This window comes from Microcaecilia unicolor, chromosome 7, assembly GCF_901765095.1.
Source record: "Microcaecilia unicolor chromosome 7, aMicUni1.1, whole genome shotgun sequence".
In the NCBI taxonomy this organism is placed as follows: domain Eukaryota; kingdom Metazoa; phylum Chordata; class Amphibia; order Gymnophiona; family Siphonopidae; genus Microcaecilia; species Microcaecilia unicolor.
The window spans coordinates 28,966,072-29,110,250 of NC_044037.1; the positions used below are offsets into that span (position 1 = coordinate 28,966,072).

The window sequence follows — 144,179 nt, forward strand, 5'->3', positions numbered from 1 at the left end:
AACAATCTGTGGTACAACGACAGCAGCAGTTTACATAATTTTATTTATTTATTTGGTGCATTTTTACCCCACATTTTCCCCCATGAGCAGGCACAATGTGGCTTACATTAAATCAAGAGGATACAAATACAATACATTGATGGCACAGAATCGGAATGTGACAGGAGGGGAAGGTACATGAGATGACACGGGCCTGTCAGGGGTGAAGCGCCAACAAGCGAGAGAGGTTAAACATTGGAGCTGCCAGCGGAATAAGCCTTGTCGAATAAGAATGTTTTTAAGGACTTCTTAAACAGTTGGTAGTCGACGAGCTCTTTAAGTGGTTTAGGCAGAACAGTCCAGGATTTTGGACTGATGTAGGGGCAGACTCGTGTCCCCGCCCCTCGTCCCGCCTTCACTACCCTACCAACATGCCCCCTTGAAGGTTGGCCGGCGCCGCGACGAAACAGCAGTTGAAGCCGGCCAAAATCGGCTTTCGATAATACCGATTTGGCCGGGATCAGGAGATCGCTGACGATCTCACGATTTGTGTCAGAAGATCGCCGGCGATCCCTTTCAAAAATAAGACTGTTAGATATTAAACAGTTCTACAGTAAGAAACATTTCCATAAACATTGTGAAATGCCTTATAGCCGCAACCACATGTGCATATCATGTGGTCATCTGTGTCTATCCGACACATGCGCGGTTTGGGTAAGCGGTAGAATGGTGCCCTAACTGCCAGTTCTACTGTTGTTCTAAGGAATGTTTAAAATGGCATACAAACCTGGTGTCCAAAAAAGAGATGGAATGCTTGTCTAAAATATTTTGCGATAAGTATGACTCTTACACAGAATAAAAAGCACAAATACAAAGTGATAAAATGTTTGCAGCGGGGTGATCCTTTACTGAGAGGTGAAAAATGTTTATGCTATGTGACAAGGCTGGCTAGACCAAAAAACAACGGAAAGGTATGTCATTTATGACTGTGAATGTGTGAAGGAGATGGGGGTGCATACCCCCAACTACATCTTTGCAGCAGATCTTTACCTTGAGCATGAATGGGAATTCAAGGGAGTAAATTGTCTCTCCGACTTCATAGGTTCTTTTATTGGCAAGCGGTTCAAGGACTACACTTTCATTGTGCACAATTCGAAAGGTTAAGACAGTTATTTCATCGTCAGTCAGCTGTTGCGGGAAATGATGGATACGAGCTTGTTAGCGCAGGGCAGTAAACGTTTACAAATAGGGGTTGATGTGTTGGGCATTCACTTTATAGAGTCTCTAAATTTTCTGTCCATGAAGCTTAGCAAGCTCCTGCAAGCCATGGGTTTTGAAGGCAGCAAAGGGTACTTCTCTCACTATTTTAACACTGTAGGAAATCAAAAGTATGTGGAGGAAGTGACGGAGGAAAAGGACTACGGTGTTGAGAGCATGATGCCCGATGAGAAAGAGGCTTTCACACTCTGGTACGGCGAGAACAAGGATAAGACTTTTGATTTACAAAAAGAACTGACCTTCTATTGTAAGCAGAATGTCTATATTTTATAAAAAGCACGTGTCCTGTACCATTCCAAAGTTTGAACAATATGCCATTCCTGCCTCAAAACTTTTAATATATCTTTTGCCAAATTAATACACATTTAGCATCTTAATTCTTAAGTACTTTGTTTCCCCAACAATTCCTTTCTATTTCTGTCTTTTGCCCTCAAATAGCCTTTTTGAATACAATCATCTGGATACCATCTTTCTCTAAGCCTATCCATCATTTCTCTGACTGGCTTTGCAAATTTCTCATCATAGGTATACAATTGCTTCAGCCATAAACATTAGCTAATTGGTAAATTATTTGTCAAAGGTCTGGTATGGAACCTCTGATAATGGAGAAATATATTGGTGTCCGCACGTTTCCTATAAATTGAAGTAACACATTTCCCCCCACATCTTCTAATCAAAATGTCTAAATACAGTGCAATCCGCTTAAGTGCAAGGGTCTGGGACCAAAGAAATACACGCAGTTAACCGGAGCGTGCACTTAACCGTTGTGACCCAAAGAAGCTTGACATCTGATAAACATATGTACAGTACTGTTTATTATACGTTGTGATAAACATAGGGACTGCCTACCCTGAGGAGGCCGCTAGATGGCGCTCTCCTCCCAGTAATAGAGAAAATGTCCTGTTCTGGTCCCTAGGGGGAGCTCCAAATGGGACATCAGGGTAATGACCTGAAGGGGCCAGTAGAGGGAGCTCCAGCCATGGACTGTACATGGGGACCAGGGAGTATGTAATAGAGATTCCTGGTTAAGAGAAGGGCACCCAGAAGGCTCTGGACTCTTCCAGAACTGGGAGGAGGGGCCCAGAAAGGGTGTGGTGGGCTATTAGCAGCCCTATATAAACCATATCTCCTGGAGAGAGAAGAAGATGGGGACCTGAAACCAGCTATCTGAAGCACCAAGAAGCCCAAAGCCAAGTGGAGAAGATTTTTTTTTTTTTTTGGGGGGGGGGGGGGGGAGAAGAGAAAGAACCCATACCGACTAAAGCCTGAAGACAGCAGGGGAAAAGTAAAGGTACTTACCAGACTTAAGGACTATGTTATTGATGGACTAGTGAATTGTTTGAAATGGACTAACAGCCGTGGGGTGGAGGATAGGACTATAAAGTTGTGGTGAATGAAGAAAGTCCTATCCAGGGGTGGAGGCTGTTAGACACTGAGACCCAGGTCCCCCACAGTAGTTGGGCTCAGTGAGAGAACTTGTGATAGATGACTAACGGCTGGAAAGAAGTGGGTTCTACAAGACTGCAGTATAGTCTAATAAATTGAATTTGCATTTTGATGACTGTCTCATTTGCATATATGGGAAGGCTGGAGAATCCTAGTTGAAGTTCCAGGAGAGTGTGAGGGGTCACGGCCTTGGATCAGAGGAGTGACCGGGGCACACTGGACTGGACAGGAGAGGATTTCCAGCCGAAGGAAGGCATGCCCGAGCAGTCACCCTGAGTAAGGCAGGAGCCCCAAATATAGAGGTGGGTGCTTGCAAATGACTAGGAGAAGACCAGCCAGAGTCCTGCTCAGGAGCCTGGGGGTCAGTGAGGCCGGGTAGAGAGTAAGAAGTGTGTGTATCTTTGCAGATTGTCTTGAGGCCAAGTGCCAGGCAGCCTCAAGAGGGCCTAGTTCAAGAATACCCTCAGGAAGAGAAGATAAAGGAAACCCCTTTTGTTTTGAACTGTTTTTCTGTGCTGTGCTTGCTGGAGTTACCCTGAAGGGGGAGGGAAAGATAAGCTTGATTAGCTTTCGAAGGTTGCCCTTCTTGTCAGATCGGAAATAAGCAAATGTGCTAGCTGACAGTGTATATAAGTGAAAACATTCAAGCATTACTATGACAGTCTGACAGGGTGGGAGGATGGGGGTGGGTCGGAGCAGGGGCGTATCTGCGTGGGGCCTCAGGGGCCTGGGCCCCCGCAGATTTCGCCCTGGACCCCCCTACCGCTGCCAACCCTCCCCCTCCGTTGCTCGCCTACCTTCGCTGGCGGGGGACCCCAACCCCCGCCAGCCGAGGTCCGCGTCCTCCTGCCGCTGCCGGCTGCCTTTGGTCCTTTAATTCTTCCATTGAAGCTGGCGCCGACGAAAGTTTCTTTTGAGTCTGACGTCGCTGCACGTTGTACGTGCAGGACGTCAGACTCAGAAATTGTTTCTGAGTCTGACGTCCTGCACGTACAACGTGCAACGTGCAGCGACGTCAGATTCAAAAGAAACTTTTTCGTCGGCGCCAGCTTCAATGGAAGAATGAAAGGACCAAAGGCAGCCGGCAGCGGCAGGAGGACGCGGACCTCGGCTGGCGGGGGTTGGGGTCCCCCGCCAGCGAAGGTAGGCGAGCAACGGAGGGGGAGGGTTAGCAATGGCAGCGGCTGGGGGGAGGGGGATCGGCAATGGCGGCGGCGGCGGCGGGGGGGGGGCTATAATGTGCCCCCCCTCTCTGGCCCTGGCCCCCCCTACCGCCGCAGTTCAGATACGCCCCTGGGTCGGAGGTATGCATGGGGACATCAAAGCATATCATTGATATTCTAACAGGATGGGTGTGGGTAGGTGAGGGGAGGGTGATCAACAGAGACATACAGTTTTATGGTTTATAATGGGCTAGGAACCCCAGGTCCTTGTTAAGTCCTTTCTGTTGGGTGCATACCTCCGACCCACCCCATCCTCCCACCCTGTCAGACTGTCATAGTAATGCTTGAATGTTTTCACTTATATACACTGTCAGCTAGCACATTTACTTATTTCCGATCTGAGGAAGAAGGGCAACCTTCGAAAGCTAATCAAGAAATGTATTAAGTTATGTCCAATAAAAAAGGGATCATCTTATTTTCTTTTCCATGTTTTATTTTGTTTGATTTCTATTGATAACCTTAAGAGTGGACTAACACGGCTACCACACTCCTCTACTTAATTTTTTTAAGAACTTCTATTCGTTCAGCCAGTGTTAAAGTCTTACAGTTGTGCGACGACGACGACAACTTCAGTGTACACTCTAACAACATTCTTTCGCTTATTCTGCCTGTGGCAGTTAAAGGGGCGGTAAATTTGAAATCTCGTTGGTTGTCACGCACCAATCAGCTTCCATATTCAGTGCGTGCGCTTATGCGGAGTCTTTCCTGCAGAGGAGCGGTCTTAAACCATGCATATAAGTAAATCTTGCACTTATCAGTGGTGCGCTAAACCGAAGTCTGTCCCCATAGAAATTGATGGCGACAAAAACGGGACCGAAGTACGGCATGCAGTTAAACAGAGCATGCGCTTATCCGACGTGCTCTTAAATGGAGTGCACTGTACATCATTTGGTCCGAACCAAAGGACAACTGAAATTTTAGGTTATCATCTCTAGTATTCAGCCATTCCTGATATCCATTCAAGCCACTGGTATCCCCCTCCCATATAATCCGCACGCTATTTATATATCTCTTCCAGAGATGGATATTCTCAATAAAGGAGTGGTCTTTTAAAAATAAAAATGCTCCTCAAAATCTGCCACACACTAACTAGCCAAATCTGGAGCCATGCTGGCACCCATGGCTGTTAATTTAATTTGCTTGTAATATTTGCTGTTGAAGCAGAAAAAAATTCTCTTGTTATAATAGAATTGGCCAGAATAGCTTTAAATTCAGTAGGGACTCTATAGCAGTTTTGTTTCGTAATGTTCCTCTAGCTGCTTCTCTAGCTCCACCTTGTGGAATATTATTATCTCTCTATATAAAACGCACCTCCAACGTTCTAATGAAGCCTCTGTTAGCCAACATTCTAAAGTGAAGGGGGTGAGATCGCATTGTGTCTGCCCCGCCCACGCGTCAAACGTGATGACGTCGAGGGCGGAGCAATGACACTCAACCAATCGCAACGCTCGGCAGCGAAGCGTCAGGGAAGGAGGCGGCGCTCTCGACGTCTAGCCTTCCCTTCGCTGTGTTCCGCCTTCTTCTGACGTCAAGGATGACGTCAAAAGAAGGCAGAACACAGCGAAGGAAAACCTAGACGTCGGGAGCACCGCCTCCTTCCCTGACGCTTCGCTGCCACGGAGGTAAATTTAAAAACAAGAAAAAAAAAAAAAAACAACCATGTTGGGGGGAGAGAAGAGGGTGGCCACTAAACAACAACAATGGGAGCGGGAGGGCAGGGGAGAAACGACAGCATGGATGCGAAGGGGGGAGGGGGGGAGAAGAGGGCGGACCAGGCTGGGACATGGAAGAGAGAGAAGCATGGATGCAAGGGGGGGTCATGAAAGGGAGACAGGGGACTTGCTGCAAAAGGATGAATGGAGGCAGCAGGGGACAGAGGGGCATGGATTGGGATGGCAGGGCTCAGGAAGAGAGGGCAATTGCTGGAAAGGGATGAATGGAGGGGGCAGGGGACAGGGGACAGAGGAGCATGGATGGGCATGGATTGGGAGGGCAGGACTCAGGGACAGAGGGAAATTGCTGGATAGGGATGAATACAGGGGACAGATGGGCATGGATGGAAATGGATTGCAGGGCAGGCCTCAGGGAGAGAGGGCAATTGCTGGATAGGGAAAAATGGAGGGGCCAGGTGACAGATGAGCATGGATGGGCATGGATTCGAAGGGCAAGACTCAGGGAGACAGGAATTGCTGGATAGGGATGAATGGAGGAGACAGATGGCCATGGATGGATATGGATTGCAGGGCAGGCCTCAGGCAGAGAGGGGAAATGCTGGATAGGGAGAAATGGAGGGGCCAGGTGACAGATGAGCATGGATGGGCATGGATTCGAAGGGCAAGACTCATGGAGACGGGAATTGCTGAATAGGGATGAATGGAGGGGACAGATGGCCATGGATGGATATGGATTGCAGGACAGGCCTCAGGCAGAGAGGGGAAATGCTGGATACGGAAAAATGGAGGGGCCAGGTGACAGATGAGCATGGATGGGCATGTATTGGAAGGGCAGGACTCAGGGAGAGGGGAATTGCTGGATAGGGATGAATGGAGGGCACAGATGGCCATGGATGCATATGGATTGCAGGGCAGGCCTCAGGCAGAGAGGGGAATTGCTGGATAGGGATGAATGGAGGGGCCAGGTGACAGAGGAGCATGGATTGGAAGGGCAGGACTCAGGGAGAGGGGAATTGCTGGATAGGGATGAATGGAGGGGACAGATGGCCATGGATGGATATGGATTGCAGAGCAGGCCTCAGGCAGAGAGGGGAAATGCAGGATAGGGAAAAATGGAGGGGCCAGATGACAAAGGAGCATGGATGGGCATGGATTGGAAGGGCAAGACTCAGGGAGAGGGGAATTGCTGAATACGGATGAATGGAGGGAACAGATGGCCATGGATGCATATGGATTGCAGGGCAGGCCTCAGGGAGACAGCGAAATTGCTGGATAGGGATGAATGGAGGGGCCAGGTGACAGAGGAGCATGGATTGGACTCACACTTTCACTCTGACTCTCAAACACTCACTCTCACATACACTCTCCCAAACATACACACTCCGAGGAAAACCTTGCTAGCGCCCGTTTCATTTGTGTCAGAAACGGGCCTTTTTTACTAGTACAATAATAAAATAGCCATTGTAACCAATAGGATATTGTTAATCTGAATTGTAAGATCATCTAAATTACTAATAAAGTGACGACTCTTTTACATAAGATAGTAGAAGAGGAAGAAAAGGGCGGAAAATGTATCTATGAATTTAAAAAGTGGTTCTAACAAGGACACAAATGGGTCTTCCGGGGGGGGGGGGGGAGGAGGGGGTAAGGGCTAGAGACCTGTGTATATTTAGGGGCATAACCAGGTAGGATACAGATATAAGCAGAGATATCTTCATCTCTGCAGAACTAAGAAAGGGGAGGAGGCGTAGCCATCATCTACAAGTCATTCTTTGATGTAAAAAATTATACAAAAATTGCAAACTCCCCAACTAGAAATTGCAACCTTCTCTATACAGACTTTTTGATGAATATAATAATCTTGACTTCAGATTTCCGGTGTGTTTATTAATTATTTGCTTCATAAACTACACCTCTCCGCTGTACCATTATTCTAACAGCGGGAATCCTCATTAGTCTAGATTAATAATTTTTTGCTTTTTCACTTTTTGTTCTTATTCTTTTTTTAACTTTGCACTTATCTTATCTTCCAGGCTTTCTCACTGGTTTGCTGTGTTGAAAAGTTTAAAGTGCCATAGTGGTATTAATTGATAGAATTCATTCTAGTGAGCACTATGGCTGATGTGTAACCTTCTCTATAAAAGATTTTTTTTCTTATCAAAGCCAATTCAAATATTATTAGTATATTGCCCCCCTGGAAGTTGGGAGCAAGTGGAAGCAGAGTTCAATGAGTTCATTGCAACTGCTTGTGTCAATAATGATGATATTTTATTGATTGCGGATGTCAACCTTCACCTTGACAATCCTAATAATCATAATACCAAGCAATTTCTTGACTTTCTTCAGCTGTGGCAATTCTCAATCTTCAATGGCCAGTCTTCTTATGTCAAAGGTCATCAATTGAATATATTAGCAGCCAAATTTGGAGACTCATGTAATTATTTTGTATTTAATCCACAATGGTTACTGATTCAGCCTTGTTTATCTGATGCATTCACAATCTTTTATTGTTTTAAGATTAAATGTAGCTGGGGGCTAGGGGGGAAAAACAAGATGGCTGCCGCACTGGCTGTTTGTTGAAGCGCTCTGCGAATTTGAACTGAAAGTTTCCTTTTTTTTTCCGTTCGGAAAATGCCTCACACTAAACGTAAGGGACTGTTGAGAGTAGTGCCTCCACCTACCTCAACCTCTTCCCCCGCTCAACTGCCGTTAGAGCGCTTCTTCCCCAGTGTTTCCAAGTTTCAACGGGGAGAGGATTCCATTGCGGGAGTCTTCGGAGAAGCGAACTCCCCGCCGGGAGAGGAAGTCTCCCTGTCTCCAACATCTGCAGTGCAGATACCTCCGTGTCCGGCGTCGAGAGCGGCCCTGGTGGGAAACCCCGACGACTCTGATATGTCGGTTGGGGCGCCCGGTGAGGACCCAGGCAAGCAAATGGCGATACGTGGAGCTGAGGCAGGATTGTCTTCCACAGCAGTGAACTCGGAGGTGACTCTACAAACGTTGAAGGTGATGTTGGACCAGATTACTACCACTTTACAGAAGACGTCAGGTGATGTGCTCAATCTAAATGTTAAATTTGAAGATTTGAAAAAAACTGTAGACTCTGTTAAAGGCGAATTAACTACTCAAGTACAATTTTTGCAAAAAGAAGTGGAAACACTAAATGCCTTTAAAAATTTGGCTAGCAAGGACTCTATGGATATAAGAAGGAAAATAGAGCAAATAGAGAATTTCAACAGGCGCCTTAATCTCCGTTTTTTGAATTTTCCTATTATCGCTGGGGTAACTCTAATAGATACCTTTCATAGATATTTGTCAGAAATTTTGAATATTCCTGTTGAGGCAACCCCACCGGTAAATAAGATATATTTTATGCCTAAACCTAGAGGAGGAGTACAAGGACCTGAAAAGGATATTGCTGATTTACAAAACATCTCAGATATATTAGAACAATCTTCAGATGTTATAATGAATAGAGCTACTGTGATTGTTTCTATGGTGTTTGAGCAAGATTATAATACTATTCTAAGACTCTACTTTCGAAACTCTAAAGCTCAATTTTGTGGCTCTAAAGTATGGATATACCCTGACGTCACTAAATCAACTCAACAAAAAAGGAAGATGTTTCTTGCTTTAAAACAAAAGACTATAGATTTAGGTGCTTCCTTTTTTCTCGCTTATCCCTGTAAATGTGTAGTTAATTTAGGTCAAACTAAATACACTTTCTTTTCACCGGAACAACTTAAAACGTTTGTAGAATCGAAACAGCTGAAATAATGTATATCTTGGAATAAGTGCAGCCTATGAGGCATATTTTCAAAGCACTTTGGGAGGCTAAGTTCCATAGGTTTCTATGGAACTTTGGGAGGCTAAGTGCTTTGAAAATGAGCCTCTATGCCTTTAATTTGTTTATTAGTATACACTTCTCTGATTCTTTTTCCCCCCTCATTTACATTTGAGGTCTAAGAAAGGTTATATAATATAATATGGATATAATTATACTCTAAATTTAGAGTCATCTCTTTTGTTTATTGCATAGTTACTTAAATGTATGATATGTATGTTTGGAGTTATGTATACTATTTTCACCTGTATTTCTGAACAAGGGGATCCTTGATTATTGTAATTAAAATTATAAATAATAATAAAAAAAAAAGATTAAATGTAGCTTCCATCCAATTAAATGTGAGGCAGCTATGATTTGACAAAGGAATCATAACATAACATAGTAGTTGACAGCAGATAAAGACCTGTACAGTCTGCCCAACACGATAAACTCATTACATAAGGTATGATGTGATACTTCATATGTATACCTGATCTTGATTTGTCCTTAATAGTCAAAGCAAAAGAGAGCCATACACATGTGGCATGATCAAAGATCAATGTGAATGCATCAGGTAAACAAGACTATTAGGTCTCTTATAGCACTAAGCTATTCCAAACCCCAAGCCTACTCATCGTTATCAATCACTTGCATTCAACTTTTAATTCTATACTTTTATTGTAAGTCGCTTCACTGGCTCCCTATCCGCTTCCGCATACGGTTCAAACTTCTGCTTTTGACCTACAAGTGCATCCACTCCGCAGCTCCTCAGTACCTTTCCGCTCTCATCTCTCCCTACACTCCTCCCCGTGAACTCCGTTCACTGGGTAAATGTCTCCTGTCGTCCCCCTTCTCCCCCACTGCTAACTCCTGGCTCCGTTCCTTCTATCTCGCTGCTCCCTATGCCTGGAATAGACTCCCTGAGCCGGTACGTCAGGCTCAGTCTCTGGCTGTCTTCAAGTCTAGGCTTAAAGCCCACCTCTTTGCTACTGCTTTCAACTCCTAACCATGACTCTCTTACTCAACACCCTCACTTATCACCCCTACCACTGCAATTTCCCCACCCCTAGCTGTCTGTTCGTCTGTCCAATTTAGATTGTAAGCTCTGTTGAGCAGGGACTGTCTTTTTCATGTTGATTTGTACAGCGCTGCGTAAGTCTAGTAGCGCTATAGAAATGTTTAATAGTAGTAGTAGTAATATGCTCCATATAAATCTGAAAATGTATACCAAAAAGTCTTTGTAAAAGAAAAGCGACTTCTTATCTGCCCAAGCAGACACTGCACTGTCTCAGTCTTCAGACACCCGACACCTACTGAAACCTGTGGGCGTTTCGGACCCACGGACCTGCTTCCTGGGTCTCTGCAAGTCGCCAGAGCATAAACAGCCTTTGGTTCTAGACGGCATTTACCACATGTTTAAGCTCTGTATTAGGAAGCACTAAGCCCATCTGCTAGCTCAGCTTAGTAAAAGGCCCACAAAGTGGCTTGTCCAATATCATAAGGAGCAGTAGTGGGATTTGAACTGGGCTTCTCTGTCAGCTAGGTGCTCTTACCACTAGGTTACTCCTCTATCTGTATCTATGTTTCACTGTCTCTGCTGTATACTTTGTTGTATTCATACTGACAATTGCATCCCTCTCATCTGCAGGCTTTATCACAACCTCTCTACTACTTTCTGACCTCAACAAGACCTTATTTTCTTCATATTATAATAAATTCTGGTTTTACTTTTTTCCAGTTATTTAATCTTTTCTAAGACAATTTTTTTCAAAGATCTGTATAGTTGGAAGGTGGCGTCCAATTTGAGTCATTTTGTATGACTGAAACATCAACTTGTTCAACCCGCTGTTTTGTAAAAGGCCGTTACATAAAATTTCCTTGTGAGTTTAAAAACATCCACTCTAGTTTGAAAGGCGTTATGTTTCTGAGTTGGAACAAAAGTTAAACCTTTCTCCAGTACTTTAGGGGCTCATTTTCAAAACAAAAAACACATCCAACAAATGTTACAATGAGGCAGAAGGAAGTTTTTCTCTCAAAAACGTCCAAGTTGCTATTTTTGACAGTTTGCTCCACAGTTCGTCCAAATTTCAAGGGGGTGTGTTGTGGGCATATTTGGGTGGGACCTGGGTGGCACAAAAACAATGGAACAAAATGAAAATATCTAGGGCTAAATTAAGACTTTTTGGCTAGACCTCAGTTACAAGTTAGTGACCAAAAAGTGTCCTAAATGACCACTGGTGGGATTAATCCAAATTTTTACAGCAAGAGTAATGTCACAGTGGAGGTGTATGCACATCAAACAATCATACTAATCCCAGCGCTGAAAACACTTTAATATAGTGTGCATTGCATCCAATGTAATCTAGCAGTCAAACTCCATGAACCTTCAGAGATGACTCGTTTCACATGAACCTCAGTTCATGACTTGTCTTCACTCATCAGCTCACACCACTGGGATTGTAGCTAGGTTGCCAGGATCAAAGGCTACTCCTAACTGAATGAAAAATTGTACATGAAGTCAGATAAGGTGCGGGAACATTATTTCAGCTACATTAGGAGTGGATACGCAAGTCCTGCTACAGTATGTGCAGTTGGTGTTAGTCCTTGTGTGTGTGTGACTAGCTAGTTAATTGCTTCTTCTGTTAAAGGCTTGGGAGAAGAGCCAAGCTTTTGTCTGTTTCCTAAAGTAGAGATAGTCTTGGGTTAAGAGAAACCTTTCTGGCAGTGTGTTCTAGAGTACGGAGGCTACACTGGAGAAGGCTCATTGCTGGATGTCACATTGTGTGTTTTTTCTTGGAGAAGGTGTGGTTAGGATTCTATTGTGGATTGAAAACTAGTTAATTGATAGAAAACAGAGAGTAGGGTTAAATGGTTAGTATTCTCAATGGAAGTATTCCAGTATTCTGGCCCATATCCTTTAAGGGTCTTGAATATCAGACACAGGGGCTGCCAGACTGGAGATGGGACTTCTCTACAATGTCCCTGTAGGTCTCCTCTATGTACCTCTCAGCTCCTCCAAGTCTGCTACTCTAGCCTCGAGAGAATGGACTCGTTTCTGAGAGCTAGGGGCTCTTTGCATCAAGCACACACTTATAACCTCTCACCAACTGGGAGATAATAATACATGTGCACTCAATGCAAAAGACTGGATAACACCCCTCTCGTTGCTGGACTGCTGTCTGCATCTTAGTATTATGGAGTTAGTGTTTGCTTCTCAGAAATGAATTAAATGTAATTAAAACTCTAATGAAAACACTCCTCTTGTTGTCCTAATTAGAATAATTGACTATAAATGAAGAAGTGAGCTAGGGGTGGGTGGGAGTTGGTTAGGGAGGGTGGGAACGAGGACTGAACTAGGCCCTTCTGTGTCTTTTAGAGTCTATCTGTTAATGCGGTGGCAGAAAATTCAAGTTTTAAAACGATGGGGAAAAGGGTATGGAGACTAGCCAATAAAGTTTGCTTCTTTTTTCTTTCTTTTTTTAATTATGTGTTTATCAATATTGTACAAGTCCTCTTTTAAAACCCAATCTTTAAGTTACCAAGCACAGAGCAAAATAATGTCACTTACCCAGAGGAATGTCCTCTTCTCTCAGAACTTCTCAGGACCCACAGGAAGCAGAAGCTACAGGTGTCATAGCCACCCGTAGCTTCTGCTTCCTGTGGGTCTTGAGACGCTCTGTGTGAATGGGTTCCAGCAGTGCTTCTTGTTTCTGTCAGTGTGACTGGGTTCCAGCAATACCTTCAGTCTTCATCTGTGTGTGTGGGCTTCAGCAGTACTTTCAGTCCGTGTTTGTGCGAACGGGTTCCAGCTGTACCTCCAGTCTTCCTCTGTGTGTGTGGGTTCCAGCAGTGCTCCAGCTTGTGTGTGTGAGTGGGTTCCAGAGAAATGGCCAGCTTGTGTGAGTGGGTTCCTGAGAAGCCACCAGCTTCTGTGTGTGAGTTGGTTCCTGACCCCTGTGGCTTTAATTGTACGGCCTACTCTGGCTTTTGACCCATTCCAAACCTTGACCCTATTATGGGCCCGTCACATATTCTGCTCACTAGGATTCAGGCTATCGTAGACTTCCACTTCGAAGCATGGACTCACTACCCTGAAACATAACAATGATGATTAGAATGTTTTCCTCCTCAGTGCAGCTCTTTGTGACTCTGGGCAGTCAGTTAACTCTCCATTGCCCAGAGTCACAAAGAGCTGCAGTGGGAACAAAAATAAACAAACACACCTTTAATTGTGCAATTTAATCGCGATTACAATTTTAATCAAACTGCAGCCCTAAAATTAATTTTGCTTCATTGGAAAGATAATGCTAAATTAGATTTTTCCATTTTTTTTTTCCCTACATTTGTATCCTGCGCTTTCCCACTCATAGCAGGTTCAATGCAGCTTACATATTATATACAGGTACTTATTTGTACCTGGGGCAATGGAGGGTTAAGTGACTTGCCCAGAGTCACAAGGAGCTGCCTGTGCCTGAAGTGGGAATTGAACCCAGTTCCCCAGGACCAAAGTCCACCACCCTAACCACTAGGCCACTCCTCCACTGTTGCTACTATTTGAGATTCTACATGGAATGTTGCTATTCCACTGAGGCAGCCATAGGCATAATTATATATATAAGAAGCCATATTAATTGGGGTTTAAAAGTTTGGTTCAGTTCTGCAAGTACAGTGAAGGAATGCCAGATGGTTTAGATTATTTAGAAATCCAGCGTTGCCAGACTAAAGGTTAGAAAGGTCAGAGACAGGAATTTCTTTCACCCTTGTGATTGATGGATTGCTAATGCAAACACATATGTATCCTATTATGAACAAGGTATATTGCAGGCAATTTAAAAGGATTAGGCTGCAATGCTGTTTAGTTAGATTCTAAATAATTCTAGATATAAATGAGGTAGATTTTAGAAGTTCTTAATATTTAGAATATGTTTTATAAGGATGCTTACTTTAGAATATGCTGTATTCTGTGTAAATTAATAAGTTTTGTTTCTGTGTAGAATGTCTGTTAAATTCTGTATTACTCTTTGTCTGACGTTTCAAGCAAGGACTGCAGTGAAGAGGTCAAACATGTGTTTTGACTTATCTGCAGTTCTGGCTGGTTTAATGTATGGAGCTGGTGGGTGAAAAAGGTCAGGAAAAGCTTCTCCTTGATTAATTATAGGTAAATGTAGGAATGGATCTTGAAAGAAATAACAAACTATAGCTGTATGCTATTAAGTAAGATTGGCCCTTGACCCTTTAATGAATGCCAGAGTTCAGTTAGCAGTTAGTATTAGGAATATGAGAAATTAATCATAATAACATGCAGGAGTTCTGGAGCCCAAATGTCTGGTGTGAGGGGCCCAGGTCACAGGTCAGTTTAGAATGTCTGGAACCTATGTAACTGATATTTTTATAGAGCTGATTGGCTGAGGCAAGGTAACCAATCTATTCTTTACCATCTGGAGAGTAAGGGGGGCTAGGCTAGGAGGGGGCTTAGAACTGTATATAAGAGGGAGTAGAGGCAGCTTACGTCAGAAGGAACAGACAGAAGAAGAAGAAGACAGACAGGAGAAAGAGAGCAGAAGGAACAGACAGAGGGAGAGACAGCAGAAGGAGAGAAGCAGCTGAGACAGAAGCCACAAAGACACAGAGAGCTGAGAAAGAGAAGAAGAGACTTAATGCTGATGTTCTACTTTGTTTGCTGGCAAATAAAGAAGATTTCTCTCTCATTTTGATGTGTGCTGTCTGACTCCTGAAGTACCACAGATTCTGCTAACAATAGGGGTAATTCATGCATCCATTCCTGCAACAATTCTTGGTGGCAGCGGTGGGATCCTGAATCCTGCATTAATCCCAGCACCCAACTGACTGAAGAACATTCGCCGGGTATGTATTCTGTATTGTAATCCTAGCTAGGAAACTGTAAACCAGCCCCTCACAAATTGAGGGAAGGGGAGTCTGATCAACTCTCAGCGAAGGCCTTAGTAGCTTTTAGTCTAGTGGAGATTAGAAGCGAAACCGCTTGAGCTTATCTGTATCTGAGAAATCTGAAATTGTTGGGTGGGATTTTTGTGCAAATGTGTGATGCGTGAATGTTAAATGAGTGCGGACTTCTTATAACTGCGTTTCCAATTAACGCGAGTTCAATTGGCCAGTGACCGAAGGAAGCGATTGGTGTCTGTCTACCTAGTGTCTCGAGAGTGCGGACCCCTTACTGCACTCTCAAAAACTCCTTCCCTTTTGTGTGTTGTAACTGTAAGCATTATGGGAGGTAAATCGTCTAGACAAATTGATACTCCCCTAGATTGTATGCTTAAGAATTTCAAAAAAGGATTTTTAATTAATGATTATGGACAGACTTTAAGCTCAAGTACTCTAAGAACCTTGTGTGAAGTTGAGTGGCCATCTATGGGAGTGGGGTGGCCCTCTAGTGGCAGCTTAGATATTGAAGTAATCCGGAAGGTCTACAGCATAATTGTAGGAGAACCAGAATATTCTGAACAACTCCCCTATATAGATTCCTGGGACAGCCTTGTGACTGACCCTCCCTCTTGGTTGAAAATTTATATGGGTTCCTCAGTAAAGTTCATGTTAGGCCGTGTTCAAAGAAAGATTAGAAAATCTAAACTAGAGGAGGGAAAGAGCCCCAGGAAGCCTACCACCCAATCGGTGGCTTCCGCCCCTACCCTGTCTGAGAAACCCATACTCTCTGATGACCCCTCAGATCTTGAGCCACCACCTTATGGCCCATTGTTGGGGTTCCGTGCCACCCCCAGAGATCCACGCCACCCAGCCCAAGCCTCTCCAGCACAGGCTTCTCCGGATAGCTCCTCTTCTGTGCAAACCCCGCCACATCCTAGGTTGGACTTTTCATCCGGCCTCTACCCTTCTGTGCCACATCCTTCTCTGCTAACCTCTGTAGACCCGCTTTGGGCTCCACTCCCTGACTCCTCAACTCCCGACAGCCCAGCCTCTCCTTCTAATACCCCTCCCCACTCATCAGGGGCCCGGCATCCCTTTCAATGGACTGAATCACCTGTGACCACCTCTCAGTCTGAGTACCTCTCCCCATCCCTCAGGGGTTCAACACACCTCCACTGAATGGGTTAGACCCGCTGCAATCACTTTTGAACATGATAGGAGGGTAGCTCCTAGCTCTACCTCAGGTTCCATTCCCACTTCCTCGAGAGTTCTGCCACTCCACCAGGTAACCACCACTCGACCGGATCCTAATAATGAGGGTCAGGTTATGCAGGCACAGGCCTACCAGTATGTACCCTTCACAACCACCGATCTCCTGAATTGGAAGACGCATTACCCCTCTTATACTGAAAAGCCTCAGGCAGTGGTGGACCTAGTGGCTAGCATTATGGCCACCCATAACCCAACCTGGACTGATTGTCAACAACTTCTCCTGACCCTCTTCACAACTGAGGAGAGGCGGAAGATTTTGCAAAATGCTGAGGCCATCACGCGAGCGCGTGCCCCTGAGAGGACACCGGATCTAGAGGACTGGGTTAGAACTCGGTTCCCTCGCGCAGCTCCAGCTTGGGATCCAAATAATGAGCAGCAATATGAACTGTTGTCTGGCTATTGCCGGGACTTGCTGGAAGGTATGAGGAAAGGCATAAAGAGGCCCATTAATCTGGCAAAGGTTTCTGAAATTCTCCAAGGGGCAACTGAATCCCCTGGGGCCTTTTTAGAGCGACTAATTGAAGCCTACAGAACATACACCCCATTTGACCCTGAGGCACTAGAAAACCAGAGAATGGTGAATAGCGCATTGGTGGCCCAGAGTATGCCAGATATCCGGAAGAAGTTGCAGCGTCAGGAGGGATTCGCAGGGATGAATACCACCCAGCTAATTGAGATCGCAACCAAGGTTTTCATTAATAGGGATCAGGAGGTGCGCCGAGAGGCTGACCGGAAGATGCAGAAGAAGGCCGACCTTTTAGCAGCAGCCATTACTAATTCCACCCTTAACCGAGGTCGACCTCTAGTTAATGGGAAGCCAAAATGGGACCCCGGACCGCCAGCCAGGCCCCGAGATTCCTTCAATCAATCCCGGCCAAGGGGGGAGAATCCCAGACCAAGATTGGAGAGGGACCAGTGTGCCTATTGTAAGGAAAGAGGGCACTGGAAAGATGAATGCCCCCAGAGGCGCCAGGGACTGAGAAGGGGACCAGGAGATCGAGGAAGCCGAGGCCGAGTTCGAGAGGGAAGATATGAGCCTCCTGAATCTGACATCATCGGGATAGCCGAGATGGCAGAATGGGACGAATAGGACAGACCGGGTTCCTACAAATTGGGCTCCCAGGAACCTATGGTCAAGTTAACTATAGGGAGCCGCTCAATTCCATTCATGATTGATACAGGAGCTGAACATTCTGTTGTGACGGAGCGATTAGCGCCTGTGTCTGGAAAAACTGTCCGAGTGGTGGGAGCCACGGGGGTGCAGAACCGGAGGCCCTTTCTGACGACCCGTAGATGCCAATTAGGCTCACACACAGTCACTCATGAATTCCTGTATATGCCAGACTGTCCAATCCCTTTGTTAGGTCGAGACCTGCTGTCCAAGCTTAGGGCCCAAATTTCCTTTGACTCTGATGGCCAGACTTCAGTCTCCTTTCGGCCCCCGACATCTAGCCCTAAGGGTATATTGAGTTTCTGCTGCCCCCTTGAAGAAGAATGGCGGCTGCATCAGTCGCAGGGCCAAGTTGACCTACCCCTGGCAGATAGCTTTCAGGTCAGTGGGGTATGGGCAGAAGATAATCCCCCAGGGTTGGCCTGAAATATTCCTCCTGTCCATGTAGACTTACTTCCAAGTGCCCGGCCAATCCATCTTCGCCAATACCCAATTCCCCGAAAGGCTCTGGAAGGGATCCAAGCACACCTGAATCGGTTGTTATCCCATGGAATTATTCGTCCTTGCCAGTCTCCATGGAATACGCCACTATTGCCAGTTCAGAAGCCAGGGACTGAGGACTACCGGCCAGTCCAAGACTTACGACTGGTCAACAAATCCACTATTTCATTACACCCTGTAGTGCCTAATCCATATGTCCTGCTAGGATTGATACCTTCTGGAGCTACCCATTTCACGACACTTGACTTAAAAGATGCCTTCTTTTGTATTCGGGTGGCCCCCGCCAGTCAACTGCTTTTCGCCTTTCAATGGGAAAACCCAGTGACAGGAAGGAAGCTTCAGTATACATGGACCCGCCTGCCACAGGGGTTCAAGAACTCCCCCACCATTTTTGGGACTGCCCTAGGACAAGACCTTAAGACTTTTAAATCTGAGCCTTCCAGGCGAGTTTTACTCCAGTATGTAGATGACCTCCTGATTGCAGCAGTGACTCAGGAAGAGTGTTTTGAGGCTACCAGAGAATTGCTGGAGCTACTCTTGGATGCAGGCTATAAGGTCTCACGCTCAAAGGCCCAACTTTGTCAGTCAGAAGTGAAGTATCTGGGCTTTTGTATTTCCCAGGGAAGTCGGAGACTGGATGTCAGTAGGAAGCAAGCAGTTGCTGCAATTCCCCAACCCAAGTCCAGAAGGGAAGTTAGGGAATTTCTGGGAGCAGCCGGATTCTGCAGAATTTGGATTCCAAATTTTGCATTGATGGCGAAACCCCTTTACCAGGCCACAAAGGGGGGTGAAAAGGAACCATTTGAATGGGGACCTACAGCTCAACAATCCTTCATTGCCATAAAGAAAGCCCTACTCCAAGCCCCTGCGTTAGGCCTTCCTGATGTGGAGAAACCTTTCTCATTGTATGTCCATGAGCGACAGGGGGTTGCTCTGGGTGTGCTGACCCAGATGATGGGATCCTGGCAGAGGCCTGTTGCATACCTGTCTAAACAGCTGGATGGAGTGGCTAAAGGATGGCCAGCCTGCATGAGGGCCATTGCAGCAAGAGCCTTGCCCCAAGGAACTTCAGCCCAGAAAGCAGAACTTGTGGCCCTCATACGAGCTCTGGAGCTAGCAGCAGGACTGGTGACCAACATTTATACTGATTCCAAGTATGCCTTCACAACTCTACATGCTCATGGAGCTTTGTATAAGGAAAAGGGACTCATAAATGCCGCAGGCCAACCTGTTAAGTATGGACCTGAAATACTTCAGCTGCTAGAGGCTGTTTGGGCACCTAAGAAGGTAGCTGTCATTCACTGCAGGGGACACCAAAGGATAGATACTCCAGTGGCCCGAGGGAACCGCCATGCTGATCGGGTGGCCAAGGAAGCTGCTCGAGGACCCCCAGCAAGTACTGTGACTCCCCTGTTCCAAATCCGATTGCAAGAATGGACACCTATGTATACCCAAATGGAAGAGAAATGGGCTCAAGAGGAAGGTGCAGTAAGGAGACCTGATGGCTGGTTACATCTCCCTGATACCAGAGTTTTGGTGCCACGCCACCTAGCTTGGCCTGTAGTGTCTCAAGCTCATGACCTATCACACTTAGGGAAAACAGCACTAGCCCGCCTACTCAGTCGAGTAGTGGTGCTGGAAGGATTGGATAGTCTGGTTGCCACTGCCTCTGCCCGATGTACTCTCTGTGCCCAGAATAATGCTCGTCAGGGATCCCGTATTCCACCAGGAGTTCAGTCCAGAGGACTAACACCCTTTGAGTCTCTAGTTATAGACTTCACAGAAATGCCCAGGAGCGGTAGGCTCCGATACCTCTTGGTCATGGTCTGTACCTTTTCTGGGTGGGTGGAAGCATATCCTACAGTCACTGAGAAAGCCACAGAAGTAGCTCGAGCCCTCCTTAGGGATGTCATCCCCAGGTATGGACTGCCCCTTGCCATAGGTTCAGATAATGGTCCCGCCTTTGTTGAAGCCACACTTCAGGCCCTGTCCCGCGCATTACCTGGAAATTGCATTGTGCCTACCGTCCCCAGAGTTCAGGGCAGGTTGAGCGGGCAAACAGAACCTTGAAAAATAGCCTAGCAAAGATTTGTCAGGAAACCCAACTGAAATGGCCACAGGCACTGCCACTAGCCCTCTTCCGCCTCCGATGCACCCCAACTAAAGGAACAGCCCTCTCTCCCTTTGAAATTGTGTATGGGAAGCCCCCAGCTATTTTGCAGGGAATTAAGGGAGACATAGGGATTTTAGGGTCTGCCCAGGTGCAGGAGCAGGTAGCCCTCTTGGGCAGGATAATTTCTGAGCTTCAGTCTTATGTGAGAGAAATAAACCCTGTCCCCTTCCAGGCTCAGGTACATTCCTTCCTGCCAGGGGATAGAGTTTGGGTGAAAGACTGGAGGCTCCAGCCTTTGGGGCCCCGATGGAAAGGACCTTTTACTGTTTTGCTTTCTACCCCTACAGCTGTGAAGGTCGCAGGGATAACTCCATGGGTCCATTGGTCTCGAATTAAGTCTGCTGATCAGACTGAGCCCAGCACGGATCAGACGGAGCCTAGACAGTGGAGAGCAGAAAGTGATCCAGCGGAGCCATTGAAGTTGCGCTTGACCCGAACCAAAGAATCTACTAGCTGAAAAGAAGGGTCAACTGCATACTGCAGGAGCTGCTGAACTTCGGCTTCACACTGAGACTCTTTCTTGCCAGATTCTGGCTTTCTTGGAATTTGAGAGCTTGATCCTTGTCAGTTGAGGGTCTATCCCAACTGGTATAAGAACTCAAAGACTGAGAACATTATATTAGAGTAATCTGTGATTAGCACAGACTGTTGAAATATTATTGCTTAATTAGTTTGCTGTATTTGTTTTAGATTAGGAAGAAAGAAAATGTTAGTAGTTTGGATGCTTTTGTTGTTTTCTACTCCTTGCCTCCTTGTTCCTAATACCCCAACTCGCTCCAACCTTTGGTTACACTCTGTCCAGGAACTAATTAGCCAGGCAAAGATTACTTCCCCTTGTATTGTGTGTTCCCGATTTTCCCCTTATACTACAGATGTCCCAGCTGTACCTGTTCCTGTGCAGCTCCCAGCTCTTATACCTCCCTACTTTTCGAGTTCAGGCCCTTGGAGCCAGGATTATACTTGGTGGTCCTTTTATAATGCTACTTCCCCCTCTGAATCTTCTCTAAGGCCAGTCTTTACGTCTCCCTATCCAGCTTCTGGAGTGTTTTGTTTAACAAGAGACATCTCAACTGTTCTTCCCATTCCCTGTAACTATACTAATGTTCTCCCAGAAAAAGGGGAATCTGTGTGGGTAGTCTCTCCAGGTACTCCTATGTGCCCTACTACCATACCTGTAGATTATGACCAAGGTGATTATCTGGCTCCTAACCTTACTACTGAGAAGACTATAGTGTCCCGGCCTATTTTCTACTTTCATAAGTCCCTGGGGTATGAAGGGGTTGCATCATATGAGCGGTCTGTCACAATTGGGGATTGGCACCTATGGTGTACAAAGTCTCCATTTCTTCTTAGTTCCCCCTGGGATAGGGGCTCGCATTATGGGCATCCTAGTGTCCATCCTGTGCCAACATTTATTGGGAACTTTCCTCGCCCTCTCCTTGGTCATTACTGGCTCTGTGATAATGTCCTCCACATGATTCTTCCCCCCACATATGATTTTTGTGTATTGGTAACTTTGAATTATTTTCCTAAAGTTATTCCTCTCCTCAAGCCACCATCCCCGCACCGCTCTAAGCGAGAGGCCTTGTCCTTACCTTCCTCCGTGGCCACAGAGGATGAGGCGATTGAATTAGCCCTCCAGTACATCAATTCTACTTATCCTCTGACTAAAAAGAGACTTGTAGCCCTTTCTGCCACGGCCTGGATTCCAATTGGGGGCCTGGTAGCGGGTATTACTGAACTGGGCATGGCTACCCGGAGACTTCAGTCTCTACTCCATGTTTTAGTTCATGAGCTGAATGTGGTAGTCAATGCATTGCAGGATCAAATTAATGAATTAAGTATAGTTTCTCGGTATAACCGTATGGGTCTTGACTATCTCTTTGCAGCCCAGGGTGGCCTCTGCACAGTGCTAAATTCTTCAGAGTGCTGTACTATTGTTATAAATAGGACGCATGTAGTTAGGCATGCTATGGATAAAGTCCTACAGTTGGCCAGCCTTAATGTGGAGGATTACCAAGGAGGATTAGACCTTACCTCCTGGTGGTGGTCATTGACCTCCTGGATACGTCCTTTGTTTATTTCCCTAATAGTTTTAGTTTTAGCAGGGTTGTTGTTTTGTTTCCTGGCCTCATGTGCTTCGGCAGTATGCCGTCGGACCTTAACAAGTAGAGTAATGGTGGTTCATAAGTCTATTCCTAGTTAGGATCACTATAATCTCCAGAGTTTGAGTTGTGAGACTTATCTCTGCATAAGCTGATTTTAGTCTCAAAGGGGGGAATGAGGCAGCCATAGGCATAATTATATATATAAGAAGCCATATTAATTGGGGTTTAAAAGTTTGGTTCAGTTCTGCAAGTACAGTGAAGGAATGCCAGATGGTTTAGATTATTTAGAAATCCAGCGTTGCCAGACTAAAGGTTAGAAAGGTCAGAGACAGGAATTTCTTTCACCCTTGTGATTGATGGATTGCTAATGCAAACACATATGTATCCTATTATGAACAAGGTATATTGCAGGCAATTTAAAAGGATTAGGCTGCAATGCTGTTTAGTTAGATTCTAAATAATTCTAGATATAAATGAGGTAGATTTTAGAAGTTCTTAATATTTAGAATATGTTTTATAAGGATGCTTACTTTAGAATATGCTGTATTCTGTGTAAATTAATAAGTTTTGTTTCTGTGTAGAATGTCTGTTAAATTCTGTATTACTCTTTGTCTGACGTTTCAAGCAAGGACTGCAGTGAAGAGGTCAAACATGTGTTTTGACTTATCTGCAGTTCTGGCTGGTTTAATGTATGGAGCTGGTGGGTGAAAAAGGTCAGGAAAAGCTTCTCCTTGATTAATTATAGGTAAATGTAGGAATGGATCTTGAAAGAAATAACAAACTATAGCTGTATGCTATTAAGTAAGATTGGCCCTTGACCCTTTAATGAATGCCAGAGTTCAGTTAGCAGTTAGTACTAGGAATATGAGAAATTAATCATAATAACATGCAGGAGTTCTGGAGCCCAAATGTCTGGTGTGAGGGGCCCAGGTCACAGGTCAGTTTAGAATGTCTGGAACCTATGTAACTGATATTTTTATAGAGCTGATTGGCTGAGGCAAGGTAACCAATCTATTCTTTACCATCTGGAGAGTAAGGGGGGCTAGGCTAGGAGGGGGCTTAGAACTGTATATAAGAGGGAGTAGAGGCAGCTTACGTCAGAAGGAACAGACAGAAGAAGAAGAAGACAGACAGGAGAAAGAGAGCAGAAGGAACAGACAGAGGGAGAGACAGCAGAAGGAGAGAAGCAGCTGAGACAGAAGTCACAAAGACACAGAGAGCTGAGAAAGAGAAGAAGAGACTTAATGCTGATGTTCTACTTTGTTTGCTGGCAAATAAAGAAGATTTCTCTCTCATTTTGATGTGTGCTGTCTGACTCCTGAAGTACCACAGATTCTGCTAACAATAGGGGTAATTCATGCATCCATTCCTGCAACACCACTAGCAACATTCCATGTAGAAGTCGGCCCTTGCAGATCACCAATGTAGCCGCGCAGGCTTCTGCTTCTGTGAGTCTGATGTCCTGCACGTGCAGGACGTCAGACTCACAGAAACAGAAGCCTGCGCAGCCTTCTACATGGAATGTTGCTAGTGGAATAGCAACATTCCATGTAGAATCTCCAATAGTAGCAACATTCCATGTAGAATCTCCAATAGTATCTATTTTATTTTTGTTACATTTGTACCCTGCGCTTTCCCATTCATGGCAGGCTCAATGCGGCTTACATGGGGCAATGGAGGGTTAAGTGACTTGCCCAGAGTCACAAGGAGCTGTGCCTGAAGTGGGAATCGAACTCAGTTCCTCAGGACCAGAGTCCACCACCCTAACCACTAGGCCACTCCTCCATATTTCAAGTAATATGTATAATTGAGGGCCCTGTTTACTAAGCCGTGCTATAGGCATGTTAGTGTCTTTAACACATGTTAATCATGTATGGGCAATAACCGTGTACGCGCCTACAATATCCCTATAGGCACCTACATGGTTAGCGCACGTGCTAATTGTAGGGGCGTTAAAAATGCTAACGCGCCTTAGTAAACAGTGCCCTTAATTAGCAGTGGCAGAGAAGTTTCTTTCCAGAGATAGGACTGTGTCCATCTGGATAAACATATTAATGGGACTTGATCTGATGGCCCCTTAATTTTTGTGAAATATGGTACTATCAGGCTTATTTTCGAAAGAGAAGGGCACCCACCTTTCGACACAAAACGGGAGATGGGCGTCCTTCTCCCAGGGTCGCCCAAATCGGCATAATCAAAAGCCGATTTTGGGTGTCCTCAACTGCTTTCCGTCGCAGGGACGACCTAAGTTCATGGGGGCGTGTCAGAAGCATAGCGAAGGCGGGACTGGAGCGGGCCTAACACATGGACGTCCTCGACCGATAATAGAAAAAAGAAGGGCGTCCCTGACGAGCACTTGGGCGACTTTACTTGGTTCTTTTTTTTTTTTATTGCGACCAAGCCTCAAAAAGGTGCCCGAACTGACCAGATGACCACCGGAGGGAATAGGGGATGACCTCCCCCTACTCCCCCAGTGGTCACTAACCCCCTCCCACCCTAAAAAAAAAAAACTTTTAAAATATTTTTGGCCAGCCTCTATGCCAGCCTCAAATGTCATACCCAGCTCCATGACAGCAGTATGCAGGTCCTTGGAGCAGTTTTAGTGGGTGCAGTGCACTTCAGGCAGGCAGACCCAGGCCAACCCCCCCTCCCCCCACCTGTTACACGTGGTGGTAAATGTGAGCCCTTCAAAACCCACCGGAAACCCACTGTACCCACATGTAGGTGCCCCCCTTCACCCTTTAGGGCTATGGTAGTGGTGTACAGTTGTGGGGAGTGGGTTTGGGGGGCTCACAAGGTAAGGGAGCTATGCACCTGAGAACAATTTCTGAAGTCCACTGCTGTGCCCCCTAGGGTGTCCGGTTGGTGTCCTGGCATGTCAGGGGGACCAGTGCACTAGGAATGCTGGCTTCTCCCACGACCAAATGGCTTGGATTTGGTCGTTTCTGAGATGGGCGTCCTCGGTTTCCATTATTGCCGAAAATCGGGGACGACCATCTCTGAGGTCGATCTAAATGTGGAGATCTGGGCGTCCCCGACTGTATTATCGAAACAAAAGATGGACGCCCATCTTGTTTCGATAATACGGGTTTCCCCGCCGCTTCGCCAGGACGTCCTGCGAGGATGTTCTCAGGAAAACTTAGGCGCCTCTTTTGATTATGCCCTCCACCTTATTTTTGGCTTTGATTGTGTTTATTATTTTTGTTCTTCGCTTTATAAAACTTTCAATAAAGTGTGGAACTAAAAAAAAAAAGAGTTATTCTGTTATTGTCTCCATAATATAGGCTTATTCTACAAAATGGTGACTGTCTTATGACAAACTCATAGCTATAGGAACCATATTTAGTACATGAACACACAATCCAGCATTTAGCCTCATGTTGCAGCTGAGACAAAACAGTTTATCCTCTGCTGAAGTTTTTTCACCTCTCAGCATCATTTTCCCTGGCTGTCCAACTCCTGCTTTATAAAGTTGACAAGTGGGCTAGAAATGTGTATAGTAAATAAATAAATTTATTTATTTTCAGTTATAATTGCAATTAACCATCTCCATTCATGTCTCAGTACAGGTTGCCCATCAATCTTTGATTTTTAGCCAAGGCACATCCAAAGATTGTCCTAATCCAGGAATAAGTTCTTCAGACAGATAGAACAAGCACATCTAAGAACAGAAAAAAAAATACACATTTTTAAAAAGATGTTCTGTTAGTAGACTATGATGAAATTATAAAGCAGTACGAACCTGGAATGTTAATAAACTGATGATACAAGTTGAAGCCATGTGTAATAGACCTTAGGGAGCAGAACACATGGGTGTTGGGTGAACCATTTGAAACTCAAAATAGAGGGAAGGACTGGGTGGTAAATTCCCATTTAGCAGGGCCGTGCCAACACGGTAAGCGAGGTAAGCATAGCAGGAGGGCGCCATCCTCTGGGGGGCGCCCCGCCGCACCATGCTTACCTCGCCCTCTTCTCCCCAGATCCTTTTCCTTTTTTTTGTTTAAATTTACCTCTGTCCAGCGGTGTAGCATCAGTGAGAAGGAGGCAGCGCTCCCCCGCCCCGACGTGTCTACTAGTCTTCCCTTCGCTGTGTTCCGCCTTCTTCTGACGTCAGAAATGACGTCAGAAGAAGGCGGGACACTTAGCGAAGGGAAGAAGACTAGTAGACACGTCGGGGCGGGGGAGCGCTGCCTCCTTCTCACTGACGCTACGCTGCCGCCGGACAGAGGTAAATTTAAACAAAAAAAAAAAGGAAAAGGATCTGGGGAGAAGAGGGCGGGCAGTGTAGCGATCGTTTTTTGGGAGGGAGCAGCGCGGTGCCAACGGGGGGGGGGGGGGGGCGGCGGCGCGGTGCCAACGGGGGGGGGGGCGCTGGAGGTGCCAACTGCAGGGGGGCGCCGGAGACCCTAGGCACGGCCCTGCCATTTAGCATTTGAGATTTTTAGTGGGATGTTGTCTTTAATTTGCAGGATAATATGATGATTATGATTAACAGATTTATGTATCTTTTACCATAAAACAATATCTGGCCAATATTCAGCCAGTGACAGTCAGCATTTTTTAAACAATTACCATTACTGGCTAAGTGAGACCTGCATATACAATACTGGGACACATGTGGGAACTGACATTGAATATCTGGGCCTGACCGGATCCAAAGCAACCACACAGACTTATATGGGTCTTGGCTAACACTCAGCCAAGCACCTATATATGATATTTTTCATTAACGTCTCTAAAGGATCAGTCCATACTTGTGGGTTGTACCTATCTACCTGCAGGTGGAAACAGAGAGCAAATTAGAACTTTGCCACATAAAGTTGCTGTGCACTAGGTTCCATTCAGTATCTATCTCCAGCAGCAGTGGTGTAGCTATGGGTGGGCTATTCTTGGCTCAGGCCCACCCAGCGATGATGCTACACTGCCTTCTCTTTCTCCTCCGTGATGCCCCAGCATCTGCCCTCCTGTCACCAAACCCCTTCTCTCCCAGTGTACCCCAAAGGTGTCCTCGGCACCTGCTGCTTTCCACCTTCGCCGACCCACAGGCCTCCATCCACTGCGTCCCACCCTTGCTGACATCATTTCCTGTTTCCTTTTGTGCCGCATCATGGCAGATGGAAGCCTGTGGGGCCAGCGCAGGCAGCAAAAATGAACCACCGCAGGCGCTGTGGACGCTCAGAAGGCACACTGGGAAGGGACAGGGCCCAGCAACAGGAGGAAGATACTGGGATGCCACAGAGGAAAGACAGGAGAGATGTTGGATGCGGGTGAGTGAAAAAAAAAACTACATTTTTTTAACGGGGGGGGGGGGGGGGGGGGGGGGAGGCATGAAAGAGCCCATCCAAATTAACTCAAGGCCCATCCAAAATACTGGGTCTGGCTATGCCCCTGTCCAGCAGGCGGTAGAACCTCACTGTGCAGCTCTGTCTCAAGTTCCTGTGGTGGACTCCTGTTTACTTTCTGAGGTTTCAGTTGAGCTTCTGGGACAAAGGCTTTATATATTGGCCTTTTGGGTGTATACCCGGTGATGCCAGACCCTTGGGGGGGGGGGGGCAATCTATCATGTTCTTAAACAAACCATGGGTTACACTGAGTCAGTGGGGCTCCCAGTCTGTCTGCCAGCCTGTCACCTGACCCAGAAAAGTGCTTTTGAATACAAGGCCGATTGTTTTTTTATCCTTCTGCTTTTGTTTGCTTTTACTGTTTGTGCGGTAGGGTTGGCCTTTTTGTTTGCTCAGTTACTTTTATTTTTAGTTTAAATCTTTTTTATTAGAGAGGTGTGGTAGCCGTGTTAGTCCACTTTTAAAGATAATCAATAGAAACAGTGGCGTAGGAAGGGGGGGGCGGTCCGCCCCGGGTGCACGCGCTGGGGGGGTGTCGGCTCACTGGTTCCCTGCTCTTTCTGCCCCGGAACAGGTTACTTCCTGTTCCGGGGCAGACAAAGCAGGGAAGCAGCAGAGCCGACGCAGCTCCCAGTGACGTGCACTGGGGGCGGATCGGCCCTCCCACCTGCCCCCTGCTGAAAGGTAGGGTGCGTTTCGGGGGGAGGGGTGCGCTCCGGAGGGGGGGCACCATGCCCTGCACCCGGGGGGGGGGGTGCAGCGGCGACCCGCCCCCGGGTGTCAGGCACCCTTGCTACGGCACTGAATAGAAATAAAACATGGAAAAGAAAATAAGATGATCCCTTTTTTTATTGGACATAACTTAATACATTTCTTGATTAGCTTTCAAGGGTTACCCTTCTTCGTCAGATCGGAAATAAGCAAATGTTGGTAGATGACAGTATATATGAGTGAAACATCAAAGCATTTCAGTGACAGTCTATATGTATGGAGACAGGAGGGTGACAATTTTCAAGGCAATGACAGTATATCTGAGTGAAACATAAAGCATTTCAGTGACAGTCTAACAGGATGGGGGTGGATAGGTGAGAGTCAGGGAAACGGGAAGGTGACAGAGCAATACAATTTACAAAGCAATACAATTTTATGTTTTATAATGGGCTAGAAAACCCAGATCTTTGTTAAGTCCTGTCTGGTGGGTGTCAAAATATTTGATCATTCTGACTTCAAAGGTCTTACGTTCCTGTATTGTTTTAAAGTTCCCTTTCAGGATTCTTACCATGAAATCACTGGTACAAAACAATACAGGAGCGTAAGAGCTTTGAAAGCTAATCAAGAAATGTATTGTTATGTCCAATAAAAAAAGGGATCATCTTATTTTCTTTTCCATGTTTTATTTCTATTGATTATCTTTAAAAGTGGACTAACACGGCTACCACACCTCTCTAATAAAAAAGATTTAAACTAAAAATAAAAGTAACTGAACAAACAAAAAGGCCAACCCTACCGCACAAACAGTAAAAGCAAACAAAAGCAGAAGGATAAAAAAACAATCGGCCTTGTATTCAAAAGCACTTTTCTGGGTCAGGTGACAGGCTGGCAGACAGACTGGGATCCCCACTGACTCAGTGTAACCCATGGTTTGTTTAAGAACATGATACAGTGGGCCCCAGGGTAGCAGGTTATTAGGGGAGTAACTCAAGGACCTGGGAGGAGCTCAGAAGGGATAAAAAGGGAAACCCTGTGAGAAGGATTTTGTCTCTGGCAGTGTTGCCAGGTGGGCGGTTTTACCGCCCAATTGGGCGGTTTTCCGCGACCCGCCGGGGGAAATTTTTGCCCACGGCGGGTTGCGGTTTTTTGGCCTTCTTTTTTTTCTTTTCCGCAGTTTTTTCGGCCGCGGGGGCGGGGTTAGTGACATTTTGGGCGGGGTTAGTGACGTTCTGGGCGGGACCGATGACGGGGGAGGCGGGGGCCGATGACGGAGGAGGCGGGGCCGGTGACAGGGGAGGCGGGGCCGGTGACGGCGGGGGCAGGGTGATGACGCGGGGGGGGGGGTGTCAGGGGCGGGGTTTGAGTTTGGGTGGGTTTTGGGCTGTTTTTAGGCTGGATTGGGTGGGAAAAAATTTTTCCACCTGGCAACCCTGGTCTCTGGTTCTACCTTAATAAAGTAACTAGCTCTGGGTGTGGGAGTTAGGTGTTACTGTTAGTCCCTGGACCAGATGACCCATTGCAAGAGAAGGGGGAGTCCTGTAGCATTGTAACCAGCGGATTGATTATCTAGACAGTAAGCTGTTATATTGCATCGGCCATTAGAGGGGCCAGAAACTCAGCGAATTGGGGAATCCGACCATAACCGGGGCTCGACTGGAATTACAGTCTACCCCTGGCTGATAGCGAGACCTTTGGGATGGTAGCCCAAAGGGAGTTTTCAGTTACTGGAAGTCCAGCCCAGATGGTATTGAAGTACATCAGGAGTGTGAAATCCGCTCTGGGTTTTGACTGAGCTGCAGGTCAGGCATGAGGGTTAAGCACGTGTATTAGCCCAGAAATGTATTATTGCTTATGATCACCTGGAAAGCAATATGAGTTATAACTGAACTGTATGAAGACCAATGCAATGGAAACCATCAGTTAAGAATTTAATAAATGGTCCAGTTTCTTTTAATCCTCTGAGTGTCGTGTGGTTCCTGAGTGGATGAGCTGATGGGACCAGAGTGAGTAAGTGATAAAAACACGCAGTGCCTCTCGAGCCCCTTCCAACCCGGGATAGCAGGACTGGGTTACATCAGGGCTTAACATGGCAACAATCACATTAACAATCGCTTCTCCTCTCTTCAGCAGTCCTATCTTGTTAGGCCTCTACAGCGCTGTTTCCCAAGTCCAGTCCTGGAGTACCCCTTTGCCAGTCAGGTTTTCAGGATATCCACAATGATTATGCATGAACTTGATTTGCATAATCCACAATTCCAGGAACAACATGTATAGAATGTTTGTACATTTGGGAAGCTTGCCAGGTGCCCTTGGCCTGGATTGGCCACTGTCGTGGACAGGATGCTGGGCTCGATGGACCCTTGGTCTTTTCCCAGTGTGGCATTACTTATGTACTTATGCATATACTGCCTCCATTATATGCAAATCTTTTTCATGCATATTCATTGTGGATATCCTGACAACCTGACTGGCAAAGGGGTACTCCAGGACCGGACTTGGGAAACACTGCTCTACAGCAAAGTTCAAGTCACTTATGCCTAAATCCACGCCTGTCTCTAGTTAGGACACAAGTCTGAGTCCTCAGAAATAAAGAAATGCACTCCTTACTTTTGCAGTCTTCTGTTCCTTCTTTTGTAAACCCATGGGTGGTTACTCTTTACCTCCAGGTGCAAACCTTGGAAATAGGGCCACTCCTCACTTCCCTGGGTCTCCCCCACAGGTACTGCAGCCCAGCCAACACTTTTGGGAGAATTCTTTCACTTCCAGTTCTCCTTCTGGAAACCTCTGTACCAGGGGCGTAGCCAGACACCCAAGTTTGGGTGGGCCTGGACCCAAGGTGGGTGGGCATCACTCCGCCTTGTCCTACAAGTGATTTGGTTTCTCCCTCTCTCGCCTGCATGCCATATGGTCTTTCAAATATCCGCTCTCCCCCGTATACCTTTTAAATACCAGATTTTCACCGGCAGCAAAAAGTTGTTGGGAGTTTTTGGCTGGTGGGGCTTGGGGTCCCTGCCAGCCACATTATAGGTGTGCTGCTACTTGGTGGGCCTGAACCTAAAGTGGGTGGGCCTGGGCCCACCCCAGCCCACCCTTGGCTACGCCACTGCTCTGTACTCGGGCTCTTTCTCCTGGAGACCTCTTCCCTGGGAACCTCTCTGATCTCCTCTGCTCCAGGGCATTAACCACCTCCTGGCCTGAGCCCTGCCCCTGTCACTCAGTCTCTGACATGACAGATTAGCACCATCTGCTTTAAGGTGGCTTGATTGCAACATCAGTGAGGGAACGTTTTTAGGGACACCTGCCATTATACCACTTACTCCCTCACAACCTGCTACCCAGATAAGTGTTGCTGACTGGGGTAAGTCATCGATTTTTAGTCGTATTATCTAGATAATGTTGCTGGAAATCATTGCAGTATCCAGATAGTGCCGGGGGGGGGGGGGGGGCGCATCACCAAGGTAACTCTGTTGGTGATGATATTCACTTGCTAACCAGATAACTATCAGGATAAAATTAAGACAACAAAAAGATGGGCAGAATATTGCCATTATCTGGATATTCAGGGCCAACTTCTATTCGGATACCAGTGCTGAATATCAAGATTTGTTTCAGTCGCAGGGGTCAGCAATAAAAAAAGAAACAAAACAAAAAAACACCAACCTCCCTGGCTGACGATTGACCTAAATGATCAAGTCTTCAGATGCAGGTGGTCTACCAAAACATGTTGGGTGATTCATTTATGGATGATTAATTTATGGAGAATTGAATGCTTTCAGAGACTGGTATGTCAATGCATTTTTAAAATTGTGTATGCTTTTTCAATTTATTTTGATGTTTCTTATAATAAATGTATTTTATTCTAGCCCTTTTACTACTTATTTATTTTTTTATTGATTGGTAGTTTTTCTTTTTTTTTGATGGGAGATAGGTTTTTTTATTACGTGAACCACCCAAGTACGATCGGGTGTCTATTAAATCATTAAGTAATATTTGGTATTTAAAACATCAATACCTACCAATTTAGAATAGTATTCTCTCTGTTTTGAGTTACACAAAATCTTATGTTCGTGAATAGCACTTCTCCAATCAGTTTTAGTAGTCAAGGTCTTATTTTTATAACAAACTCGTTTCAATTTTCTACAATTTCATTTAGCTACTGCTAATTCAGCATCAAACCATTTATTGTTAGGTCGATCGTATTTAACTTTAACCCTTAATGGGGACAATAGCCTCTAAAGTGCCATTGCAAAGTAAATCCCAATATGCTATAAAGTCATAAGGGTCATCAAGGACCAATTAGCATCAACACATTTCCAAAAATGAGAAGAGCCACTTTTTCCCCTAGTACTAATCTTCACTGGGTTGGAAGGAACACAAAGGGATTTCCAATTTAAATTAAATTGGAGTAAAAAAATGATCTGACCATAATGATTCAGTCCAATGAATGTCAGAAACCAAAGACATCAATATTATCAAATATAGGTTTGGAAAATCACAATAAATCTAATTGGTGTTCCTTACAATGCATTAGAAATGGGCCAAGAACATAACAATTCAGTGCTGCTAGAAAAAGAATATAAATCTTTTTTTTTGTACTTTTTAAAATACTTTATTGATTTTATCGTAAGAGAGAAAGCAACAACAAGTAGTTGGTAGTTTTTCTTATTTGTTATTTACTATCATCATTGTTTGGATAGCAAAAAAAAACAAAGGGATAAAAAAAAAATCTCCCAGAATGCTATTTCCTTTAAACCAGTAGTAGTGTTACCAGTTTTTGGAAGCAGGAGTTCACCTTGTGCTGTTATGTGAATAAGTTTACCCAAAATGAGTGGAGGCACTCCTGGGGACAGGAAGGGGGTGAGGTTAGCACTGCATATAATTTTCCCTTATGCATATACTAACCTGTCATAATATTACCCTCTGAATGTTTCATTAAAAGTACCATGGATTTATTCATTAGCTAAGCTCTTAATAACACCCCTGATGGCAAAATCTACTAGTTGTATTATAAAGATTATTATCTTGCATGCCTGTATTAGCAAATGTGGCCTTGTAACCATTAGAATTGTCCAGTAACAACTGGACAGTCACAATGAATATTTATGAGAGAGATTTGCATGCAGTAAAGGTAGTGCATGCAGATCTCTCTCATGAATATTCATTGCGGATATCCTAAAAACCAGACTGGCTGTGGTGCCTCCAGGACCAGGTTTGGGATCCACTGACATTGTCCAGTCATTACAGATCATTCACGGCCCAAGGTCTCCTGTGTGCCTTTTACATGGTTCTTGTAAGCTGAGATTTTGTTTGCTACTTACATAAATTAGTCTTTCATTGTCTTCGGCGTCTTGAAATATATTGTGCAGACGTGGCTCCAGTTTGATCCTTTTTGTAACTATAAAAATGTAGAAAAATAGTTTTCAACAAACAATAAAACCTGGAGCATGTGGAGGGGCATTTTCGATATGATGTCTAAGTCAGACTTTGTCAGAAGAAATCCACCGAGAGACGGAGAACTCAGAGTGCCCCATGGTAAATACAACAGTACAACAAACAAAAAGTGGGGGAGCGACCAACGATACCAAAGACTGGAAGATGTATGTAGATAAAGGAGTTTATTGAAGCATGGAGACTCGATACAACTCCTTTATCTACATACATCTTCCAGTCAGACTTTGGACAATTTGTTCTAAATGTTCCAAATCTAAATAGAAAATATGATCATTTTCAAAACCACAAAACATCTTTTTTTTTTTTTTTTTTAGAAAATTCCGTTTGTAACAACGTTTTGTGCTCTGTGCGTTTATTTTTAATCAAGCCATTGGGGTATAGGAGGGGCCAGCATTTTTAGCACATTGGTCCCTCAGACATCCCAGGAGAGCAATGGGGCACCCTAGAGGGCACTGCTGTGGACTTCAGATAAATGCTCCCAGGTACACATCTCACCGTTGCTCCCTTATCTTGTCTGCTGAGCCCTTCAAAACCCACCACCCCCAACTGTACAGTACTAGAAGGCAGTGGCGTAGCCACAGGTGGGCCTGGGTGGGCCGGGGCCCACCCACTTAGGGCTCAGGCCCATCCAACAGTAGCACATAGTAATGAAAATGCTGCTCTCCACAATACTGGCACCTTCGCATGCTCAGTTTTCAGGGCATGCCTGCTGCAGACTACCAAGGTGGAGACTGGAGAGAAGCATTTTCCCACCAGCTGAGATATTTTTTTGATGTGGGGGTGAGGGAGAGAGCATTTGGTGCCCACCCACTTCTTGCCTAGGCCCACCCAAAATCTGCTGTCTGGCTACGCCCCTGGGTGAAGGGGGCACTTATACGTGGGTACGGTGAGTTTCTGGTGAGTTTTGGAGGGCTCATAGTTTCCACTGCAAGTGTAACAGGTAGAGGGAGGTACAGGCCTGGGTCTACCTGTCTACAGTGCACTGCACCCACCACTAGACTACTCCAGGGACCTGCATGCTGTTCTAATGGACCTGAGTATAACATCTGAGGCTGTCATAGAGGCTGGTGAGTTCTATTTTTATTCACATTTGGGGGGGGGGGGGGGGTTGGGGGGGGTCACTGACCATTGGGGGAGTAAAGGGGGGGGGTCATCCCTGAATCTCTCCAGTGGTCATCTAGGGCACTTTTTTTGTGTTTTATTCGTTAGAAAAGCAGGTCTAAGCCAAAACGTTGAAGTTTTCATCCTAGATGTTTTCGTTTTGTTCCATTATGGCTGTAAAATGTCCGAAGTGTTAGGTATGCCCTAAGCCCAACCTAATCCCGGCCTTCAAAATGTCCCTGACATGCGCCCTTGTGATTTGGATGCACTGCAAATGAAATGCATAGATAAACATCTCCTAACCAGGTTTTGAAAATACAGATTTGGACGTTTTGAGAAGAAATCCATCCAAATGGTGCTTTATGACATTTTTTGGACTTTTTCAATTTCAAAAATGAGTCCCTTAGGGTGTAATTCTTTAAAGGTCACCTAAAGTTAGATGCTAAAATGCTGGGCACTGAGTGCCAAATCTATATTGGTAATTACACATATAATTGCCATTATAGAATACTAGCATATGTCTGTATTTTAGCGCCTGACTTTAGTTGTAACATAGTAACATAGTAGATGATGGCAGAGAAAAAACCTGCACAGTCCATCCAGTCTGCCCAACAAGATAACTCATATGTGCTACTTTTTGTGTATACCTGACCTTGATTAGAATCTGCCATTGTCACGGCACAGATCGTAGAAGTCTGCCCAGCACTAGCCCCGCCTCCCAACCACCAGCCCCCCACCCCCCACCCCGCCGGCTCTGCCACCCAATCTCCACTAAGCTTCTGAGGATCCACTCCTTGTGAACAGGATTCCTTATGCCATGTGAAAGGCTGGTATAAAGTCTTGTGCATTCTATAACCTCAGCACAAAAGTGCTAGGCACATCACTGACCTTTCCAAGCCCCTCCCATGTCCACATCCCCCTAGCAGTTGTGTGCTAACTGCAAATTAGTGCCAACTAATCCCAATTATTGGTTGTTAGTGCCAATTAGCACCTAATTGAACAATTAAGTTATGTGCATAACTGCCATAATTCTATAACCTGAATGTACAATTTTATGCACTAAGCGTGAAAACGTGGGTGCAAGATTATAGAATTAGGATTATAGAATACTTACCTTCCTAGCAGAGTATCATAAAATGCAATGCACAGGAAGTCCAGGACAGAGTGAAGGGACTGAAAGGCGACAGTAGGAAGCAGACAGGTTCAGGAATCAACAGCCAAAAGACCAAGCAGAACAGAATTACTAGAGAGGCAAGAGAAAAAGAAATGTAAGACAAGCAGGAAAGATGAGTTTCTAGCTGAGATTTGGACACAGAAAGTCAGTCACATGACTGGAGATAAGGAGGTTAGGAAGAAAATGCTTTTCTGAAACAAGTCTGGTTTTCAGCATAATCAAACTGTACAAATTGCTGATTCTTAGGCCAAATGCATCAGGGACTGTCTCTCTCTATGTCAGGTGTTCAGCGCTGCGAGCATCTAGTAGCGTTATACAAATGTTAATAATAATGAATATTGATTGTGGAATCGCAAAACTCAGACCATGCTGCAGCACTGAATTTGCCAGACCCAGGCTGGAGGGTGAGTTAGTAAGAAGACAGAAACAGGGGTGTGGGACCTAGTGACATTTTCCCCTTTGTGTATTTTTCTCCTCCCACCCCCACCCCAAGACACGTGCTGTCAGCATTAGAACCCTGCTACTCTTGAGGGCATAGTAGGCCATATCCTTCAAGACTAACCCTCACTGCTCTTCTTTGGCTAGTAGGAGTTGCCACAGGTGCAATAGTTGCCTTTCCTCTGCACTTGAGCTTGATGGGTCACTCTAGCATGTGTCCAAGCTCTGCTGACCCCAGTTGAACAGGAAATGGAATGCAAGTCACTCATGATATAGCCAGAGCCATGCAGTCTCCACCTATGACACTTTCGCTTTGATTGTTTGAGAAATGTCTCATCCTTCCACTTAATCCAGTGACCTCTGAGTGCTGGTCATGGAAGGAGCTCAGATTTTCCAGCTCACACCACTACTCCCTGTTCAAAGTGAGTAAGGGAAAAGGTACTGAAAAACAAGGCAGCATTTTTGTAGACCAGGATTTTGGTCTGTTGGTACCCTTTTTCTCATTGGGTTAGCAGAAGGCTTTCAATGGGATGGATCATTGGTATCTTATGGGGAATTTGTAGGCATTTGGCTTTGGTTTCCATTTAATGGGTCATCATCTCTTATATGCCCAAACAGAGTGCCTAGTCAGGATGAATTGGTCCTTGGCCGTGCCTATGACATTCTGTCAGGGAGTACACTATGGGGTTCATTTTCAAAGCGCTTAGACTTACAAAGTTCCATAGGTTACTATTCAACTTTGTAAGTCTAAGTACTTTGAAAATATGCCTCCAGGTGTGCATCTCTTCTGAACAACTTTATGCAACAGTTGTCTGATGTGCAGGTGGCTCACTGGGTTGGAATTGCAGGAGTCCAATTTCTAGGTCAACTCGGCCTATGCTGATGACATGCAGCTCATGGGCTCATGATCCTATTCACCTGGAGAGATTAGGGACTAGCTGTGGGTTTATTCTGCTGCATCCTCAGCCAAGACCAACTGGGCTGAACGCTCTGGCCTTCTACTAGGGCCATAGTGGATAGATAAGCTTTCTACCCAGTTTGAGAATGTTTCCTGCAAAAGGGAATCCTAAGTATTTATGGGTCTTGTCTTGGGGGCCACAGCCCCTCTGAACTGAGAGAACTTGTGGAGAAAGCGGAAGCTTCTCTGCGGACAGGTCTGCTGCATCTGATGTACTTCTGAAGGAGGCTCGTGGTGACAAACCAGCTGGTGGCTAGCATTCTGCCATCTGACTGCCCTGAGCCCCGCATCATGGTTCAATGCAGGGTCACAGAGAAGGTTACTAGACTTCTTTTTGGCCAACAAAAGGCACTAGGTTTTTGTGGGAGATCCTGAGGCTCCCATTTGGAAAGATGGCAGACAATGTGTCTGAGAAGTCGGGACGTAGCTTCTCTCTGCAGAAGTTTCTGTTTGCTTTCCCTCCTCTTCTATGGCACATCCTTACAGCTTTCTTTATCCATCAAGCACATGACTGGCAGTTTTCTTCACTTCCAAGAGTGAGTATGCTGGTGGTCTCTTGAAGTTACCAGATTTCTGATGGGAACTTTTTAGGGCTTGGAGTTTGGTCATCATATTGCACTTAGACAAGCCTCTTTTCTGCAGGCTTGCTTTGGGGGCCAGGCTCTGCTTGGCCAGCATGATAACAGTCCATGTCTTAGGAGCCTCAAAAATAGGGACACAGTTCCTTTAGTCATACACCTTTATAAAATAAGACCCCCCATAACTGGTGTGTTCAGTGCTTAGGTCTGGAGCACCGGGACATACATTGTAGCCTCTGCCTGCTGAGTCCAGTGTGAAAAACGTTATGGTTCTGCATTGACATTGGTGTAGCGGAACCTGCATCGATGTTGGCATCAACATCAGGTGCACCAATACAATATCAAGAAGGTTCGACTCAGTACCGAGACTGCATAAGGACTCCACATTGTCTTTGTCGGTACCACATGCATTGAGGGAACTGCAGCATAAAAAACCTAAGAAGCATTGCCATCATTCTCCCTTCTGGCACTCTGCTAACACCTCCCCTGCATCGACATCCTCGATGCGTGGGAAGCATCCATGTCTCAGTGACTGCTCTCTTCTCCAACTAATTTCTCATTGAGAGCCTTCAAGGTTTTCGAGATCTCCTATGCCTCTACAGGCTATAACTCAGGCTGTGTCCACACTGCTTTCTCAGCTGGTACTGACACAGGAGGAAATCTGGGCTATGTTCAAGAGGAGCTCTCAGAGCTACTGCATTTGCAGTCTATACAAGCTTACAGGGTGTTTGCACCAGCCTCAGCCCAGCTCATCAATACATCGGAGAGACAGTCGCGGGAGAGGTCCTGCACCCTGGCTCAGCGTTCATCATCAGGGGAAGCATGAACTTGACCAACGCATGTGTCTACATCCGTAGAGGAACTTTCTTCAACCTCAGAGACTCATCTGCCTTGACACACCTCGATACAGAGCCGATGCTCTAGTCAACACTCTCTTCCACGTCAGACTCAGACCTCTCCTTGGAGACAGATAAGGACCCACAGAACCTCTCAGCTGAGAAGTCCTATGACATCCCATATGATCCTTATCTGCTATTTGAGAAACGTAGGTCTCCTCCAGAAAGTATATCCTGTCCTGGCTTTGTCCGCAAGATGGCCCAAGCCATACTTTTCAAATTGGACACAGAGAAAGAACCTCGTTTAGAACTCTGAGGTTCTAGATTATGACTCTCCTAGAGAAGGAATCACTGTTCCACTTCATACAATCATGAGGAATACTCTGATCAAAATCTGGGAGACTGCACTGACCAAGTTGTTCCAAATAAAATTGATAATAGCATACAGAAATGCACTGGGATTGAGAAAACTCAGTTACCCCATCATTCCTTAGTTACGGAATCTTCTTTGAAACGCACTTGCAGTGCAAGATCTCATGCTTCTGCTCCTCCAGGCAGAGAAGCTAGAACATTAGACTCTTTTGGCAGAAAAACATTTTAGGCTTCAATACTAACCAATCATATATTGGATTATCAACTTTATTCCACAATTTATTTAAAGTTTGTAATACAGAGTACTCTCTCCTTTGCAGATGTCCTTCCTCCTGAAAAGGCTGATGAGTTCCTCAAGCTTCACAGGAAACTTCTAGATTGTTGTAAATATATGGCAAGGCAAGCCTTTGATGTTTCTTCTTGCATTTCCACTATAGGCGTTGCAATATGGCGTTTTTCCTGGCTCAGGGTCTCAGACCTCAAATCTGCTGTCCAAGAGCATCTAGCAGATGTCCCTTGTCATGGAGATAACTGGTTTGGTGAAGACGTTGAGGAAGTGGCCAACCTAATTAAAAAGTATACAGATACTATTAAAACTCTATCCAGGCCATAGACTTCAGCCTTTTATAGAAGGTTTGCAGGAGGTTTTCGATGCTCAAATTACTATACATCTAAGCGATGTTACACTCCCACTCCTTCTCCACCTCAAAGAACTATGTCCCAACACTCACATCCGTGGCAGCAGCAGGGACAGAAATCACAGACTCCTTCTCAGTCTAAACAACAACTCAGTTTTTGACTCCTTCCTAGAGAGCATTGCCACCATCCAGGTGTCCGTGCCAAGCAACCTACTGGCAGGAGGCACACATTCTCTTTCAACAGAGGTGGCCTCTCATAACCTCAGACCGTTGGGTGCTACATATCATACAGAATGGTTACAGTCTGATTGGGAAAAAAGACCTCCTGACCATCCAAGAGAGTCTCATTTTAACTTCCTCTAAATGACAGTACTTCGAGAGGAGCTCTCTGTCCTCCTCTGGCAGAATTCAATAGAACCAGTTTCTCTGCTGGAGAAGAGTTGAGAGTTTTACTCCAAGTACTTTCTCATACCAAAAAAAATGGGGGGAGTATAATCAATTCTTGACCAGCGAGATTTAAACAAATTCCTTCTGAAAGAAAAATTTTGCATGGTTTCCCTGGGACCACTTCTCCCCATGATCCAACTCAATGACTGGCTTTACTCTCTGGATCTCAAAGAGGCATACACTCACATGCCTATCCTCCTTGCCCACAGAAAGTTTCTGCACTTCCACTGTGGAACTCATCATTATCAATACAAGATCTTACCATTTGGCTTGGCTTCTGTGCCTCAGGTCTTCACAAAATGCCTGATAGTAGTAGCTGCAACACTTCACAGGTGGGGAATACAAATCTTCCCCTATCTCAACTACTGGTTAATCAAGGCAGCTTCCCGGGAGGTGGCACAGACTTCAGTTCTGTTCACCATAAGGCTCCTAGAACTCCTTGAATTTGTGATAAATTTCCCCAAATCACATTCAACCTGTTCAGACCTTAGAGTTCATCAGGGCTGTCCTGGACACTACTCAGAGTTCAGCATTCCTCCCTCAACCAAGAGCAGACAATATAATGCATCTCTTCGCTCAGATTTCCAAATGGTATCTGCTTGTCAGATGCTCTGCCTCCTAGGTCACATGGCAGGTACAGTCCATGAAACAGCATTTGCTCGACTCCACTTCCGAATTCCTCAGTGGACATTCTCCTGTCAGTGGTCCCAAGCCACAAGATTGCTCTCAACCCGTATTCGAGTTACTCCACAGCCACGACACTCTCTACAGTGGTGGATGGTTTCCCAGAATCTTGCCCATGGACTTCCGTTTCAGCCCCTTCCACATCACAAAGTTCTCACCATGGATGCATCCATGGTAAGTTGGTGTGCTCACCTCAATGGTCTCCATAAACAGGGTTCTTAGTCCTCACAGAAGTAACTACATCCATACCAATCTCCTGGAATTGTGAGCAGTCAGGAATGCCCTCAAAACTTTCCAAGACCACATATTCAACCAAATAATACTCATTCGCACCGACAACCAGGTTGTGATGTATTACCTCAACAAACAGGGAGGAACAGGTTCTTACCACCTCTCTCGACAATGATCCAGATATGGACTTGGGCAGCTTCTCAAAACATCTCTATAAGAGCTGTTTACCTAGCCGGCAAACAGAATGCTGTGGCAGACAAATTAAGCAGAGTCCTTCAGCCTCACGAATGGTCATTGAGCATGCCAACAGCTTGTCGAATATTCCAACAGTGAGGAACCCTAGGAACAGACCTGTTTGCTTCTCCTGAGAACAACAAGCTACCTCACTTTTGTTCCAGCCTCTGTACTCCCAATCATGTAGCCCCAGATGCCTTTTTGCTCCACTGGGGTATGAATCTTCTATATGCCTTCCCCCACTGCATCTCATAGGGAAAACAACGTCCAGAGGACCATGGTCCTAATTGCACTCTAGTGGACACGTCAAATTTGGTTCCCTCTTCTCCTAGAGTTATCATCCAAGGAACCACTGAGGTTAGATCCTTTTCCAACCCTAATAACACAGAACGTGGGATCCCGCCTCCATTCAAACCCCCATGCTCTATTCCTGATGGCTTGGTGTTTGATTACTTTGAATTATGTTCTTTAAACCTTCTAGAAAAAGTCTCTAGAATATTATTAGCTTCTAGGAAACTTTCTGCACAGAAGTGTTACCATTTCAAGTGGAAAATATTTTCCCTCTAGTGTACAGCCAGAGTACTCGACTCTCGTAGGTGCTCTCCTCTCACCCTTACGGAGTACCTCCTCCAACTTTCTAATTCTGGCCTCCTAACTAACTTGGTCAGAGAACACTTGAGTGCCATTAGCATTTTTCACTCTAGTGTAAATAAACTAATTTCCGTTCATCCTTTGATAGTTAGATTCATGAAAGGTTTATTTCATACCAAACCTATCAAACCACTTCCAGTGGCGTGGGATCTCAGTGCCATCCTCACAGCTCTCATTAAACCTCCATTTGAACAACTTCATTCCTGTTTTCTGAAGTTCCTCACATATAAGGTAGAGTTCTTAATAGCACTTACTTCTGCCACAAGAGTCAACCAACTTCAAGCCCTTGTGGCAGATCCACCTTACACCAGGTTCAAGCACAACAGGGTTTTATTTATTTATTTATTTATTTATTGCATTTGTATCCCACATTTTCCCACCTATTTGCAGGCTCAATGTGGCTCCAAACCTACCCCAAATACCTCCCTCAAGTGGTATCGGAGTTCCACCTCAATCAGTCCATTGTACTTCCTGTCTTCTTCCCTAAACTACACTCTAATCCTAGAGAAGCAGTACTGCATACCTTAGACTAGGAGTGTAGCCAGACCTCGCGGTGGGAGGGGGCCAGAGCCCGAGTTGGGGGGGCACATTTTAGTCACCACCCCGCCGTACCCCACAGCAGCAAATACCTTTGCTGGCGGAGGTCCCCAACCCCCGCCAGCCGAAGCCTTCTTCAGCACCGGTCTCCTCACCTCCCCCCTGCTGCTCCTCCTGCCTCGTCACTCCCCCCCCCCCCCCGCCACACCCCACAGCAACAAATACCTTTGCTGGCGGTGGGGAGGGGAGCGGTGGAGGGGGAGGCGAGGAGACTGGTGCTGAAGAAGGCTACGTCTGGTGGGGGTTAGGGACCCCCACCAGTAAAAACAGGGGCCCGGATGAAATCTGGGGGGCCCATGCCCCTGTGGCCCCACCTAGCTACACCACTGCCTTAGACTGAAAGCATGCTCTAGTGTATTACCTGGAGTGTACAAAACCTCATAGGAAGTCCTCCCAGCTTCTTGTATCCTTTGACCCTAACAGATTAGGGATTCCCATCACCAAACCTACTATCTCCTACATGTACACTCAAGCTGGTATGACTTTTCAAAGCCATGTCACTGCTCACAATGTAAGAGCCACTGCAGTTTCAGTAGCCCATTTCTGCTGTGCCTCCATTGAAAAAATTTGCAAGGCGGCTACTTGGTCTTCCATTCACACTTTCACTGCTCACTACTGTCTGAAGCAGCATTCTAGGTGGGCTAGCCGGTTTAGACACTACTACTACTTAGCATTTCTATAGCGCTGCTAGGGTTACGCAGCGCTGTACAAGTTTAGCATGGGAAGGACAGTCCCTTCTCAAGAGAGCTTACAATCTAAAGGTTATAAACTATGTAGTCAGTGGAGGTGACATGAATGGGGAAGGTGGTTAGGCGCCAAAAGCAAGGGAGAAGAGATGGGCTTTGAGTAAGGACTTGAAGATGGGCAGGGAGGGCGCATGGCGTATGGGCTCGGGCAGTCCTGCAGAATCCTTTTACTACTTAAAAGTTAACTCTGCCCTCCAGCCCTTTTTTTTTTTCCAACCAGGCTCACTATCTACTTAATTGCCAAGATTCATTTATATTCTGAGCCTGGTAGCTAGTGAGTCCCACATGTGAGACTATTATGTCTGATTGTCCTCAGAGAAAGTAACAGGGCCGCCATCGCCCCCCTTGCCCCCCCTGCTCGGGCAGCCACTGCTCCCTTATTTTCCTGTGTCTACTGTTCTCTTCCCTTGGTCTGTCACTCTTGCTGTTCCTGTGTGCTGGGACCCGGGTTATGGCATTAACACAGTCACCTGGGTCCTGACACACAGGAACAGGAGAGAGACAGATCCGAGCGCTGGGCCTGAGGAATCTTCCCCCCCCCCCCCCCCCTCCACCTCTGGGCAGCCCTGAGTAGCAGGCGTTCTCCAAGGACAGCAAGAATATATTCTCACATCTTTTCCGCCTCCCTTTGGAGTTGTCTTTTTAACTTTAGCACTGTACTGCTGGTCCCATGCTTGAGTGTCGGGCGGGAAGCCATCCGTGTATGTGCAGTGGGGGTGTAGAATTGTAAATAAAAAACACCAGCCTGTGCTCAATTCAACAAGGAGGCTCGCAAGCAGCGTTGTTCTTTTAAAACAGGATTCAGCAACTAAGAGGGAAACAGTGGCGTAGCTAGGGTAGTTGACACCCGGGGACGGTCATTTTTTAACACCCCCCCCCCCCCAAATCCAGTACTAGGCATACCGAGAATACAAAACACTCAGGACCTATAGCGCAATTCTACCATACCATAAGCAGTCATTTCTACGAGTCACACAAGGAAAAGGAAAGCATCTTAAACACTACAGTGAGCACTAGAACATCAATTCACCTATTGTAAAACGAAAACAGACAGATTAGTACAGATCATCAATCCTGCACAGTCAATGCCAACTGAAAGCCATGTCTTTTTCACAAACACAGATACATCCTAATCCACTATAGAATAAGTAATCATAAACTTTCTATTTAGACAAAAATTAAACTGAACCCCCGATGCCAGACTCTGCATACAATGCAACACCACAGAAACAGAAAATGTCCCCTAGTACTGTGCAAAATATAAAGACAGCAGATGTAAATTTGAAAAAAACTAACAAATACCAATCACCACTTTACAAATTAACAAATAGAAATAAAACAAATACAGAAAATAAAATACCATTTTATTGGACTAATACATTTAGCTTTCAGAGGCCAAAACCTCCTTCCTCAGGTAAATACAGTATAGTGCTGTTATAGTATCCTATCCTGACCTGAGGAAGGGAGTTTTGTTCTCTGAAAGTTAAGTCAAAATATATTAAAAATTAGTCCAATAAAATGATTACCTTATTTATATGTTCTATTTATAAACATTTATTAACACATAAACACAGATACAATACTATACCCTAAAGCAAAAAAATTTAAAAAAATATATTTTATTTACAGTTTGTTGTCTCTGGTTTCTGCTTTCCTCATCTTCTTTTCACTGTCTTCCTTCCATCCAGCATCTGTCTTCGCTCTTTCTCTGAAATCCAGTGTCTGCCCTCTCTAATGTCCCTTCCATCCAGTGTCTGCCTTCTCTCTCTGCCCCTTCCATCCACCATCTGCCCTCTTTCTCTCTCCCCCTTCCACCCACCATCTGCCCTCTTTCTCTCTGCCCCTTCGATCCGTCTGCCCTCCCTCTCCCATCCATCCAGGGTCTGCCCTCCCTCACGCTCCCCCCCTTCCATCCAGGGTCTGTCCCCTCTCTCTGCCCCCTCTTTTCAGCCCCCTCTTTCCACCTGCACCTAGTTCCAGTTCCAGCCCACATCTCCCACCTGCCACCCTTTTCAGCCCCACTATCCCACCAGTCCCCAGCCCTTTTCTCCCAGCCCCCAGCCACTTCTCCCTGTCCCCTTTTCAGCCCCTAGTTTCAACCCCAGCCCTTTTCTCTCACCCGTCCCGAGCTTCAGCCCCAGCCAGTTCTCCCTGTCCCCTTTAAAGCCCCCAGTCCCCACAGTTTCAGCCCTTGCCCCTTTTCAGCCCCCAGTTCCACCCCTTCTCCCATGAGCACTTCCCTCCCCAGTCCCCTTCTCCCCTCTGAGCACCCCCACCCTCTCCAATCCCCTTCTCCCCTCTGAGCACCCCTCCTCTGAACTCCCCCACCCCCTCTCCAATCCCCATTCTCCCCTCTGAGCACCCCCACCCTCTCCAATCCCCATTCTCCCCTCTGAGGACCCTCACCCTCTCCAATCCCCTTCTCCCATCTGAGCACCCCTCCTCTGAACTCCCCCACCCCCTCTCCAATCCCCATTCTCCCCTCTGAGCACCCCCACCCTCTCCAATCCCCATTCTCCCCTCTGAGCACCCCCACCCTCTCCAATCCCCATTCTCCCCTCTGAGGACCCTCACCCTCTCCAATCCCCTTCTCCCATCTGAGCACCCCTCCTCTGAACTCCCCCACCCCCTCTCCAATCCCCATTCTCCCCTCTGAACTCCCCCCCTGACCTAGTCCCGTCCCCCCTCCATTGAAGCCACAGAGCCCTCTTCTCCTGCCACCGCCTGCCTTTTTCTTTTTTTTTTTTAAATCCGTGCAGCCACGTAGGCAGCGCTTCGACTCTGCCCTGTGTGTGCTGCTGTGAAAGAAGTAAATCGCCAGCGCTGGCTTCGGGCCTTCCCTCGATGTCCCGCCCTCTTGTGAGGTAACTTCCTATTTCCTCGAGGGCGGGACATCGAGGGAAGCCCCGAAGCCAGTGCTCTGACGATTTACTTCTTTCACAGCACACGCAGGGCAGACGCGAAGCGCTGCCTGCGTGGCTGCACGGATTTAAAAACAAAAAAAAAACGGCAGGCAGTGGCAGGAGAGAGACGCGACGGAGCACCCCCCACCCGCGGACACCCGGGGCGGACCGCCCCCACCGCCCCGCCCTTGCTACGCCACTGGAGGGAAATGAAAGCTGTGGTAAATGGCAATCTTCTACACACCTTGATAACGTCCCTCCTAAACTCCTTCCCCAAAAGCTTACAATTTAAGTGGGTACCTGAGGCAAAGGAAGGTAAAATGCCAGCAAAAGTGATCCTGCTGAGGAGTGTCTCTGATTTTGCCTTCATTCTTTCCTTCATATCCAAAGTCTGCTCTAGGCCGGCAGCTGCAGGCCTTTCATTGCACCACAAAATCTCCCTCAGTTTATCCACATAGGATGCCAACTTGCTTTCACTAAGGTATTCATCACATTTTTCCTCAAGAAATTTTTCTACTTTCCTGAAAAAAAAAAAAAAAGTTCAAGTTTAGTCAGAAATGAATCATTAGTGCAGCCTTTGCTTTCCAGCACTCTCAAGAGAGCCCGAGACTCTTTGGAGGAACATGCTAACTTTCTGGAATAAACTTCTTTGCCCCACAATGCTGGGGTGTGGTCTTTATTCTTTAAAGGCATAATGTTAGTGCTTTAAGCTGGAAAAGTGCAAGGGAGGTCACCAGTACGGGAAGAGCATTTAGCATGTGCAACCTGACAAAGGAAAACCACTTTTCAGAAATAGTTATTAATGTGTGTTGTAGTAAACAGGGGCGTAGCCAGACAACCAATTTTGGATGGGCCTGGGCCAAAGATGGGTGGGCAGAAGAACCCCACCCCATCCCACAGGTGATTTGGTCTCTCCTTCTCGCGCCTGCATGCCATATGGTCTCTCAAATATCCCCCCTCTCCTGCACACCTTTTATATAGCAGATTTTCACTGGCAGTAAGCAGCAACTAATACACAGTATTCATGTTGGCCCCATATCCTTCCCACTGATGCAGCTTCCTGTTTCTGCATAGGCGGGAATATGTCAGAGAGGAAGGCTTTGTGGCCGGTTTGAGCAGTATGTATCAGTTGCTGCTTCCTGCAGGCGAAGATCTGCTATTTATAAGGTATGCAGGAGGGACAGTTCTTGGGAGTTTTCAGCTTGGGAATCTCTGCCAGCCACATCATAGGTGTGCTGCTACTGGTGGGCCTGAGCTCAAAGTGGGTGGGCCTGGGCCCGGGCCCACTCAAGCCCACCCTTGGCTACGCCACTGGTAGTAAAAGTCATAAAGCTGTAGCCAAGAAATTAGGGAGTATCATTTCGCTTGAGTAAACAGTGCTAACTCACCTGCTTGGTCTTTTCGTAATCACCCTTACTGATGCTGCTAGCCTGCTTAGTGATCCTGTTACAAATGATTCTGAAATAAAAGTTTTATGTCAGTATGAAAACTAATTTGTTGTGAATATTTTTTTATTCATTCCAACTCAACTGTAGCTGTACTAGGGGCGTAGCCAGACCTTACGGTGGGAGTGGGCCAGAGCCCGAGGGGCATATTTTGAGTTCCGCCCCGCCGCCCCCCCCCCCCCCCACCATCTCACCACCTCTCCTTGACCCCCCCTGCTGCCGCAGCCGCCGCCTCACCTTCTCGCCCCGCCTCGCCGCTTCCCCTCGCAAACAAATACCTTTGCTGGCAGGGGTCCCCAACCCCCGCCAACCGAAGCCTTCTTCAGCACCGGTCTCCGGCGTAGCTGCGTTTGCTACCCTGCTCTTCTTGCTCCTCCTGTCCTGTGCACGCTGACGCTCCTTCTCAGTTTCACGTAAAAGAGTGTCAGCGTGCACAGGAGGAACAAGAAGAAAGAAGAGCAGGGCAAAACAGGGGCCCAGATGAAATTTGCGGGGGCTCAGGCCCCCATGGCCCCCCCATAGCTACGCCCCTGATTTCTTGAGCCACCCCAGTGGAGCTAGAGGTTTGTCTACGGTGTCAGATACCCTTGGGTGGGCCGTGCACAGGGACCGCCTGTTGGGGATATGGAGAGATGCTTGACTATGTACAGATCCACTGCAAGGTCCCATCAGCATAAGCTATAAGGTGCTGAAAAAGCTGGGTCATATGCGAAAAACAGTGGCTCATTGGTAGGGCTGGTCCTGTTTACACAAATATCTAAGGAAAAAGGAGGCCCTCAAAACTTCAGGCCTCCTGTTATATACCAAAAAAACAATTGTTTTCTCCTTGCCTGGTTACCCTAGTAAAATCAGGGGCTGAAATTCTGTCTCCCCTCCCCCCACGGGGTTTAGACTGTTTTATACAAGTCCATAGGGTGGCAAGGTTTCATTAGGAAAGTCTAACTTATACAATGTTCATCAGCTAGGCAGTGACGATCCTAGGTCGGCTGCCACCCAGGGCGGATCGCCGATGAGCACCCCCTACCGGGTGCAGCATGACACACACCCCCCTCCAGCGCAATTACACCCTCCCCCGGTGCATCAACCCCCTCCCCCCCACACCCCGGGTGCATTTTTAGCTGCTGAGAGCAACCCCGCGGCTCTCAGCTCCGCTGGCTCCCTGCTCCCTCTGCCCCAGAACAGGAAGTAAACTTCCGGGAACCAGCGGAGCCGACAGGTGCGTGGCTGCTCTCTGCACCTCTCCAGCAGCGTGCAACCGAGGCACACCGCCCCCACCGCCCTGCCCTTGGTACGCCGCTGCAGCTAGGTAATTCTGATTAGGGAAACTTGATTAGTAGGAAAGACTTGTAATATTTTTGTGTGACAATTGTTATTGTAATTATTGTATTTTTATTAGTCATACACTGCTTTGGGTAACTTATTCAGTAAGGCAGTATAAAAATCATAATAAATAAAAAGAAAAAAAGTAATCATGTTAAGTAAAAAAATTTTTTCCACAACATGCAAAGAGACACAAAAAGACCATATAAAAAATGAAACCATCCCAGAGAAGATAGACATAACCAGTGGCGTACCAAGGGGGGGACGGTGGGGGCGGTCCGCCCCGGGTGCACGCCACTGGGGGGGTGCCGCACGTGCCTGTCCTTCGTTTGTTCCACGCTCCCTCTGCCCCGGAACAGGTTACTTCCTGTTCCGGGACAGAGGGAGCATGGAACGAATGAAGGCCAGGCGTGCGCGGCAACCCCCCCCCCCCAGCGGCATGCACCCGGGGGGGGGGGTTCTTTTCCCGGAGAGGGGTCGCGCTGCATCCGGGGGGGGCGCTGCACCCGGGGGGGGCGGGGCACATCGGCGATCCGCCCCGGGTGTCAGCCCCCCCTAGGAACGCCACTGGACATAACAGCCACATAGGGGCACAGTTATCAATGTGGACTTGTGAGGGAGTCTATAGGATACGGCCACTTCCGCTTAAGGATACTCCCTCACTGTGTCAGAACCACCTTAAGTTCCATAGTCCCTCCCAAAATGACAAAGGAGGGGTGGAGCCACAAGAGCAGGAACTAGGAAGTATAAAAGCTAGGGGAATAGCCAGGTTATGGAGTCCCCAGTCTCACCTGCCTGCCCTCGGCTCCGTCCGCCACCGGGCCCCCTGCATTAAAATCGGCAGCACCTCAGCTGAGCTCCGTTTGGAAAGGCAGATCGCCTCCCTTCGGGCCTTCCCTCACTGTGTCCCGCCCTCATCTGATGTAACTTCCGGTTACACAGGGAGGGCCCGGAGGGAAGGGAAGCGATCTGCCTTTCCAAATGGAGCTCAGCTGAGGCGCTGCTGATTTTAATGCAGGGGGCCCAGTGGCGGACGGAGCAGAGGGCAGGCAGATGAGTCCAAGGACTGCAGCACCGGTGGCCTGACCCTGGCGCCGGGCCCCCCTTGGATGCCCGGGCCCGTTTGTCCCTCCTGTCCCCCCCTCGGCGGCCCTGGCAACTGCAACTGTCAGGTGGGCCAAGTTTGACTTGGAAACCTACAGCTATCTTTGACCCTGATAGATGAAGGCTGGTCCAGGCAAACTGCTAACAACTGTACTGGAACTCTGGGGAGACAGAAAGCCCAACAGTGTATGCTGCATGCTGTGGCCCTGCAGGATCAAGCCACAAAAGGACTAGTGTGTGTTTTCTTTTCTTCCCTATCTGTGAATTCAACTTAACACTTCAAAATATATGTTATTTTGTTCATCTTAACCCGCTGTGTGGCTCCGGTTTCTCCTGGTCCTAGGCCATCCTCATTAACTTTATCACAGGGTGTCATGTAATGCCTTAGAATTACTCCTAGCACCCATCTGGAGGGTCTGGTCCAGCACTGCCCAGGCCCACCTGCACCTGTGTATGTGTCCCTACACTGGCATACCCTCCACCCACCTGCTGGGTCTCGCTTGCCTCTGGACAAGTTCTCCTACCCACAAGTTATTCCCATGGTGGTTTCTAAGGGCACTGGGGCCACAATCCTAGGGGTCCCACAGTTCCCAGAAACAGCCACAGACAAAGAACACAAACTGCCAGGATTCTTATTCAGTCCAGGTCAACAGAGCTAACAAACTAATAAGTTTATTATATAAAAAAATAGAACAGCGAATGGTAAAAGTTTAAAACAGCAAACAGTAACAGGTATAGCAACAAGGTTTTGGTGTTAAACCTAGCTGAACACTTTTTACTTCCCAAGTAGTACCTGGGGAGGTCAGGAAAAAGAAACTGCTCAAAGGAATTGAACAGGGCCTCAGCGCAGAGGTCTACTCCCTCCACACTCCCAACTGAGACTGAAGAGTTCTAGCACATTTTGGGCTAGGCTTTTGGCTTCAGGGTCAATCAGGGTACAGAGCATTAGTACTAAGGATGTTTGACCAATGACACTGCAGGTTACTTTTCCATTTTGGGGGAATGTTGCTAAAAAGATTCTGTTACAGCTGTAATGCAGAGGTCAAACACTACCAGCTAGCCAACCAAGGGAAATACCCTGAAGGGAAAAAGAGTCATAGGGCAGCAATACAAATCAGAAAGCCCCCCCTGTTCCGCCACACAGGGCTACTATTAAAATGGATTATTTTACCACCAACTCATTCTATTGTAGGACAGGGGTAAACAGTAAAATAACTACTTAATGGTAGTCCATGTTGATAACTCTCCCCCCCCCCCCCCTCCTTAATAAAACAGTTACAGAGAGACATATCCGTTCTGCAGGGCACATCCTCAGGCTACAAATCGCCCATCCCAAAGTGGCTATGGAATGGACACCAGAAGGAGTCAAAAGAGGAAGGGGGGTCAACCCTATATTACATGGCAAAGCACTTTCAACAGGACCTAAGGACATTTGAACGAAGCACAAATCATCACACAAAACGGCAACAATTGGAAATTGCTAGCTGCCCAATGCTCCAAAAAAAGCAAGAGGAACTAAGACAAAAGGGACAGGGCTGGGGAATGATGGAACCAGGAAGCAGTGGCGTACCAAGGGGAGGTCGGTGGGGGCGGTCCGCTCCGGGTGCACGCCGCTGGGGGGGGGGTGCTGCGCGCCAGTCAGTGTCGTTCGTTTCCATGCATGGAAACGAACGACGCTGACCGGCGCGCGGCACCCCCCCCCCCCCAGCGGCGTGCACCCGGGGGTGAGGGGGTTCTTTCGCAGGGGTGGGGGGGGTGTCCTTTCACCGGCGGGGGTCGCACTGCACGGGGGTGGGGGGGGCACATCGGCAAGCCGCCCCGGGTGTCAGCGCCCCTAGGAACGCCACTGCCAGGAAGAATGCACAAGGATTTCATTTTGAAACTTCTGTGCATGGATTACAGTACAGACCACATCTGCAAATCATTCCCTCTTTGAAACGTCACTTGTATGCTCACAGAAATTGAAAAAGGCTGCCGCTGTGCTGTTTACTTGAAGACAGTACACATACCTTTACATATTTCTTTAAGAAATCTCTGAACAGCCATAGTCAAGGGCTGTGGATGGTCTTTCAGGTTGTTCAGAACCATCTTCACGTCTTCTATTTTGCCTATACTTTGACTTGGAGATTTTTCGTCATCATTTGTGAGGCTTCTGAAGACTGGTCCTTCATCTTCACTCTTCCTAGTCAGACCACGTTTAGCAGGGCTGCTTGAAGTCCCAGGGGACTTGAGGTGAGGGCGCTTCCTAACACGAGGTTTGGTATATCCTGGTTCAAAGCTGGCAGCGGCCAGTTCTGCGGGAACTTCGTATTTCTCTGAAGAGTTTGTATGTTGGCGGTGATCTTCCATTGGAGAGCGATATTTTGAACCATTCGCCACAGCTGCATCTGTCTTGCACTGTGGGTCAAAAATAAAAATGTACCTGTTTAATATTTTATAAGTCATTTGCTAAAAAATTTACATAAGGGATTTATTGCTGCAAACAAATATGCATAATTACAGGGTAACAGTATATCTGGGAACAATTAAGTACAGTTTCAAATAGTTTCACCTGTGAAGGATCCCTCCGCTCCTCTCAGGAAAACTCTGGCCTCCGGCCCAAGTTTTCTATATGATATTTCACTTAGGTACAACTCCCTGTAATCCTCCAGGTGTACCCTCCGACCTGAAGTATGTCAGCAGTACTATTCCAGCACAGCTCCCGAGATATCCGCCAGGGAAATTATCCCAGCGGTTTCAAGAATGCAATCCCAAAAACAGTTTAGAAAAGTAGTTTTTAATAATGCAGTTCCAAAAGCAAAGCAGTTCAGGAATCTCCACAGCTTCAAAAATGCAGTTCATAAACCAGGAAATGAATCTCAGCAGTCCCAATGATGCAATTCAAAATAAGTAATCCCAAAAGCAAAAAACGTTTCACAAAGAAAAACAAGCAGTTCAAAGAAAACAAGCACTTCCAAACAGGCAGTTCAAACAAGCAGTTTAGAAATCCTATCAGCAGTTCAGAGGCAGAGAGCTCCCAGGGGTCCCCTCCCTCCTCTGGCCAGCTCTATCTCCTGGCTTCCTCCCACTTGACCCCATCGCTCCCTGGCTCCTCCACGATAGCCACTGCCTTCCCTTGTTTAACAAGACCCCGCACCAAGCGGTTACCTGCTGACTGAACCTTTTACTTGTGGATCTTGCCAGAGCTGCAATCTCCACATTTGTGTCTACTATGATTTAAAAGTCTAAGTTAAGTATTTTTGGAACCATGAGTCTGCTTTTTCCTGTGAAGGTTTTAGCAATATGGAGTAAAAGAGAAAAGAGTTTTTTATGCTGATGACGACGCCAGCTTATTTTCGAAAGTGATGGGCGCCCATATTTCGACCCAAATTGGGAGATGGGCGCCCATCTTGCAAAGGCGCCCAAATCGATATAATTGAAAGCCGATTTTGGGCGCCTTCAACTGCACTCCATCGCGGAAACGGCCAAAGTTGACGGGGGCGTGTCGGAGGCTTGGTGAAGGCGGGACTGGGGTGTGGTTATCGGCCGAGGAGAAATGGGCGCCTTCAGCCGATAATCGAAAAACAATGGGCGCCAGTAGCGAGAATTTAAGGCACTTTTTTTTTTACCCTTTTTTTTCACAAACAAGTCCCAAAAAAGTGCCCTAAATGACCAGATGACCACCGGAGGGAATCGGGGATGACCACCCCTGACTCCCCCAGTGGTCACTAACCCCCTCCCACCACAAAAAAAGAACTTTCAAAACTTTTTTTTTCCAGCCTGTAAGCTGGCCTCAAATGTCATACGCAGCTCCCTGACAGCAGTATGCAGGTCCCTGGAGCAGTTGTTAGTGGGTGCAGTGCACTTCAGGCAGGTGGACCCAGGCCCATCCCCCCCCACCTGTTACACTTGTGGTGCTTAATGCTGAGCCCTCCAAAAAAACCCAAAACCCACTGTACCCACATGTAGGTGCCCCCCTTCACCCCTTAGGGATATGGTAATGGTGTAGATTTATGGGCAGTGGGTTTTGGGGGGGATTTGGGGGGCTCAGCACACAAGGGAAGGGTGCTATGCACCTGGGAGCTCTTTTAATGTTCTTTTTTAATTTGTAAAAATGCCCCCTAGGGTGCCCAGTTGGTGTCCTGGCATGTGAGGGGGACCAGTGCACTATGAATCCTGGCCCCTCCCACGACCCAATACCTTGGATTTGTTTGATTTTGAGATGGGTGCCTTCGGTTTCCATTATCGCTAAAAACCGATAGCGCCCAGCTCAAAAACACCCAAATCCTAGGCATTTGCCCCGCACAACCCGTATTATCGAAAAAAAGATGGGCGCCCATCTTTTTTCGAAAATACAGTTTGTCCCACCCTTTCTTATGGCCGCCCACGGAGATGGACGTTCGCGTTCGATTATGCCCCTCAAGGTGACCCAAGTTATTTACTCCATACCCGATTAAAAACTAATATTGGGTGGAGGTCTGGGTTCAAAGGCTTTTTCCCTTTCTCATAAATATTCTTTTTGCACTTCACAGGAACACAATAGTACATCAAGTACTTTGCAATTTATACTAAGAGAGGTTTTTCTTGTGTTTATATATTAAGACTCTCTCATCCTTTTGTTGATTAACTACTGTAACATGAGAAAACTTTGCCACCCCCCATTATTGTTCTCACTTCTGCATCTGAACAGCCTGTGAAATTTTGGATGTGGTGTCTAGAGCTTCTGTGCTGGATATGTTTCCCTGGAGACCCAAAATATGATGTGCAACAATGCTGATGTGCCTGCCATGAAAAGAATCTCTTTGTAGCACAGTAACATTCTTAAAGACCCTTTTCAAGCCCACTTTTGACCCAGTCTCCTCTTCCGGGATGTTCCAGCGTAGACAGCAAAGGAGGTCTTGGTACTCTCAAAGGCATAGGTACCCTCTTTCTCCCTGCTTTTCCCAGTCTAGGCAGGGATCTCACTCTTGTCCCAGATAGCAGAGGGCCGATATTACCTAACCAGCTCTGCCACTAAAACCAGTGGTGGGGTTTTGACTGCTTCCATGTGAACATAACCAGCATCCCTGGATCCATACCAGAGAAACAACTGCTAGGAGGGAGGCTACAATTTTTCACAAACTGCTTGCCCTTTCTAACCTCTGATCAGCTGTTTCTAAAGAGTGTCTGCTTGGACACCATCTGCGTCTATTTGAAACTCTGCCAAATTGCCCACTGAGAGAATTGTGGTTAAGCTGTCAGCATCAGAATATTATCTCTTAATTGCAAACACAGACAAACCCATTCCACCAAGGGAAAGAGAGCAGTATTTTACTCCAAGTATATCCTGGTCACAAAGAGGACAAGGGGATTGTATCCAGTCCTAGACCCAAGGATCTTGAACAAATTCCTAGTAATCCGCAAATGAACCTTTCCCGGAGACGGGAAGGCAGTAGAACTAGAGGACATGAATTGAGGTTGAACGGGGGGGGGGGGGGGGGGGGGGGGGCAGACTCAGGACTGATGTCAGGAAGTATTTTTTCACAGAGAGGGTGGTGGATATGTGGAATGCCCTCCCGCGGGAGGTGGCGAAGACGATAACGGTAATGGAATTCAAACATGCGTGGGATAAGCACAAAGGAATCCTGCTTAGAAGGAATGGTTCCATGGAATCTTAGCGGATTTTGGGTGGCAACGCCAGTAATTGGAAACAAAATGGGAGCTGGGCAGACTTCTACGGTCAACGCCCTGATCGTGACTGAATAGATAGGGATGGGCTGGAGTGTAAATTTTAAGGGGCTTTGATGTTAGCTTTTGAACTTAGTACAAGAACAGTACTGGGCAGACTTCTATGGTCTGTGCCCTGAGAATGGCTGGGACAAATCAAACTCGGGTGTACAAATACTTATTGCTAGCTTTTCCTTCAGCTAAAAACATATGGTTTAAGGCAGTTGTTGCGCAATCATGTTTTTTTTCTGGCTATTCGTTATTGGAAAAATATCCCGTGTGAACTACATATAATGAAGAATTAAGTTTTGTTTCATAGAGCTTTGAAAACCTATTGAGTAGGTCTGGGGGGGGGCCCTAATTTTCTTATTGCACGAAGTGATTTGTTTTCTCTGTATTTGTGTAATTCCTGACGTTCTGTTGTCAGTCTCTTGTTTTATTGGTTGCAACTCACCTCGAGTCTAAATTCAGAGCTGGCGAGAGATAAATCCCTGATAACATAACTGTGCCCCTAACCCAATAAGTTCATCCCACAGTAGCTCCAAACCACTAGAGATCCCTACTGTGTCTACCAATCTATTAATACACCTAACTGTGTCCCTTAAAGTTCTAATGCATATGAAGATAACCCCAACCCATTAGCAATGGCTACTATTCTCCTCTACCTATCCTGTATACCCCAGTATGCCCACTAATCCACCAGTGTACCCCATAAGCCATACTTACCTCATTGTGCTTCCAACTCACTAAAGGTCTCCGCTGTACTAATGAATTCACCAGTGCACCCCTCTGTGTCCCCAAAAATCCTACCACACTTCAAATCACTTCATTTTGGACACATTCCCCTTCCCTCCTGGTTTCCCTACTCATTCTGTCAATTCCTACTCTTCCCCATTATCTCTTGTAGTTTTTCCTGCTGTATTAGCTTCATTTTACTGCATTGGTGCCTGCCTTTGTGGTGCGCTGTAAGCCCCATTGAGCCTGACACTGTTGGGAAACTGTGGGGTACAAATGAGATAATAAATAAAATCATCTCAAATCCACTCTGCCTCTCTCTAACTAACAGCACACCCCAAAACTGTGCCTCTATATACACTTACAATTTTCACTGTTCCTGTCCAACATGTCAAGGTACCCCCCTGTGCCCCCAGCCAGCCAACATACCCTTCTCTGCTCAACAACTCTCTATTCTCCCCTCCGCAGACTCTTCAGTTTCCAAAAACTTTTATAAAAATAACCTCTATACTAGCTACGTTTGATGGAGCCAGGTACAATTAAACACAGATGGAGAAGTAATTGAACAAGTCACTCCAATAGGGTTTGTGATCAGTCTTGTCTAACCACAATTGTTACTTGAGGAACACATCTGACATGTACAGACAGGGAGAGGGATCTTGGGGTGATAGTATCTGAGGATCTGAAGGCGACGAAACAGTGTGACAAGGTTGCTAGGCTGTATAGAGAGAGATGTGACCAGCAGAAGAAAGGAGGTGTTGATGCCCCTGGACAAGTTGTTAGTGAGGCCCCACCTGGAGTATTGTGTTCAGTTTTGGAGGCCGTATCTTGCTAAGGATGTAAAAAGAATTGAAGCGGTGCAAAGAAAAGCTACAAAAATGGTATGGGATTTGCATTACAAGACGTATGAGGAGAGACTTGCTGACCTGAACATGTATTGCCTAGAGGAAAGGAGAAACAGGGGTGATATGACACAGACGTTTAAATATTTGAAAGGTATTAATCCGCAAACGAACCTTTTCCGGAGACGGGAAGGCGGTAGAACTAGAGGACATGAAATGATGCTGAAGGGGGGCAGACTCAAGAAAAATGTCAGGAAGTATTTTTTCACGAAGAGAGTAGTGGATAATTGGAATGCCCTCCCGCGGGAGGTGGTGGAGATGACAACGGTAACGGAATTCAAAAATGCCTAGGATAAACATAAAGGAATCCTGTTCATAAGGAATGGATCCTCAGAAGCTTAGCAGAGATTGGGTGGCAGCATCGGTGGTTGGGAGGCGGGGCTAGTGCTCGGCAGACTTCTACGGTCTGTGCCCTGAAAACTGCAGATACAAATCAAGGTCAGGTAAACATATAAAGTAGCACATATGAATTTATCTTGTTGGGCAGACTGGATGGACCGTACAGGTCTTTCTCTGTCGTCATCTACTATGTTACTATATATGTTACATCAGTTAGTTCATCTAAATAAAACAGGAGCTTGTTTACTTAACCCTGATGCTCTTTACTTAACACAGTTGCTTTTTAATTAGTTGAACCAACTGATGTATTTTCCATCTGTATTTATATTGCACCTAGCTATACTAAGCACGTCAGAAAATTGTAAAGCCTTCAGACTGACCATTAGGACAATAAGGCAGTGCCCAAGGGTCCACAACAGTAGGGGACTCACTCTCCCCCAGGTTCCATATAGTTTAATCATTTTTCATAGATGGTTAGGGGCCTATGACCTTTAGCACCCAGGGGTCAATCCACTCCTGTTTCAGAGAATAGCACAGTGAGGTGCATTGAGGGCTCCATTGTGGTTCCTTAAGGTTTTGAGGGTTTATTTTGGGACATGCTGGTGGGTAGAGAGGCACAGTGGTAATCATTAGAGAGTTGGGGTACTCTGAAGTGTTAAGGTTTTGAGGACACAGTAGGGATCATTAGTGGTTTGGGGCACATTGTGGTAACTTAAAAGTTTTTTGGGGGTGGGGGGACACAGTAGGATACACTGGTGGATTGATAATCTTGGTGGGGTATGATGGGGATTGGGGTATCGCCTGTGGGTTGGGTGCCTTGGGGATGTGTTAGGATTGAGTATGAGAAAGTAGATGAAGGATGGATTAGAAAATTGATGGGGGTCATTGGACTAGGCCTTGGGATGCCCTCTGGCCCTGTACCATATAAGAATGGTAATAAACATAGTCCACTATGTAACTTTATAATTTGGCTACCATTTTAGTGCACCTGGCTGATGTAGAAAGACTAGGCCTCATTGCTTATTTTATATGATTGTTTTAGCATGCGTTTTGCGACTCTTGATGCACTGATATTTTACTTGCTGCATCAGGAGTTAATTCTTTTGTTAGTACAAGCACAGTAAAACGTGCACACATCTTTAGCTCACACTTCATTACATTAGTCTCTTTATCTGGACGTTATTGATAAACTAAAAAGGGCTTCACCGTCCTAGAAAAGAGCATTACAAACAGGCAGCTGAATAAAGCAATGGAGAGAAATGTAGGTTTTACCTGAATGAGTTGCAAGTCATCGTCTGACACCAGACACAGCAGCTCAAGCAATATATCTCTGAAATCATCCCAGTCTTCCTCTGGCCCCTCAAGAGGGCAAAGAAACAGGCAGGCATCCATGTTCTCAAGTGTTTGTATGAGAGTCACTAGTTCCTACAGAGGAAAAAAAAATTGTTTTAATCAGTGACGATTGTCTTCTCACCAGTCTGCTAACTCTTTCCCCCCCACTCCCCCACCACACATACACACACCTCCTTTCTTCCACCTTCGACACCAATATAATAATATAGTAACATAGTAGATGACGGCAGAAAAAGACCTGCACGGTCCATCCAGTCTGCCCAACAAGACAAACATATGTGTAAACCTTACCTTGATTTGTACCTGCCTTATTCAGGGCACAGACTGTACAAGTCTGTGCAGCAGTACTTCCCGCCTCCCAACCACCAGTCCCGCCTCCCATCACCGGCTGTGGCACAGACCGTATAAGTCTGCCCTCCACTATCCTCGCCTCCCAACCACCAACCCCTCTTCCCCCCACCTGCTCCGCCACCCAATTTCGGCTAAGCTTCTGAGGATCCATTCCTTCTGCACAGGATTCCTCTATGCATATCCCACGCATGTTTGAACTCCGTTACCGTTTTCATCTCCACCACCTCCCGCGGGAGGGCATTCCAAGCGTCCACCACCCTCTCCGTGAAAAAATACTTCCTGACATCTTTCCTGAGTCTGCCCCCCTTCAATCTCATTTCATGTCCTCTCGTTCTACCGCCTTCCCATCTCCGGAAAAGATTTGTTTGCGGATTAATACCTTTCAAGTATTTGAACGTCTGTATCATATCACCCCTGTTCCTCCTTTCCTCCAGGGTATACACATGTTCAGGTCAGCAAGTCTCTCCTCATACGTCTTGGAACGCAAATCCCGTACCATTCTCGTAGCTTTTCCACTTGCATATTCAGGCAGCAGCATCTTTTACCTTGACTTGCTTATTTTGTTTTTAATCCAATAGAGAATGTTAGCTTCCAAAAGCTAGTCAAGATATATAACGGATTTAGAAAAGGTACAGAAAAGGGTGATGAAAATGATAAAGGGAATGGGACGAGTTCACTATGAGAAAAGGCTAAGGGGGTCCTTTTACAAAGGCGTGCTGAAATATGGCTTGCGTTGGTGTAGGCAAGGGGTTTTGGGCACACGCCGATCCATTTTTCAGCATGCCTGTAAAAAAGACCTTTTTAAAATGTTTGCCGAAAATGGATGTGCAGCAAGATGAAAATTGCCGTGCGTCCATTTTGGGTCTCAGACCTTACCGCCAGCCACTGACCTAGCGGTAAAGGCTCACGCTCTAACCGGGCAGTAATGCCTACGTGTGCCAAATGTCACTTGGTGCGCATCTGTTACGTTAAGCAGACATCTCGCTCAGACGGGGGATCAATCGGCCGACATGACACCACATATTTCGCCCCTAGGGCTGTATCAAGGACATCTCCTCTATGCTATTTCATCGCCAGCTCTGCATCAAACAACTTAATCTGGCAGACGATTGTCGGCCGATTGATCCCCCGTCGAGCATGATGTCTGCCTAAGATAAGTACTGACATTAAAGTATCATTGAAGAGTGGAAATAACAAATGCTGAAACAACAAATTTATTCATATAATCAGCCGATTAATATATTAGAGGATAGAGTTAGTAATTTAGTTGAACCCTATAAGAACCAATGACGAGGTGGGTGCTTAAATCCTTGCAGTAAAAAACAAAGATTACACAAGGTGTACCGCTGAGGTTTTGGAGTTCTGATAGAATCTACCAGTGGGAAGATTGTGAATTTAATATCATAGTTGACCATGCTATATATGAAGTGATTTGTATGATATCGAATGGTTGTTAACTTCGTATTTTTTTTAAAACACTAGCAGAAGCAGCAGAAAGTTTGCCTTCATTGCAAGAGCAGGTGTTTACACCTACTGGAGAACAGGTGTAAATTTCTGTGCTTATAAGTACTGGCCTTCACAAGGCTGTACCTGGGAAAATGGAAGACATGGACAGGAGATGGTTAGAGAGCAATTCTGGAACTCAGGCAAACACGGGAGGAAAGTAAGCAAGCAGGTTAACACTGTACTGTCCAAACAGGAGTCACTCTAATTTCCCAAATCTTTGAGGTCCAAACAGAACACTTGTTATAGGTGTTCCACAGAGATCCATTGAATAGCTGCCCTCCTCTTATGTCAAGGGATCTTGGAACTAGTAAGCACCACTAGGGTGCCATCTCTCTGCTGTTTTGACAGGTTAGGAACTCAGTCCAGGATACTGCCCTGCAGGTAGAGACTTTACCTTTAAGAAGAGAAGCCAGAGACAATCCCTTTTAGCTTTGCCTACAGATTAGTAGTCCTGGATATGGGTACTCTTCACAATCAGGGTGACTTTCTCATACCCTATAAGACAGCCCCCCTCACTGAGTGGAAGGCTTTCCTTGGACAAAAACAATAGGCTCTGGTACTTTCTTGAGCAGTCAGAATTTTCCCAGGTGAGAAATGTACTTGGATAGGTGGTCATAGGTGATATGCAAATTAGGCTCACCTCAGCACTTGGCCTTATTCAAATTTAGCCCATGACTAGCCTCTTCCAAGCAATAATGTGGGGCTATCCACCCATTGGTAGATATACAAGGATCATACTCGACATGGGCCGTGTTTCGAAATTATTGCCTTCATCAGGCCCATGTCAAGTCTAATCCTCATATATCTACCAGTTGTTTTACAATAAGGACCTTCTCATTACCAGTTGTTTCATAATAAAGAACTTTCTATTTGGATCATCTGCCCTCTTGTTTGGTCATTCCCAATCTTCCAAAATTATATAACAGCTATATATGCATGAGAAGGACTTTATAAAATTGCCCCCTAAATGGATAATTTACACATTTAGCTTATGTCTGCTGAACAGCAAGTCTAAACTAAAATAGACAGTGATGGGGCTATTACCTGCACAGATAACAGCACTGAATATGCAGATTAAATTAAACACTGGTGCAGGTATGTAACTTAAGCTGAATACCAGCCCCAATATTAATTAAAAAATGTATTTCTGTTACCTGAGATCAACAAGCTTGTTATATATGGATATAATTCCATCACACTACTCCATACTGCAAAGCATTCACTCTGTAAAAATCCATAATCTGCTCACTCAGAAATGGAATCCAGCCCTTAGGCCTTTGTCAAACCATTCTGCATTTAGTAGTGAGGGTAATTCTTGCCTTGATTATTCCTTTGATTCTAGATAGATAATTATACATTGTTTTCCTTTGTAATAACATTTCTTTTACAATTGTACTACTGTCAGAGCCCCAACCAATTCCCCAAAACCGCCTTTTCCATCTGCTTCCACCATCTGCTTCTTAGCTTTTACCTTATTCACCGCACTCAGAAGATCTGCATCATAGTCAATAAATTCTTCTGTCCCTCACTTTGATTTTCTTACACAGCACCACCCATGCCATCAGCATGATATAAAATGAAGTGAATGATAATCTACGTGTTTACCACCCTTGTGTTCCAGGTTGGTATCCCTCAGAACACTCAGCAAGGCAGCCCAAGTGGCATGATTTTCTTTAAAAAGAAGTGGATGATGGGTAAGAAGATGACAAGGTAATAGGGGAGGGAGGGAGGGAGAGGAGACCTGCTTGCACTGATTTTCTCCTTCTCCTACATCCCTCCAGCACCTCATTTCACCTCCCCATTGCCACCTACTTGTGTTCACCAAAGACCTCTTTTATCTCCTCATTTGCTGGTACCACGAACTCCACAAGCCACCAGAATCCATGGCATGATTTTAACAAGAAGTGGATGATGGATAAGAAGATGAAAAGGTAAAAGCCAAAAGGAGAGAAGACCTGCTTGCACTGATTTTCTCCTTCTTCTCCTCCATCCCTCCAGGACCTCATTTCACCTCCCCATTTCCATTGTGTTGACCAAGGGCCTCATTCATCTCCTCATTTGCTGGTGCCAGGATCGCCTCGTTTCTTCAGCAACTGGTAGGGTCAGATCTGCCCGCTCCTATAGCCCAAGGAGCCTCTCTTTTCTTTAGTAGCTTGTGCGATGAGCTTCACCAGCTGCCACAGACACAAGGATCTCCTCGTTTCTTCAGCAACTGGTAGGGTCAGATCTACTCGCTCCTATAGCCCAAGGAGCCTCTCTTTTCTTTAGTGCGATGAGCTTCACCAGCTGCCACAGACACAAGGATCTCCTCATTTCTTCAGCAACTGGTAGGGTCAGATCTACTCGCTCCTATAGCCCAAGGAGCCTCTCCTTTCTTTGGTAGCTTGTGCGATGAGCTTCACCAGCTGCCACAGGCACAAGGATCTCCTCGTTTCTTCAGCAACTGGTAGGGTCAGATCTACTCGCTCCTATAGCCCAAGGAGCTTCTCCTTTCTTTGGTAGCTTGTGCGATGAGCTTCACCAGCTGCCATAGGCACAAGGATCGCCTCATTTCTTCAGCAACTGGTAGGGTCAGATCTGCCCGCTCCTATAGCCCAAGGAGCCTCTCCTTTCTTTGGTAGCTTGTGCGATGAGCTTCACCAGCTGCCATAGGCACAAGGATCGCCTCGTTTCTTCAGCAACTGGTAGGGTCAGATCTGCCCGCTCCTATAGCCCAAGGAGCCTCTCTTTTCTTTAGTAGCTTGTGGGATGAGCTCCAGTAGCTGCCACAGCCACACGAGTCTCCTTATTTCTTTGGCAGCTGGTGGAATGAGCTCTGCCAACTGCCCCAGACACAGGGGCAGTGGTGTGCTGGAGCAGGCTCTCACAGGCTCGCAAGAGCTGGTTGTTAAGTTTTTAAGAATTTTGGGAGCCGGTTGTTAAAGTAGGGCCCTCCATGGCTACTTTAACAACTGGCTCCCAAAATGTGGGCTTGGGCCCCCTGCTGAATTCTCTTTTACTTTGCTGGTGGAGATGCTGAGCCCTGCCAGCCAAGTAAATAGACTGCTGCTGTTCCCCGCTCCTTGTTTCCAGCTCTGAGCAGCAGGCTGGGACTTCTCCAGCATGTGTGAGAAGTTTCAGCATGCTGCTCAGAGCAAGACATTGGGAGTGGTGGCAGTCCATTTATTGGTTGCCAGCAAAGGTATGCCTAGCGTGCCCGCACGAAGGGAGGGAGGAGAGAGAGGCAAGTATTGCTCCCCCTCCCACCCGGCCACCCCTGGCCCTTCCAACTGCAGAGCTGGCTACATCCGGAGAAAGAGCCTGTTGTTAAAAATTTACCAGCACACCCCTGCACAGGGGCCTCTTCTTCTTCTTTGGCAAATTATGTGATGAGCCTCACCAGCCACCATGGACACATCTCGAGCAGACCACAGCCAAATACACAATCATTTAACATTTTCTTGGAACTCTTTTTTTTTAAATATGTACATGAGGTGGGTTCCTCTTACCTGCAAAAAGGTATTCAGTAACTTTTCAGCCCTCTGTATACCGGCATTGTCCTCCAGTTTGTGCAGTTCTAAAATAGATTTTAATGGTATCTTCTCAAGTGCAGGAAAACCCTTTAAAAATAACATGGATCTCTGTGAACAAACTATATATTAAACAAGGAATTTAAAGTCTACATCCATTCGCTGTCACACACACGAGAGCAAGATTCATATCCTGCATTCCCACTGCCACTCTATGATTTTAGACAATTCATTTTGAGCCATAGATACTATTTTCCCCATAGACACAGACAAGAAGAAAAGCCATTCCACATCTGGCCTTTTACCCCACATCAGGGGCGTAGCTAGGTGGGACCACGGGGGCATGGGCCCCCACAGATTTAGCCCTGGTCCCCTCTACTTTCGACTCCCCCCCCCCCCCCGCCGCTTTCTACCTCTCCTCCCATCATCGACAATGACAACCCTCCCCCGCCTCCGCCAGGTACCTTTGCTGGCGGGGGTCCCCAACCCTTGCCAGCCTTAATCTTCTTCAGTGCCGGTCTCTGGCGTGTTTGCCGATCTTTGCATGCAGGATGTCAGTCAGAACTCACAGCACAGATCAGCGAACGTGCCAGAGACCGGCTCTGAAGAAGACTAAGCCTGGTGAGGGTTGGGGACCCCCGCCAGTAAAGGTACCTGGTGGTGGTCAAAAGTGGCGGGGGAGGGTCGGTGGCAGTGGGGGGGGGGGGGTCGGCAGCTGGGGGAGGTGGGCTAAAATGTACCCCCCACCTTGGGCTCTGGACCCCCCTCCCGCCAAGGTCTGGCTACGCCCCTGCCCCACATTGTCTCAGATGCCTGTAAGGTCTTTGGGAAAAGGACTTTATGTAATTTATTGTTGTATAGCAATCTGTGATAGTGTGCTATATAAAAGTCAAAACAAAATAATAATCACACATACAGCCAAACAAAATCATACTTGCATTCCAGAAAAGAAAACATTTTTCAGCCGCTGGCCTGCTGATTGAGCAGAAGTTGCTCAGGGCTTCTTAAGTGATGCAAGCAAGACTCCTTCAAGCAACCTGAACATTCCATCAAGCTTCCCCCCCTCTGGCTTGTCCTTTGTATCTCTCTGTCTTTGGTCTCCTTTTCTGTTTGTATGACTCCCTCCGCCACCTACTTAAACCTGAAATAACGCAATGCTTTAGAACTATGTAAATTCTGATTATATCTCTCATTGACAGTTTAAATACCCAAATTTCAGTTCCCTGAGCTAGACTCAGAAGCTGCTTGTTAATTGCTCACAATTCCAATCCGCTAACGGGGAGCAACAGCTGACTAAGTAAAATGGTTCTCTCTCAACATGGTGATTGGCCGAGTCAAGTGCCCAGCCTGATTTGGAAGCTAGCCACTTTCCAAGACTTGTTTCCTATTCATACATTACAAGTGCAGGTCTGGATTCTGTACCAGTTTGTCCTGGAGATGCAGGAAGTCATCCAGTGTGTTATTAACGGTCCAGAGTCCATCTTCAGGATCATCCTTGTCTTCTATTCGAATGGAGCAGAGAATGCTCTCCCCCTCACCCGGATCCTCGGGGAACTGGAAAGAAAGGTTTGAATTACTGAAATGCTCATGTCTGCATAAAAGACAATGATGAGGTTGATAAAACTTGGAACCTCCAGTATTGGAGAAGGACAGTTGTAGGAGTGATGGTGGGCGATCGCAGAAGATTTTTTGCCATTCGGGACCCTGACACAGCGAAGCGAAACGCTGGCCGTCGCTGGCTCGAGGGCATAGCATACCATCTGAGAAGCAACGGTGAGGCTCGGTTCCTGCATCCTGCATATCATCTAGCTCTTTAAAGATATGCGCTTTTGGTTTGGACTGACTGCTTTTTGACATTGGACACGATTATGTTTAATGAGCAACGATAATTGAAAAGAATTTGAGTTTTTGAACACTTAAGTTTTTTAAAGCACTTATATCAAAAAATGGAAGTGTTTTTGCCAATGATGAAAGAGTATGAGATCATTTACATCTTTGCAGCTCTGTTAATCTGTTTAGATTTGAGCTCTTTGAGGTTTTTTCCTTCCTTGTGGTGTAACACTTGAGTTATTTTTCGTTCAGTGGATTTCCAGTATTAGATTTTGCATTGTTTTATTTTTATGAAGTGACCTGGCTTAGGGGTCCTTTTACTTAGCTGCAGTAAGCATTGATGAGTGCTTACCATAGCTTAAAAAGGACTTATCATGGGGCGCACTGAGGCATTCCACAGTAAGTTTCAAATATGCACGCGCTAAAAAATATTTTTCAGTTTTTCGACGAGGGTGTGTGTCTAGGACGGAGAGGGCGCTGATTGGTGTAGGATTAGCACTTGAGCCTTTACCACCTACCAAGTAGGTGGCAGTAAGGGCCCATGTGCTAATTTTTGTTAATGGCTGTTTGCTAATGGCAACATCAGCGCATGGCCATTAGTTCGGAAAATGGAAAATCAGCCATTTTCCAGCTGTGGTAGAAATGGCCATAGGGGGGTCTTTTACTAAGCCGCAATAGCGTTTTTAGCTCGCGGTAGAAATCAGCTGGCGGTAAACGCCCATTATATTCCTATGGGCGTTTCAGCATTTACCACAACGCAGGGGCGTAGCCAGACAACAGATTTTGGGTGGGCCTAGGCAAGAATTGGGTGGGCACCAAATGTTCTCCCCCCCCCCCAAAAAAAAAAAAATCTCAGCCGGTGGGAAAACGCTTCTTTCCACCTTGGCAGCAGGAATGCACTGAAAACTGAGCATGCGCAGGTGCCGGTGTCGTGGAGAGTAGCGTTTTCGTTACCATCAGGGGGAATTTCGTTACCATCAGGGGGAAATCTTCAGCTGGCGGAGCTTGGGATTCCCACTAGTTACCACTAAACATGTGCTACTGTTGGGTGGGCCTGAGCCATAAATGGGTGGGCTCTGGCCCACCCAAGCCCACCTGTGGCTACGCCACGGCACAACACCCATTATATTCCTATGGGCGTTTCAGCATTTACCACAACGCAGGGGCGTAGCCAGACAACAGATTTTGGGTGGGCCTAGGCAAGAATTGGGTGGGCACCAAATGTTCTCCCCCCCCCAAAAAAAAAAATCTCAGCTGGTGGGAAAACGCTTCTTTCCACCTTGGCAGCAGGAATGCACTGAAAACTGAGCATGCGTAGGTGCCGGTGTCGTGGAGAGTAGCGTTTTCGTTACCATCAGGGGGAATTTCGTTACCATCAGGGGGAAATCTTCAGCTGGCGGAGCCTGGGATTCCCACCAGTTACCACTAAACATGTGCTACTGTTGGGTGGGCCTGAGCCATAAATGGGTGGGCTCTGGCCCACCCAAGCCCACCTGTGGCTACGCCACGGCACAACACCCATTATATTCCTATGGGCGTTTCAGCATTTACCACAACGCAGGGGCGTAGCCAGACAACAGATTTTGGGTGGGCCTAGGCAAGAATTGGGTGGGCACCAAATGTTCTCCCCCCCCCCCCCAAAAAAAAAAATCTCAGCTGGTGGGAAAACGCTTCTTTCCACCTTGGCAGCAGGAATGCACTGAAAACTGAGCATGCGTAGGTGCCGGTGTCGTGGAGAGTAGCGTTTTCGTTACCATCAGGGGGAATTTCGTTACCATCAGGGGGAAATCTTCAGCTGGCGGAGCCTGGGATTCCCACCAGTTACCACTAAACATGTGCTACTGTTGGGTGGGCCTGAGCCATAAATGGGTGGGCTCTGGCCCACCCAAGCCCACCTGTGGCTACGCCACGGCACAACACCCATTATATTCCTATGGGCATATCAGCATTTACCACCAGCTGATTTCTAATGCAGCTTAATAAAAGGACCCCTTAGTGCACTGGAAAGACCCGCATAAGTACCTGCTGTACACTGCCTTGTGTGAATCTCTTAATAAAGGCAGCTAACAAATCCCAATCAATCAATCGATAAGGGCACACTACGGCCACTCTCTACCGTCTACAGCTTTGTCAAAGGACCTGATGACATAATAATCTGATTACACACAGATCTGCTAAGGTTCATACAATGCTCTTATCTCTCTAATTTAATTTAATATAAAATTTATAAACCGCACTATCCACAATCCTAGGTGGTGTACAACACAACACATAATAAAAACACAATAAAATAACACAATTAAACACAAAACATCTAAAATCAAATAGTCATACATTAACCCAGTGGTTCCCAAACCTGGTCCTGGAGGCACCCCAGCCAATCAGGTTTTCATGATAGCCACAATGAATATTCATGAGAGAAATCTGCATGCAGTGGAGGCAGTGCATGCAAATCTCTCTCATGAATATTCATTGTGGTTATCCTGAAAACCTGACTGGCTGGGGTGCCTCCAGGACTGGGAACCACTGCATTAACTAATTTCAAAGGTTTTTTTTAAACAGAAATATTTTAAGTTATTTGTCGCAAATGACTTTACTGAACCTAATTTTCTCAAATCCAAAGATAAGGAATTCCACATTTTTGGCCAACAACAAAAAAAATAGAGGCTCGGTATCTTTCCAAGCGTATAGCATGGAAGGACGGCACTGGATGCTAAAACAACTGAGAATTTGTTATTTAAAATGTTAAAAATGACTAGAAGGATTTTATGCTGGATCCTCCATTCAATATGTGAATGGACGTATGAAGAGAGACTTGCTGACCTGAACATGTATACTCTGGAGGAAAGGAGGAACAGGGGTGATATGATACAGACGTTCAAATATTTGAAAGGTATTAATCCGCAAACGAATCTTTTCCGGAGAGGGGAAGGCGGTAGAACGAGAGGACATGAGATGAGATTGAAGGGGGGCAGACTCAGGAAAGATGTCAGGAAGTATTTCTTCACAGAGAGGGTGGTGAACGCTTGGAATGCCCTCCCGCGGGAGGTGGTGGAGATGAAAACGGTAACGAATTCAAACATGCGTGGGATAGGCATAAAGGAATCCTATGCAGAAGGAATGGATCCACAGAAGCTTAGCTGAAATTGGGTGGCGGGGGGAAGAGGGGTTGGTGGTTGAGAGGCTAGGATGGGGGAGGGCAGACTTTTATACAGGGTCTGTGCCGGAGCCGGTGATGGGAGGCGGGACTGGTGGTTGGGAGGCGGGAAATACTGCTGCACAGATTTATACGGTCTGTGCCCTGAAAAAGACAGGTACAAATCAAGGTAAGGTATACACATATGAGTTTATCGTGGGCAGACTAGATGGACCATGCAGGTCTTTTTCTGCCGTCATCTACTATGTTACTATGTTACTATGTTCAAATTTGCTACAACCCATAATCAATCTGGCAGAAGCATTTTGTGCGACCTGTAGTGAGTTCAATACTCATTTAGGAAGACCAGGTAGTAATGCGTTGCAATTATCAAAGTATGGAATCACAGTACTTTGAACAAGTCTAAAATTCGCAGGAGATAGAAGGTTCCCTTCATAGAAATGAAGTTAAAAGTTTCATGTGAAGGCTTATTGATGAAAAAATGAGATAAAGCAGCTTCAAGTAAAATGGTGTAGAATATAAAAAAGCAGGTGATTTTAAAGCAAGCTAGATTAGTCCATCAATAATATTTACTAGAGCTGTACCAAATAGCGTATTTTACTATTCGGCCAAATTCAAATAATGAAAAATATTATTCGGCCCAATACCAAACACAAATAATGGACATTTGAATTTAAATCACTATGAGGGGCATAATTGAACGGCGCCGGCCAAATTGATAGCCGGCCATCTTCGGGGCCGGTGCCGTAAGCGGGCGGAGCCAAGCGTATTTTCAAAATACACTTGGCGCTGGCCAAATCGCTCGCCGGGTTTACAACAGGATCGCCGGCGGATCGCCAGGTTTATATGAAATGGCCGGCTTTGGTTTTCAGCCATAATGGAAACCGGGCCCGGCCAAAGACTTTTGGTCGTGGGAGGAGCCAGCATTTGTAGTGTACTGGCCCCCCTGACATGCCAGGACACCAACCGGGCACCCTAGGGGGCACTTACAAAAATGTAAAATAATAACAAAAATAGCTTCCAGGTGCATAGCACCCTTACCTTGTGTACTTAGCCCCCCAAAAATCCCCCCCAAAACCCACTCCCCACAACTCTACACCATTACCATAGCCTTAAGGGGTGAAGGGGGCCACCTACATGTGGGTACAGTGGCTTTTGGGGTTTTTTGGAGGGCTCTACATTAACCACCACAAGTGTAACAGGTGGGGGGGGATGGGCCTGGGTCCACCTGCCTGAAGTGCACTGCACCCACTAAAAACTGCTCCAGGGACCTGCTTACTGCTGTCAAGGAGCTGGGTATGACATTTCAGGTTGGCATACAGGCCGGCAAAAAAAGTTTTTTGTTTTTTTTTTTTGGGTGGGAGGGGGTTGGTGACCACTGGGGGAGTAAGGGGAGGTAATCCCTGCTTACCTCCGGTGGTCATTTGGTCAGTTGGCGCACTTTTTCCAAACTTGGTCCTAAAAATAAATGGACCAAGTCCGGCCAGTGAAATGCTCGTTCGAGCCGGCCTCTTTTTTACCATTATAAGGCGAAGCCGGCCATCTCGTACCCACGCCCCCGTCCCACCTTCGCTACCCTCCCAACACGCCCCCTTGAAGGTTGGCCGGCGCCGCGACGAAACAGCAGTTGAAGCCGGCCAAAATCGGCTTTCGATAATACCGATTTGGCCAGGATCAGGAGATCGCCGGCCATCTCCCGATTTATGTCGGAAGATCGCCAGCGATCCCTTTCGAAAATAAGCCTGTATTCGGCCAAATACGAATAATGTATTCAGGGCACTATTCAGGGCAGAATCAAATTGAATATTTGGTACAGCTCCTAATATTTACTGTACCTTAAGAAAACAGCTTGAAATATCAAGCTGGATAAATACCTGAACATTGATCACTTTCACCTTCATGTTGTCAGTCTTCCAGAGTTTGCAGAGTAACTTTGTCCAGCACTGCTTTGTCTCCAAGTCTTCATAGCCCTTGAAAATTGAATTGATTGTATAAGTAATAGGCATTTTAGAACACAATTAGAATTTATTTCCATTCACTAGCAGTGGTCAGTAGTACAATGGCTTCCTAAGGGCCCCGTTTTGGGTGCCAGTCTGGTACTACGGTAGGACCTCAGCAGTAGTGCTGGCCCCCAACATGTGCCATTTCTGGCACTGAAATGTACTTTTATTTTTATTTTTTTAGCGCTGGGGACTTACCTGGTGGTAATCAGGTAGCCCCGTGCGTTGCTCAATTACCGCTGGGTTAGCGCGGCTGGGGCGTAGCCAGACACCCAATTTCGGGTGGGCCTGGGCCCAAGATGGGTAGGCAGAAGAACTCTGCCTTGTCCCACAAGTGATTTGATCTCTTTCTCTCTCACCTGCATGCCATAGGGTCTCTCAAATATCCCCCTCCCCCACATACCTTTTAAATAGCAGATTTTCACCGGCAGCAAGCAGCAACTAATACACACTGCTCATGTTGGCCACACAGTCTTCTCTCTGATGCAAATTCTTGTTTCCACATAGGCGGGAATACATCAGAGGGAAGGCTGTGGGGCCAGTGAAAGCAGTATCAGTCGCTGCTCACTGCAGGTGAAGATCCTAAGGAGCTTAGCCGAGATTGAGTGGCAGAGCCGGTGGCGGGAGGCGGGGATGGTGCTGGGCAGACTTATACGGTCTGTGCCAGAACTGGTGGTGGGAGGCGGGGCTGGTGGTTGGGAGGCGGAGATAGTGCTGGGCATAGGCGTAGACTGGGAGGGCGAGGGGGGGAAATGCCCCCCCAAACGACGACGAGGCACCGCCGCGCCATTAGTTAAAAAAAAAAAAAACCACATGCAGGCACGCGCTCCTCTCCATCCGCTTGGCTTCCCAGGACGCAGACAGAGAGGGCAGGGAAGCCAAGCGGACGGAGAGGAGCGTGTCCATCTACCTCTCTCTCTTCCTCCCTCCCTCCGGCGCAGGCAGCAGTCTTTTTCAGCGTTCCTGGCAGCGGTAGCGATGTACACGCTGTCTTCGGCTCTGCCCCAAAGCCTTCTCTTCAAGTTCCTGTTCCCGCATAGGTGGGAACAGGAACTTGAAGAGAAGGCTTCCGGGGCAGACCGAAGGCAGCGTGTACATCGCTACCGCTGCCAGGAACGCTGAAAAAGCTGAAGACTGTTGCCTGCGCCGGAGGGAGGGAGGAAGAGAGGGGGTAAACGGAGTCACGATCTTGGACCTCGCGGGATGGGGGGGCAGTAGAAGGAAGATGGATGGAACTGGGAGGGGTGGGGAGCAGAGGGTAGATGGATGGTACTGGGAGGGGTGGGGAGCAGAGGGAAGGAGCAAGAGATGGATGGGACTGGGAGGGGTGGGGAGCAGAGGGATGGACCAGGAGATGGATGGGATTGGGAGAGGTCAGGCACAGCAGAGGGAAGGAGCAGAAGATGGATGGGACGGAGGGATGGTGAGCAGAGGGAAGGAACAGAAGATGGATGGGACTGGGAGGGGTGGGGAGCAGAGGGATGGACCAGGAGATGGATGGGATTGGGAGAGGTCAGGCACAGCAGAGGGAAGGAGCAGAAGATGGATGGGACGGAGGGATGGTGAGCAGAGGGAAGGAACAGAAGATGGATGGGACTGGGAAGGGTGGGGAGCAGAGGGAAGGAGCAAGAGATGGATGGGACTGGGAGGGTGGGGAGCAGAGGGAAGCCTACTGGAAAGAAGACACTGCATAAAACAGAAGACACTGGGACCAAAGCGAATAGAAAAACTAAATGATCAGACAACAAAGGTAGATAAAAGTATTTTATTCATAATTTATTAATTGAAATGTGTCAGCTTTTTGAAATGTGCATCTGTGATATTTTGCCTGTAAATTTCAATTCCTTCCTCCATATTAGCATATCATTTGCATATGTATATATGCAAATGATATGCTAATATGCTCCGCCCATTCTTTGCCCCCCCCCCCCCCCAAATGAAACAGTCAAACTACGCCTATGGTGCTGGGCAGACTTATAAGGTCTGTGCCAGAACCGGTGGTGGGAGGCGGGGCTGGTGGTTGGGAGGCGGGGATAGTGCTGGGCAGACTTATACGGTCTGTGCTCTGAAAAGGACAGGTACAAATCAAGGTAAGGTATACACAAAAAGTAGCACATATGAGTTTATCTTGTTGGGCAGACTGGATGGACCGTGCAGGTCTTTTTCTGCCGTCATCTACTATGTTACTACCTGCTATTTAAAAGATATTCAGGAGGGACAGTTGTTGGGAGTTTTCGGCTGGTGGGGCTTGGGGATCCCTGTCAGCCACATCATAAGTGTGCTGCTACTGGGTGGACCTGTGCTCAAGGTGGATGGGCCTAGGCCCACCCAGGCCCACCCTTGGCTACGCCACTGGTGCAGCAGCCTTTACTGCTTCCTAAATAGGTGGAGGTAAGGGCTCTCTCAGGAAATGGATGCGTGGTCCTCTTAACTGCCTATTTGTTTTTTTCAAAAATAAAAAAAGTCTTTTACCTGCTATGGTAAAAGGGGGCCTCGGCATGCGGCAAACCCATGCGCCAACGCTACCACAGGGACCTTTTACCACAGCTTGGTAAAAGGGGCCCTAAATGTTAGCGGTACTTTTAATAAGGCGAAGGGCAAATTTTTGGCCTGAGACACACACTGGGAGCCTTGTGGGGAGTGGGTTAGGAGGGAGAGAGAGAAGGGGTTGGCACCACTTCAGGCTCAGACCTAGGAGTTAACCGGCACCTGCTGCTATTCAGACCGGTGCTCGGTTAACTCTTCACATAGATAGGGCACCCTTTGTTCTGTTTTAACTTTATGCGATTGCTCAGCCAGTAATTAAACTGAAAATCACTAACCGGCTAAAGCTTCCGCTCTGCCCTAATTCTGTCCCTGGACCACCCACAAACTAGCTGGTTTCGGCATGGGTGGTTAGAGGGAATATTCAGCGGCACTGTCTGGTTAAGAGCTGCTGAATATCCCTGGATGGCCCCGGTAGCACCACGAGGCTGCAGAGAGGTGTGGTAGCTATTTTCCAGTGGTCGCAGCTAGAAGCAGGATGGAGTGGGGTTCGCTTCTGCCCCCATCGCCTCCACTGGAACACCAGGGACTTCAGGTAAACCCTGGGGGTGTGGGGTGAGTGGGTACAGACCTGAGGGGGGGGGGGGGGGCCGGGAGAGGGGATCTTGCCTTGTTGGGGGGAGGGGAAGGAGGAGTGGGTTTCAAAAGAGCAGAGGAGCACTTGCATCCCTTATGTGGCTCATGGCCGATATTCAGCCGTGGCCCGCAGAGGGTCTTATGCTGGTCCCAGCTGAATATTTGACAGGACCTGTGTAAGCTTTGGTGGGCAGCACATAAAATATTAGCCCCAGAAATTCTTTGCTGGTGCCTGGGCATGGCTTGGCACTGAATGTCCGGGGATAATTCTGCCCACAGTGGTCAGCGTTTCAAAAGACCGCCCGCTGAATATTTACCGGTGCATTCATAGTAGCCCTAGTGTGCTTTCTCCTCCTCCCTCCTCCCATCCTAAATGAGAAGTATCAGGTACAAGGGCTGAAGCTCAGTTTCAGCCTTGGGTCTGTTATGTTGGCATTACCAGTATCTCAGACTTTCGCTTTTGTTCCCTGCTTTGCTCTGTCTCATTCTCTGCTTCCCACATCTCATTCCCTTGGTCAGAGCACAGTGTTCGGAAGTGAATGCCAGACTTATCCTCTGATCTCCTCGAGGGGCGCTTCCAGCCACTTTCCTTTTTCTTAGGTGCTATTCTGTTTTTACCTGCAGACCTAAATCCTACAAAAGAAAATATTAAAAATACATTAAGAGCCCTGGCATGTTTCCAGTCTTTTCTCAGGCAGGGTTGCCAAGTGATTTTCAGGACAGGCTGGTGCAGTTCTGATTTTACTTCTTTGGAGAACTTGTAAAAAAATGCACAATGAAGCATGAACATCAATGTTTAAATAACACAATGAGGGCAATTTGCAAAAGTCATTTACTTATGCAAATAGGCTGGTTGAAAATGACCCATCCCCCCCTGCAGTAAAAGTATGCAGTCATGATTCTTTGAGTTAATGTTGCATCAGGCCCAGTGGTGTGCTGGAGTCAGTTGTTTTTTGTTTTTTGTTTTTGTTACATTTGTACCCCGCGCTTTCCCACTCATGGCAGGCTCAATGCGGCTTACAGGTTCTCTAGAGCTGGCTGTTAACTGTAGAGCAATTCTGTGAGTCTGTTGTTGCCATATTTACTCAACTATAAACCAAGATTTGGGGGCTTAAAAAAAGCCCCCCAAATTGGGATCTCAGCTTATAGTCGAGTCTGCAGAACATTTCTGGTCTTTTTCTCCTCCTTACCCCTCCTCCCACAGTGACTATGATTCTCCTTACTGCTATGCTTGCAGCTGCTTCTAAAGCTACCATTGACACAGAAGTACAGTAACTGAAAGCTGGGCCATTACTGGGCTGGGCATGAACTAAGCATGCTTAGGGAGTGTAAGTGTTGGTGGCTGGAGGTACCCTGCTGACTTCCTTGCTCCTGAGAAAGTACAAGGAGGAACGGGGTGATTCAGGCCGTGGATTTCTTCAGCTGGCAGGGCTTCAGCTACCCCACCAGCCATTGAACAGGTACTGCAGCTATGGAGGTGGCCTAAGCCCAAAGTGGATGGCCCAGGTCTCCAAGGCCCCTCCCCTCCCCTGTAGCTATGCCACTGATTGGCTTCAGCTACCCCACCAGCCATTGAACAGGTACTGCAGCTTTGGAGGTGGCCTAAGCCCAAAGTGGATGGCCCAGGTCTCCAAGGCCCCTCCCCTCTCCTCCCCTCCCCTGGAGCTATGCCACTGATTTAAGGCCCAATATCTTCCTTTCTCCTGCCTCCAGGTCCAACTATCTCTTCCTTCCTCCCCTCTACACCCAGGTCCATTATCTCTCTCTCCCAATCCATCCCCATCCAACACCTCTCTTTTTCTTCCTTCTCTCCACCCTCTCCATCCCAGGTCCATTATCTCTCTCTCTCCTTCTCTCTCTCTCTGAGCTAAACATATCTCCTTCTGTCTTCTCCCCCTCAGTTCGACACCTATTCCTATTTTCCCCTTCTCTCCTCTGTGCACAATCCAGCATCTGTCCCTCCTCTTTTGTTCCTGCCCGTCCACCTGCCTGTGGGTACCTCGCTATTCCTGCCTGCCTGTCCCCTCCCCCTCCTCCCCTTGAGGTTCTCTCCCAATTCCCTCCTCCCCCAAGGTGTTCTCTTAATTCCCTCCCTCCCTCCCCCTCCCTTTCCCACCCATGGTTCTCTCTTAATTCCGTTCCCCGCCCGTCCATCTGAGGTTCTCTCTCAATTCCCTCCCTCTCCCTCCCCCCACGGTCCAGCATCTCTCCTTCCCTGCCCAAACTACCGATGGCTTTCTCTCCTCCTCTCCCAACCCAACACGGTTTACCTTATCAGAAAGTCTTCAGCCCTGCAGCACCAGCTGTACTGAAAGGCTGCCTGTGGCCTGCACTGGGCCTTGCCCTCTGACCTGTCCAGTTCCCTTCTGATGCAACTTCCTGAGCAGGAAAGGCCCAGTGCAGGCCATAGGCAGCCTTTCAGTATGGCTGCCACTGGCATTGCAGGGCCGAAGAATTGCTGATAAGGTAAACCAGGTTGGGAGGGGAGGGAGCCTTCGGTGGTCCAGGAAGGGAGGAAGAGATGCCAGAACAAGCTCAGCGGAGAGAGGTGTAGGAGGGAGGCAGAAAGTGGGCTGCATGCGGAAGTATTAACCATGAGTAAACTTTTAAATCATGATTAATAATTAACACGTTAATTGCGGTGTTAATTGTGATTAAATGTGCAGCCCTAGTTCAGATAGGTACTGTTGTTAAATGTTTTATTGGAGAGGTTAAGCAATTTTAGAGCACCAATTTTATAAAACTAACTAGCCATTGAGCCCGTGAAAACGGGCTACTTTTGAAATGGGGGGGGTTCCGAGCCCCCCCCCCCCCGGAGTCGTTGCCGCCGCCCCTCCACCCGGCCCGAGCAGCACTGTAAACTTACATCAGCACGCAGCAGCAAGCACATCAGCAAAGCTGCCGTCGGGGCGGGCTTCCTTCTCTGCCTGTGTCCCGCCCTCGTGTGACGTAACGTTGGCGAGGGCGGGACAAAGGCAGAGAAAGGAAGCCCGACGGCAGCTTTGCTGATGTGCCTGCTGCTGCGTGCTGATGTAAGTTCACAGTGCTCGGGCCGGATGGAGGGGCGGCGGCGACTCCGGGGGAGGGGGGAGGGGGAGCGGTTCCGTCGTCAGCAGCATGCCAGTAGAGACTTCCCTCTCTGTCCCACCCCCATCATCACGTATTGAAGCGGGGGCGGGGCAGAGAGGGAAGTCTCTACTGCGCATTTGCGAGTGAGTACGGTCACTCGCCCTTTATATGTTTGATTGTTACCATAAACCCAGCAATTTTTAAATAGCAACTTTTATTCATCTGCTATTCTGAATCATACTGTACTCCCCTCAAAGACCATTCCATTTCCAGATTAATTGAAGGGGCTGGTGTTTTGCCCAGCACATAGCATTATAGTCCCAGTTTTAGGAATGTTACCTTTAAAGAGAAACCCAACTGGGGTCCCTACATTCGTTTGGGCAAATCACAACTCTCAGTTGCCTCAGGTGTATAAACCTAGATTGTAAGCCCCTTGAGCTACTCCTGAATAGGCCTGAGCTAAATCCTAAATCATTTTCCACACTCACCAACAAAACAAAACAACTCAAGAGGAGATATGTGTTGGGTGTCTTCTGTCCTGGTGAGTTTAGTTGATTCATCTGAGGTGTATGTGTGTGTGGTGGGGGGGGGGGGGGGGAGGGTCAATTTGGAGAATAGTGACCAAATAGTGGAGGAGTGGCCTAGTGGTTAGGGTGGTGGACTTTGGTCCTGAGGAACTGAGTTCGATTCCCACGTCAGGCACAGGCAGCTCCTTGTGACTCTGGGCAAGTCACTTAACCCTCCATTGCCCCATGTAAGCCGCATTGAGCCTGCCATGAGTGGGAAAGTGCAGGGGACAAATGTAACAACAATAAAATAGATACTATTGGAGATTCTACATGGAATGTGCCTGCGCGGCCACATTGGTGATCTGCAAGGGCCGACTTCTACATGGAATGTTACTAGTGGAATAGCAACATTCCATGTAGAATCTCCAATAGTAGCAACATTCCATGTAGAATCTCAAATAGTAGCAACAGTGGAGGAGTGGCCTAGTGGTTAGGGTGGTAGACTTTGGTCCTGGGGAACTGGGTTCGATTCCCACTTCAGGCACAGGCAGCTCCTTGTGACTCTGGGCAAGTCACTTAACCCTCCATTGCCCCATTTAAGCTGCATTGAGCCTGCCATGAGTGGGGTACAAATGTAACTAAAAAAAAATGCTGGATTTTTCCAGGTGTGACAGATGATGGACCACAGGGCAAGGCAGGGAGACAGGCCACAGCTACACGAATGAAGAAAAAAACAGAAGAAATGACAAGAAAGAAAATAAGTTTTGTAAAAAAAAAATTATTTGGGGGCAGATGAAAATGACATGACGTGGATGTGCTTTCAATTGAAATGAAAAAAAAAAAAGAAGTTTTAATGAAATTTCCTGTTTTATGTTGTTTGGAAAATAAAACAAAACAGCACCATAAAAAAATTTTGTTTTATTTAACATAGGGGCCCTTCTATTAAAGCTTAGCGTGTGCTAATGGACATTAACATGCAATAAGTGTCACATGGCTCATAAGCATAAAATGTAATGCATGATAAGTTTTAGTAAAAGGGCCCCATAGTGACATAATAAATGATGGCAGATATAGACCAGTATGGTCCAACCAGTCTGACCAGTAAAGTGGTCAGAGTTGTGACTATTGCTGCATGCAGGTAATGCTCCTCTCCCAGTGCCACTCCTCCTCCTCCACAGCCAACATTTTAAAATGCAAGGCCCCCTGTGGCAGCCTCCTCTAATCCAGCTGGGGTCTTCGACATCCAGATGGAGCTGGAGTGATCCCAGTCACTTCTACCCTGCTCAAATTCTGGGGAGTAATCCTATATAATAAAACTCACCCTCAACGTTCTGAGGACACTGACGTGACTGTCAGTTCCTGCGGGCACTTCCTTCCGGTTCGAAGGGTTCGTGGTGGTGAAGCCACCGAAATCGCTGTCTGGGCCCCGCCCTCGCATCAAACGTGATGACGTCGAGGGCGGAGCAATGGCGTCAGTGGCTTTACAACCAACAAGGACTCGGGAGATGAAGGTGGCGTGCGTTGACGAGGTCTGGAACAATGGCGGTCAGTGGCTTCACAATGCCGAAGGGGTGGATACGGAGGGGGGGTGGTTCGGGAGGAAAACCTTGCTAGCGCCCGTTTCATTTGCTCCAGAAACGGGCATGTTTTACTAGTCTGTTTATAAATCAAACTCAAGGCTTAGGCTCTTACCCTTTTTCTTAGGTTTCGCCACTGTTTCGTCTTCATTCATGCTTCTTACACTAAAATATAAAGATTGTTTCTGTTCGTTACGTATTTGTTTTCTGAATAGTACATGCTTATCCTTCTAACTTCATTCTACTGGAAATTCTCATCGAGTTCGGTCTGCTAATGCTAGTATTTGATTTGTTTTAAGAGTTTATAAACCAAGTTTATGAGAACTAAGCAGGCCAGTCCTAAGCAGTATACAAATACATTAAAAAAAATCTGAGTAAAATCACAAAAGCAAACAGTGAATTCTTCATCTAGTCATCTACTAACCCCAGCCCTTTACACATCAGGTCCACTCTAGAGCTTCAAACTTCAATACATCACCCTTCAGGCAAAAAACATATCTACTTAATCAGTTTCTCATTTTATATATCTCAGAACACTACCAATTACTGTAAGGTTTCTTGCAGTCATACTGGAAACAGCCTAGATTTTATTGTTTCCCTGAAGGACAAATAATTCAGTTCTGCCCTAACTGGTTTATCTTATCAGAGCTCTGATTAAAAAGGTCTAAGTTCAAACAATTAGCAATGGGCATACAAAACAAAGAAGCTTGAGAGGACCATAGATGCAAGACCCATGATCCAATGGTTATACCTGTTGACCTGACCCACCCTACCCTACTCTCTTGACATCCCCCCCGGACACCCCTCCAAAATGTACCCTCATCCTGGGCACCACCAGCTTTAAAAATGGCAATGCCAGATCCCTAGGTGTGTTCTACCTCTGAATCTTCATCAGTGGTAGCAGTGATGCATATCCACTGCATACATCGGCCCCACAGACTTCCTTCTGCCTTATCCCACCTTCGCTGACATCATTTCCTGTTTGCCCTCTGGCAGGATCTGCCAGCACAGGCAGCAGATATGCACTGCTGGTGCTGGCAACGAAAGTTCAAAGGTAGAGTGGGGAAGGTGGGTTGGGGGGGGGGGGGAATTGCTGGGCTGCCAGCAGGGCACAGATCCTAGATCCATGGGCAGAGGAGATGGGAGAGAGATGCAGGACAAAGGGAGAAGGTTTTGAAGGCCCACCCATCTTAACTCTGGGCCCACCCAAAATGGCAGGTGTGGCTACACCACTGGTCTGTCTCAGTATGGTAATGCTTAATTATTTGTTCAGTAATGATGCATTTTCCTTACTCTGTGTCTTCATTAGGTTGTGTGACTTCTTGCTCCATAGATGCTGGCTCTTCTTCAGGTGCTTCAGGGTCAAGCACATTAATCACCATTTGATTGAAGGAATTAGGGTCTGACAGCATGCTCAGTACTTGGTCTAGGACTAAACACAAAATCATGTCTTCAGTGCACTTTGTGTCCTGGCTATTTTCTTTTCATTGATATTAGAAATCACAAGCCATTACACCAGAGCATATTCTTGATTTTGAAAATAATCCGAGAAGGAAAAAGAAGCAAATACCAGATTCACCATGAGGGGCATAATCGAACGGGGCGCTCAAGTTTTCATGAGGGCGTCCTCGCAGGATGGTCCCGCGAAGGGGCAGGGGAAACTCGTATTATCAAACAAGATGGGCGTCCATCTTTCATTTCGATAATACAGTCAGGGACACCCAAATCTCAACATTTAGGTTGACCTTAGAGATGGTCATCCCCGGTTTTCAGCCATAATGGAAACCGAGGACGCCCATCTCAAAAACAACCAAATCCAAGTCCTTTGGTCGTGGGAGGAGCCAGAATTCGTAGTGCCAGGACACCAACCGGGCATCCTAGGGGCACTGCAGTAACATAACATACATAGTAACATAGTAGATGACGGCAGAAAACGACCTGCACGGTCCATCTAGTGGACTTCACAAATTGCTCCCAGGTGCATAGCTCCCTTACCTTGGGTCCTGAGCCCCCCATAACCCACTCCCCACTGGGGGAGCAAGGGGAGGTCATCCCCAATACCCTCCAATGGTCATCTGGTCAGTTCATGTACCTTTTTACGGCTTGGTCGCAAGAAAAAAATGGACCAAGTAAAGTCGGTCAAGTGCTCGTCAGGGACGCCCTTCTTTTTTCCATTATCGGCCGAAGACGGCCATCTCTTAATCACGCCCCAGTCCCGCCTTTGCTACGGTCCCGACACGCCCCCGTGAAGTTTGATCGTCCCCGCGATGGGAAGCAGTTGAGGACGCCCAAAATTGGCTTTCGATTATGCCGATTTGGGCGACCGTGAGAGAAGGACGCCCATCTCCCGATTTGTGTCGGAAGATGGGTGCTGTTCTCTTTCGGAGACAGCTAATTATGGGGAGCCCAAAGGGATGGGGAGAGTGCCCCACCAAGACTCCAAAGCACAAAACTTACCGGGCCAGCAACGTGCATTTTTGACCAGTTCCAGATGGTCTAGCGAGCATGGTCTTCAGCAAAAAATGCACAAAGGGGTTCTGCAGGCTCTTTTTCATTCACAGGGAATCATATGCAAATAGCTGATTACCATTCAAATGTGCATTCCGAACGATGTACAGAATGCAGCCCCTGCCTTTGCGAGGAACGTTTTACGGGAGGTCTGGAGCTGTTGTTAGTGTTGCCTGCATTATTTTTGGTGCCTGTTCATATTTCTATTTCTAACTTGTGATCCCTTGTTCTATATTTGGTGAAGGCCTGTCTATGTTTTGTGTGTGACCAGGAGGTGTATTTTCAAAGCACTTAGACTTACAAAATTTCGTGAGTAACCTATGGAACTTTTTAAGTCTAAGTGCTTTGAAAATGCGTCCCTAAGTCATTTGAAGTTGTTTTATGTATAGTAGTAATGGCGGGTGGGGAGTCTGGAGAAAGGGGGCATCCTCTTTAATTTCTGCCCTGGGCCCCAGTATGTCTAAGGCTGGCCCTGCTAGGGAGGTACACCACGATCAGCTTGAGAAACCGTATTTAGCAGCTAAACAAGTGAACAATATTAGACAGTGTATCTTTTTCCAGCTTGCAATGGATTCTACACCTGCAACCTCACCACTCCTACCTTTCAAAGTTAAAATCTCATTCAAAAAAAGACTGAAGAGCTTGGACTCCAACAGTGACGCAGGCAGCCAATTGTCAGTACACAATTTGGTATATTGTCTTAAGAAATCCACTTTTCTTTCCGGTGTTTGAAATATCTTCCCCCTGCAAAAGTACAGTACAAATAAATATCAATAATTCTCTCTCTCTCTTGATATCCTGATATTCTCAGAGTTTGTCTTTCAATTAGTTTTAACCACAGCTGTTCCCAGGAACAGCCTTTTTAAATTAGAGAGAGCATAATTATGCAGCAAAATATTCAAATCATGCAAAATTATACAAAAATAAATAAACTATTATGTGAAAAATTGAAGTAACAGTATACAACTTGCTTACAAATAGAAACAAGTACCTTAGCACACTGCAATAAATTATATATATGTATATTCCTGGATCCAGACACCGCAGACTCCTTAACACCCTGCTCACCTCTGACATGCAAAAGGGTGTCACACATATGCAGCAGCTGACTCAGGAGTTAGGCAGGAGACATAGAGGGGCATAATCGAACGGCGCCAGCCATCTATATGGCCAGGGCCGCAAAGAGCAGTCCCGAACCGTATTATCAAAAAAGATGGCCGGCCATCTTTCATTTTGATAATACAGTTCGGGCTGGCCAAATGTCAGAGATGGCCGGCATTGGTTTTCGCCGATAAAGGAAACCGATGTCGGCCACCTCAAACCCGGCCAAATCCAAGGCATTTGGTCGTGGGAGGGGCCAACATTTGTAGTGCACTGGTCCGCCTGACATGCCAGGACACCAACCGGGCACCCTAGGGGACACTGCAGTGGACTTCAAAAATTGCTCCCAGGTGCATACCTCCCTTACCTTGGGTACTGAGCCCCCAAATCCCCTCCAAAACCCACTCCCCACAACTCTACACCACTACCATAGCCCTTAAGGGTGAAGGGGGGCACCTACATGTGGGTACAGTGGGTTTTGGGGGGGTTTGGAGGGCTCCCATTTACCACCACAAGTGTAACAGGTAGGGGGGGGGGGAATGGGCCTGGGTCCACCTGCCTGAAGTGCACTGCACCCACAAAAAACTGCTCCAGGGACCTGCATACTGCTGTCAGGGAGCTGGGTATGACATTTCAGGCTGGCATAGAGGCTGGCAAAAAAGTTTTTGTTTTTTTTTGGGTGGGGGGGGGGGGGTTGGTGACCACTGGGGGAGTAAGGGGAGGTGATTCCCGATTCCCTCTGGTGGTCATCTGGTCAATTGGGACACTTTTTTGAGGCTTGGTCCTAAAAATAGATGGACCAAGTGAAGCCGGCTAAATACTCGTCTGAGCCGGCTTTCTTTTTTCCATTATTGGGCGAAGCCGGCCATCTCGTGACCATGCCCCCGTCCCGCCTTTGCTACCCTACCGACATGCCCCCTTGAAGTTTGGCCGGCTCCGTGATGGAAAGCAGTTGGCGCCGGCCAAAATGGCTTTCGATTATACCGATTTGGCCGGGTTCAGGAGATGGCCGGCTATCTCCCGATTTATGTCGGAAGATGGCCGGCGATCTCCTTCGAAAATAAGCAGGATAGTCTGCTTTCATTTTGCTATGTTTTTATTTCTCTATGATTCAAAGGAGTTAATTTACCAGTTTTAACTGAAATACATTATTTAGGCTTAATATTGGATGCTAAGCTCAGCATGACAGTTCATATATAAAAAGAGTGGAGAAATGCACATTTTAAAAATTACATATACTGGAAAGAGTGTGTTCTTTCTTTATCCCACAAGACTTTTTAGGGGTCAGTTACTAATTTGTTTTAAAGGAATAACACATGATTTTTGCCAAACATATGTTTAATGGCAAAACTCATGTGTTATTTTATCAGAACATGAGCTGAATAATGATAAGCAACATGTTAAGTACCTCATTATTATGCAGATTAGATAACACTACTACTGCTACTACTATTTAGCATTTCTATAGCGCTACAAGGCGTACGCAGCGCTGCACAAACACAGAAGAAAGACAGTCCCTGCTCAAAGAGCTTACAATCTAATAGACAAAAAATAAATAAAGTAAGCAAATCAAATCAATTAATGTGAACGGGAAGGAAGAGAGGAGGGTAGGTGGAGGCGAGTGGTTACAAATGGTTACGAGTCAAAAGCAATGTTAAAGAGGTGGGCTTTCAGTCTAGATTTAAAGGTGGCCAAGGATGGGGCAAGACGTAGGGGCTCAGGAAGTTTATTCCAGGCGTAGGGTGCAGCGAGGCAGAAGGCGCGAAGTCTGGAGTTGGCAGTAGTGGAGAAGGGAACAGATAAGAAGGATTTATCCATGGAGCGGAGTGCACGGGAAGGGGTGTAGGGAAGGACGAGTGTGGAGAGATACTGGGGAGCAGCAGAGTGAGTACATCTATAGGTTAGTAGAAGAAGTTTGAACAGGATGCGAAAACGGATAGGGAGCCAGTGAAGGGTCTTGAGGAGAGGGGTAGTATGAGTAAAGCGACCCTGGCGGAAGACGAGACGGGCAGCAGAGTTTTGAACCGACTGGAGGGGGGAGAGGTGACTAAGTGGGAGGCCAGCAAGAAGCAGATTGCAGTAGTCTAAATGAGAGGTGACAAGGGTGTGGATGAGGGTTTTGGTAGAGTGCTCGGAAAGAAAGGGGCGGATTTTACGGATGTTGTAAAGAAAGAAACGACAGGTCTTGGCAATCTGCTGGATATGAGCAGAGAAGGAGAGAGAAGAGTCAAAGATGACCCCAAGGTTTCGAGCTGAGGAGACAGGGAGAATGAGAGAGCCATCAACAGTAATAGAAAACGGGGGGAGCGGGGAGGTGGGTTTGGGGGGGAAAATGAGAAGCTCGGTTTTGGTCATATTTAATTTCAGGTGGCGTTGAGACATCCAGACAGCAATGTCAGACAAGCACGCTGAAACTTTGGTTTGGATGCAAGGTGAGATATCAGGGGTAGAAAGGTAGATTTGGGAGTCATCAGCATAGAGATGGTAGGAAAAGCTTCTGTTTAATTTCACAGGCTGGAAAAACAACAAAAGCTTTGAGTTGGCATTATTTTTTTCTCAATACAAATAATCTGGGGATTTATAAACAAAAGGTTCCTTTGTTTTCTGCTGCCCGTCTCGTCTTCCGCCAGGGTCGCTTTACTCATACTACCCCTCTCCTCAAGACCCTTCACTGGCTCCCTATCCGTTTTCGCATCCTGTTCAAACTTTTTCTACTAACCTATAAATGTACTCACTCTGCTGCTCCCCAGTATCTCTCCACACTCGTCCTTCCCTACACCCCTTCCCGTACACTCTGTTCCCTGATCAAAACGGGTCTAGCATCTATTCTGTTCTCTACCTCAAGTTGTGCCCAGGGTCCTATTCCTGGGGTTTCTCACCTACTGTCCCGGGTGCTCTACCAGCTGGGGCTAGAACCCTACAAGTATTTCAGGGGGTATGTGAGCCTGTGATAGAAGTGACCTCCTGCCTTCCATAGATGTATACTAATATATACTGTCACCTACCACAGAAAACATTTTTGCAAATGTGACATGAGCCATCCCTTCAAAGTCATTATTTTTTCTTATTTTTTTTATAAACTTCATTAAAATTCAGAAGAACCAACGTGAAGAAAAGTACATATTAAAGACAACACTCTCTTACCTGGCTTGGCCAGTGTTTTGCTTGCCCTGCTGCAGGTGTTCGGTCAAAACGCAGATGAGAATCAGGACTAAACGAGGGCCTCTAACGTGTTCTGTCTTCTGCTTGATGGAGTCAATGGTAGCTGAGAACTCCTCCACTACTAGCTGGTAAAGGGGCTGCAACTTGTAGGATTTTGAAGCGTTAGGCACAGGTGGAAAGAACCATAAATAAGCACTTTCCAACACTGTGAAAATAAAACAAGAATGCATCAAAATCCTCAATAAAAATTCAAGTTAAAAAATAAAAACAATACAAGTTAAAAAATAAAAAAAAATTCAAGTTAATTACACATCTTGTTACATACTGAAGAGCCACAGCATGTCATGTGAACAGAGTCGCAATTTTTGTATTGCTGCTTATATTAAAAAAATTAAACAAAAAATTCAAGTAAAAAAAAAAAGAATGCATTGTTATCCAAAATAAAAGAGAGCATGCATTGATGTGAAAGCATTTTTATCATAGCACAAGGTCCATGTTCTCAGGAGCAAAATTCTGTAAAAGGCTTTTCAAAAGGGTGTGTAAGCACACATAACTCGGCCCCGGAAAATATGGTCCAGCCTGGTAGCTCAGTGGCAGTTCTGCATACCGCCATGCAGAAAATCTGGATTCATTTCCCAGCTCAGGTCCTCCAGATAGGCTGGGGGAGGGAATTCCAGCATCACTCAATTTGTCCCCCCTGCCCCCCCTCTCGGCGGCTATGGGGATGAGGGCAGGCATTGGCACCTCTTCTCCTGTGCTTTCGTGTGAGCTTTTCAAACTACAAAAATCTGAGGGGGGGGGGGCTTATATGTCATGGCATTGGGGAAGGGTGCTAATGCGCTCTTGCACTCCTTCTTTTGCCGAGCACAGGAGTTGCACAGTAAGCGCAGATCTTGTGCGCATGCATCAGTTATGTTCCTCCCACTTGCTTTCGTTTTACTAGTGTGCATAAAATTTGCATCCCATTTGCTTTGGGCATGGGTGCGGGGGGGGGGCTAGTTTTTCAGCACCGTTCTTGAGCTATGGGGTGTTCGCTCTTGCCTCTAGCACCAGAGTTTTGAGCATTGGGCCCTGAGATGGAACACACAGATTGGAGAGAATAATATCGCCCGAAACCCAGCGAAAGAAGTATGTTGGAATTTAATGTGACAGATTTTATGCAGCGTACCTTTTAGCAATGCTTGGCGCACAATTGTCGATTCAGTCTTAAAAGTCGAAGCGTCAGGGACGTCGAAAGCATGTACAGTTACATCACCTGCGGGATCATCGGCTTGTCGCAGTGCAGGTGTCTTTAAAGAAAAAAAGAAAAAAGATTACTGGGTTATGAATGTCATTAATTACAGCGTGCAAAACCACATGCATTGTCTCCTTAGGGCTGAAGTTGAACATGAGAACGGTAAAGGGAAATTCCTACATTTTAGCTGGAAGGCTGAGAAGGGGCCATCCCCAGCTCATGAGTCAGAACTACACTGCAGCTTTACAAGCAGTGAAGCAAAATGCCAAGCGTGAGGCTGGCTTAGACAGGAAACCAATGTGCAGAGAGTATCTTAACCACACCCATTAATTATTTTTTTTTTCTGGGAAGACAACAGATATAAGCCATCATTACATTCCTCATGTAATATTGAATCAGCCTAACCAGGTGATCACGAAACAGTAAGGGGCTATCTATGACTTTGCAAAGCAATTTTCTGTTTTCTTCCTACGGTACTGGGGATCATAGTTCTCTCTAAAGACCTGGTTGATATGAGCAAAAATTATTTCTGCACATGTGAAGAATTTCACTTATCACTACACAGTATGATAATTCATTTATATGTAATGAACTGAAACTGTCAAGCAGTGGCGTAGCCAAGGGTGAGCTTGGGTGGGCCCAGGCCCAGCCACTTTGGGTTCAGGCCCACCCAGTAGCAGCATACCTATGATGCCCCACCAGCCGAAAACTCCCAACAAGTGTACCTCCTGCATACCTTGTAAGTAGCAGATCTTCACCTGCAGTGAGCAGTGACATACATACTGCTCGCACCGGCCCCACAGCCTTCCCTCTGATGTATTTCTGCCTAGGTGGAAACAGGAAGTTGCATGAGAGGGAAGGGTGTGGGGCCAACATGAGCAGTGCGTATTAGTTGCTGCTCGCTGCTGGTGAAAATATGCTATTTAAAAGGTATACAGGAGAGGGGGGTTGTTTGAGAGACCATGTGGCATGCAGGCGAGAGAAGGAGAGACCAAATCACCTGTGGGATGGGGCGAGGTTCTTCTGCCCACCCATCTTGGGCCCAGGCCCACCCAAAATTGGGTGTCTGGCTACGCCCCTGCTGTCAAGGTGTTCAACTTCTAGTCAGTTTCACATCTTAGTTTAACAGCATTCATTATGCAGAATCCCCTTTCACAGTCAGTACTGGAAGCTTGAAAAGTTCCAAAAACACTCAGCGGAAGACATAGGGCTATGTCTTACCGGTGCCCCCATTTCCTTCCTCCTATTGCTTCTGCTTTCCTACCATTAGCTCTTCCAGCCTGTGTGGGGTGATCAGAGCTGCTTGTTAGATCCACCGATCTGCAGTGACTGAGCTCCCAAAAAGCTGCTGTCTTCTGTAAGAACCAGATGGGCACATTCCTTGGCAGGCAGGGTGCCCGTATGTGCTAACACCCACATGTGCATGCTGCCAGCCTTCAAAAGACAGACCCCACATTACTGGAATAAACATTTTATATACATTTTTTGCCCTTTTCTATTGCCCCTTATCATAGTTCCCTTTAGGCTGTGCCTACTTGGACACTGATGATGGGTGCACATGTGTGCAGCTTAAAGGGATATGTTTTGGGTGGTAAAGTATCGGGCAACCGGGCTTACAGCTTCTGTTTTTAACAAGGCAAGAGACAGTAGTTGTCTGTAGGTACACCCCCTCTATGTGTTGTGCTATCCAGTCAGTATTCACTTCTTTTGTACCACAATCCAATCATACAGTAACTGCCCACGGTGATTTACCGTACAATCAGGGCTTTTTTTGAGGGGGTACTTGGGGGTACTGAGTACCGGCACCTTTTCCACTGTCTGCTAAACTTGACCCATGGTTCTCGTATTTTAATGAAAGAGCTCAGGTTCTACATACAAATTCTGCCTTGTCATAGATTCTATGACTGGTTGCAGGGGTCCTGGCTATTGTGGGGTGAGTCCTTCAATGATCACTCCACCCCTGAAGGGTGACCTGGCATTTGAGAACCAGCACCTTTTTTGCTAGACAAAATGCACTGCGTACAATGATCATAAAACCATCAAGTAATAAAATACAATTGGTTCCAAATGTCATAAAACATTTGATCAAAGGTATCATAAAATAAGATTGTAAGACACAAGAGAAATTAATAATATTAGTATCATAAACTACTCCAAAAGCCTTGTCATGGTTTAAAAACTAGTGTGAAAGACAAAACTGTATGGCATGGAATACCCCCGGGGGGGGAGGGGGTTGGCCAGTTTAAAGATAACCAGCTACATCGATATTTACACTTATCCGGTTATTTTTAAATCATGCTGACCACTTAAATAGCTAAATATTGGGCATTAACATTATCTCAATTCGATTATTGTAATGCCATATATGCTGGCTGTAAGAAGTACCTGTTGAAAAAACTCCAAACAGCTCAAAACACTGCAGCCAGGTTCTTATACAAAATCTCTCATTTTGAAAGTGCCTCCCCTTTATTAATCAAATTACACTGGCTTCCCATCAAAGCAAGAATCGCCTTCAAATTATGTACCTTTATCTTTCAAATACTACACCATTTATAAACTTACCTCAAAGGAACACCAAATATGAAGCAAGAAACTATCTCAGACTACACCTCCCAAATTGCAAACAAAAGTGATCCACAAAACTGTCCACTCTGCAGACTTCACTTACCTAGAAACCAAATGGTGGAACTCCTTACCACCCAAAATAAGAAATATACAGGAATATACCAGATTCCGCAAAATTCTCAAATCGTTCCTATTCAAACAAACCCTCACAAAGAACGACCATATCTCAAACAATTAATTATTACCTGAATTGGTTATTTACCATTAAACTTTCTCTTTGCCTCATGTACAATTTCTTATTCATAATAGATTTTCTAAATATTAAACATCCATAGCTATCCCAGTATGTTTATGATACTGTATTGTAAAATTGGATTCTTACAGCAAATTACTTTCTTATGCATTATTCTTTGTTATGTATCCTATACTATTTATTGTAAGCCAGTCTTCTACAATTGAACTCAAACTTGTTTGGGATGATGTGAGATATAAATGTCACAAATAAATAGCTGCTCTGTGCATGTTATGGACAGCTCTCGTACACGCAGACAAGCTGCATGTATGTGAGCTGGCATAGATTTTTGGGTTTGTTTGTTTTTATTCAGTAGAGGAGTGTGGTACATAAGTACATAAGTACATAAGTAGTGCCATACTGGGAAAGACCAAAGGTCCATCTAGCCCAGCATCCTGTCACCGACAGTGGCCAATCCAGGTCAAGGGCACCTGGCACGCTCCCCAAACGTAAAAACATTCCAGACAAGTTATACCTAAAAATGAGGAATTTTTCCAGTCCATTTAATAGCGGTCTATGGACTTGTCCTTTAGGAATCTATCTAACCCCTTTTTAAACTCCGTCAAGCTAACCGCCCGTACCACGTTCTCCGGCAATGAATTCCAGAGTCTAATTACACGTTGGGTGAAGAAAAATTTTCTCCGATTCGTTTTAAATTTACCACACTGTATTTACCACACTGTAGCCGTGTTAGTCCACTCTTAAGGTTATCAGTAGAAATCAAACAAAAAACATGGAAAAGAAAATAAGATGATACCTTTTTTATTGGACATAACTTAATACATTTCTTGATTAGCTTTCGAAGGTTGCCCTTCTTCCTCAGATCGGAAATAAGCAAATGTGCTAGCTGACAGTGTATATAAGTGAAAACATTCAAGCATTACTATGACAGTAAAATAGATACTATTGGAGATTCTACATGGAATGTTGCTACTATTGGAGATTCTACATGGAATGTTGCTATTCCAGTAGCAACATTCCATGTAGAAGGCTGCACAGGCTTCTGTTTCTGTGAGTCTGACGTCCTGCACGTACGTGCAGGACGTCAGACTCACAGAAGCAGAAGCCTGCGCGGCCACGTTGGTGATCTACAAGGGCCGACTTCTACATGGAATGTTGCTAGTGGAATAGCAACATTCCATGTAGAATCTATAGAAATCAAACAAAATAAAACATGGAAAAGACAATAAGATGATACCTTTTTTATTGGACATAACTTAATACATTTCTTGATTAGCTTTCAAAGGTTGCCCTTCTTCGTCAGATCGGAAATAAGCAAATGTGCTAGCTGACAGTGTATATAAGTGAAAACATTCAAGCATTACTATGACAGTCTGACAGGATGGGTAGGAAGTATGCATGGGGACATCAAAGCATATCATTGATATTCTAACAGGATGGGTGTGGGTAGGTGAGGGGTGGGGTGATCAACAGAGACATACAGCTTTATGGTTTATAATGGGCTAGGAACCCCAGATCCTTGTTAAGTCCTTTCTGTTGGGTGTTAAAATATTCAATCGTTCTGACTTCAAAGGTCTTACGTTCTTGTATGGTTTTAAAGTTACCTTTCAGGATTCTCACTGTGAAGTCACTGGTACAGTGTCCTGGTCCTGTAAAATGCTGACCAACAGGCGTGGGAACCCTACTGGCACCAGTATTGTTCATGTGATGTCTATGTAAATTAAATCTTGCCTTAAGCATCTGACCTGTTTCTCCAATACAGCATCCTTCGTTACATTTTTTACACTGAATGATATATACCACATTGGAAGATGAGCAAGTGAAAGATCCCTTTATGTTGAATATCTTTCCTTTGTGGATGACTTTGGGGTCCTGTGAAATATTTTGGCATAGTTTGCAACTGGATAAATTACAGGGAAGTGTGCCCTTCTGTTCCTTTTCAGTCTGTGATGGAAGTTTACTTCTGATTAGCTTGTGTTTTAAGTTGGGTGGCTGTCGGAAGGCCAGTACTGGTAGGGATGGGAATATCTCTTTCAGTAATTCATCCTCCTGGAGTATAGGTTGTAGATCTCTTATGATTTTCCTCAGTTTTTCCAGCTCTGGATTGTATGTCACTATAAGGGGGATTCTGTCTGTGGCTTTTTTTTTCTTTGTACTGTAGCAGATTTTCCCTGGGTGTTTTGAGGGAGGAGGCAATATTCTTGGAGATTATTTTGGGATTGTAGCCTTTATGTTTGAAGGATGCAGTCAGGATTTCAAGGTATCTGTCTCTGTCCCCAGGGTCAGAGCAGATACGGTGGTATCTTGTGGCTTGGCTGTAAATGATGGATCTTTTTGTATGTGAAGGATGGAAGCTGGAGTTGTGGAGGTAGCTGCATCTGTCTGTGGGTTTCTTGTATATAGATGTTTGTATACAGCCATCACTGATTGAGACTGTGGTGTCCAAAAAATTGACTTTTTCTGGGGAGTAGTCAATTTTGAATCTGATGTATTGAAGGCAGAATAAAATTGTTTCAGAGTTTCTTCACCCTCCGTCCAAATCATAAAAATGTCATCGATGTACCGGTAGTATTTTAGAGGTTTGGTCTGGTGTGTATTCAGAAATGTCTCTTCCAGCTCAGCCATAAAAAGGTTGGCATATTGGGGTGCTGTCCTGGTGCCCATCGCAGTGCCCATTATTTGCAGATAGATATCATTGTTAAAGTGGAAGTAGTTGTGAGTTAAAATGAATTTGATTAATTTTGTAATAGTTTCTGGTGAGTGTTGATGGTCCAGTGTGGATTTTTTTAGGAGTCTTCCACATGCAGCTATGCCATCCGCATGTGGAATGTTGCTGTATAGTGATTCTACATCCATCGTGACCAGAAGGGTGTTAGGTGGTAGTTGCTTGATGTTTTTCAATTTATTCAGAAAGTCTGTGGTGTCTTGTATGAAGCTGTTAGTTTTGTGTACGAGAGGTTTCAGAATTCCCTCTATGAATCCAGATATTTCTTCCGTGAGTGTGCCAATACCTGATATGATTGGTCTGCCAGGGTTTCCCGGTTTGTGGATCTTGGGTAGCATGTAGAATGTGCCCACAGCAGCATAGGCGGTCGGTGGCCCAACTGTTTGGGGAGGCTAAAGGGGGTGGGGTTAGGGGCGGGACTGGGGTTAGGGGCGGGACTGGGGTGGGGTTAGGGGTGGGGGGGTGGGGCTTACATCCATAATTGTCTGACAACACACAGAAAAAATAAGTAAAAATAAAAGTTACAATTAACACCTTTTATTAAATGTAACATAACATAGTAACATAGTAGATGATGGCAGAGAAAGACCTGTACAGTCCATCCAGTGTAGATATTACATATGTATCATATGTCAAAAAAAAGTGGTTGCTCAAAGTCAAAGCATATACTAACCAATGTGTTATCAATTATTAAACACTGCTATTTCAATCAATGGAAAATCCCAAAATGAAATAGTCACATTAGGGAAGTAACATCCGGCGACTAGACTGGTGCTATGACAAACTAAAATTAAATTAAAGTGTTGATGTTTGTCACCTCAATAAGGCCAACAAGGGACAGGTTACTTCCTGTTCCGGGTCAGAGGGAGCTGCAGGCTGCAGCGAACGCGCCAACTCAGCCAACGCTGAGCAGGCGCGCGCTGCGGCACCCCCCACAGCGGCGTGCACCCAGGGGGGGTTTCTTTCGCCGGGGGGGGGTGCTTTGGCGGGGGGAGCGTCCGCGCTGCAGCGGGGGGGGGGGGGGGGGGGTGCTGCACCCGGGGGGCGGGGCGCCGCCCCGGGTGTCCGCCCCCCTAGGAACGCCACTGCCAACAATCCCAACTGTAAAACACTACACACTATGCACAAACTTGTGCAAAAGCATACTCAGAACCTACATAAATATTACACTGGGCAGACCCTAACACACCAATATACCACCCAAACGGACAACATCACAGACTGTCAACAATATGAAACAAGGGATCATATCACAATTCTCGTGTACAGCCACAAAACATCCTTTTAGGGTGGATAGTAATCACAATGAGCTCCTTTTATTAACAACCAGATAGAGATAAGAGTTTTCAAATTTCAATTTTGGCACAGTGTAAGTCATCTTTATGACCTACTGATGCACTCAAGTCTCACACTACCTGTGTATAAAACAGGATACAGGAACAAGTTATCACCATCACCCACAGTTAAATGTGAATCTTCTTTCAGCATATAGAGTGGAGAAAAAAGAGGGGTTCAGTAATACCACCCAGCCAGCCCAAGATGATTGGACTATATAAGGCGTAGTAGGCCCGGCACAACATCATCTAGCCCCCCCCCCCAAAAAAAACCTCCATACTATATTAAATGGCCAAAATTAATATCAAAAATGGATTTGAAATGTCCTGAGGGTTAATAATGGACAACAGTGGCATAGGAAGGGGGGGGGGGGGCGGTGGTGCACGCCGCTGGGGGGGGGGGGTGTCGGCTCCGCTGGTTCCCTGCTCCCTCTGCCCTGGAACAGGTTACTTCCTGTTCCAGGGCAGAGAGAGCAGGAAACCAGCGGAGCTGACGCAGCTCCCAGCGATGTGCACTCGGGGCGCATCGGCCTGCCCCTTGCCGGTCCGCCGCTTCCCTATGTAAGTACGTGCTCCGGAGGGGGGAGTGTGCTCACCGAGGCGGGGGGCGGAGCAGCGTATCAGCTGCCCTCGCTATGGCACTGATGGACAAATATTCCTGTACCCAAAAAGTTGAGATCACACATCACAGTCTAAGTCAAGTCATCATCACAAACAATATAGGAAACAGCATTAGGGGCTTATAGCCCATTTAGTTATCTTTAAACAAAAGAGATGGATAAAAATACAGTGGATCCAGTGGGCGCCTATGAAGGTAAGAAATATCAGTGCTCTTCCAAAGTTAACTCTGTGTGCTAAGAAAATGGCAAACCAGTCCTGGTTTTCTAACAATGGTCTCAATCATGCATTTTATTCTAAAGCAGAAGGAACAGTAATAGTAACATCTCAAGGTGAGATCCAGGAACATCTAAACTAAAAGAGATGTGCATCATTGCATGAAACAAAGTATTTATTTTTATTTTGACTTCAGTTTGTTTTAAAACCCAGAGTCAGTCAACTCAGCACCTACCTCTGTCTCCTCTCTCCTGAAATCCAGCCTGTGCCTACCTGCCAATTTTTTTCTGGCAGGAAGTGGGAGGGAACAATCCTCTCTTCTTGTTCTTCTTCTTACCAGGCAGCCTTGAGCCTGCAGTGCCTTCCCTACGTGAGGCGCCCCTCCCGTGCGTTCGCGCCTATGCGGCACGGGAGCGAGGAGGCTGATTGACTGGCTGCCTGAGGGCGAGGGGGCGAGGTACAGGACCGCGGCACGCCGTTGAGAGCCCGAGCGGGCGGAACTACTGCGATCAGCTGATTGCATCGTCGGTGAGTCGGTCCGAGCCCCAGGCGGGTGGAACTGGGTTGCGTGTGTCGGCGTCATCGCGGGGGGGCCGTGCCGCGTGAAACTAGTGATGTCATCAGGCTCCGCCTCCGATCGTTCGGCTGGGGGAGGCTTAGCCTCCCCAAGCCTCTTATACCGGGCGCCTATGCACAGCAGGCTGGTTTGGTATGAGTTTCTTCAGGTGAGGTTGCGCTTGTGTAGGAAATGTTTTGATAAGGTCTTTCAGCTGTTTTGGGTAATCCTGTGTGGAGTCCTCAGTTAGTTTCCTGTAGTATTTATTGTCTGAGAGCTGTCTGTGCCCCTCTTCAATGTATTTTTGTATGTCCATAATTACCAGTGCACCTCCTTTGTCTGCGGGTTTGATGATGGGTTTGTTTTTTTTCAAAATCATGCTGGGACCCTGCGCTGTCTTGCGGGGGGGGGGGGGGGGGGGCTCCGCTGAGTTAGCAATCTGCCACTCTCTTCAGCACAAAAGGCAGGAGGAGGAAGGAGACAGCTAAGACACCCCACCCCCGGGTTTTTGCCTGTGGGCTCCGGGGTTCTCTTCTCTCCTCTGCCACCCCCCCCCCCCCGTGGGCTCCAGGGTTCTCTTCTCTCCTCTGCCACCCACCCCCCCATGGGCTCATGGGTTCTCTTCTCTCCTCTGCCACCCCCCCCCCCCCGTGGGCTCCAGGGTTCTCTTCTCTCCTCTGCCCCCCCCCCCCTGTGGGCTCCAGGGTTCTCTTCTCTCCTCTGCCACCCCCCCCATGGGCTCCAGGGTTCTCTTCTCTCCTCTGCCACCCCCCCCCATGGGCTCCAGGGTTCTCTTCTCTCCCCCCCCCCCCCCCCACGCTTCTTGCCAAGAGGCAGGACAAGGCAGTAACAGCAGAAGAACTCCTGCATCTCTGCCTGGCCTCGGACAGCTGAAGCAGGATCCTTTCCTTCCATGGCAGTGACCCACTGGCCTCCTAAAGCCTTTCAGGTTGGATTTTTGCATCTGCCCTCACTCTTACATCAAAGGTCTCATCTTTTTCTGCTCTCTCCGACATTTAAGACTGTGCGATTCGGATCCTTAGGACCCAAGTTTTACCTGAACCCAACCCACATATTTGGCGGAGGAGTAGCCTAGTGGTTCGTGCAGTGGACTTTGATCCTGGGGAACTGAGTTCAATTCCCACTGCAGCTCCTTGTGACTCTGGGTAAGTCACTTAACCCTCCATTGCCCCTGGTACAAAATAAGTACCTGAATATATATAAACTGCTTTGAATCTAGTTGCAAAAATCATTTCCCCTTCCCACTGCCATTACCTCCGCTGATAGATGAAGATTTAACGGGTGATTCTTTGCTGCTGGAGTCAGCTTTTTCGAGAAGGTAGTGGCAGCCTTACACTAGAGGTAATCTCGGCATTTTATCCTGTCACAACGCGACTCCTGGAGTTAGGGCGGTGGGAAGGACCCCTGCACCCCTGTTTCTTACCCGGGGAGGCTGAGCTGTCCTTGGTCGCCTCTGCTCCTGTTCACTGTGGGCTGCTGTCGGTTCTGGTCTGCTCTGATCCTCATTCCTAAGCCATCTGTAGGCAAAGAACATCAGGACCGATACTACAAAAACGCAGCAGCAGCAGCAGAATAAGACCTCCATTCCGTCCCTGAGAAGAGTTGCATCAACCAACCGTGTAGTGTCCGTCCTTCCTTCTTCCCTGTCACTCACTGATCGGATTACAGAGTGCAGAAATTACAGCTAACGAGTGAAATAAAGCAGACAAATAGCGATGAATGAGCTATTGGCTGGGAGTGACTCATACGTTATGGAGGCAGAGAGCCAACTTTAAGGTAAGGCAAGCTGAGAGGTGGCCAGGGCTGTCACACGACAAAGGGCACCGTCCCCGCCCTGACCTATCTATAGACCAAAGTGAACGCAAAAATGAAGGCACCCGTGGCTATGCCACTGAGACACCACCTAGATCCAGGTTTGCCACGGTTGATCTACTCCTGGGCAGGGACGTGTAGTTGGCAACCCTATTTTGAAAAGAAATTCATTAGCTTTCTCTCTCCCCCACCCCACTGACACACACACACTTACTTTTCTACATGCTCTCTCTCCTCCCCCCCACCCCACTGACACACACACACACACTTACTTTTCCACATCCTCTCTCTCCTCCCCCCACCCCACTGACACACACACACACACACTTACTTTTCTACATGCTCTCTCTCCTCCCCCCCACCCCACTGACACACACACACACACTTACTTTTCCACATCCTCTCTCTCCTCCCCCCCACCCCACTGACACACACACACACACTTACTTTTCCACATCCTCTCTCTCCTCCCCCCACCCCACTGACACACACACACACACTTACTTTTCCACATCCTCTCTCTCCTCCCCCCCACCCCACTGACACACACACACACACTTACTTTTCCACATCCTCTCTCTCCTCCCCCCCACCCCACTGACACACACACACACACTTACTTTTCTACATGCTCTCTCTCCTCCCCCCCACCCCACTGACACACACACACACACTTACTTTTCCACATCCTCTCTCTCCTCCCCCCACCCCACTGACACACACACACACACACTTACTTTTCTACATGCTCTCTCTCCTCCCACCCACCCCACTGACACACACACACACACTTACTTTTCCACATCCTCTCTCTCCTCCCCCCCACCCCACTGACACACACACACACACTTACTTTTCCACATCCTCTCTCTCCTCCCCCCACCCCACTGACACACACACACACTTACTTTTCCACATCCTCTCTCTCCTCCCCCCCACCCCACTGACACACACACACACACTTACTTTTCCACATCCTCTCTCTCCTCCCCCCACCCCACTGACACACACACACACACTTACTTTTCTACATGCTCTCTCTCCTCCCCCCCCACCCCACTGACACACACACACACACTTACTTTTCCACATCCTCTCTCTCCTCCCCCCACCCCACTGACACACACACACACACACTTACTTTTCTACATGCTCTCTCTCCTCCCACCCACCCCACTGACACACACACACACACTTACTTTTCCACATCCTCTCTCTCCCCCCCCCCACCCCACTGACACACACACACACACTTACTTTTCCACATCCTCTCTCTCCTCCCCCCACCCCACTGACACACACACACACACTTACTTTTCCACATCCTCTCTCTCCTCCCCCCCACCCCACTGACACACACACACACACTTACTTTTCCACATCCTCTCTCTCCTCCCCCCACCCCACTGACACACACACACACACTTACTTTTCTACATGCTCTCTCTCCTCCCCCCCACCCCACTGACACACACACACACACTTACTTTTCCACATCCTCTCTCTCCTCCCCCCACCCCACTGACACACACACACACACTTACTTTTCCACATCCTCTCTCTCCTCCCCCCCACCCCACTGACACACACACACACACTTACTTTTCCACATCCTCTCTCTCCTCCCCCCACCCCACTGACACACACACACACACTTACTTTTCTACATGCTCTCTCTCCTCCCCCCCACCCCACTGACACACACACACACACTTACTTTTCCACATCCTCTCTCTCCTCCCCCCACCCCACTGACACACACACACACACACTTACTTTTCTACATGCTCTCTCTCCTCCACCCACCCCACTGACACACACACACACACTTACTTTTCCACATCCTCTCTCTCCTCCCCCCCACCCCACTGACACACACACACACACTTACTTTTCCACATCCTCTCTCTCCTCCCCCCACCCCACTGACACACACACACACACTTACTTTTCCACATCCTCTCTCTCCTCCCCCCCACCCCACTGACACACACACACACACTTACTTTTCCACATCCTCTCTCTCCTCCCCCCACCCCACTGACACACACACACACACTTACTTTTCTACATGCTCTCTCTCCTCCCCCCCACCCCACTGACACACACACACACACTTACTTTTCCACATCCTCTCTCTCCTCCCCCCACCCCACTGACACACACACACACACACTTACTTTTCTACATGCTCTCTCTCCTCCCACCCACCCCACTGACACACACACACACACTTACTTTTCCACATCCTCTCTCTCCTCCCCCCCCCCCCACTAACACACACACACACACTTACTTTTCCACATCCTCTCTCTCCTCCCCCCACCCCACTGACACACACACACACACTTACTTTTCCACATCCTCTCTCTCCTCCCCCCCCCCCCACTGACACACACACACACACTTACTTTTCCACATCCTCTCTCTCCTCCCCCCACCCCACTGACACACACACACACACTTACTTTTCTACATGCTCTCTCTCCTCCCCCCCCCCCCACTGACACACACACACACACTTACTTTTCCACATCCTCTCTCTCCTCCCCCCACCCCACTGACACACACACACACACACTTACTTTTCTACATGCTCTCTCTCCTCCCACCCACCCCACTGACACACACACACACACTTACTTTTCCACATCCTCTCTCTCCCCCCCCCCACCCCACTGACACACACACACACACTTACTTTTCCACATCCTCTCTCTCCTCCCCCCACCCCACTGACACACACACACACACTTACTTTTCCACATCCTCTCTCTCCTCCCCCCCACCCCACTGACACACACACACACACTTACTTTTCCACATCCTCTCTCTCCTCCCCCACCCCACTGACACACACACACACACTTACTTTTCTACATGCTCTCTCTCCTCCCCCCCACCCCACTGACACACACACACACACTTACTTTTCCACATCCTCTCTCTCCTCCCCCCCACCCCACTGACACACACACACACACTTACTTTTCCACATCCTCTCTCTCCTCCCCCCCACCCCACTGACACACACACACACACTTACTTTTCTACATGCTCTCTCTCCTCCCCCCCACCCCACTGACACACACACACACACTTACTTTTCCACATCCTCTCTCTCCTCCCCCCACCCCACTGACACACACACACACACACTTACTTTTCTACATGCTCTCTCTCCTCCCACCCACCCCACTGACACACACACACACACTTACTTTTCCACATCCTCTCTCTCCTCCCCCCCACCCCACTGACACACACACACACACTTACTTTTCCACATCCTCTCTCTCCTCCCCCCACCCCACTGACACACACACACACACTTACTTTTCCACATCCTCTCTCTCCTCCCCCCCACCCCACTGACACACACACACACACTTACTTTTCCACATCCTCTCTCTCCTCCCCCCACCCCACTGACACACACACACACACTTACTTTTCTACATGCTCTCTCTCCTCCCCCCCCCCCCCACTGACACACACACACACACTTACTTTTCCACATCCTCTCTCTCCTCCCCCCACCCCACTGACACACACACACACACACTTACTTTTCTACATGCTCTCTCTCCTCCCACCCACCCCACTGACACACACACACACACTTACTTTTCCACATCCTCTCTCTCCTCCCCCCCACCCCACTGACACACACACACACACTTACTTTTCCACATCCTCTCTCTCCTCCCCCACCCCACTGACACACACACACACACTTACTTTTCTACATGCTCTCTCTCCTCCCCCCCACCCCACTGACACACACACACACACTTACTTTTCCACATCCTCTCTCTCCTCCCCCCCACCCCACTGACACACACACACACACTTACTTTTCCACATGCTCTCTCTCTCCCCCCCACCCCACTGACACACACACACTTACTTTTCCACATCCTCTCTCTCCTCCCCCCCACCCCACTGACACACACACACTTACTTTTCCACATCCTCTCTCTCTCCTCCCCCCCCCACCCCACTGACACACACATACACTTACTTTTCCACATCCTCTCTCTCCTCCCCCCCACCCCACTGACACACACACACTTACTTTTCCACATGCTCTCTCTCTCTCCTCCCCCCACCCCACTGACACACACACACACACTTACTTTTCCACATGCTCTCTCTCTCTCTCCTCCCCCCACCCCACTGACACACACACACACACTTACTTTTCCACATGCTCTCTCTCCTCCCCCCCACCCCACTGACACACACACACACACTTACTTTTCCACATCCTCTCTCTCCTCCCCCCCACCCCACTGACACACACACACACACTTACTTTTCCACATCCTCTCTCTCCTCCCCCCACCCCACTGACACACACACACACACTTACTTTTCCACATCCTCTCTCTCCTCCCCCCCACCCCACTGACACACACACACACACTTACTTTTCCACATCCTCTCTCTCCTCCCCCCACCCCACTGACACACACACACACACTTACTTTTCTACATGCTCTCTCTCCTCCCCCCCACCCCACTGACACACACACACACACTTACTTTTCCACATCCTCTCTCTCCTCCCCCCCCACCCCACTGACACACACACACACACTTACTTTTCCACATCCTCTCTCTCCTCCCCCCCACCCCACTGACACACACACACTTACTTTTCCACATCCTCTCTCTCTCCTCCCCCCCCCACCCCACTGACACACACATACACTTACTTTTCCACATCCTCTCTCTCCTCCCCCCCACCCCACTGACACACACACACTTACTTTTCCACATGCTCTCTCTCTCTCTCCTCCCCCCACCCCACTGACACACACACACACACTTACTTTTCCACATGCTCTCTCTCTCTCTCCTCCCCCCACCCCACTGACACACACACACACACTTACTTTTCCACATGCTCTCTCTCCTCCCCCCCACCCCACTGACACACACACACACACTTACTTTTCCACATCCTCTCTCTCCTCCCCCCCACCCCACTGACACACACACACACACTTACTTTTCCACATCCTCTCTCTCCTCCCCCCACCCCACTGACACACACACACACACTTACTTTTCCACATGCTCTCTCTCTCCCCCCCACCCCACTGACACACACACACTTACTTTTCCACATCCTCTCTCTCCTCCCCCCCACCCCACTGACACACACACACTTACTTTTCCACATCCTCTCTCTCTCCTCCCCCCCACCCCACTGACACACACACACACATTTACTTTTCCACATCCTCTCTCTCCTCCCCCCCAGCCCACTGACACACACACTTACTTTTCCACATGCTCTCTCTCTCCTCCCCTCACCCCACTGACACACACACACTTACTTTTCCACATGCTCTCTCTCTCTCCTCCCCCCCACCCCACTGACACACACACACTTACTGTTCCACATGCTCTCTCTCTCCTCCCCCCACCCCACTGACACACACACACACTTACTTTTCCACATGCTCTCTCTCTCTTCCCCCCCACCCCACTGACACACACACACTTACTTTTCCACATCCTCTCTCTCTCCTCCCCCCACCCCACTGACACACACACACTTACTTTTCCACATGCTCTCTCTCTCCTCCCCCCACCCCACTGACACACACACACACTTACTTTTCCACATGTTCTCTCTCTCCTCCCCCCACCCCACTGACACACACACACTTACTTTTCCACATGCTCTCTCTCTCCTCCCCCCACCCCACTGACACACACACACTTACTTTTCCACATGCTCTCTCTCTCCTCCCCCCACCCCACTGACACACACACACACTTACTTTTCCACATTCTCTCTCTCTCCTCCCCCCACCCCACTGACACACACACACTTACTTTTCCACATCCTCTCTCTCTCCTCCCCCCCACCCCACTGACACACACACACTTACTTTTCCACATGCTCTCTCTCTCCTCCCCCCCACCCCACTGACACACACACACACTTACTTTTCCACATGTTCTCTCTCTCCTCCCCCCACCCCACTGACACACACACACTTACTTTTCCACATGCTCTCTCTCTCTCTCTCAGCCCCCCCCCCCCCCCCCCACCCCCAGGTCTGCCATCACCAGCCTCAATCACTTATTCAATTGTTGGTTCAGCAGGGTGACAATAAACTAATCTCAAACCTTTGTATTTTTTATGGTTTTAAACATTTTTATTAGATTTACTGTATTTTCATTTCTCTAGCTTTTATATATTCATTTATCTTTTTCCACATCTCGTCTCACTTTTGATTTCTCTGTTTTCTTCTTCTGCTATCTATTTTATTCTCTCAGCATTTTCCCTAGAATTTTCCATCCTGTTGCCAACTTTCTTTTGCTTGTGCTGGTTTGTTTTTTAATTACTTCTATTACTTGTTTTTCTTTACTATACTCTTCCATTCCCCTCTCCCTCCCCAAATGTTCTCTTGTGCCTCTCCTCCTCACATACATTCTTTCTCTCCATTCACTCGTCTCTCTAATTCCCTCATTGATCGCCTCTTCCCTTCTCTCCATCCATACCTCCCTCTTGCTCCTGTCTCTTCTACACCATCCTTTCCCTTCTTCCTTCTCTTCATTGATGCCCTTCCCACTCCTCTCCTCCCTACCTTTCTTTCTTGGGGGATGTTTGTATATAGCGCCACAACATCCAAGGTGGCTAATAATACTAGTCTATCCTCTGGAATATTCACATCCCCCAGGATCTTCAACAGATGAGCAGTATCTTTCACATATGACCTTGCTTCCTCCACTCGTGGTTTAATGTAGTGGTCCACATACTCAGACAGCGGTTCCAGCAAAGACCCACGGCCTGAAACAATCGGGCGTCCTGGTGGTCGCATCAAAGGTAAAAAAATAAATATAAGGAACCCGAGGGCATTCCCTATATAAATATTTGTACTCCTTATGAGAAATACTCCCAGCTGTATTGGCTTCCACTAACAGGCGTGGAATTTTGGATTTTATTTGAGAGGTTGGATCACCCGGCAGACTTTGATAATGTGATGTGTTATCCACATATGTGAAAGGTACTGCTCATCTGTTGAAGATCCTGGGGGATGTGAATATTCCAGAGGATAGACCAGTATTATTAGCCACCTTGGATGTTGTGGTGCTATATACAAACATCCCCCAAGATGAGGCGTTGAAGACCATATCTGAATACCTGTCCCCACTATTCATCTAAGGGGAGAAGACACAATTGTTGAATCACATGAGTGAGCTTGTGATAAAGAACAATTATTTTACATTTGAAGGTCGATATTTCCACCAGATTAATGGAGTGGCGATGGGGGCGACTGTGGCCCCCTCTGTGGCATGTTTATACATGACTAGGTTTGAAAACAGATTTATCTATCCCTCTCCGCAGATGAGTAAGGTCCTTTTGTGGAAGAGATATAGCGACGATATTCTTCTCATTTGGGATGGCACGGCAGAGGATCTACAACAGTTTGTGGCTCACATTAATAGTGTGGATGCTCATATGAGTTTCACAGCCTCGTGGACTCATAAGACCATCAATTTTTTAGACGTTTCCATCATAATAGACGGGGGAGGCGTGCGTACCTCGATCTATAGGAAAGAAACAGATAGCAATAAGGTGCTTCACTACTCCAGTTTCCACCCTAGACAGTTACGGAACAATATTCCATCGGGACAGTTCTTGCGCTTGACACGTGTATGCTCTGGGAAGGAAGACTTCAGAAAACAAGCGGCTGATATGTATCAGCGGTTCCATCAACGGGGCTATCCAGATAGAGTAGTCTGCAATGCGTATAAAAGAGCATCGAATGCGGACCGTCAGTGGCTCCGTCAACCTAGGGCTCAGAATGAGTCGAAGTCTGTAGTTTGTGTGTTACCGTTCTCCAAGATTTCCAGCCATATTAGGCAGCTGGCGTATAAACATTGGCATGTTCTCCAAGTTCATGCACCATTTCAAGAACTACCTTGTTTTGCATATAAGAGGGGACGCAATTTAGGTGAAATGCTTTCTAGACCCAAGGAACATCATCAGAATGACCCGGGACATTATAAATGTGGGGGGTTAGAGGGGGGAGAGGGTGGGGGTTGGGAGGAAATTGTACATTGTTTCTAAACAGACATAATTGGACCAGTGGAGATGTTGGTATGTGGATCATGTCGGGTAAAGTTTTGTCACGGCATTACAATAGAAGAATTAAACATAAAACCCCGCTAAGCCCGCGGCAGCTCCAGGCATTCATTGATATGTAACCTTAGGTATTGGCTAATAATGCATATCATCCTGGATGCCTCACAGAAGACTTTGTGGACACTTTCACATCGCAGCAAAGTTTTAGTGCTATGCAGCTGTTATTACAGCACAAGAGAGGTGTCAGTAGAACCCAGGGGGGTACGAGTTTGGAGGGTGGGGTAAAAGTAAAATGTATGATGGTACCTTGGAGAAGATGACTTTATATATCTCATTCGGTTTAACTCATGTTTGAAGTGATGTTGTTTATATGTCAATAAAAAGATTTAAACATAAATGTGGGGGGTTGTCCGTATTGTAGATATGTTCGTGAGGGGGACACTATTCAGCCCCCCCCCCACAATAGGCGAGCATTTCTTTTGCGCAAAAGAACGAATTGTAACTCACAGGGGGTTGTATATTGTATTTGGTGTCCGTGTGGTTTGTTCTACATTGGCCATATTACTAGAAAAATAAAAACTCGTGTTGGGGAACATGTGAGTAACATCCGCACATGTAAAGCTGAGGCTCCCCTGTCAGGTCATTGGCAGGAGTTTCAACAGGACCTATGCTATACGGTTCTCTTGCAGATAGAATTAGAGAGAGGAGGGAACCTGAGCGCGAGACTTACCCAGAAGGAACAACGCTTCATATTTTCTTGGAACACTGTTCACCCCTGGGGGTTGAACAGAGAGGTCGAATGGGTATGATTATAAGAGGTCTATGTGTCTGGTGCCTTGTTTTTTAGCGCGGGGGCGCTATGTTTCTGTATGCTTGCTTCCAGAGTAGGGTGGGCATGTTTCAGGATAAAGGATAAAAGGGATCTAGCTCTTTAAGGGGAGGTGGTTCCGGGGCGCTTTCATTTACGGGGTGGAGTGCTGGGTTTGAATACATATGGGCATTTAAAGAGCGCGGGAGCATGACGTCAGGCACTCTTCCCGGTGTGAAGGAGGACTCCAGACGCGAACCCATTCAGGGTTGGTGTCCGATGTTGGTTTACATTTGAGTTGTGTGAGTAAAATAGGTTAAGGTAGTGGATATGGAATGAATTGATATGGTTTATTTCAGTTTGCGTGGCAGTTTGGTTGGATAATTAGAATTTTTTTTCTTTACAGTTTCCCTTTCTGATGAAGATGTGTGAAACTCGGCCAGAGTTAAAGGGAACACCTATTGAAATGGCGAGAATGAGTGGATGAATGAAGTATGATTTGAGCACAAACACGAGCACGATATATCCTCAAGGGAAGTGATTATTTTGTTATACATTTCTGTCTTTGGACAATTGACTTGTATGTTTTGTTTGTGGGGCGAGTAATATTGGTGTCACTGAACATTCATGTACCTCCCTATGTTTATATCTAATAACTGGATTGCTGGCATGTGCTGGGCTTAGAGTTTAGCACATTACAATGTTACATACAGTTAGCAGTGCTTAGATATGTTAGGCAATGCGTTTCAATATACAGTATTTTGTTTGCTACAATGTAATATCCCATATATGGTGAAGACCTTACAGCTGGTTCAGGTGTATGTATATACTACTACTACTACTTAACATTTCTAGAGCGCTACTAGGGTTACGCAGCGCTGTACAAATTAACAAAGAAGGACAGTCCCTGCTAATATATACTTAATAAGGAGGCGGAACATCGAATGTGCAATGATGGTTCCATCTGTGACACGACCACATATTCCCCCTGGGGATATAATGGTTGCAATAGGCACGGACTGAGCACATTTAAACACAAAACGTTTTTTAATTGCTTTAAGAAAAGGTAAAAAAAAAAAATTTTTTGTCCAAGTTGTTGTTTGAGGTAATTAGTTTGACTTGGGGTATTTACATTTGTTCTGCCATTTATATTGCTTTATAAATATATAATTCTCCAGTTTTACAATTCAGTCTTAATTACTGGGGTGGGGCTGCTGTCTAGGCTGCACAGCTGATGCCTCTGCCAGTCCTGGCCTCTTCTGACATGAACTCCCTGTTTTTATGGTGTAGAACCAGCAGAGTCATCTGCAGCATGACCTAGAAAGTGGCTCCACACCTTTATGCCGCATTTGTTTCAGTGGGACGTAGCCTGGCTGGCAGGGGGCTAAGGAAGCTGTGCCGCTGGCCCAGGGCGGGGGGGCCCAATCCACAAAAGTTTGTCCAGGGCCCCATTGGTGGTTAAAGCAGTCCTGAGCATGGCATACGGCAGAGCTTACCTTAACTTAGTAAAAGGGCCCCTTATATCATTGAACAGCTGGGACTCAACCTTGATATCTATCTGTATCCCCAAGAGCCCCCTCAAATAATCGGTTTATAACCCTCCAAAATCTGTAACAGAGCTATCAAGTTACCCATTCCAAGAGGGAGACTTTTTGGCTGGTCCCGCTTTTTAAACTTACATCCCAAAGCAGTCCGTGCTGAAGGTCCCATAATGCACCAGAAATCCAGGACCGGCCAAAAGGTCTCCCTCCTGGAATGGGTAACTTGGCAGTTCTGCTGTACACAGGTCAAAAATATATGCTCTAACGAAGCGTGCTTCTCCAAGATGGCCACCTAAGGAAAGCCACGAGAAAGCAACGCTCTGCACGTTACTGTTTCAGAAGTGTAAGGGTAAACAGACTTTCCCTCCGAGTCTCAACGGAGTGTCCATCACCGAGGCTTTTTCCCGAAGTAAGTCGCTGATCCCTCCTGCTCTGAAGTACTGGCTATGGGAGTTGCTGAAGTCAGCCGAAGCCCGGGTCAGCGGCAAGCTCCTCTCCCACCTGCATGGGTGCTCTGTGTTGGAGAAGTGGTGCAGCAATCCACGTCACATGCCGGCATGCCATCTTGGGAGGAGAGTCCCTATGTGTTGAAGCGCCCGAAAAAACTTCGGAGAGGTTACTCCGGATCAATAGGTGCAGACTTCTTTGAGTCTTGGTACATCTTTGGTTGCTTTGCCTCAAGTTTTGAAACAGGAAACACGTGAATCCTTGAAGATGCAGCTACCAGCAGTAAGACTGGCAAAGGTCTCCCTGGAATCGGTGTGGGAGGGTTTGACTTCATTGCATTTAGCAGTTGCTTGTTTGACTAATTTAGTGCCACTGTAGTGAAAAATTATACTTCCTTGATAACGTTGCAAACTCACGTTCAAAAAGTTACTTCTGAATCACAGAAAATTCAGGCAGTTCTGGTTAAGGATAAAGGAATTACTAACAGACGACTTGAAAACTTGGAGAGCTCATTGAGATTTTTGAACTTGCGCTTTCTAAATTTTCCAAATTTGTCCTCAAATCAGCTTTTTGAAGAGTTACTTTGAAGAAGTGCTTTTGTTGCCTAAGTACTACTACTACTACTATTTAGCATTTCTATAGCGCTACAAGGCGTACGCAGCGCTGCACAAACATAGAAGAAAGACAGTCCCTGCTCAAAGAGCTTACAATCTAATAGACAAAAAATAAATAAAGTATGCAAATCAAATCAATTAATGTGAACGGGAAGGAAGAGAGGAGGGTAGGTGGAAGCGAGTGGTTACAAGTGGTTACGAGTCAAAAGCAATGTTAAAGAGGTGGGCTTTCAGTCTAGATTTAAAGGTGGCCAAGGATGGGGCAAGACGTAGGGGCTCAGGAAGTTTATTCCAGGCATAGGGTGCAACGAGACAGAAGGCGCGAAGTCTGGAGTTGGCAGTAGTGGAGAAGGGAACAGATAAGAAGGATTTATCCATGGAGCGGAGTGCACGGGAAGGGGTGTAGGGAAGGACGAGTATGGAGAGATACTGGGGAGCAGCAGAGTGAGTACATTTATAGGTTAGTAGAAGAAGTTTGAACAGGATGTGAAAACGGATAGGGAGCCAGTGAAGCGACTTGAGGAGAGGGGTAGTTTGAGTAAAACGACCCTGGCGGAAGACGAGATGGGCAGCAGAGTTTTGAACCGACTGGAGAGGGGAGAGGTGACTAAGTGGGAGGCCAGCAAGAAGCAGATTGCAGTAGTCTAAACGAGAGGTGACAAGGGTGTGGATGAGGGTTTTGGTAGAGTGCTCGGAAAGAAAGGGGAGGATTTTACGGATGTTGTAAAGAAAGAAACGACAGTAATCGGTGGGAAAGACTAAGGAGTCTTTCCCACCGATTACTAAGGCATATTATAGTTCCTCAAAATATAAAGCCTCGTCACCGCAGGGAAATACACAGGGGGCTGCTCAAAGTTCTAAACTTGGAGGAGATATTTTAGGACAATCTAGACCTCACTGTATTTCTAGAAAAAAATCTGATAAAGAAACTGTGACTCATGAAACTCTTCTGGTAACTTTTGTCTTTCCGCAGGATCAAGATCGTACTATGAAACTTTACTTTCGCCATAGGCAAAAACTTTTCATGGGCCTAAAGATTTGTATTTTTCCTGATTTTAACTAAAGTTACACTGGTTAGTAGAAAGAAATGTCTTTAAATGTGGCAACACGTAGTCTCACTTGGGACTAAATTCATATTAAGATTTCCTCGTAAATGTTGGGTAACTTATTTAGGGGTCCTTTTTACAAAGGTGCACTAGCGATTTTAGTGCGCATTAAAAATAAGCACAAGCTAAACATTAGAGACACCCATATATTTCTATGGGTGTCTCTAGTGTTTAGCGTGTTCTAATCATTAGCACATACTAAAAACACTAGTGTGCCTTTGTAAAAGGACCCCTTAGTGCATAAGTCAGGGGCTTAGCCAGACATCGACGGGAGGGGGTCCAGAGCCCGAGGTGAGGGGGCACATTTTATTCCCCCCCCCGGCGCCACCGACCCCCCGCCTGCCACCAACTTTCACCCCTTCCGCAAACCTCTCGACCCCCCCTTCCCACCGTCAACCCTCTCCCACCGCGTACCTTTGCTGGCGGGGGACCCCAGCCCCCGCCAGCCGAAGTCCTCTTCTCGGCCGCGTGGCGTTGCCGAATGATCTGATCAAGTTTGAATCTGTTTCTGTGCGTGCGTCTGACGTCCTGCACGTGCAGGACGTCAGACGCACGCACAGGATGTCAGACGCACGCACAGAAACTTGACCAGATCATTCAGCAAGCAACGCCGCGCGGCCGAGAAGAGGACTTCGGCTGGCGGGGGTTGGGGTCCCCCGCCAGCAAAGGTACTTGACAGCGGTGGGGGAGGGTTGGTGGTGAGAAGGGGAGGTCGAGAGGGTCATGGCAGGGGGGGTCCAGGGCCAAATCTACAGAGGCCCATGCCCCCGTGGCCCCATGCTAGCTACACCCCTGGCTTAAGTAGGTCTTTTTTGACCCTGATCAGTGAGAAGTATTTCTGGATGTTATCAAGATTGACTCTTCTGCACCTACTAGTAAAAAAAACGTTTTATAGCTTGACTCTTGGGGCTTTTTTTGAGAGGGTATTTGGGGGTACTGAGTACCGGCACCTTTTCCATTGTCTGGTAAAATTGACCCATGTGGACCCCAAGTTTTAACGAAAGAGCTCAGGCTCTACCCACCAATTCTGCCTTGCCATAGATTGTGTGACTAGTTGCAGGGGGCCTGGTTATTGTAGGGTGGGTCCCTCAGTGATCACCCCACCCCTGAAGGGTGGCTTAGCATTTGAATACCGGCACCTTTTTTGCTAGAAACAAATGCACTGTTTTCTCTCCTTAGTGTAATTCTTCATGATAAGTTACTTTGTATTGACACCATAGCTTCAGGGATATTTTCTTGGATCTTGTTAAGCACTATTATTAAAGAATCCTTTTACTAAAGTGCAGTAATGGATTTAGCACGTGCTAACGATTAGTGTGCACTAAATGATAAGATGCCCTTTATATTCCTACTAGTGGAACCATGCCCGTTTCCTCAACAATGAAACGGGCCCTAGGTAGGCTGTCCTGTAAGCTTTTTTTTTCTCTCTCCCCTGCCCTCCCCTCCATGTCCAGCGATTCTCCTCTTCCCTGCCCTCCCATCTGTGTCCCACGATTCGCTCCTCTACTGTCCTCCCATCCCATCCATGTCTATCAATTCTCCTCTGCCCTCCCCTCCCCTTCCCTTCCTTCCTTCCTCCTTCCCTCTCTCCCCTCGATGTCCCATGATTCTCTCCTCCCCTCGATTTGTACCTGAAAGTTCTCTGGCTGGTTGGCGCTGGCTTCCGTTCATAACATCCCTCCTGATGTCAGCTTGCCTCCAGCGTTCCCTTCCCTCTCATTGTTCCGCCCTCTGACATAATTACGTTTTGACACGAGGGCGGGGCATTGAGTGGGAATGGATGTTACGAACCCAGGCATCCAGACATAGAACGTTGGAGGTGCAAATTATTATGGGCATCTTATCATTTAGGGGTCCTTTTACTAAGGCGCACTGAAAAATGGCTTGCGGTAGTGTAGGCACAGGTTTTGGGTGTGCGCCGATCCATTTTTTTAGCACGCCTATAAAAAAAAAGTATTTTCTTTTTTTGCCGAAAATGGACATGCGACAAAATCAAAATTGCCGCATGTCTATTTTTGCTTTGAGACCTTTGGGGGGTTTGGAGGGCTCAACACTTAGCACCACAAGTGTAACAGGTGGGGGGGGGGGGGGATGGGCCTGGGTCCACCTGCCTGAAGTGCACTGCACCCACAAAAAACTGCTCCAGGGACCTGCATACTGCTGTCAGGGAGCTGGGTATGACATTTCAGGCTGGCATAGAGACTCGCAAAAAAGGTTTTTTTTAAAAAATTTTTGGGGTGGGAGGGGGTCGGTGACCACTGGGGGAGTAAGGGGAGGTGATCCCCGATTCCCTCCGGTGGTCACTTGGTCAGTTGGGGCACCTTTTTGAAGCTTGGTCCTGAAAAAAAAGGGACCAAGTGAAGCCGGCGAAATGCTCGTCAGGGCCGGCTTTCTTTTTTCCATTATCGGGCGAAGCCGGCCATCTCGTGACCACGCCCCTGTCCTGCCCCGTCCTGCCTTCGCTACCCTACCGACACGCCCCCTTGAAGTTCGGCCGGCTCCGCGACAGAAAGCAGTTGGCGCCAGCCAAAATCAGCTTTCCATTATACCGATTTGGCCGGGTTCAGGAGATCGCCAGCCATCTCCCGATTTGTGTCGGAAGATGGCCGGCGATCTCCTTCGAAAATAAGCAGGATAGACATCCCTGTGGAATACTTGTTGGAGTTGTTTTCCTGGTTTGTATTGGAAACCTGTGATAGTATAGAGCCTTTTGAGAGTTTGTTAAAAAGTCTATGACTTGTCCCTGGGCTGTTGACGTTTCTTTTTTTCCAGTTATTACTTTTATTGCATCATATAGTGTCACGCTTCACACGAAACACTGGATAGTGAGCCCTTGGGCTACTGCCGAGGGCGGCAGCGGCAGGAGGAACACCCACCGGAACAGAAGCCACAGCAGGGAGCAGGAAGACAGTCCACGAACCCAGCAGAACCGGGGCCAGGCAAACAAAGTCAAGGTCCAGCTCCAGGCATGGGTTCCAAGGCAGGCGGCAAACAAAGTCAAAGTCCAGGTCCAGGCAAAGGTTCAAAGGCAGAAACTGAAAGTAGCAGGGAAAGCACAGCAACAAACAACCGCAGAAGACACACCTCTGAGGACCTCTATTGCAAGGCAAACTAGAAACACTTCCAGGTGGTTAATAAAGGCCAACAGCCAGGGAGTTCACCAGGTACGGAAACAGCTGAGTTCCAAAAAGTCTCGAGACCAACTGGCAGGCTACAAAATCCGGACTGGACCGGCATGACTTCTGGAACCGGGAGAACCATCAACAGACAATCCATTGCGACCACCAGGTCTGACCACCAGGGGGCGAGATGAATGAGAGCATGATACTGGGGCAGAGTCATAACATATAGTTTTGGAATGATGCCCTCTCAATTGGTTAATTAAGCAAAATTAGTTATTTTTCAGAAGCATTTGTTTTTTGCTTTCCAGTTAATCAATAGAAATAGAATAAAATAAAACATGGAAAAGAAAATAAGATGATACCTTTTTCATTGGACTAACAATACATTTTTTGATTAGCTTTCGAAGGTGGCCCTTCTTCGTCAGATCAGAAATAAGCAAATTTTGATAAGTAACAGCTAATCAAAAAAAATGTATTGTTAGTCCTTGTTTTCTTTTCCATGTTTTCTTTTATTCTATTTCTATTGATTACCTTTAAAGGTGGACTAACACGGCCACCACACCTCTCTACTCAAGATGGAAGATACCACATACAGCTGCATGAAAATGCAAATGAACAAACTTATGGGGAAAAAAAAAACAAAAGTGAACAGTCATCTTTGCTTTGCAGTTTGTATTGCTTCCTGATGCAGTGCCATAGACCCCTGTTGATTTTTCTCTCTTTTTATTTCTTTCTTACTTATCTCAGGCCTTTTTATGGGTTTCTGGACAGAATTCTACCTAGGCGGACCCTTGGAGGAGATGTTGTTGAAATACATTTCTTTTATTGTGAGGCACAGACCTTCAGCTCTATCCACTCCTTAGTGGGTATTAGTGAAAAGTGACAGGTAAATGCGCCAGTCCCCTTCGAAGTTCCAGTATGAATAACAGAAGCAAAGAAAACCTTGGGGTGAACGCAGTGACGGTCCTAGGTGGCTGCCACCCGGGGCGGATTGCTGATGCGCACCCCCCTCCCCGGGTGCAGCACGACTCGACCCCTCCCTCCTGGCACAATGATACCCCCCCCCCCAATGCATCAAACCCCCCCCCCCCCCAGGTGCATTCTTGGCTGCTGGGAGCAACCTGTTCCAGGGCAGAGAGAGCATGGAGCCAGCAGAGCCGACAGACGTGCAGCTGCTCTCTGCACCCCCCCCCCCCCCAGCAGCATGCACCCGGAGCGGACCACCACCCCGCCCTTGGTACGCCGCTGGGTGAATATTTTTTTGTAGAGCTTACAGCTGTGATACATGAAAGAAATGGCAAACCTTTCCGCCAGTTTTCATAACAAAGCTAATTTGCCTAATAGCTTTGCTGTTTTTGTCATCCATTCATATGTGTCATCTTTATTTTTTATTTATTTATTTACTAGTAAAAAAAGGCCCGTTTCTGTTTGAAAGGAAACGGGCGCTAGCAAGGTTTTCCTCTGAGTGTGTATGTTTGAGAGAGTGTATGTGAGAGTAACTGTGTGAGAGAGGCTTCTGTTCCTGCTGCTGTGCATTCCCAGTGTTGTGCTGATTCGCTGCTCCCTGTATCGTGGCTCCGCCCCTCTCCCTTCTACTGGCCAATCTGGTTTGGGTTGTGTGACGTCACTGTTATCTACTACATGAGGGACACCACCTCCAGAGGAAACAATGGTTCCAGGCAGCCTCAGAATGTTGGAGGTGAGAATTATTATATAGGATTAGGTTTTATTTACCGCCTTTTTGAAGGAATTCATTCAATCTTTGCTGTATTTGTCATCCATTCATTCAAATTGGTCAGTGGTCTCTCTCATAAAACGTATGGGAACAGACTTGGCTCTTAATATGTATATTTTGGAAGAAAGGCAGGAGAGAGGGGATATGAGGGGAGAGATGTTTAAATGCCTCTGTGGCATTAATGTATAGCAGGTGAGCCTCTTTCAAATGAAGGAAAACACTGGAATGAGAAGGTATAGGATGAAGTTAAGAGGTTATAGGCTCAGAAGTAATTTGGAATCGTCTCCCGGTGGAAGTGGTGGAGACAAGGACTGTGCCTGAATTTAAGAAGGCGTGGGACAGACACATGGGCTTCCTTAGGGAAAGGAGGAGATAGTGGTTGCTGTGGATGGGCAGACTGGATGGGCCATTTGGCTCTTATCTGCCGTCATGTTTCTATGTGCACAAGTATGCAACTTGTTTAATCATATGTTCTGGTAGCAAGAAACACCCCCAGAGGGAAGATGGCTTATTTCATTACATAATGGGCCGGATTCAGTAAATGGTGCACAAAGTTAGTTGCCGTTAAGATCTGCATTATGCGCCAATTCTATAAAAGGTCACAGTTGTATAGAATAGTGCTTAAAGCAGATTTCGCTTCCCAGCTTTGGGCGTGAGGACTTACATCAGCTTGGAGAAAAGGCGGCTGAGGGGAGATATGATAGAGGTCTATAAAATAATGAGTGGAGTTGAACGGGTAGATGTGAAGCATCTGTTTATGCTTTCCAAAAATACTAGGACTAGGGGGCATGCGATGAAGCTACAATGTAGTAAATTTAAAACAAATCGAAGAAAATATTTCTTCACTCAACGTGTAATTAAACTCTGCAATTCGTTGCCAGAGAATGTGGTAAAGGCGGTTAGCTTAGCGGAGTTTAAAAAAGGTTTGGACGGCTTCCTAAAGGAAAAGTCCATAGACCGTTATTAAATGGACTTGGGGAAAATCCACTATTTCTGGAATAAGCAGTATAAAATGTTTTGTACATTTTTGGGATCTTGCCAGGTACTTGTGACCTGGATTGGCCACTGTTGGAAACAGGATTCTGGGCTCGATGGACCTTTGGTCTTTCCCAGTATGGCAATACTTATGTACTTGTGTAAATCCTGGGCGCAGAAATTCAAGTATTCTATAACATCGTGCCTAATTTATGGGAATGCCCTTGAGCCTCCCATGGCCATGTCCCGTTTTGAGTAGCGTGCTATGGAATTTATTCACAGAACTCATAATTATCAATTAAGTGCCAATTAACTCCAATAATTTATTGCTAGCATCTAATTGGCTAATTAGTTTTCATTGGCGATCTGATCCAAATTTGGTGCTCATCTTTCGGCAACCTTTATAAATCCAGGGGAATACGCTTTTTGTACAACATATTGCTCCTTTTTTTTGTTTTTGTTACATTTGTACCCCGCACTTTCCCACTCATGGCAGGCTCAATGCGGCTTACATGGGGCAATGGAGGGTTAAGTGACTTGCCCAGAGTCACAACCTGTGCCTGAAGTAGGAATCAAACTCAGTTCCTCAGGACCAAAGTCCACCACCCTAACCACAGTAATGAACTTCACTCCTAAGCCAGGGTAGGTGGAGTATGATCTCAGTGTATCAAATTTATTGCCAACAGAGATGCCAAGTTACCAGTTCCAGGTTGGAGCCTTTTTTTACCAGTCCTGGTTTGAATTTACATCCCAAAGCATTGTGGGATTTGTAGTGCCTGATCCTGCCTCATTGAAATCAGTGTTGTAGGTCCCATAATGCACCAGGATGGGGTGGTCAAAAAATCCAGGACTGCCCCAAAATCTCCAGCCTGGAAATGGGTAACTTAACAGCTCTGTGCTAACAGTCGCAATAGAACTTGCGTTGTGTAAAGAGAACTTCTTTCTGAGTTCTGGAACGTGGTACATAAGGATCAGTGATGACTGGAATCACTGAAACCAGCCTCAGTAGTGTCTTTCTTCTAATGGCCACAAGAGGTCAGCAAAGCAAACCTTAACAGGCCAGGGAAATCTTAACACCTTTGAAAGCGAGAAGGTTAAAGGCAGAGCCAGAGTACTAGATCAGTCCATATAAGGAAAAGCAGAGCCGGATTCCGTTCCCCGGAATCACCTTCAGCAGGTGACTTGGGCAGGCTACAGACAGCGGCTGAAGGTCATTGGCACACAATGTCAGATACTGATTACACACTGCTTTTTGATCTGAAAGAAAGGCTTTCAGTACAAAAGAACAGTGCCCATGTGGCACTACAGATGCAGGCCACTCGTTTTTTCCCCCAGTTTATAGATATGATTTTACTGTTTCATGCGTGGTCATTCTTGTTCTGCAGAGGCCTCTGGAGCACCTAAGCTGGGCTCTGACTGTTTCTTGTGCTCCAGGAAGAGCCCAGGTCATGGGACCTGCAGCAATCCCAGACCTGAGTAAGATCAGAAACAACATGCCTACACTACACACATACACTCACTCATATACATATACGTGCACTACAGGGTTTTTAACATTTGTGTGCTGGTTTTATGATGTAAACCAAGACCCAGTCTAAAACTTAACGCAGAGAAAACACAATGTCTCATCCTTTCATCACAACACAACACGAACAAAACCGCCAATATAAACACCCCAAACTATACCCTCCCTGTCTCAGAAAGCCTGAAAATGCTTGGAGTCACAATCGACCGTAATCTCACACTAGAAACCCATGCGAAAAATACAACTAAGAAAATGTTCCAATCAATGTGGAAACTCAAAAGAGTAAAACCTTTCTTCCCAAGGGAAATATTCTGCAGCCTGGTTCAATCTATGGTGCTAAGTCACCTAGATTACTGTAACGCACTATACGCCGGATGTAAAGAACAAATCGTCAAGAAGCTCCAAACCGCCCAAAACACAGCAGCCAGACTCATATTTGGAAAAACGAAATACGAAAGTGCCAAACCCCTAAGAGAAAATCAACACTGGCTCCCACTGGCATTACATTCAAAATCTGCACTCTGATTCATAAAATCATTTATGGAGAAGCCCCGGCCTCATAGACTTACCACCCAGGAACACCAAAAGATGAGCACGCACATCCCTGAACCTCCACTACCCCTGCTGCAAAGGACTAGAATACAAAACAACATATGCATCCAGCTTCTCCTACATAGACACGCAGCTATGGAATGCTTTACCACTCGCCGCGAAAAGAATACCCGACCTAACTAACTTTTGGAGATCACTGAAGACCAGCTTGTTCAACAAGGCATACCACAACGATTCATCCTAATTACCAAACAACGAAATCCAAGTCTGAACTGGATAAAACCTAACTCTCTATACTTGACTACCAAGGCCCACTCCACCACGAATGAACTCTAACGCAATACCACCCTATTTCTTATTCCGAATATGTTCTTCTTATACCTGACTGCTCAATCTACTATATCAATTAAGATCTTTAATGTAATACCACTTGTATCTCTCACTCCGGAAATGGCGATTGTCATGATGGAACATTGTAAGCCACATTGAGCCTGCAAATAGGTGGGAAAATGTGGGATACAAATGCAACAAACAAATAAATAAATAAATAAATACCACCGAACATTTTCTAAATCGCCAGTCTGTAGCTCTGTTTAACTATCCTGGGATGCATCCTTCATACCCAAAAAACCTAGTCTTGGTGTTAGTGTGCTTGAAATAATGTGCTTTTTAATCTATATAAATAAAATCCCCCCTCAAACATTCTGAAGCTCACTCCGTGGCAGTGAAGTACTGAACTCCTGTACTCTCTGTAGGCTATGCTATGTGGACCACTCACCCTCACTGATAGACCCGCCCATAGCCACGCCCCATCTGCACATAAAAAGCAACCTCAACGTTCTAAATTTTGTGGCTTCAGAGTTTGTAAGTTCGAAGCTCTGTAACCACTTTTACAAACCATCTAACTCTGCCCCGCCCTCACGTCAAAACGTTATGACGTCGGGGGCGGGTCATAATGAACACAGCCACACTAACCTACTGAAGCCCATTGCTTCATCTGTGTTTAAACGAGGCACGCGCCCCCCCCCCAAAATCCACCCCCCCTCTCTCACACATGCCCGTGCACATCACCCCCCTCCAAAAATGCCAAACCACTCCCATGCCTCCACCCGCCCAACGCCCCTCCGCTCCCCGACATACGCTCCGCCCATCCCCAGTACGTGCACGTCGGCCCCCCCCTTCAAAATCGCCAACCCCCCTCTACTACCCTCCCCTCCTCTTACTGGAGTCCCAGCCGCAGAACTGAAGGGCAACGTACTTCGGAGATTCTGCTGCCTTCCGTTCTGTTCGCTATGAGCTCTGTGCCCTGATTGGCTGCTCCCGCCCTCAAGGGCGGGACCAGCCAATCAGGGCACACAGCTCATAGCGAACACAATGGATTAAGGCACCACAATCTCCGAAGTACCTTGCCCTTCACTTCTATGGCTGGGACTCCGGTAACAGGAGGGGAGGGTAGTAGAGGGGGGTTGCCGATTTTGCAGGGGGGGGGGGCCAACGTGCATGTACCGGGGATGGCCGGGGCCTATGTCGGGGGGGGGGAGCGGAGGACCTTGCTAGTGCCCGTTTCATTTCTCCCTGAAACGGGCCTTCATTACTAGTATATTTATAAATGATTTAGAGATGGGAGTAACTAGCGAGGTAATTAAATTTGCTGATGACACAAAGTTATTCAAAGTCGTTAACTCGCGACAGGATTGTGAACAATTACAGAAGGATCTTACGAGACTGGGAGACTGGGCGGCTAAATGGCAGATGATGTTTAATGTGAGCAAGTGCAAGGTGTTGCATGTGGGAAAAAAGAACCCGAATTATAGCTACGTCATGCAAGGTTCCAGTTAGGAGTTACGGACCAAGAAAGGGATCTGGGTGTCGTCGTCGATAATACACTGAAACCTTCTGGTCAGTGTGCTGCTGCAGCTAGGAAAGCGAATAGAATGTTGGGTATTATTAGGAAAGGTATGGAAAACAGGTGTGAGGATGTTATAATGCCGTTATATCGCTCCATGGTGCGACCGCACCTTGAGTATTGTGTTCAATTCTGGTTGCCGCACCTCAAGAAAGCTATAGTGGAATTGACTAAAATGATAGCGGGGATGGGACGACTTCCCTATGAAGAAAGACTAAGGAGGCTAGGGCTATTCAGCTTGGAAAAGAGATGGCTGAGGGGAGACATGATAGAGGTGTATAAAATAATGAGTGGAGTGGAACAGGTGGATGTGAAGCGTCTGTTCACACTTTCCAAAAATACTAGGACTAGGGGGCATGCGATGAAACTACAGTGTAGTAAATTTAAAACAAATCGGAGAAATGTTTTCTTCACCCAACGTGTAACTAAACTCTGGAATTCATTGCCAGAGAACGTGGTGAAGGCGGTTAGCTTGGCAGAGTTTAAAAAGGAGTTAGACGGTTTCCTAAAGGACAAGTCCTTAAGCCACTACTAAATGGACTTAGGAAAAATCTACAATTCTGGGAATAACATGTATAGAATGTTTGTACGTTTGGGAAGCTTGCCAGGTGCCCTTGGCCTGGATTGGCCGCTGTCGTGGACAGGATGCTGGGCTCGATGGACCCTTGGTTTTTTCCCAGTGAGGCATTACTTATGTACTTATGTACTTATTTAGTTATTTCAAACAGTTAAAGGTGGGTCTGTCCTGGTGTTATTTCTGCAGATTATACTCTCCACAAAAAGCAGGAAAAATGTTTTACTACGCGGGAGACTCAAACGGTATAGTGCCTTCACTCCTACCATGTAATGTATGTAGGCAATTTTGTTAGCAAGCAAATGCTGATATGCAAATCCCTGATTAATATATATTTTCAAATAATGATTTCTCAATAAAGTTGGTGACCTCAGCGGTGCAACTTGCTTGTGCCTTCACATGATTGCAAGACAAATCTGCACCCACCTCCTCATCAGTACACCCAGCTGGGCAAGTCACTTAACCCTCCATTGCCCCATGTAAGCCGCATTGAGCCTGCCATGAGTGGGAAAGTGCGGGGTACAAATGTAACAAAAATAAAATAGATACTATTGGAGATTCTACATGGAATGTTGCTACTATTGGAGATTCTAGGTGGAATGTTGCTACTATTGGAGATTCTACATGGAATGTTGCTACTATTGGAGATTCTACATGGAATGTTGCTATTCCACTAGCAACATTTCCATGTAGAAGGCTGCGCAGGCTTCTGTTTCTGTGAGTCTGTGCAGGACGTCAAACTCACAGAAGCAGAAGCCTGCGCGGCCACATTGGTGATCTGCAAGGGCCGACTTCTACATGGAATGTTGCTAGTGGAATAGCAACATTCCATGTAGAATCTCAAATAGTAGCAACAGTGGAGGAGTGGCCTAGTGGTTAGGGTGATGGACTCTGGTCCTGGGGAACTGAGTTGGATTCCCACTGCAGGCACAGGTAGCTCCTTGTGACTCTGGGCAAGTCACTTAACCCTCTGTAAGCCGCATTGAGCCTGCCATGAGTGGGAAAGTACAGGGTACAAATGTAACAAAAAAAAAAAATTAAACTTAAAGTGCTTAAACTATTTAGTACTCATCTTAGAAATTGTCAGGCGAGGGACACGATGTCCGACATGCATGTTTCGCCTCCACAGGTGCTAGTGACGGATATAGGGGACAGTCCTTGAGACAGCCTGTGGAAGCGAAACATGCATGTTGGACGTCTTTAACCCCATCTGCAATTTCTACGAAAATAATACGTTTTGTATTTTCTGCACCTGCAAAGAGGTCTTTTTGTGGGATTCTCCAATGATCGGAAAAATGTTGCACCACCGGTGAACAGAGTGGCCATTCCTGTGGATCCATTTTTTGACTTAGAGAGTCCTGTATTTGGTATACCTGATGGTATTTTCAATACAACATATGGACGTCCATCTTGTTTAGAAAATATGGGTTTCCCCGCCCTTGGATTGGAACGTTTTGCAAGGACGTCCAAATCGAAACTTGGACGTCCCTTTCGAAAATGCCCCTCTAAGGGCTCATGAATCCATCTAAGGCTCAGCTTCCATTATTTCTTTGCTTTCTTTCTTTTCTTCCATTTTTTTTAAATGTGTACATATTTTTATTTAACTTTCTCCAAGATATACAAGATTCCAGTGCAACTGGAACTGTAAAACACTATATAGTAACGTAGTAGATGACAGCAGAAAAAGACCTTCACGGTCCATCCAGTCTGCCCAACATGATAAACTCGTATGTGCTACTTTTTGTGTATACCCTACCTTGATTTGTACCTGTCCTCTTCAGGGCACAGACCGTATAAGTCTGTCCAGCACTATCCCCGCCTCCCAACCACCCAATCTCGGCTAAGCTCCTGAGGATCCATTCCTTCTGTACAGGATTCCTTTATGTTTATCCCACGCATGTTTGAATTCCGTTACCGTTTTAATTTCCACCACCTCCCGCGGGAGGGCATTCCAAGCATCCACCACTCTCTCCGTGAAGAAATACTTCCTGACATTTTTCTTGAGTCTGCCCCCCTTCAATCTCATTTCATGTCCCCTCATTCTACCGCCTTCCCCTCTCCGGAAAAGGTTCGTTTGCGGATTAATACCTTTCAAATATTTGAATGTCTGTATCATATCACCCCTGTTTCTCCTTTCCTCCAGGGTATATATGTTCAGGTCAACAAGTCTCTCCTCATATGTCTTGCAGCGTAAATCCCATACCATTCTCGTAGCTTTTCTTTGCACTGCTTCCATTTTTTTCACATCCTTCACAAGATACAGCCTCCAAAACTGAACACAATACTCCAGGTGGGGCCTCACCAATGTCTTATACAGGGGTATTAAAACCTCTTTTTTTCTGCTGGTCACACCTCTCTCTATACAGCATGTCTGTGAATAAAACTCAGAGAATTGTTACGGAGACTGAAATCCCAAAAAAACTGTTAGCCCCCTCCCTTTCCTCCCAACCCCTAAGAAGCACAGGACTAATCGAAGCAGAACAAAAAAATACATCAATGTGTACAAAAGTTAAGCCTCTAAGATGTTCAATATGGTAGAATGCAGTTGAGTGTCCGTAAAAGCTGCCCAAGGCTTAAGAAATCTTCTACGACACAATCGACTTGCCATGTTCAACACAACAGCAACAAATCTTCCTTTTTTTTTTTTCTTTAATGTAAACTGTTCTGATGGTCTAAGGTTTGGCAATTAAAATTCAATGCGAAGAAATGCAAAGTGATGCACTTAGGGAATAGAAATCCACGGGAGACGTATGTGTTAGACGGGGAGAGTCTGATAGGTACGGATGGGGAGAGGGATCTAGGGGTGATAGTATCTGAGGACCTGAAGGCGACGAAACAGTGTGATAAGGCGGTGGCCGTAGCTAGAAGATTGCTAGGCTGTATAGAGAGAGGTGTGACCAGCAGAAGAAAAGAGGTTTTAATATCCCTGTATAAGACGTTGGTGAGGCCCCACCTAGAGTATTGTGTTCAGTTTTGGAGGCTGTATCTTGTGAAGGATGTGAAAAAAATGGAAGGGGTGCAAAGAAAAGCTACGAGGATGGTATGGGATTTGCGTTACAAGACGTATGAGGAGAGACTTGCGGACCTGAACATGTATACTCTGGAAGAAAGGAGAAACAGGGGTGATATGATACAGACGTTCAAATATTTGAAAAGTATTAATCTGCAAACGAACCTTTTCCGGAGAGGGGAAGGCGGTAGAATGAGAGAACATGAAATGAGATTGAAGGGGGGCAGACTCAAGAAAAATGTCAGGAAGTATTTTTTCACGGAGAGAGTAGTGGATGCTTGGAATGCCCTCCCGCGGGAGGTGGTGGACATGAAAACGGTAACGGAATTCAAACATGCGTGGGATAAGCATAGGGGAATCCTGTGCCGAAGGAATGGATCCTCAGGAGCTTAGTCAGGATCAGGAGGCAGGGCTGGTGGTTGGGAGGCGGGGATAGTGCTGGACAGACTTGTACGGTCTGTGCCGGAGCCGGGGTTGGGAGGCGGGGCTGGTGGTTGGGAGGCGGGGATAGTGCTGGACAGACTTGTACGGTCTGTGCCGGAGCTGGGGTTGGGAGGTGGGGCTGGTGGTTGGGAGGCGGGGATAGTGCTGGACAGACTTGTACGGTCTGTGCCGGAGCCGGGGTTGGGAGGTGGGGCTGGTGGTTGGGAGGCGGGGATAGTGCTGGGCAGACTTCTACGGTCTGTGCCCTGAAGAGCACAGGTACAAATCAAAGTAGGGTATACACAAAAAGTAGCACATATGAGTTTATCTTGTTGGGCAGACTGGATGGACCGTGCAGATCTTTTTCTGCTGTCATCTACTATGTATGTTACTATGTTTGAAGAATGGTATAAACATAAACCTGAGGTTAGGTAAACAGTAGCAAGTGTGAAGCTGTAGTAGGTGCTGTAAGAGCTCTTATGCTGATCCCTGAGGACTCTTATCTTGCATTTGCCCTTCCTGAAGGTCACATTCCTGAGAAACAGCCTGTCTTCATGTAAAGAAACTCTACAGGCAGGAGTCTAAGGCTCTTGTGACATACAAGCAGCACGGGTGTAAATGTGTGCAAATACCAGCTCTTGATAACTGATGATGCCATTATAATCTGACAGCAATTCAAAGTATCAGATACCCAGTTTATTCTTTGATAACCGCCAGCTCCCCGAGCCAGTCTGTGGCAGGCAGGGCCAACTAGGACCCTGTAACCCACCTGCACAAGGCACAGTTCACTCCCCCCCCACCCACACATGGTGCCACTAGGTCTAAGGCCGGTCCTGGTAACAAGCTGCATTTTTTTCATTTTCTGTCCAGTTTCTTCCCTTACACTTAATCACTGCAGGGTCCCTCAACTTAGTTGCTCCACAACTTGGAATCCAGAGACACAGACAGTCCTTTACGTTTAAATATTGAACCTGGCCCATTCCATAACTACTGTAGGAGGAGAAACAGTGGCGTTCCTAAGGTGGCTGACACCCGGGGCGGATCGCCGATGCGCCCCACCCCCACCCCCGGCGAAAGGACACACCCCAGGTGCATTCTTACCTGCTGGGGGGGTGCCGCGCGCCTGTCGGCTTCACTTTTTCCCTGCTCCCTCTGCCCCGGAACAGGAAGTAACCTGTTCTGGAGCAGAGGGAGCAGGGAACGAGTGTTGCCGACAGACGTGCGGCAGCCCCCCAGCGGCGTGCACCTGGGGCGGACCTCCCCCACTGCCGCCCCCCCCCCCCCTTGGTATGCCACTAGGGAGAAAGAAAACATTACCAAACACAGGAGTCTGTCATGAAAGCTAACACACAAGACATTGCAAATGTGGGGAAAAAGGGAATTATTGAAAGCTGAGTCCGGCTCCTCTATTGTTCCCCTCTAAAAAGGGAATTTCAAGAAACAAGCAAGCTGATTTGCCACAGATACAAAGCGAAAATATCGGGTCCTAGTGTTAAGACACGTGGGGGTCCTTATACTAAGGTGCGCTGAAAAATGGCCTGTGGCAGTAGTGTAGCAAGGGCGGGGCGGTGGGGGCGGTCCGCCCCGGGTGTCAACGGGTGGGGGGGTGCTCTGCTGGCAAATCCCTACCAGCTCCGTCCACCCGGCAGCTGTGTGGTGCAGCGCCTCGCGTCTGCGCTGCTGTAAGAGAAGAAAATCGCCTCATCGGCCCTTCCATCACTGTATCCAGCCCTCGAGGAAATAGGACATTACATCAGAGGGCGGGACACAGTGAGGTGACGACGAGGCGATTTTCTTCTTTTACAGCAGCGCAGAGTCACGTGAGGTGCCAGGTGGATGGAGCTGGTAGATAGGTGGGAGGTGCCGTGTCACGCCGGGGGTGTGTGTGTGCCGTGTTGCCCTGCAGCCGGGGGGTGCGCACAGCAGCGATCTGCCCCGGGTGACAGTGAACCACAGAATGCCACTGGCCTGCGATAGTGTAGGCGCGTGTTTTGGGCATCTGCAGAATCATTTTTCAGCGCACCTGCAAAAAAAAATGCCTTTAAAAAATTTTTTGCCGAAAATGGACGTGCGGCAAAATGCAAATTGCCACACGTCCATTTTGGGTCTGAGACCTTACCGCCAGCCATTGACCTAGCGGTAAAATCTCAGGCGGTAATGACCTACGCGCATCAAATGCCACTTGGCACGCGTCTGATACGCACGTCCAAAAAGAAAAATTATTTTTCAGACGTGCGTATCGCACGTGCGCCAAAAATGAAACTACCGCAAGAGCCACACGATAGCCGGGCAGTAACTCCATTTTGGTGTACGTTGGGTGCACGTAGACACTTACACGGCTTAGCAAAAGGGCCCCATGCTTAAGCAGGAGCTTCACCCACTTCACCACTGTGAACACTGCTTTGCAAATAAGAATGCATTTACAGAATAGTGCTTAGGTGGGGTGTTGGCAGATGTACATTTCTGTGCACACATGCATGTATATATGCTAGTATTCTAAACAGAGGTGGACTGACCAATGGGAGAATAGGGCCGTGCCCATTCTCCCCTAGTCTCCATTTAGATTAATCACTTTTGATAGATAGTTAGGGGCCCATGACCCTTATTGCCCAGGGGCCCAGATCACTATCCGTCCACCCCGATTCTAAACATTTACATGTGTAATGGACAAGAGTGGCCCAAGGCAAGATGCCGCATGAGGCAGGGAAGAGATGCCACCCCCCCCCCTCCCGGGCCACAGTCTGGCATCTCCCGCCTTCCTTCCTCCATCCCCTTCCCCGGGTTTACCTTCTTTTTCCATTTTCCAAAAGGCAGTGGTGGCAGCGATTCCCATATGCTGACGCCGGCATCTTCTCCACTGCGGCCCACCTCTGAGAAAACAGGAAGTGACATCAAAGAGGCGGGCCACAGTAAAGAGAAGAGACTGGTGACGGCGGCAGAGCAGTGCATGGGAATAGCTGCGTCTGCCGCCGCCTTTTGGAAAATGAAAAAAGAAGGTAAACTCAGGAAAGGGGGTGAAGGAAGGAAGGAGGAGAAGCTGCTCCAGGAAGAGTGCCGCTTGAGGCCCCCCCCCCCCCCCGCCTCAGTTGGCCTAATGGTAGAGCCACCACTGGTAATGGATATGTAAATGTTAACACCTGTTTTATAGAATTAGCACAAATATAAAAAGGCTTCCACTGTGAAAACAAAGTATTTCTCAAAATCCAGCACAAATAAAAGCCACGGGGCCCTTTGGTTTGCCCGCTATTATTTAAGAAATCGGTAGAGTAAACCCTATTTCCCCGTCGATCTCTAGCCAGTGTGCAATAAAGGGCTGATGCAGAGCTAGAAAACAGTCAGTTACAGGACCAGAGCCAGTCATGATTATCTGTGGCTCCGTAGGAGGGTAAAATTCTTGGCTATCGGGACGAGTGTATGGAGAGAAGCAGGCGATGGATATAAATGTACCTTTAGCCTGTTTTTATTGTTTTGATCATTGTACTAATTAGTTGCTGTTGCAGAGTTTAAAAAGGGGTTGGACGGTTTCCTAAAGGACAAGTCCATAAACCGCTACTAAACGGACTTGGAAAAATCCAAAATCCCAGGAATAACATGTATAGAATGTTTGTACGTTTGGGAAGCTTGCCAGGTGCCCTTGGCCTGGATTGGCCGCTGTCATGGACAAGAAGCTGGGCTCGATGGACCCTTGGTCTTTTCCCAGTGTGGCATTACTTATGTACTTATGTCCTCTACTTGGCTCACTTTTATTACATAGAGCAGTGATTTAACCTATTGTGATGTCATAGTGGCTCATTCCACCAATAAGAGCCAACCTCATTAGTGATGTCACAATGGCTTGATTGTATAGAATGTTTGTACATTTGGGAAGCTCGCCAGGTGCCCTTGGCCTGGATTGGCCGCTGTCGTGGACAGGATGCTGGGCTCGATGGACCCTTGGTCTTTTCCCAGTATGGCATTACTTATGTACTTATGTAATGTGTATTTGTGATTGATGAGTTGAGGTCAATAAATAAAATACATTTGTAGCTACTTTTTCTGCAACTATATCCCATGGAAAATCTAGTGCATAGATTTGGGAATGGCAAATCTGCATCATGTGTTTTCCTCCCCAAGGACGCATCCCCCAGGAAGGCTGCCACCTCTAAATACACCTGCTGTAGCAAGCTTAAGGATGGGCAGTCTTCAGACACCCCTTTTACCCAGGTAATTAGGACTTACCTGAGTAACAAGCTTTGCTAAAGTGCCTTCTGTGAGAGTAACTTGCTAAATCATTTCTACAGGTAAAAACGGTGTGTGAGCTCTGAACCTGAGCATTTAGAGTATCCCTTTCCTGGGTATGGATGAGAGGGTGCATTTAGCACCATGTTACCTGCTGTGGAGAAGGCGCTCACAGGGGTTGAGTGGGGAAAGGACTTGCCCACATGCATCATTTTCCAAAGCAAGTGTGTATTTTCCAGTGTGTTTTTTTTCTAGCGAAAAAGATGCCGGTACTCAAATGCTAGGTCACCCTTCAGGGGTGGGGTGATCACTCGAGGGACCCACACCACAATAGCCAGGGCCTCTGCAACCAGTCACAGAACCTATGACAAGATCCTGAGCTCTTTCATTAAAGCTTGGGGTCCATGGGTCAATTTTAGCAGACAGTGGAAAAGGTGCCGGTACTCAGTACGTCCAAGTACCCCCTCAAAAAAAGCCCTGGAAAAACTCCTGCATAAATTAGCAGGCATAGACATGTGAGGGTATTCTTCTGGAGAGGTTTCAAAGTGAAACTGTGTTCAGACTTTTACTTTGAAAATGAAGGCAAAGCCCAGAGGTCAGGGCCATGCCTAGGGTCTCTGGCGCCCCCCTGCAGACTATCAGTTGGCGCCCCCCCTGCAGACTATCAGTTGGCGGCGGCGGTGCCCGCCCCCCCCCCCCCCCACCCGTGAAAATGATCACTCACCACTTGCCACACTGACAGGAATTGTCAGCAATATTCTTAGAAACAAACTGCTATACATTGCAAAATAAGATAACAGATGTAAATTCTCAAAGTGGACATATTCCAAACACTAAAATGAAAATAAAATGATTTTTTTCTACCTTTGTTGTCTGGTGACTTTCTTTTTCTGATCATGCTGGCCCAGTATCTGATTCTGCTGCTATCTGTCCTCTTAACTCCGTTTCCAGGGCTTCCTTTCCATTTATTTCTTTCCTTTCCTCCTTTCTTCTTCATTTCTGGTCCTCAGCTTCTGCCTATTTTCTTCATCCATGTGCAGTTTTTCTCCTCTCTTCCTTTTCCCTCATTTCATCTCCTTCATCTCTCTTCCCTCCCCTCTATGTCCAGCAATTTCTCCTCTCTCCCTGAGCCCTACCCTCCCAATCCATGCCCATCCATGCTCCTCTGTCACCTGCCCCCTCCATTCATCCCTATCCAGCAATTCCCCTCTCTCCCTGAGCCCTGCTCCTCCCATCCATGTTGGGGGGAGAAGAGGGCGGGCAGTAGTTGAACAATGGGAGCGGGAGGGCAAGCGAGGTGAGCATGGTGCGGCGGCGCCCCCCAGAGGGAGGCGCCCCCCTGCCATGCTTACCTCGCTTACCGTGTTGGCACGGCCCTGCCAGAGGTAAAACATACCCAGGAACTTTGAACTGAAGTGGGCAGCCAGAAACATACCCCCTAACCAGTGTTCCCTCTAAGGTGAGCGCCTGAGCGATCGCTCATACAACCAGGGAGCGTCGCTCACTTCCAGTCAGTGTTCGCTCACTGTCTCGTTCCTTCCCCGTGCATCTCAAGCCAATCCCACTTCTCCAGAAATTTCACAGGTACAATCAGAGCGGAGCGGGTATAGTGGCCCCGTGGGGATTCCCTTCTTCACTTACCCGGGTGTGGAGCTCATAGGCAGACTTGCCTGGGTGCTGCTGGGGAGGGAGAAGAGCTCGGCTGTTTCCCCGGTGCTGAGCCCTGGCCATGTCCCAGCAGCCAAGCATTTCCTGCTGCCTCCGCTCTAGGTATGGAGGGCAGAAGGGGAAGGGAATGCAGGTGACAGGACAGATGGAGGGATGCAGGGAGGAGTGGAGGGTCAGGTGTTGGCCAGAGGCATGCTTCAGTAGTGCATCTCTCTGACAGTGTCTGAGTTAGAAAGTTGCACGGGGACAGAAAGCTTACCCATCCCCGCCAATCCCTGCTGGAATCTTACCCCATCTGTCCCCACTGGAATATTACCCATTCCCACCCATCCCCACAAGAGTTTAACCCATCCCCACCCGTCTCTGCTATAATTGGAACCTGTCCCCACCCAGTCCCTCAAGAATTTAATGGTACATTTAAAAAAATCCAGTCGGTTCTCTCAGTCTCTCTGGGTTTGAGCCGCAGCATTGCAGGCAAGGAAGGAACGGAAGTTGGAACTTTGAACACTCTGGTGTGCACACAGGTAAGACTTGGCTCCGATTCACTGGCACTGTGTGCTAAGAGGTCACCACACGCATGTGCCAGTAGGTCAGGTGACATCTGATGCTCGTGCCTATGTCTGCGCATCAGCCCAGGAGCAGAGAGGATTAATAGTAGCATAGTAAGTGACGGCAGATAAAGACCTGAACGGTCTATCCAGTCGGCCCAATAGTCACACTCATTCTCAATTCATGATTAAATTAACAATGAACATGATATTATATACTTGATTATGGTCTTTCTTTAGTGTTTCTGGGACATAGACCATAGATGTCCGTCTGACCCTAGTCGGACTGCTGGAGTTGCAATCGAAGCCCACTCCAGCCTATTTGTCTTCCCATTTGCAGGACACAGACCGTAAAAGTCTGTCCAGCACTGTCCTCACATTCCAGCCTCTGAAGTTGCTGTCTAAGCCCTTTCTAGCACATCTTAAACCAGATTGCCATATATGAGACACAGACCATAAAAGTCTACCGGGTATTGGCCCTAGTTTATCACAGCCGGCGTCGCCATCTAAGTGTCACTTGACACATCCACACACATGCAGCCATTTAAGTTTAGGTTTTTTTTTATCAATAGAAATCAAACAAAATAAAACATGGAAAAGAAAATAAGATGATACCTTTTTTATTGGACATAACTTAATACATTTCTTGATTAGCTTTCGAAGGTTGCCCTTCTTCCTCAGATTGGAAATAAGCAAATGTGCTAGCTGACAGTGTATATAAGTGAAAACATTCAAGCATTACTATGACAGTCTGACAGGGTGGGAGGAGGGGGGTGGGTAGGAAGTATGCATGGGGACATCAAAGCATATCATTGATATTCTAACAGGATGGGTGTGGATAGGTGAGGGGTGGGGTGATCAACAGAGACATACAGCTTTATGGTTTATAATGGGCTAGGAACCCCAGATCCTTGTTAAGTCCTTTCTGTTGGGTGTTAAAATATTCAATCATTCTGACTTCAAAGGTCTTACGTTCTTGTATGGTTTTAAAGCTACCTTTGAGGATTCTCACTGTGAAGTCACTGGTACAGTGTCCTGGTCCTGTAAAATGTTGACCAACAGGCGTGGGAACCCTGCTGACACCAGTATTGTTCATATGATGTCTATGTAAATTGAATCTTGTCTTAAGCATCTGGCCTGTTTCTCCAATATAGCATCCTTCGTTACATTTTTTATAATGTCCATTTTCTAGTTAGAGATCCTCTGGGTTCATTCCAGGCCTTTTTGAATTCCGTTAAAATTTGTGTCTCTACCACCTCCTTAATGGGAGGCTTTCCGCATGTGTGCTGTTAAAGCAAGGAGGAGGAGAAGGAGAACTTGGTACTTGGTAGGTGACAGGCTGAGGCGAGAGGCTGGTGCAGGTGCAGCTTACACTTCATGGGAACCCCGCAGGAATTGTTTCTGTCCCCACAGCAGAACTGCTTCCATCCCCGCGGGAACCCTGTGGGTTCTGTGGGATTCCCATGAACTCCATTCCCATGTGGGTCTCTAGTCTGAGTCCCTCTCCTTCACTACTCCCTACCTGACTCTGCCTCATTCTTCATCCCTCATCCACTCTTTCTGCCTATCTCGGAATCTTTTCCTCTGTATTTCTCCCTTGTAGGTCCCTCTTTTCTACTCTCCCTTTATTTATTTATTTATTTATTACATTTGTACCCCGCTCTTTCCCACATACAGTAGGTTCAGTGCGGCTTACATAGTAAAAGAAAGCATCTTACATGGTAGAAAATAAAGCAAAACAAGAGTGGAGGAGTGGCCTAGTGGTTAGGGTGGTGGACTTTGGTCCTGGGGAACTGAGGAACTGAGTTTGATTCCCACTTCAGGCACAGGCAGCTCCTTGTGACTCTGGGCAAGTCACTTAACCCTCCATTGCCCCATGTAAGCCACATTGTGCCTGCCATGAGTGGGAAAGCGCAGGGTACAAATGTAACAAAAATAAAAAAGATACTATTGGAGATTCTACATGGAATGTTGCTACTATTGGAGATTCTGCATGGAATGTTGCTATTCCACTAGCAACATTCCATGTAGAAGGCTGCGCAGGCTTCTGTTTCTGTGAGTCTGACGTCCTGCACGTACGTGCAGGACGTCAGACTCACAGAAGCAGAAGCCTGCACGGCCACATTGGTGATCTGCAAGGGCCGACTTCTACATGGAATGTTGCTAGTGGAGGAGTGGCCTAGTGGTTAGGGTGGTGGACTTTGGTCCTGGGGAACTGAGGAACTGATTTCGATTCCCACTTCAGGCACAGGCAGCTCCTTGTGACTCTGGGCAAATCACTTAACCCTCCATTGCCCCATGTAAGCCGCATTGAGCCTGCCATGAGTGGGAAAGCACAGAGTACAAATGTAACAAAAAAAAATGTATCCTCACTGTCTCTAGATCCCTTTTTTCAATTTATGCATTCTCCCCTGTACCTTGCTCCTTAGATAGCTCAGGGGAAACCCCCCTCCCCTCCACTCTTTTTTGGCTGTTAGACTATTTTCGGTGCTCACTCTGTTTGCAAATAGCTGCAGTGCAGGGTAGTACTAGATAACAAAGTGCCTGATTCTGTGAAAATGAGTCACCACATGTAGTATTTCAGACTTAAAGGGAAGCTTGCACATTTCTAGCTTGAATTTAGGTATAACTCTGCTCAGTTCATTATCTAATTGAATGCAGAGAAATCCACAAGTCATCCTTTCCTTTTTTGCCTGTGTTCTATCTCTTCAGCCCAAAGTTTTTACAAAGAACAGGTGAGAGGCAGAATGCACAGGAACAGACCTGTTATCATGAATTTAACACAATGGAAGGCCAGGATCTGAAGGAAGTCCTACTGGCTGGTTCACTCACTCCCACTGCTGTGTCAACAATATGTGTCCTTGCCCTGAGGAGGAGGAGGGAGGTGCCAGCATCTCTTCTTTTGCCTTAAATCCTTCTGGGTCTTTTTCATGTGTTTGCTCTAATAAATTTGGGGTCAATGCAGAAAGGCTCATAGTAGAGCCCGTGTGGATGTCAGAGCTCATGGCTTCTACTGCAAACATAATACCGTGGCAAATGGGGGAGGGGAGGAGTATGATGGGCGCGTGGGCACTGTGTTTCATGATAAGCGTGGCTTCTTGTGCGCACGTTCAAACCAAAAATGAAGTGTCAGCACAAATCGGCACCTAAATATGAGCCTTGCACAAACGTGTTGCATTTGAAATTTTTGCAAGGCTCATATTTAGGGGCAGAAGAACAGGCACCAATGTTAGATTTCACTTTTAGTTTTGTTAAGACACCTGCACATGTTTGTTACTTACCATGGGGTCCTTTTACTAAGTTGCGTAAGCGTCTATGCATGCCCAACGTGTGCCAAAATGGAGTTACTGCCCAGCTACTGCGTGGCTCTTGCGGTAATTTCATTATCGGTGCGCGTTCAATACGCACGTCCGAAAAATAGTTTTTATTTCGCACATGCGTATTGGGTGCACGCCAAGTGGCATTTGACGCGTGTAGATCATTACCGCCTGGTTACCACGTGAGACTTTACCGCTAGGTCCATGGCTGGTGGTAAGGTCTCAGACCCAAAATGGATACGCGGCAATTTTAATTTTGCCGCATGTCCATTTTCAGTAAAAATTTTAAAGAAGGCTTTTTTTTACAGGTATGCTGAAAAATGATTCTGCGTGGGCCCAAAACACGCGTCTACACTACTGCAGTCCATTTTTCAGCGTGCCTTTGTAAAAGGGCCCCCATCTGCCTTTAAAACGTGCAGGGGCTTCCTTCCGCTTGCATAACAAGGGAAACCGGCACTTAAATTTGAAAGTTTGAAAAGAAATCCTCCCCACAAAACCTTCTGTGCCACCCCGGACTCTCACAGAAAACTTGTTGCGTTGTTCACTACCAACAGTGGGTGGCATACTCTGCATTGCACAGAATACCTTAATTAGCTCATTACCATACATTTTGAATGCAATCTGCGCTGTGCTTTTCCAGTGCAAGTTTAACACCTGTACATAAGTACATAAGTATTGCCATACTGGGAAAGACCAAAGGTCCATCAAGCCCAGCATCCTGTTTCTAACAGTGGCCAATCTAGGTCACAAGTACCTGGCAGAAAAACAAAGAATAGCAACATTCCATGTAGAACCCCAAAGAGTAGCAAGATTCTAGAATTCTAAAGAATAACAAGATTCCATGCAGAATTTCAAAGTGTAGCAACATTCCATGTAGAACCCCAGAGAGTAGCAAGATTCCATTCAGAATCCCCAGTACATAAGTATTGCCATACTGGGAAAGACCAAAGGTCCATCAAGCCCAGCATCCTGTTTCCAACAGTGGCCAATCCAGGTCACAAGTACCTGGCAAGATCCCAAAAAAGTACAAAACATTCTATACTGCTTATCCCAGAAATAGTGGATTTTCCCCAAGTCCATTTAATAATGGTCTATGGACTTTTCCTTTAGGAAGCCGTCCAAACCTGTACATCATTTGGCAGGTAAACCCACGTTCAATCCGCAGGAACCCCAATGCTAAGCCCATGGTTGTTGCTCTCCCTTTGGTAGCAGAACACTGATCTATGGTATAAAAAGAATCAGAAAATGCAGGAGCTAAAAAAAATTGTGTTTTGTTCCTCAGGGCTGGATTATAGTAGCAGTAATTCAAGCCAGCCTGGATCCTTTAAAATGGCAACTTGCCCAGTTCTTGGCTGTACTGTGTCCTTTTTTTTGTCTCCTCCTAGGCGTCCTTTCTTTTTTCAAATATTAAAATAAGGTGACCTTTAAAACTTCACATTGAGATGTTAGGGAGGACATGGCAAGGAAAACTAGAAACTGTACAGCAAAACCCCTGTGTATACTATGAATCTGAAACCAGGGTGCACATGAAACATGCCCTGCTGGTGCTGGGGGGGGGGGGTCACTAGAAGTGTACCTTACCCTTAGGCCCATAATCAAGGATATATCACACACACTTTCTGGCCTGAACCTGTCAGGGATCAGAGGTAGCTGTTAGGCAGGTGCTTTGCAAGACAATCCAGCCCGAGCAGGTCTTTTCTTTTCAGAAGTGGAATGAGGAACCCATTGAAATGTGCAGGTAGCTCCCTGGAATATGAGAGCATGAGGAGGTTGAAGTATCACACATTTTAAATGTCACCGTGGTGGCAATTCTGTAAAAAACTGGTTCCTCGTTTTAGGCACCACAAATGGGTACACGTAGAACTACTACTACTACTATTAAACATTTCTATAGCGCTACTAGACTTCCGCAGCACTGTACAAATTAACATGAAAAGACAGTCCCTGCTCAACAGAGCTTACAATCTAAATTGGACAGACGAACAGACAGCTAGGGGTGGGGAAATTGCAGTGGTAGGGGTGATAAGTGAGGGTGTTGAGTAAGAGAGTCATGGTTAGGAGTCGAAAGCAGTAGCAAAGAGGTGGGCTTTAAGCCTAGACTTGAAGACAGCCAGAGACTGAGCCTGACGTACTGGCTCAGGGAGTCTATTCCAGGCATAGGGAGCAGCGAGATAGAAGGAACGGAGCCGGGAGTTAGCAGTGGGGGAGAAGGGGGACGACAGGAGACATTTACCCAGCGAACGGAGTTCACGGGGAGGAGTGTAGGGAGAGATGAGAGCGGAAAGGTACTGAGGAGCTGCGGAGTAGATGCACTTGTAGGTCAAAAGGAGAAGTTTGAACCGTATGTGGAAGCGGATAGGGAGCCAGTGAAGCGACTTGAGGAGAGGGCTAACGTGAGTATAGCGACTCTGGCGGAATATAAGACGCACAGCAGAGTTTTGGACAGATTGAAGAGGAGATAGATGGCTGAGCGGGAGACCAGCGAGAAGCAAATTGCAGTAGTCTAGGCGAGAGGTGATAAGGGTGTGGGTAAGGGTTTTGATAGCATCCTCAGAGAGAACCAATCGTATAACTGCTTAAATGTTTGGAAACAGCTTCAATTTTTGGAAAAACGCGATTTGAAAGCGCAAAACCCCTCCGTGAAAAACTACACTGGCTCCCAATCAAAGAACGCAATTGCTTTCAAAATCTGCACCCTGGTTCACAAAATTATCTACGGTGAAGCTCAGGGATACATGACAGACTTGATCGACTTACCAGCTAGAAACACATCAGTATCAACACGAACATATCTGAATCTGCACTACCCAAGCTGCAAAGGCCTCAAATACAAATCAACTTACACATCCAGCTTTTCCTACATTAGCACACAACTGTGGAACGCATTACCAAAAGCCTTGAAAACGACGTACGACCACCTAAACTTCCGGAAATCACTAAAAACTAACCTATTCAAAAAGGCATACCCCATCGATCCAGCTTAAATGCCTGATCTCTGCGACACAACAAAACTAAAGTACGAAATGGACATAACTCAACTCTTCCGTTGTACGATCCCCTAATAGTGACCGCCCCCACCACCCCGCCCTTGCTACGCCACTGGGCTGGTGTAAGCGGGTACACCTTAACACACCATGAAACACATGCATTCCTTGACAGCACACCCATGACATGCCGATGCTGCGCCCACATGCACGCCTCTTCTGACAGGTGCACACGAAGCAATCTAGGAACAGTGTTTATACAATGGCGCCTAGCACTTCTCCATGTAACTGCCAAGGATTGGCACTAATCAGGCGCATAAGCAATACTATTCAGCCCTCTGTGTCCAGCTTCTCCCCCTCTCTTCCCATTCTCCTGCACTTCCCATCCCAGGATCGGTAACTCTCTCCCCTTGCCCCCTCCCTACCACAGTCCAGTATTTCTCTCTTTTGTCCCTCCCTCCATCTTTGGGTTCAGTGTCTCTCTCATTCTCCCCTCCCGCCATTGTCCAGTCTGTCTCTTTTTTTCCGTCTGTTCACCCCCCCCCCCTCCCACCCCAGTATCCCTCTCTCCCCTTCTCTCCATGGCTCCAGCCTCTCTCACCCTTTCTTCCCCACCCCCTCATCCTATATCTCACTTTTCTACTTTTCACTCCCCTTCCCCATCCCTGTGATCAGATGGATAGAGGGTCCACAATGATACATAAGACCACCCCGCTAATCATGTGTATGGTAAGCAACATGCAGGCTTACTTAAACTCTGCCCCCACGGAGAGGTATACATGCTGCTACATGAAGATGGTTCTCCACTGACCAGATTCCAGTTCACAGTGGTCTTTAAGAGGACCATTGGGTGGTAGGTTTGGACCCTAGTTGCTTTGAAAAGCATTTTCTCTGTATAGGAGCAGCCCCGGAAGCAACCTGTAGTGGGTTGTCATGGTCCTCTCTTCCATGGACAGGTAGATGGAAGTCTGCAGTGTATCCAGTGGTATAGCTATGGGTGAGCCTGGGTGGGCACAGACCCACCCAGCAGTGGCACCCCACATCAACAGCTCTGTGGCATCTGGTCATCTGCCTGCCCATCGCTGAACCCTGTCCCTCCCCAGTGTACCTTACAGGTGTCCCCGGCACCTACAGCGATTCATTATTGCTGCCTATGCTGGCCCCGCAGGCTTCCATCCATTGGCCGGGTCCCACCAAACAGGAAACAGGAAATGTTGTCAGCAAGGGTGGAACCTGGCCAATGGAAGCCTGCTAGACCGGTGCAGGCAGCAATAATGAATCACCAGGGAAGGATGGCGATCGGCAATGGGTGGGAAGAAGCCAGGACGCCACAGAGGAAGAGACATGTTGATGTGGGGTAGGTGGGAAAAAAAAATCTCTATATATTTTTTAAATATCTCAGGGGGGGGGGCATGGAAGGACCCATCTGAGTTAACTCTGGGCCCATCCAAAATACTGAGTCTGGCTACGCCACTGGTATATGCAAGGACGTTGAAGAAAACAGGAGTCGGGATGTTCCTACTAATCCATTATATGGGCTTAAGCCAGTAGGCGGAGCTTGCCGGCAGTAGGTGGAGTTCTAGTTCACCCAAAACAATAGCAAACACTATTGAAAACAATAGCAACTTAATTGATAGCTTTTTAATTTATTTGAAAGCTTCCCATATCTAGATATAAATATCATGAAATAAAAACAGAATTATCACTAAAACAGCTTACAAAATTATTATAGCTGGTAGAAACAGCAGTTATAACCTCTGTATTTTCTGCTAACTTTTTTTATACAACACAGATGGCAAGATTTCAGTGAGGACATCCTGTTTCTTGATGGGCTCATCTTAACTGTTGTTGTAATCTGCCTTGGGAAGCCTGGTGTTATAAAGATGATGGAATATATTGAAGTGGAGGAGTGGCCTAGTGGTTAGGGTGGTGGACTTTGGTCCTGAGGAACTGAGTTCGATTCCTGGCACAGGCAGCTCCTTGTGACTCTGGGCAAGTCACTTAACCCTCCATTGCCCACTGCATTGAGTAGGAAAGCACCGGGTACAAATGTAACAAAAAAAAAATTAAATGGAAGTAAAATTAAACTCTTTCTTTCACTGGTGCACATGGAGTTGCATCTGCTTTGTAGAAGTTTACATGTTAGATATACAAATGGATTATTCTGTTTTTAGGCATGTTTCAGGGACAAGTAGTTTTATAAGTCAAAATAAAAATAAATATTTTCTTTCCTACAGATCTCTTTTGTTTAAACATAACTAAATGGGCTATAAGCCCCTAATGCAGTCCATTGGTTTTCTTATATTTTGTTCTTGTGATGACTGATACTGTGCCAAAACTGAATTCTCTTATCTCTTCTATCTGGTCGATAATAAAAGGAGCTCATTGAGAACACTGTCCACCCTAAAAGGTTGTTTCCTGGCTGTACATGAGGAATTGTGACATTTATTTTATTGCGCTTGTATCCCACATTTTCCCACCTATTTGCAGGCTCAATGTGGCTTACAGAGACCTGCTATGGCCGCGCCATTCCAAGTTAAAAGGTACAATTGATGTTACAAAAAGATTAAGGCTGACAGAGAAGAACTAAGGAGCAGATATAGAGAGAAGCCTTTCCGAGTATGGGTGAGGTGTTTGCGCGTTATAATTAGGCTATTGATTCTCGTGATAGGCCTTGTTGAAGAGAGAGGTTTTCAGGGATTTACGAAAGTTAGTTATTTCATTGATTATTTTCAAGTCTGTTGGTAGAGTGTTCCACAGCTGCGTGCTCATGTAAGAAAAGCTAGATGCATGCGTTAGTTTGTATTTTAATCCTTTACAGCTGGGGTAGTGCAGATTAAGAAATGTGCGGGCAGATCTTTTAGCATTTCTGGAAGGTAGGTCAACGAGGTCTAGCATATAAGTGTATGTTTGTGTCCTTAGTCATGCATCCAAAGGTTATATAATCCTTTCAAGATAGCCAGTTAATAGTTTAATTCATTAGTAGAACATAACTACAGAGGCGTGGTATGGTCGCATTTTCAATTGGGTAATACTAGAACCCAGCTAGGTTATTTTGAGTTAGTCTTCACTGGACCAAACTTGCTTTCCTTGTGCCATCACCATCCAGCTGGATAGGCAGTGTCTTAAAAGGTGGAGGATAAAGGATTTTTTTTAATTTTTTACATTTATATCTCCCATTATCCCAAGCAAACTGGGGTTCAATGTGTGACTTACATTTGAAAATACAGTGAAACAGAATAATAGAATTCAGTTATATCATGGAAGCAAGTACATTGGTATGTCTGAAATATTTAACAAAGATGAGATTACCATATCTACCCAGCTGGGCATTTAAAAGTCTGTCCTTTAATTAATTAATTTATTTATTTATTTATTGCATTTGTATCCCACATTTTCCCACCTCTTTGCAGGCTCAATGTGGCTTACAATACATCTTTTCTTTTCAGAAGTGGAATGAGGAACCCATTGAAATGTGCAGGTAGCTCCCTGGAATGTGAGAGCATGAGGAGGTTGAAGTATCACACATTTTAAATGTCACCGTGGTGGCAATTCTGTAAAAAACCGGGTTCCTCATTTTGGAAATATATTGGAAATATATAATAGAATATACATTTAGTTTTATGGATGGATTTTCGGTAACATGATAGTGATAAAGCATCGTAAAAGGATGATATAAAGGATTTGGGTTACATGATAATAAGCACGATATAAAGGCAAATATTATAAGGCAATCCTGGATGCACGTGGAGGAGTTCACATTTGCTGATCTTTGTTGTATACCTTGTTAAAGAGATGGGTCTTCAGCAGTTTGCGGAAGTTGGTAAGGTCATAGATTGTTTTTAAGTTGCGCGGTAGCGTGTTCCAGAATTGTGTACTCAAGTAGGAGAAGGTTGACGCATGCGTTAGTTTGTATTTTAGACCTTTACAGTTAGGGAAGTGATGCCATATGTTCAGAAATCATAGCCATAAGTATAGACAGTTATTCAAATATTATCACATGCATACACACGAACAGGTATCCATACACACATTGCAAAAGTAAACAATTTCTACCGAGTACATCCAAAACGTAAATTTTATTTTCTCGTTTCCATCTTCCAAAATTCCAGACAGCAGATGTACAGATCAGCACAACCCAAAACAGTCCAAAACAAGTAAAGTAAAACAAACAACAACACAATTTATACCTAATTGTTCAACCACCCTTAGGATTCACCTGTGGGTTTAAAAAGCAAAACTATGTGCATGTTTTTATTTATTTATGCACTAGCTGTTACGCCCGTAACAACGGGCTAGTTTTTGTTTTCCTATGGCCTCCCCCCCCCCCCACCAACCCTGCTCTCTCCCCTGCCCTCCCCCCAGCCTCTGTTTCCCTCAGTTCCACCCCTACTTCCCTCCCTGCTCCCTCCTCCTCCGATTTCCATGCCCATGTCCAAGCCCTCCTCCCTATTGGGCTGTACTGCTGGTGGAGGCGGGGCTTGGACTTCTACACTCTCAGCATTCAAATTCTACTGCGCATTTGCAGGTGAGTTGGTCACTTGCCATTTATAAGTTTGATTCTCCTATCCCATTATTATCCAAAAACAAGTTTGGTTCAAGATGGCTTACAATTTACATGTTGGTGGAGTTGCAATAGTGTTGGGCAATGTGGAGAGGGCATCTATAGTTTTTGAAGTGGAAAAGGTAATGGTAGCTTTTGTGTTCAGTTGTAGAGTTTTGGAGATATCTATATATATAAAACTCACCCTCAACGTTCTGAAGACAGTGACGTCAGTGAAGCCAAGCCCTGACTTCCTTCAAAAAGGTTCGAAGGTTCGTGGTGGTGAAGCCACCAAAATCGCTCCGGGCCCCGCCCTCGAGGGCGGAGCAATGGCAGAACAACGAAGGGGTTGGCAGGGAGGGAGGGAGGCAGGGGGGGGGTGTTGCCAACGAAAACCTTGATGGCAGAACAACGAAGGGGTTCACAGGGAGGGAGGCGGGGGGTTGCAAAATCGCTCCGGGCCCCGCCCTCGCATCAAACGTCATAACGTTGAGGGCGGAGCAATGCCAGAACAATGAAGGGGTTGGCAGGGAGGCAGGGAGGGGGGGAGTGTTGCCGACGAAAACCTTGATGGCAGAACAACGAAGGGGTTCACAGGGAGGGAGACGGTCTGGGCCCCGCCCTTGCGTCAAATGTCATGACATTGAGGGCGGAGCAATGCCAGAACAATGAAGGGGTTGGCAGGCAGGGAGGGAGGGAGGCATGGAGGGGGGGTGTTGCCGACGAAAACCTTGATGGCAGAACAATGAAGGGGTTCACAGGGAGGGAGACGGGGGGGTTGCGAAATTGCTCCGGGCCCCGCCCTGGCGTCAAACGTCATGACGTTGAGGGCGGGGCAATGGCAGAACAATGAAGGGGTTGGCAGGGAGGGAGGCAGGGAGGTGGGGGGTGGGAAATCGCTCCGGGCCCCGCCCTTGCGTCAAACGTCATGACGTTGAGGGCGGAGCAATGCCAGAACAACGAAGGGGTTGGCAGGCAGGGAGGGGGGGTGTTGCCGACGAAAACCTTGATGGCAGAACAATGAAGGGGTTCACAGGGAGAGAGATGGTCCGGGCCCCACCTTCGCGTCAAACGTCATGACGTTGAGGGCGGGGCAATGGCAGAACAACAAAGGGTTTGGGCAGGGGGGGTGTTGCAGATGAAAACCTTGATGGCAGAACAACGAAGGGGTTCACAGGGAGGGAGACGGTCCGGGCCCCGCCCTCGCGTCAAACGTCATGACGTTGAGGGCGGAGCAATGCCAGAACAACGAAGGGGTTGGCAGGCAGGGAGGGGGGGTGTTGCCGACGAAAACCTTGATGGCAGAACAACGAAGGGGTTCACAGGGAGGGAGATGGTCCGGGCCCCACCTTCGCGTCAAACGTCATGACGTTGAGGGCGGGGCAATGGCAGAACAACAAAGGGTTTGGGCAGGGGGGGTGTTGCCGACGAAAACCTTGATGGCAGAACAATGAAGGGGTTCACAGGGAGGGAGACGGGGGGGTTGCGAAATTGCTCCGGGCCCCGCCCTGGCGTCAAACGTCATGACTTTGAGGGCGGGGCAATGGCAGAACAACAAAGGGTTTGGGCAGGGGGGGGGTGTTGCAGATGAAAACCTTGATGGCAGAACAACGAAGAGGTTCACAGGGAGGGAGACGGTCCGGGCCCCGCCCTCACGTCAAACGTCATGACGTTGAGGGCGGGGCAATGGCAGAACAACGAAGGGTTTGGGCAGGGAGGGGGGGTGTTGGCGACGAAAACCTTGCTAGCGCCTGTTTCATTTGCTCAGAAACGGGCCTCTTTTACTAGTTTATTCCTATAAGCAACCCACTACACCTCCCAAGTGGTCTCTGGTTAATGCAAGATCCAGTCCTTTAATAAGGACCATGAATTCAAAGCAACAGCATCCAATTTCTCTTCCCCTCCCCCCACCAGATCCTCCTCCCTGTGCTCTCTTGGTTAACAAGCAACCCGCACCTGAACCCTATCCCAAATCCTGCCCCCTCTCCTATCAGAGAACTTTATGCCCCATTCCTCTTTCCATACCTGGGCTGTGCTCTTTATAGTTTGTCATTTGTATTTCTTATATACCACCTAAAGCCCTGAAGGTTATCGAAGTAACATAGTAACAGTAGGTATTTTTCTGTCCCTGGAGGGTTCACAATCTAGGTTTGTACTTGACGCTATTAATTATTCACTCGAAATGCAGAGT

General features: G+C 46.9%; 1 protein-coding gene across 2 annotated transcripts; it reads right to left on the minus strand.

The window, feature by feature from the left end:
- Positions 1-26,102: 26,102 nt before the first annotated feature.
- Positions 26,103-98,001, minus strand: LOC115474261. Of its 2 annotated transcripts, none has more exons than XM_030209657.1 (16): positions 97,871-98,001; positions 88,094-88,214; positions 86,908-87,130; positions 83,264-83,406; positions 81,448-81,586; positions 80,270-80,319; positions 75,439-75,617; positions 71,754-71,849; positions 66,315-66,446; positions 64,872-64,982; positions 59,446-59,598; positions 52,522-52,909; positions 48,032-48,101; positions 46,944-47,164; positions 33,923-33,999; positions 26,103-26,212 (listed from the first exon to the last, which is right to left on the minus strand). In XM_030209657.1, the coding sequence occupies exons 1-16, from the start codon at positions 97,979-97,981 to the stop codon at positions 26,129-26,131; spliced, it is 2,298 nt and encodes a 765-aa protein (XP_030065517.1). In that variant the 5' UTR covers positions 97,982-98,001; the 3' UTR covers positions 26,103-26,128. The 2 variants fall into 2 exon arrangements, with proteins under 2 accessions (XP_030065517.1, XP_030065515.1); XM_030209655.1 differs by having other exon boundaries at positions 75,439-75,632.
- Between the last annotated feature and the right edge of the window lie 46,178 nt (positions 98,002-144,179).

Bases quoted from the DNA above. Each gene is read 5' to 3' on its own strand.
- LOC115474261 (XM_030209655.1), bottom strand. From the start codon at position 97,981: ATGTTCTTTGCCTACAGATGGCTTAGGAATGAGGATCAGAGCAGACCA. The intron at 83,407-86,907 runs GTAAGAGAGTGT...GTACTTTTGCAG, and splicing joins CAAAACACTGGCCAAGCCAG to GGGGAAGATATTTCAAACAC. The intron at 71,850-75,438 runs GTAATGCCAACA...TCAATTTTCAAG, and splicing joins AGCGAAAGTCTGAGATACTG to GGCTATGAAGACTTGGAGAC.